The sequence below is a fragment of the Muscardinus avellanarius genome, assembly GCF_963383645.1.
Source record: "Muscardinus avellanarius genome assembly, chromosome: 9".
NCBI classification, from domain to species: domain Eukaryota; kingdom Metazoa; phylum Chordata; class Mammalia; order Rodentia; family Gliridae; genus Muscardinus; species Muscardinus avellanarius.
In genome coordinates this window covers 21,434,750-21,578,928 of record NC_137795.1, presented here as the reverse complement: position 1 = coordinate 21,578,928, position 144,179 = coordinate 21,434,750, and the positions used below count along the sequence as shown (strand labels likewise).

Sequence of the window (144,179 nt, the reverse complement as noted above, 5' to 3'; positions counted from 1 at the left end):
ATAACATTTTTAAAAGACTAGTGATGAAAGTAATATTTACCTATTGAGGAAATTTGGAAAATCAGAAAATAGCAAAAAGAAAGACTTATCAGAGATACTAGATGTTAATATTTAAACTCACTGTACAGTCTGATTGTGGTGTTGAGTAGCTATGATCCCAGTAAATATTTTCAGCCCTAGGCATCACCTGCCAGTCTAAGCCCTTCACTCTAGGGGACCACTTTGTACTCTTTTCTTTCTTTTTCTTTTAATTTGTTTTATTGGTGCATTGTAGTCATACATCTTAATGGGACAAAAGACATGGGCACACATCACCCAATTAGCCCTTACCCAATCTCCATCCCATCCCCTCCCCATCCCTCCTTACAGTGCTTGGCTTAGTGATTGACTTTGATATATTTAAGTACATCATGTGCTTTAGAAAATTTCTCTTTTCCTCTCCCCCTCCCCTCAGTTAGGTCACCTTATTTGTTCCTCTATAGGATCTCCTTTTTCATCTAGAATTCCTTCTGTTACCCATTTCTCCCTAGCTTTCACATATTAGGGAAAGCATCCAATTTCTTATTTTTTTGTGTGATTGACTAATCTCACTTAGCATAATGTCCTCCAGTTCCATCCATTTCCCTGTAAATGATGTAATTGTGTTTTTCTTTATGGGTGAGTAAAATTCCATTGTGTACATATCCCACAGTTTTGTAATCCATTCATCTGTTGATGGACATCTTGGCTGGTTCCAAAAAGTTTGGCAATGGTGAATTGTGCAGCTATGAACATAGATACACATGCATTCGTTTTGTAGTTTGGTTTACTTTCTTTTGGGTAGATACCCAGAAGTGGTATTGCTGGATCAAATGCTAAGCTCGTTCCCATTCTTCTGAGGATCCTCCATACTGTTTTGCAAAGTGGCTGCACTAATTTGCAATCCCACCAACATATTTTAGAGTTCCCACTTCTCCACATCCTCTCCAGCATTTGTTGTTGTTTGTGTTTTGAATGATTGCCATTCTAGTTGGAGTTAAGTGAAATCTCAGGGTAGTTTTGATTTGCATCTCTCTGATTGCCAATGATGTTGAGCATTTTTTCATGCATTTATCGGCCATTTGAATTTCTTTTTTTATGAAGTGTCTATTTAATTCACTTGCCCATTTTTACTGGATCATTTGTTATCTTAGTGCTGAGTTTCTTGAGTTCTCTGTATATTCTAGATATTAGTCCTCTATCAGAGGGGTAGGTAGCAAAAATCTTCTTCCATTCTGTTGGCTCTCGATTGAGGTTCTTGACAGTTTCCTTTGCTGAACAGAAGCTCTTCAGTTTCATGCAATCTCACATATTGATTTACCTTTTAGTTCCATCTCTGCTTTTTATTCTCAGCTAAACACTTTACTTTTAAAAGATAAGAAATCAGAATGGCTCTTTCTAAAACAGTCTAGGCACAGACAACTGCCCCCTGCACTCTGCCTTCCTCCATCTCTAGGACGGACCCTTCACTTTGCATTGGCTATCATTCCCCTTTCCTTCTCAAAAACTTTGCTCCTGTAATTATTTCAATTCCTACATCTTCATTTTTTATTATTTCTGAGTCAGTGTCAAGGGAAATGAAATAATATAATGTCTCATAAATATTGAAAGCTTCATATTTTCCAGATGTCTCAACATTGTTACAAATAGGCTGATCAGCTGACCAGGTTGATAAGGCTGGTCCCTAATCCAAGTCCCTTCCTTTCTCTTCCCTAGCTATGAACTATTGAGCTTCAAATACACCAGAGATATTCTCTTGCTCCTCTGCTTGTATTCCGTACCATATTCCTCGATAAAGGTACCTTCCTACAGGTCCTCACTTCTCAGCTGCCAAGTACTTTGTGGAAAGAGCCCCAGGTGCTCGCCCCATGGGGCCTCTTGAAAGGCACACATGTCTACCTTTTTAGGACCTGTGGGTACAATAAACTCTTTAATTGAATATGCATCTCTGAGTATAGTTTTCAACTCCTGTTGGAACAATCCTTAAATACTCCACAAAGAAGATTTACTCTCCCACTTTTAAAACATATTTCCATCTTTGAAAAATCCCTTTTTCCTTTGTATCTGTCTCAGTTCCTATCCATTTTTAAGCCTCACAGTCATAAGAAAAGGGCTTACAAAAACTGCCCACACTCAATGTTCATTCTTATCCTTTCCTCTTCTTCTCTCTCCCACCCAACAAGTTCAACAAGCATACCCAACTTGCTAACTCTAGTGGTCAGTGTCTAATGTTGAGATAAGTTAATCTTTCAGCAGCACTGAGACAATGGGTCGCTCATACAATCTTTATACAATTTCTTTAATTGGTTCTATATAATTTTCTCAAATATGATGGCACATACACTTGCTTGGTTTCCAGTCTACTACAATGGCTCTTGCTCTTTCTGGGGTCTTATCTTCCAACCACAACCTGCTACACAATGTGCAGAGCACAATACAAAATGAAAATGCAGAATCCTTGCTCAAAAAATGTTAAAAAGCTTCAAGATAGTGAGAGCAGAGCATTCAACCAAGCATGAGGCCCTTCTGAGCACGAGGCCTGTGCCAATGAAGAAGACCTTGTTCTCATCCTCAGAAAGCTCACTTCTAAATGATCTCATCCAATTCAATCAACTTTAAATGTCATATACATTAAGAAGGCCCACATTTAGTCTTTAACACTAACCTCTACGTTCAACTCCAAATCTGTTTAAATGCCTAATATCTGTGCATACAGGTTGTATAAAATGAGCTCGAACTTAATATGTATAAAATGTAACTCTTACTTCCCAATCAAATCCCTTCTATGATCTTCCCATTTCAATAAAGATCTAAGTTATATTTCCAGTTTTTCTAGCTGAAATAATCATAACCATCTATCTTTTTATGGGGTGAGGTTATTTGTTTACAATGTTCTTACTAATATAACTACTTTTTAAAAGCAGCAGTTAAAGGTTACTTACTAATCTGTGAAGTGGCATAGAAAAAATCTATAATCAGTTAAATTATAAAGTAACATGAAAGGTTTTAAGTACTGACCAAATAGGTAGGATGAAAAAATTCATTTATTAATAGGAACTCGATTATTTTTAACTATTGACTATAAAAAGTACTACCATACAAATTAATGCCATGAAAGATAACATCAAACTTTGAAAATATTTTACAAAATCAAATTTCCAATTTTACATTTAACTAGAAGACCACAATAAAAATCGGCCTACCATTTTATAGATCTGTAAAACTAATGACAACTTTGGAATCATTTCATAAAGAGTACGAAAAAACTCTACCCACACTTTTTCAATGGATTTATTCATTAAATAAAGTTTAATATGGTATCAAATGGAATTAAGACTTGCTAGTGGCTAAAGTCTATCTGAATTTATTTTATGTTGATTTAACTGAATACCACAGACTAAGTGACTTGTGAAGGAAAGACATTTATCTCATTGCACTTTTGGAGGTGGGAGTCCAAGAGCCTAGTGTTAGCATCAGAAAACATCTTCATGCTGCAATAGCATATGGCAAATAGAGCCAGACATGGTGGTGCATGACTGTAATCCCCTACTTGGGAGGCTGAGACAGGAAAATCTCAGGTTCACTGTCAGCCTCATCAACCTTGTAAGGCCTTCTGCAACCTAGTGAGACCTTATTTCAAAAAAATAAAATAAAATAGGGCTGGGGATGTAGTTCAGAAGTAGAATGCCTCTGGGTTCAATCCCCAATATATGCCACCCACACAATATGGTGGAAGGATGGAAGACAAGTGACAATATGAAAAAGAGAGGAAGCACGAGGACAGACATGCCTTATAACAACCTGCTCCTGAAGTAATCAACTTACTATTTATTGTGGTACTGGGGATGGAACCCAGGGTCATTCTACCTCTGAGATATACCCCAAACCCTAGTTTGTTATTCCTTATTTTGAAACAAGGCCTCACTGAGTGGCTGAGGCTGTCTGCAAACCACAATCCTCCTGTCTCAGCCTTCTAAGTACTGGGATAACAAGCGTGCACCATTATGCCCACCATTAACCTATTCTTGATTGATCAATGGCATTGATCTCATTAACAACCATATTGTCTCCTAGAGGCTCCACCTCCCAACACTGCAGTTCAACTTGTCTACTCTAGTAGGGTCTCATATCTCTTTCATTTCTGGTGAATAGTAATAAACATAAAAGTTTGGACCCTCACCTCACATTGCATGTATTATACACACACGTGTGTGTGTGCATACACATCGATACATGGTAGATGATAGGATGGAAGTGAAAAATGAAGAGAATGAACTGATTTGACAGGCCATTCTGCACATCCTTGTCAGGTAGGTATCCTTTCCAATTACAAGTTTGAAAGTTTTGAATAGCTTTCAGACTCACCCATAATTTTTTTAAGTTTCTAAAAGTGGTCAAACAGGTTCTAATGCAGCCTACTTCTGGCTTCCTCTCCAGTTTCACTTCCTTTCACTATCTGCTCAATCATTTTGTCAACCATATTAACTTTCTCACTCTTCCACATTTTTTTCCCTTGTGGGTTTCCTTGCTTAGAATAATCTTCACTAGACATTTGAAAGACATCCTCTTGACTCAATCAGACTTCAACTTACATGGCACCTTCTCATAGAAGATTCTATATTGAATATCAGCTTTTCATGTCTCCTCAGGTTTCCTTGAATCTGTTTCATTTGTTTCAAAGATAATAACTACCTCCTGATCCTGGACCATGTCACACCACTGACATCTTTGTTGTGCCCCAGAACAAGCAAGGATCTGCAAAAGTCCTATCAGTTTCAAGTTGCCACTTATTTCTGAACCTAGATGAAATGCCACACAACAGAAAATTGGGTCTTTCTTCTGGTTTAGGCAGCTAAGGGCCCAATTATGTATCTTTTAAGGGCAGAGGAGTTAACACTTTATGAACAATAATAAGCAGGAGATTAGAGAAGCCATGCAAAAAAGGGCAGAAAATATATCTAGAAAGATAAGGAAGAATAGCCACTTTATACTATATACTCTGTTTTTTTACTTGTATATATATATATATATATATATATATATATATATATATATTTACATGCATATATATGCATGCAATATGATGGTGAAGATCCAACCTTTTATGTTCACTACAATATTACTCTTAGTACAGTTACCATCACATAGTAGGTCTTCAACAAATAATTTTCTTAAAAATAATAAACAAAAATGTAGTACTGTATTTGCAATTTCTTATTTGTTCTTTTCACTGAATAAAACATCTTTTTGTTTTTCTTTTTTGTGACGGAAATTATTTTTTTAGGAGGAAATGATTTCTTTCAGGAATCTAATAAATATATATATGAAAGTATGGTACTACTGAACTAAGTTGTTTAAACTGACACTAATTAGAGAGGTTTAGTGATTTTTATAATAAATAATGCTGCCATGTGGTTTCATTGGTTAAAAAATGATAAAATGATGACCAGAACTATTAGTAAAATAATTTTGCAAGTAGACAGCAAAAAAGGATAGATAATTGGACTGATTTCAGATAAGAGACCCATTAGGGGAAGAAAAATTCAAAGGAAGAAGACTGTACCTACTATAAGTTTACTTGGGAAATAACAGCAGCTGTAGAGTGGGGAAGCAGAAGATTGTTCTGATTGTTCTTAGAGAACAAAAGTGTTTCAGTTGACATTCTCATTTCTGTGACCCCAAAGGCCTAATGACCACAGCTTAGAGGAGGGAAATTTTATTTGCCCTCAGTTCTGGAGGTTTCCAAGGGTTAATGTTAGGTCTGATCATGTTTGTTCCTATGTGAGGATGTAGACTGTTAGAAATACCTTTTGGTTTGGAGAATATAGGAAAATAGAAGACAAAAAGTTACTTAGCTGAAACATACATCAAACACAGGTAAATGTTTTTTGAAGTCTACATAAAAGAAGATAGTTTTGAAAGAGGTTAACACATAATAACCAATATATTTTAGAAAAATATTCTTCAAAAACAATAGGCAAAAATTTGAAAGACAAAGGTACAAAATCAGCCTATAAATATAAAAAATGCAAACTAAAGTTCTCCAAGGAGTTGATAGGATGATAGAGGCCATATAAGTCAAAGGTCAAAGTGACTTTCTGGATAATGAGAAAGGATTACAAATAGAAAAGCAGAGACCATTCTTAGAAAGAACCCACTCTCTGCCCAGAGGAACACCAGTAAGAAAATCTAAGATCAATCAAGAGGCAATAGTACAAGGCGATACTGAGGTGGTTCATCACTATTCACTGTGGTTCTGGGGTTCTACTGTCAAAGGACTTTGCTGTCATCTCTTGCATTGTCCTTCAGAAATGGTCCCCTCTGATCACTTCATGCATCTCACCCACTGATCACACCATAGAAGAGTCACCTATGAATGCCCTAAAGTTTCTCTCAGCCCATGTAAACTCTACTGTATTCTTTTTTAATGGCCTAGACTTTTTAAGCCTTATAAGATAGAGGCTGAAACCTTTGACAGTGAAGAAAGTAGGTAGAATAGAAGGAATTAGCATAGGAAGTAGGTAGTGTTGGACAAAAGTAAAAATGAGAAACAATTCAAAACTTTACTTTGAACCAGGACAGTAGAAAGAATGATACCTGTTACATTAGCAAGAGTATTAGTCCATTGAACCTACTTAGGTCAGGCTTTAACTTTTTCTACTTAGAAAATGACAGCAACTATTTAGCCAGGACACAAATAGCTCCAACATTATTCTGTTATAGTTCAGGTTTAGAATATCCCCCTTGACCTCACAGAGACAAGGCAGCCATGTTGGAACTGGGGCTTTGTTGGTGAGGATGAGCCCCTGGGAGTGTAGCCTTGGGGAACTATTTATGGTTCCTCTTCCTGTTGTTCCCTTTCTTGCCTTGGCCTCCCTGATATAAAAGCAAATACCTTGTATGTTCTTTCTCACCATGTCTTCTGCTCCCCAGACTTCACCTGTCCTAATAGACTCACTCTCCAGAACTGTGAGCAAATTAATCTTTCTTTCTCTAAGTTGTGGTGATCAGGTGTGCCAGGGTCCAGCCCTAGCAAGAGTCAGGGGTCCGTGAGCAGTGGAGTGAGTAGTCGGCGAAATTCGGTGGAGAAACAGCACACAGACACAATGGAGAGTGAAGCTGCTCTATTTACTTTTGGTTTAGGCAAGCATTTTATACTTTCTTTTTTGGCTACATTCTACTCTTACAATTTTTTCTAGAATTAATCCATCAGTAAGAATACAAAGAACTAATACATCAAGGCAAGATGACAGTCAGTTTCTTTTTTAAGGGAACATTTCCTCTTACAAGCAACCATGGAAAAGATCAGAATTTTATTATTAACTACTAATATAATATCAAAATAATATCCTATGCTAAGCATTATACTCTCTGATTAATATACATTATTGTTTTTTAATCAATAGGCACTACTGAGGAGATGAACATTTCATACTTTCCCATGTTCCAAGGCCGTGCCTGGTACCCATCTATTCTGCTGCTGTCCACGTACCCATTGTATAACCAAAAGGGAGTAGGGTTACTAGGGAGTCAATAGCCACTATACCATAGCCTACCTCTGATTACATATTGCTGGCCTTTTAGAATTCATAACGGTAGGAACAACTTGTCTTGGCTCTATTTTAGGTTTATTGTTAATATTTGCTTGGGAAAAACCTGGGGAGGTTCGGTTGCCTTTAAGGCTCGTTCTGCTTGTTATTGTCTGAGTCTTTATAGAATTCTTGTTAGATCGGTCATTTGGAAATTTAGGTGCAACTCATACATAAATGTTACAGTTTCAGGGAGTCAGTCTTGAATTATTTTAAACAATTTGATGCCATTAGTAACATAAGTCTCAGGTATCTTTTTGGTAACAAGGCCAATTTCAAAAAAATCCCCAAATCCCCATGCCTAATACTATTCCCCAGAAGGAGATGCCACACGCCCGTTCCAGGAAATGTCTGCCATGCAGCATTCCTGCTAAAACGAGCCTTGCTCAGTTTTAGACTGGGGAAGAAGGTGCGGCACAGGTGTCTTGATTTATAGCAGTGAAAATGCTGATTGAAATATTCTACTCTCCAATCTTTTATCTACATTTGTTTACAAAAATATCTTCCAAAAAATCAAATTTTGTCATGTTTTTACTTTAGACATTTTCATTATGCTGTTGTGACATAAAAAAGAAAGGCCAAACTGTATAGCATCAACTGACTATCCTTCAAAAGCCAGCCCCAGTCTAGTGTTTCAACCTCATTGCTAGTCCATAGTTGAACCTCTATTTCAGTCATTTCAAACCAAATAGCCAAGCAGGTTTTTTGTTTATTTATTTTGTTTTTTTTTTTATATTTACTGGTTTTTCCTGCAGAGGAGGCATCAAGTGAATGTTCACTGAATGACTTCATCCACAAAACAGAACACAGCTAACTAATACAATTAAAACACCTTTGCTCATATAACAGTCTGCATTCTTCTGTTGTGACTGAGCTATTCTTTTCTACTTAGAAGTTCATTTTATTTATTCAATGCTTATCATTTCTTTAAATTTGGCCAAAAACCCAGACTGACAAGATTTTTTTCTTTGATCATCTTTTTAGAATTTTGAGTCTCTTATCTAAAGGATATATTGCCCTTTCCCAGCTCTGTCTTCAGCAACATTTATTACTGTGCTATCAAATTCCTCATCCAAGTTATAAATAGCAATTATGGACAGGGCCTTTAATGTGACATTTACCTTAGACTTCTGAGGTTTAAAGTTATTTCTTGTTTTCTCAACCTGATTGAAAACTGCTCAGGAAAGGCATCATGGATCACTCATATCTTTTTATGATATCTTAACTTTCCTAAGTAAAATAAATGCCAGAAAATTTCCTAGTACCCCTTGATGATAATAGCAGGAAGCTGGTTCTCGAATCAGGAGATAAAGATCAGACTGCAGATCCCCACCTGGAAGTCAACTTAGGTAAATTTCTCAAGTCCTCTAGGCCATGTATAAAACATTTTCTCACATACAAAATGTGGGAAATAGTACCTACATCATGGCATTGTCCTGAGAGAATAAAACAGACAACCTAGGTAAGCTGCTATTTAATGCTATACTTAATGCAGAGTGAATGCTGAATATTTGTGAGGGAGTATTATTTTTATAGTTATTAGCTGAATAAAGGAAAGAGTGGGAATATCAATTCCCTCAAATCTGCCAATTTATTCATCAATCTATAGTTTGATAGAGCTGCCAAAGAAAAGTCTCTCAGTTCAGGTGGCTTAAATACCAGAAATTTATTTTCTTACAATTCTGGAGGGCAAATCTCCAAGATCAAAATGTCCACAGTGTTAGTTTCATTCTGGGGTCTTTCTTCTTGGTTTGTAGCTGGCTATCCTCTCCGTTTCTTCACATGGTACTCAGTCTGTGCCTGCCTGTGCCCCAGCCTCCCCTTCTTATAAAAACAACAGTTATATTGTATCAGGGAGATCCCAGTGAACTCATTCAACTACTTACTGCTTTAAAGAGCCTCTCTTGACAAACAATCACATTCTTAAATACTGGAGTTAGGACACAAAACCTGAGATTTTTGGCGAATGAAATTTAGTTCATAAGAATCAGCAAGAGATTTGGGTGTGGTGGCATACAGGTGTAGCTGGGAGGTAGAATGCCCCTGGGTTCAATCCTTAATAACCACCAAAAAAAAAAAAAAAAATCAGCAATAGGCATCACACACATAATGCATGTCCCTGGACAATTATGTAACAATAAATCCTACTAATCATAATGCATCAAAAAAGAAAAAACTTGTAAAAAGTAAAAATTCTAAAAAGTAAATAAATAAATAACATACCAGTGGCCATGGCTAACCGTGCCTCTCTCCTTAAAGGATTATATGTCTCCAGACTGTTGCATGTGAGAAGCAATGGCTGTAGTAGGAGCGGTAAGCGTTCAGGTCTGCTGCCATCCTCATCATGATGGGACTGGACTGCAGCACTGGACTGGATCAGCAAGTGTGCACAGCTCAATCTCAGGCAATAATTATAAGAGCCACTGACTGTTTTCACAGCCTTCTTGCTCTTTTTTCTCCACCCTGAAAATAGTGCATCTCAAATAACAAGTACCTTCATTGTGGTGCCCAAAATGAGGAGACAGAGCTGCCCAGACGAGGAGCAGCTGCTAATGTATCAATGCAAATAACATATAATCTTGTTCAAGTCACTGGAGGGATATAATCAAGATTTGGAGGGATTATTATTGAACAGAAGGTGCCTAATGTGATAATCACTAACAACAACAACAACACCAAATGCATATATGTGCTTATTAAGTTTCCTTACAAAAGGCATAAAAGCTCAGTATTTCACCAACAAGGTAATTCTTTTTGTTGTTGTTTGTTTAATTTTTTTTTTTTCGGGTCTGGGGATGGAACCCAGGGACATTCTACCTCCGAGCTACAGCCCCTGCCCTATTTTTATTCTTTATTTTGGAACCGGATCTCACTGAGTTGCAAAGGGCCTCACTAAGTAGCTGAGGCTGTTCGCGAACCGCGATCCTCTGGTCTCAGCCTCCCAAATGCTGGAATTACAAGCATCTGCCACCATGCCTGGCTAAGGTAATTTTTATAAACCCAAATTGCAAAAAGAAGAACAGAGTATAAACTGTTGTATGAAGGATCAAAGACTTACTGGAATAGTTTTATTATTTTTTCCATTTATGTGTCAGAACACGCTGGCTTCCCTTGTGGTTAAATTTTCTTTAGGATTTAAAGGAATTTCAGTATGTGTAATTAGATTGGTAATTTGCGCAGCTCTCTTTCCCTGTTCTAGAGAAAAATTCTCTTTTATTCTTGGAGAATCACAGTGGATATTAAAAACAAAGCTGTCTGCCCTCACTTGACAAACACTAGAACTCCTGGAAGCAGTGTAACTTCACTAAAGTCAGAATGAAGTTCACCAAAACTATGCTAAGTTCACAATATAACAATCATACTTCAAACTCCTGCTGTTTCTCAGTTTCTAATTGAGGGCAACAACTGGATCAGACCGCAAGAAGTGAACAAGACTTTGGCTGGTGGAATGGAGAAGGACAGTAAAGGCAGGTTGAGCAGCTGGAGCAAAGATATAGCATATATTCTGGAAATAGGAACGGGGAGGGGGGTTGTAACAGAAAATAGGGAAATGTGCTAATTAGACTGACAACATAGCTGGAGGGTCTTCTTTGGCAGCCAGTGTTCAGGATTCTCAGCCAGAGCACAACTCATAAAACAGGCAAAAAATTAAATTTTATGAATCATAAACTGATATGTTCAGACTTTATTTTACTTAAAAATACTCAATAAATACATATATTGAATAGTAATCAAAAATTCAGACTCAATTTGACTTGTATGTAGTAATTAAGCTGTGTAAGCCTCAGTTGCCTTCTGTATAATAGTGATGATCATCATTTTACTATGAGGATCATTGGATAGACTGAATAGAAAATTTTGGAAAAATATTTCAGTCAAAATTATAAGCTCCAGAATGGATACTTAATTGTTATAATCATTATCATATGCCTCTATGGAGATTTGACCAGCTATACTTCTTCATTTTCCTCTGACACTGTAAATATTGCTTTTATTTTAGTACCTGGAATTAAATCCATGGGTATTATATCTATAAGCTTCACCTCCAGACCTCCCAGATCTTTTTATTTTTTATTTTGAAATGTCCAAGTTGCTAAGGATCCTGCTAAATTGCCGAGGCTGGTCTCAAACCTGGTATCCCCCTGTCTCAGGCTTCTCAGTACTGGGATTACAGAAATGTACCACCACACCAGTTAAATATTCTTTTTTAAAATGTGCCTAAGACAGAGCCACAGGAGGAAAGAAAAACTCAGTGATGTGGACTAAATGGAGACCTCATGGCCTTGATCCTAGGTTCACAGGTCAGCTCCAACAGGGCAGAGCTCAAGCAGCGCAGCCAGGCCTGACTTGCAGCAGCGACCTCCACAGAAACAACTGTGCAGCAGAAAAGAAGGAGAAAGTGTAAAGGGTACACGTCTGTTCTAAAAGACCCTAGAAAACCCATCCTCCTCGCTACTGCTAAGGGTTAGGAGCAGCTGCAATTGGAAGCTGTGAGTCTACATTGGTAAGTACCTTTTCCCCTGAGACATGTGATTTTCCTTTCCTCTGTTGAATCACTGGATTCATTGTTTGGGCTTTTATTTGGGAACTGAATTTTCTGTCTTCCTTTAATTAAATTTTGTGGTTAGGCCGGTTAGGCGGAGGTCTTTTGTACTTATGCTAATCAGTAGGCTTTAGAAGAAAGGGATGAGATAAAACCACCAGCTGTTTTTTTCCTTCTTATACATTTTTTTTCTAGTTTAGTCTTAGATAAACTATTTAATCTATGTATCTTTAAAATAATGTGAATGCCCTGTGAGAACTTTGGAGAAATGTTGTCATGGAAATTAGAAATGGCATGACTCATTTTTACCCTTTCTGACATATATACTGGCACAAGTCTTAAATGGAAAGCAAAACTGATATTTGTTCACAATTTCCCTCAAGACCTAACCAGAAAACCTACTTCTATTATCAAATTAAGATAAAAATGATCTGAATAAAATCTCTGGGCTATTTAAGATATGGATGAGAGTAATACCTGCTTTTCATTACTGATGAGTTGAATTTTCCTTTTAAATACCACATTTCTGATGAGTGATACTAGTTATTATAGAGAATGTTGTTTTAAATAAGACTTATACACATCAGTTTCCTCTCTCTGTCTCTGTCTACACCCATCACCTTTATTTCCCTCCCTCTGCCCTCTTCTTTCTTTTTCTCTTTGTTCCCTCTGTCCCTTTTCTCACATTTATTTGTATACTCTTTCATTATTATTTGTTTTATTGTTATTCATTTATTATTTTATTATTGACTTAATTTACATTTACTAGCACTTATAGGAGCTTAGAATATAGTGAGAAAGCTGAGAGTGGTGGCTTATGCTTGTGATCCCAGTATTTGGGAGGCTGAGACAGGAGGATTGTGGTTCGTGGACAGCCTCAGCTACTTAGTGAAGCCCTTTGAAACTCACTGAGACCCTTTTTCAAAATAAAGAATAAAAAATTGGGCTGGGAGTATAGCTTGAAGGTAGAATGCCCATGGGTTTCATCACCAGTATAGCAAAAAAAAAAAAGTAATATAATGAGATATAATTGGAGATAATTATATTTCAGAAATATATAGCAGTCCGTCATCAATTATAAAGATCAAGTTTCTCAAAACACTTGATGGAGAAAATTAAGCACCAAAAGGCATAAGTCAGATAAGCATCTGAAGTCAGATGTAGACTTTCAAGACCTGTGGGTTTTATTGCTTAGAGTAACCACAATGAAGTGTTTAGTACTGTGGCTGTCTTCAGACCCCCACTCTTTGGCCACCTCTGATGGGTCCCACTGAGTTTTCAGAGACAGTGCAGCTTGAATGTTGGCATAGAGGATTTTTTTTTAATTGTATTATAGCTTATTTGCTTTTGCTTATTAGGCAAAGGAATTCATCTACCTCTCTGCCCACCTTTCAAGGTACAAGATGAAACTGTAGTATTGAGAGGTGAGGAGTTTTCCTGTTTGTCACTGAAGCCCCAGGAGATATGAGACCTTTGTGTAGAGTATACAGAGTGTACTAGTCCTGCTCATCAGCTCTTCACTCATGCAGCTCCTGCTGTGGCTGGAGGGAGACTCTGAGGGATGTACACAATTGCTTCTGCTAAGAATACAGTAAATGCCCAGACTGCCATGTCTCTCTTTTAAAAAAAAAAGAGAGAAAGAAAGAAAGAAAGAAAGAAAGAAAGAAAGCAAGCTTTCAGAGTTCGACAAAAACAAAAGACATCCATTTTTACATCCAGTTGGGTGTACAACTTTTCTAATACCAATAAAAACTCTTATCTGTTTATGTTCTGTTAAAATTATATTATCCACTGACTCTAATGCAAATGACTGCCTCAATTTATTGCCTAGGTGAATCACATGGAATAGCAGCTGAGTCACTCAGAACATTGGTTAGAAAAGGACAGAAAGGAAAAGAAAAGGCTCAACTGTTCTCAATTAGAAAAGCACAGGATTATGGGAATTGAGGAATGAGAATAAAAAGGGGAGAATATAGAGTCCAAGACATGTCAATCCTAACATGTCAATATTAGGATGCATTCTGTGATGTCTGTAAACTCCTCTATCTGCCTAAAACGCAAAGAAGACCTTGAATAATGTGTTTGTTCATTTGTTTGTGAAAATAATGGAAAGGGAGTAGACCCATATTTCAATAAGGCCAAGATGTGGAGCTTAAGGACTTACAGCAAGTACAGAATAAGAATGACCCACAGTGTCTGAAAGTCACGGCTGGAGGTGACTTGGAGAATGTAAACCTCTTTAAAAATTCACAATGGACAGATGTTCAACATCATTAGCAATCAGGATGATGCAAATCAAAACTACACCAAGATTCCATCTAACTCCAGTCAGAATCATCAAGAAGTCAGAAAATGATCATTGTTGGCAAGGATGTAGGAAAACTGGAACTCTTCCATATTGTTGGTAGAATTGCAAATTAGTTCAGCCTCTATTGAGATCAGTGTGGAGATTCCTCAAAAACCTGAGAATAGACAAACCATATGATCCTGCTATACCACGCCTAGATATCTTTCCAAAGGAACTGAAACCCAAAAATTACAGTAACATATGCATATCCATGTTTATAGTAGCTCAATTTACAATAGCCAAATTATGGAACCAACCTAGGTATAACAAATGAACGGATTACAAAATTATGGGATATCCACACAGTGGAATTCTACTTAGCAATAAAGAACAAAATTATGTAATTTGTAAGAAAATGGAAAGATCTGGCAAATATTATGTAAGATTAGCCAGGCACAAAAAATGAAGGGTCATATGTTCTCTCTGATATATGGAAGCTACGGAGTAATGGGGATATCAGAGGGACTCCATAATAGAAGAGAAACCTCAGTGGTGCTAGGGAGGTGGTCTATGGGAAGGAAAGGGGGAAGAGTGAGGTTCATTAAGGAAATACTATCTTTGGCTATGTGTACATAAGTGAAAATACCAATGTCAATCTCAGGACTCTGTATGAAAAAAGGAGAAGGCAAGGCAGCAGGGGGAGGAGAGAACCAAGTGCTATGTGCATGCGTGTCACTGTCAACATGATTTACATTATGGTGTGAGACTATAATGCACCAATTAAAGCATATTTTAAAAACAAAGCACATTTTAAAAACAAAAGAAATGGACAGACTAAGTAGACACTTAAAGAAGAGATAAAATGGCTAATAAGTTATGGCCATAGAAGGGGGAAAATTCATAGCTAGATATGTAAATGTTCAAATTATTAACACAGGAACTCACCTTTTGGAGGGTAATTTCTATATATTATGATAAAGTTTTGCACAAAACCTTCTAGAATTTCCAAGGATAAAATTATGGAGTTGTATGGAAAGGAAGTCACTCTGTGCACTGTGCCAGTGTTTGGTTGAATGAATATTCATCCAATATAGTCCATTAATGAATGATTGGAACAAACAGCTCTTGCTAGAAAACTCCACTTAAAATTCCTCAGCATAACACTTGCTGTGATATGGGTACAACCTACTTCCAGGGGCCATTGTTGGAAGTGTCCATCGACCCTTTTTCCAGTCAGAATTTTTTCTGCATAACCCTCTCTGAAATTCCTTTTGTCCTGAAAAGCTTCAATACGGATCATCCAGAGCATCAGTCAGAGGTGTGAAAACTATGCTCTTAGGGAAGGTAATGATGTATTAAAGGATCTGAGATTAGTTCATTAAGATCAAGTAGGGGGATCTTGACTAACCTTCTTAGGACTGCTGGCAATGCAGCCTCCAGAGACCTCCAGCAAAAAAGCCAATAACTTGATGTAAAGTCAGTGGCTGCAGCTCATCAGAATTATAAGCATTCAGCACCTTGCTCCACACTGCATAGAGATCTTGCTGCCCAGACACCCAGCTAGAACCTGTGGCAGTGGTGGCTAAGCTTACCTTGTCCTCCAGAGATTCAGAGCAGCACTCAACGACACCATAAATGAACTAGCTCTCCAGACTGACCAGCATCAACATCAGGACTCGCAAGCAATAGAGTCACAAGGTCTGAGACTTTTGAAGTTTACCTTGGTGAAGGTGGGGATAGAGTCTGCTGTCAGACACAGTAGAGGCACTGATTAAAAGACAGCTTCTAGGGCCAATTGGGCAAAAAGGCCTATAATCTATAGGGCACAATGCCCTAGTAGGTTCTCTGGAGACTGACACAGACCACTCAATTAGGAAGCCACACGAACCCAGCCCTATCTGTGGAGAACACAGACCCCTACCTATACACAGGTCTGGTCCTAGCCTATGTAGGTGGAAAGAGATGCAAGCTCAGGGTCTGTAGAAAGTGTGGAGATCCATCCTTACACTGTTTTTGGCCCCAGTGATACCCACCACCTGCTTAGACAGGGAGAGAATCAGGAACACACCCTGTGGAGATCTCAGAGACTCAAGCTTGCAGTGAGAGGCACCAATGACATTCAAAGACAGAAAGAGACAGAAGACCAGGGTCTCAATCATTGAAGGAGACCAAGAAGTGGGGCTATAAAAATGACATCATTGCTACACATTACAGAGTAAATGAGAGAATTTGAAACATTCTCAAGAACCTAATATAGAAAGTGAATCTTAAATGGCTGAAAGAATCCACATAGACCTAGGAGGACTGCAGAGGCTAAGTCTGCTCCCATATGTAGACCATATGTAGTGTTGGACCAGGAAGGTTTTCCTTAATATCGATTAAATCCTGTAAAAAACAATTTCAAATGACAAAAAAATACCTAAATCAGGAGGAGAAAAATCTCAATTGGAAGTCAGGAAGAATGGTAAAATGACAGGAGGAACTTTGAGGCCAGAAAAAACAATTGGGTTGACTTAGTTGAACTGAGGGTTGGGGACTTACAGGTATTTGCTGTCATCCAGATGGTTTTATTTTCTGGCATAAATGGTTCAAGTTAAATGTACAGGTTAGTATAAGGTATCTTAATTGTCCAGAAAACTCAAATTAGAGTGAGCCCATTAGAGTGCAGAATTCAGTGTAACTCAAAAGTTCTGGGTAATTCACCAAATCTGTGACCAGGGCTCTGTGGTATATAGTTGAAAGAACATCAAATACCAAAGGAAAAAAATGAATCTCAGTTTGTCAGAAAAATTACTAGTCCCCCCCATTCCATGGTTCTAAGCCTATAAATTAAGATTAAAAATATCTACATCACCAGGCTATTTACAAGGGTCAAAAAACTATGATTACAAAAGTACATCATGCAATGCTTAGTAAATAATAGTTTGTATTTTCTCCCTCCCTCTTTTTATGCTCCCTTTTACCTCATTTCTTCTTTTTTTTTTCTTCTTAGTATTTCAGTAGCTACCTCAGAAGCAAATAATCAGATGCCTCAGGGCTTTTAATGAAGTCAGATTTTTAAACTTATGTCGACCTTGCCTCAGTGACCATCAAATGCATTAATCTCCTGGCTTCTTTCTATGCTATCTCAGCTAGGATGAATCTGTATGCCCACACAGACGTAAGCAGAGGGTGATTGTAATCCTGAGTCAGGGTCCCTAAGGAAAGATGAGTGGAAACCTCAGAAACTCAAAGCATGTGTTATATATAACAAGGGAGATCATAAGGGCAAACTATCTGTCAATTTTTTTTCCAAGGATGCCTGGAGGACCCTGTCAACCACTGCCCATACCCCTTCAACAGTGACTCATTTTCCTCTGCCTGTATCAAATCTATGTCAGTCACTAACATAATATGGTTTTGATGACATCCTGTACAAAGTAGTTACCTATAGGCTTCCAAAACAAAGATTAAGAAAATCATGTATATATTCATGTGACCAAAATTGTTTATTATTTCTTAAGCAGATAGAATAAGGCAATTTCATCCTAGAGAAAGGTTTTGGAGGTATCGATATAGAGGTATAGCTGAAATCACACAACAGAATGAGGCTAAAAGAAACATTAGTCTGAATCTAATAATATAAGCATAAAACTACTGAGAAAATTATGCAGAGAGAGAGTGGAAAGCAATATGTAAGGAGCAAATAGTTCCTGGAAGAGTCACATTGAAAAGCCTAGTTTGTCAGAGTAAGAGGAATATACCAGAATAAAGTAGCATCGCTGGTCAGGATTAAGAAGGTCAACAAGTCAGAGGGCAGGGAGCTCAAGAGTGTACCTAGATGAACAGGTTGAGTAAGATGGAGATGTCTTTTTTTTATGTTTTTTTTTAATTTCTCCTAGGATAAGTTTTTAAATTCTTCACAGTGACCAAATACCCTGCAGCCTCCCTCGTCTTGCAATATTCCCTAATTCTTGCACATTTGATTTTTTGGATTTTTAAAAAATTTTTTATTGGTGACAGGTGTGGTGGCACACACTTGTAATTCCCGTACTTGGGAGCAGGAGACAGGAGGATCACGCAGGTTCGAAGCCAGCCGCGCTGGCTTAAGAGAAACCCTGTTTCCAAATATATATATATATATATATATATATATATATATATATATATATATATATATATATATATATATATATATATTACATATACATATTATATACACATATATATTATATACATATATATATATATATATATATATATATATAATCATAGGTGTCTGGAAGTGTAGCCCAGAGGTAGAAGGGTTTCCAAGAACCCCAGTACCACCAAAAAGTTTTTTTGTTGGTACATTGTAGACATACATCTTTATGGAGTGCAAGATGATGGCGGCACACATCACCCAGTTATCCCTTACCTAATTCTCTTCCCATTGCCTCCCCCTACCTCCTTCTCATGTTTGGCTTAGTAATTGACTTTGATATGTTTGTGAATGTACATTATGAACCTTAGAGAATTTTTCTCTTCCCCCCTCCCATTCCCTGTTAGGTTGCCTTATTTTCTCATCTATAATATCTCCTTCATCTAGAGTTCCTCCTATGATCAAGTTTCTTTCTAGCTTTTGCATATTAGGGAGAGCATTTGATTTCTTATTTTTTGTGACTGACTAATCTCACTTAACATAATGTTCTCCAGTTCCATTCATTTCCCTATAAATAATATAATTGTGTTTTTCTTTATGGCTAAGTAAATTTCCATTGTGTCCATATCTCATAGTTTTGTAATCCATTCATCTGTTGATGGACATCTTGGCTGGATCTGTAGTTTGGCAATTGTGAGTTATGCAGCTAAGAACATAGTTACACATGCATTAGTTTGGTATTTTGGTTTTCATTTTTTGGGGTAGATACCCTGAAGTGGTATTGCTGGATCATACAGTAAGTTTGTTCCCATTCTTCTGAGGATCCTCCACACAGTTTTCCAAAGTGGTTGTACTAATTTTCAGTCCAACCAGCAATGTAGTAGAGTTCCCACTTTTTCACATCCTCACCAGCATTTGTTGTTTGTTTGCATTTTGAATGATTGCCATTCTAATTGGAGTTAGGTGAAATCTCAGGATTTTTAAAAAGTTCTTCAAGTGTATCATGCTCCCTCCCACAAAAGGCCATTGTGCCAACATTCTCTGTCTGAAATATTTTTTATATTAGGTGTACTTTAATTCATTTTTCTGATAACAGAAGAAGCATCATTTCCACAGAAGGCCTTCTATGACTAATCTAGACCAAATCAAGTCTCCTCACTATACATTTTTATAGACTCATGCTTTTTTCTTTAGTAGTATAATCTGTTTATAATTATACATTAATTTTGTAATTTGATAAAAATTTCTCACACTAGAGTGTAAAATTTATGAGAGTAGGATTTAAGTAACCCTTAGCACAGCAAATTTTAACCCAATTACTAATCAAACAGTAAGGGGTTCTAGTTAGGATTAAGTCTGGTATGGAAAGAGACTTGAAACCTGTACTATCTTCCCATTACAGATTATTTACCCCTAATCAAAATCTAAAGTCTGAAATGCTCCAAAATCCAAAAAATGGATATATTATTAAAAGTGGAAATTTCATACCTGACTTCATATGACAGCTTCCAGTCAAAAAACAGGTACACAAAAATATTCTAAAATATTATCTTTAGCCTAATTCTATAAGGTGTATATGAAATATAACTAAATTTTGTGTTTAGATTTGAGTCCCATACCCCAAGATAACTCATTATGTATATGCAAATGTTCTGAAATCTGAAAATATCTGTAATCCCAGACAAGTCTGATCCCAAACATTTAAGGGATGCTCAACCTGCAGCACATGTGTAAATAAAACCCCATCAGAACCACCTTGGTGTTTCTCTATGATTTGATACTCAAGACATACATAGTGTCTCAAACCTACAAAAATCTTGCTGCTTAGTTTGAGATACAATAAGTCATCAAGAAGATTGTATAGTCACTACTTCCTGATTTTTGGTACTTCTACAGGTTAAATCATTTCCACTAAAAAGATATGCTGAAGTTTGAACCCCAGCACCTATCAATGTGAACTTGCTTGGAAAGAGGGTTTTTGTAGATTATAAAATCAATATGAGGTCATTAGGGTAGGTTTTGATCCAATATATGGATGTTCTTATGTAAAAGGAAAGTTTGTATTCAGAGATTTAAAAAAAATGTAGAGAGAAGACATCAGGAAAATATTACAGAATTCAAAAAATGCTTTGTGCTACCAGAAGCTAGAAAAGAGGCATGGAGTAAGTTCTCTGCCACTCCTTTAGAAGAAATCAGCCCTGTGGACCCTTAATTTCAGAAGTCTTGACCCCAGAACTGAGAAGCAATACATTCTGTGCTTTAAGCCACTCAGTTTGTGGTATTTTTTTAAATACAGACTCAGGAAATTTATACTTTCTCTAGAAATAAAATCTCTCAGGGTCATTGAAAGAGATGGGCACAGGATATATCACACAAACACAAACACCAGAATTGTTAAGGAAGAGAAGTGTATTGTCAGATGGTGTGGGGGGTGCTGACAGGCTGCCTCTGGCAAAAGAGAATAGCAGCCCAGTCCTTTGGTCTTATAGGGCCCCAGTGCAGGAAATGAAAGGTGGGAAAATCCTTTAAGGGTAGAGGTTGACATTTATAGAGCTAGTTTCTGCTTAGTCATGGTCACCTGATTTCTGAGAAGCTGACATGGCTGGAAAGTCTTACTATGGCTTAATATTGGTACTTTTGACAATATTACCCCCTTTTTGTTTAATAATTAGCCCATTGGGGTGGGAGTAAGGGTGAAGGTCATTCTTCTTATACCTGCTTTTTGCTGGTAAGGGGTATAGTCGTCTCACATTGTGCTGTCTGGGTCTTATAGTGGGTCACTGCTAATACTGAAGGGTCCTCAGGTTAGAGGTAATATTCTCCTAGTAAGGTATGGTATGGCAATAAAAGACTAGAGACCCAGAGAAATGGTCCAGAGTCTGGGGTGAGTTCTATCGGTTGGACAGAGCGTGTACCCAGGGAGCTTTTGGGGGCAATTTTATACAACCTCAAAGGTGGGCCAGGTAATGAAGAGAATTTTTCGCTGGCTGATACAACCCAGGTCACTAGTTGCAGAGTCCAGATATGAGGTAGGATGTTTGTCTTAGTTTTAGTACCATATTTGGTATTAAGGCATTTGCTTCCTCCCTCATGCCCACCAGGCCACAGCTAGGGACATGTGGCTCAGCCAGGCCTAAATGGCTGACACAATACTCAGGCCTTTTCAGTGATAACAGCCAATGGCTGAGTCATTAGATACTTCCTGCTATTAAGGGACGAAGTTACAGGGCCCTAACTGGAGCTTTGTATTCCTTTGGGGAATGGGGGAGGGGAGGGCCATAATCCTCCAAAGCTGATAAGTGAGGGTATGGCTTTAGGAGCATCTGGTTATCTGATACTCTTGAGATTTCTGCAATACATGGCCTAATAAATTGGAGGAGACACAGAGGAAACAAAAAAGGAGGCAAATAATTATCAGCGATCAGATGAAAGGCATCAACCAGGCTCCAAGGATCCCCTGAAACCAGCCTAGGGGAGAAACAGGGGTCATGACATTCCTTTTGGGGTTCTGACTGAGTTTATTGAGGGCCTGGGCAACTTGTTCAACCAATCCTGACTTACTAAGATAGTAGCAGCATTCCTCCTTGAGGAACAAGTTCCTCCTTGAGGAACTCCATCAGGCAGTCAAAAGCAGGCATAGTTTGGAGAGCCACCTTAGCCAGGGAAGTTACCTGTCACTGGAGCAAGGTCAGTGAAGATGTAGTCCATTCAAGTAACAGCTGTATTTGCTGCTTGAAGAGTCAGGATGAATAAATGCTGTGTCCTAACGCCCCACTAGAAAAACCCAACAACCAGATCCAGATGAAGATGCAGGTTCCTACCAGAACAGGGAGAAAAGCTGCTCTTTTTTTCTCATGGTTGTGGGCTAATAATCCACTTAAATTCCCCTGATTCATAAAGAGTGAACTGTGGAACTACAATTACTTGAATGTAGGGCAAACTGGGGGTTGATGCATTAATGCAGGAATGTAAGTTCCAGTTGCACCAGAAAAGAGAACCCGGTGATGCTTTTTGAATGGTGTGAGTGAGGTCTTTACAGTTTTTAGGGGTCATCTGAAAGCCTGGATAAACTTGGTTGCATTCTCCCCAACAATGGAAGGGGAAGGTCAAGTTGAAGCCAGATGTCCAGAGGGGAACATTTTTTAGTGGCAGAGTACATTGACTGTCTCATTAATCTTTTGGAGGTCCACTGTGGGAACTGCAGTGAGGACTGGCTCTTGGAGGGAAGCACATGGAAAGCATGTGAGACATTTGGGAGAGCTCAAGTGGTGATGAGCAGCTAGACCACTAATTGAAGTAGTTGGACCTGTTTTTGTTTTGGGGGCAACTGCTGGGTGTGTGAAGCCTCTGAATCAAGTAGAGTTGTGTACTTGAACCTGCTCCTCAGCTATGTCATAAGAACAGGAGATAACAAGGGAGCCCTAGGACCCAGCATGAAAAGAGCTCCAGTACAACTTATTGACCAATCCAGTCTCCCATTTTGTATCCCATGGATCATTAATGTGAAGATGGAATTTACTGTCCTGCCAACCAATGCCACCGAAATTTTTTTTTGGTCTGTATAGTTTTCAAACCACATCCAGTGCATTATTCATCTTACCCTATAGCACCCACCATAAATATCCTGCTGTGTCAGGCAGAGGTCTTTTTTGATTAGTCATTGGAGAAACAGGTCACCGGCTATCCAACATCTTATAGTGAGTGGATCTTGATCAGGAAGGTAAGGGCTTTGCTGCAGCCTGTAAAGGGACACCTGACCTTTCTGGCTTGGTGAGTGGCCCATCTATTTTTCAAGTAGGACCAATAGATTAGTAAAGACCCATTGTTTTGACAGGAGCTTACCCATTGATTCCCCCTCTCCCCAGGGTCAAGAGGGAGAGAACAAGAGATATGAACCCGAGTGAGACCCACTGTTGAGCACCTCCAGCCCTCTTGACTCTGTAGAAGTGGTATCAGTTGAAGATCTCCCAAAACCTTAGCTGCCATAGGTGATGTGAGGATAATCATGAAAGGTCCACTTTGCCATTGCTGAAGAGACTTCAGATGAAGCTGTTTGTCAGTACTTGGTCCCCTGGCTGGAGTTGTCAATATGTCTTGTCCTCATTCAAAAAATCAAGTAATGGCAAAAACCAGTTCATGCATTCACAGAGCAATTGCCTGAGGAAGGTCAGATATGGCAGGTAGGAGGCAAGGTTAGGGCTGGAGAGGAATGGATGTGGATGAGGAGGAATGGCCTGTCATGCATCAGCTCAAATGGACTGAGGAAAGTGGGCCTTCCTCGGGAATGGCTCGACTTCAGGCAAGAGCCAGGGATAAGAGGGTGGACCAAGATAACTTAAGCTTCAGTGAGAGCTTGGTGAGGTGTTCTTTGATGATGCTTTTTCTACTTTACTTGATGACTGGGGTTGGTAGAAAATATGCAATTTCCATGTGATTCCCAAGGTAGGTGCCACCTGTTGAGTCACTCTAGAGATTAAGGCCAGGCCATTATTAGATTGGAGGGAGGTAGGGAGTCCAAATTGAGGAATAGTATCACAACACAGGACCTCGGCCATTGTGTTAGCCATTTCATTCCTGCAATGAAAGGCTTTAACTCACCCTGTCATAATATCTACTAGAACCAGAAGATAATGGAGAGTTTCTTTTGTGTGTGTGTGAGAGAGGGCATGTGAGTGAAGTCAGTCTGCCAATTTTGGCCTGGGAGGTGTCTCTCATCTGGTTGGTGGAGAAGTGAGGCCACATTCCACCTTGGGGAGAGATGGTGGCACACATGGGGCAAATAGCTCAGACCCTAGCAATTAGTTGATGCAGGGTCAGAAAGTAGAAGGGGGAACCAGGAAGTGTCACAGAGCAACTAGTCCCACATGGAAGAGAGTTGTGCATTAGCTTGATGAACATGTCCACCTGATGTAGGGACAGGGTGATCTTATCACCAAGCATGTACCAGCCCTTCATAATGGGGGTGGCTGTCTTCTTTTTTTGATCTGCTTATTCCTCTGGCAAGTATTGGAGTGAGATAGAAGGGAGTAAGAGAAAGAGGAGATGGGCAGGCAGTCCTGCCTAGGTCAGGTGTCTGGCCACCTGGTCAGCCTTGTTGTTACCAGAAGTGAAAGTAGTGGTGTTTGTTTGGTGACCATGACTGTGCATAATAGCCACCTGGAAAGGAAAAGAAGGACTTTTAGCAGCTGTGTGATAAGAATGGCATTGATGACAGGAGGGCCCTTGGTGGAGAGGAATCCCCATTCTCTCCATATAGAAGCATGACAATGGGCAATAAAGAAGTATTTATAGTTTATTTAAATGTTAACCCTCTTTCCTGCCACTAGATTGAGGGCACGGGTTAAGGCAATGAGCTCAGCCTTTTGGGAGGTGGTTCTATCTGGGAGTCTAGACACTTCAGCCACCTGGGTGAGAATGACCACAGCATAGGCCACTCTACACTGTCCTTTGGCATCAGGAACCAAACTTCCATTGACAAACAGGACTAAATCTGGGTTATCCAGGGGCTATCTAGGAGGTCTAATCTGGATTTAATTATAGACTGGAGGATGTTATGGCAGGAGTGTGTACCCTGAGGAGGAGTTGATCTAAGGGGACAGAAGGGGGCTGGGTTGAGAGCTGCAGAGTGAGAAAGGGTAATATTTGGATTTTCTCTAAAGAGGAGATAAAGTTCCTGAATATGATGAGGAGCAAAGGGGAAGTGTCTGGGAGGAGAGCAGATCCCAGAGCCTGTATGGGGAAAAAATGTGAATTGGTTGCAAACAAAGAGCTTTAGGGCTTCTTTTGTGAGCAGGGTGGCTGCTGCTAGGGCTCAGAGGCAAGGAAGCCACCCCCTGGAGGTTGGGTCAAGCTGTATAGATAAGTATGTCACCCACTGGCAGTGGACAGCCCCAAGGGTTAAGTGAGAAGTTCCATGGCAATCCCTTGCCTTTCTTCCACATCGAGAAAGAAGGGCTTTTCATGGTTGGGTATTGAGAGGTGTGGTGAGATTAAGAGGGCTTGTTAAAGGAAGCAGAAGGCCTTGTGGACCAAGGCAAGGAAGGTAAGAGGTCCCACTAGTGTCCATTCAGCTGCCTTATAAAGGGGCTTGGCCAGAATGGCAAAGTTAGGAACCCAGTGCCTGAAGAATCCTACCCAGAAATGAGAGGATTTGCTCTGCACTGCTAAGAGACTGAAGATCTTAGAGTACCTGTATTCTGTCTGCTGTGAGAGCCTTGGAGGTGGAGGTTAGGCAGACCCCCAAGTAAGTGATGGCTGGCAGAAAAAGTTAGGCTTTGTGAAGAGATCCCTTTTCTGCTAAAAAATTGTATAGGGTGGCAGTTTGCTGTTTGGAAGCCTCCAGGGATAGACTACAGAAGAGCAAGTCATCAACATGTTGAAGGAGAACACTGGGACTTAAGTCACACATTTGAAGATCTAGGGCCAAAGCCTCTAAATAAATGAGGATGGTCATGAAACTTGGGGAAGGACTGTCTAATTCAGTTGTTGTGTCAGGTGGGTGTCCAGATCTTCCCATGTAAAGGCAAACATGGGGTAGGAAGTGGGGTGCAGAGGAATGGTAAAAATACATCCTTGAGTTCAAGGACAGGTAAATGGGTGGTTGTGGCTGGTGGTGGTGGGGATATGGGACAGGAGGGTGTAAAGGTTGGAGACAACCAGGTATATAGGAATGACTGCCTCATTGATGAGGCAAAGGTCCTAAACCAGGCTATAGGAGCCATCAGGCTTCTTAACAGGGAGGAGTAGGGTATTGTATGGGGAATTGATGGAGACGAGAAGGCCTTGAGAGAGAAAAGGAAAAATTATGGGTTTTAGGCCCTGGCAGTTAGCTAGAGAAATAGGGAACTGGGCCAGTGTGGACATGTCCCATACAAGTCAGAGGGTAGGGGTAGATTGGCTAGAGAGTGAGTGAGGTGGGTGCCGGGGAAGACAGCCATGATGAGAGAGGAACCAGGGGACCAGGTAGACCAAAGCGACAGCTTGGCCCCCAGTTTGGATAAAAGGTCTCTACCCAAGAGGGGAGTGGAGCAAGAGGAAATAATGAGGAAAGGGTAACTTGCTAAGGCCTCCTATAACTGGCAAAGGAGCAAGCTTGTACTCCAGGGAGTGGAGAGTTTGCCGTCAATACCCTGTACCGAGATCTGGGAAGGAAAATAGGTCCCCAGAAAGATGGAAGGACAGATTAGGTAGTTTTTTTTTGTCAACCCAAAAGGAGATCAACTTACCTGCTACATTGAAAGTTACCCTGGGCTCCATGAAGGTGATTGGGATTGGCGAGTCAGAGCTCCATCAGTCTTTGACCAGTCTCAAGTAAGGCCAGTGGCGGGGCCTGGCCTGGAAGGGCAGTCACCCACATTGAGGCACTGGGGGCCCGCTGTTTTTCCAAGGACAGTGGCCAGTGGCCCTCCTGGCTGCACACTGGGCAAGGTCTGGGTGGCTGGTGTGGTTAGGGGCAGTGCTTCATCCAATGGCCTTTTTTTGCCACACTTGAAGCAGGCTCCTGGAGGTGTCTGTCTCTGTTGTCAGTCACCCTTGAAAGACCCTCACCTCCCAGAGGCTTGGGGTGTCATCGCTGGCTGTAGGGCATCTACCAAAGCTTGGGTTTGGAGATCTACCTTTTGAGGAAGGCGAGCTGTGCACTCTGCCTCAGCCTGATCCTCCTGGGCATTGAAAAATTTAAAGGTCATATATGCCAGATCTTGAAAAGGGGTTTTAGGGCCAACCTCAGCTTTTTCAAATTTTTTTTCTAATATCAAGGGAAGACTGGGATATATAATGATTGGTAAGGATTATTTTGCCAGCATCAGAGGAGGAGTCCAAATGGGTATAGAAAACAATAGCCTCCATCAAACAGTTAAGGAACTCAGAGGGGTTTTTATTAAAGGTCTGAGTAATCTCTTAATTTATTATAGTTAACAGCCTTATGACAGGTAGATTCCATGTCATCCAGGAGACAACAGATCATATAATCCCTACTTTTAATGACCATCACAGCCCTTGGCCATGGAAGGCTGACAACTCCAGTCAGATTCTGTATTGGGGACAGCCACTGCCCAGGGAAAAGAGTTGAATTTTTCAATCAAGCCTGGTTGACCTGGTCCCTAGCTGCCTGTAAAATCTGGTCCCTGTCATCTGGGGTCATAGTGGAGGTCATAATAATACTGACATCATTAAAGGTTAAATGATAAGCTTGAGCCAAATAGTATGAGAGGCTGGAGGAAAAGGAGCTTTTTTTTCTACCTGGGAGAGTTCCTGGAGAGAGAAGGAAACATGGACCTGGACAACTCCTGCAACCCCAGCAACTTCCCAGAGAGGGTCAAGAAGAGAAGTCTGCAGAGTGGTTGAGGGGCTGTGGGTGAAGGGGAGAGACTAGCAAGTGGTGAGAAGGAGTGATGAAAAATGGCCTCCCCTTGAGGAGTAGTCTGTTGGAGAGGAGTGATAAGGGAGGATGGAAGGTCTTTAGAATGTGTGTGTGAGCTGACAGGAAAAGTAAGAGGGGTAGCAGTGGGTTGGGGAAGCAATGGATAGAGGGTATAGGCTTGGGAAGCAGAAGGACTAGGAAGGGGAGCCACATGTGGGGCCTGCATAGGAAGGACAAGGATGGAGAGCAAGGTCCAGGAGATCAGGCTGAGGGGTGCGGGTGTGGGATCAGAAGAGGAGGGAAGGGAAGTAGAAGTAGGAGTGAAATGTGCTAGGAGGACCTGAGCAGTGGAACACTGGGAGCAAAGGGAGGGACTGGAATGAAGAGAGAAAAAGGCCTGGACGTAGGGGACCTCCAACAATTTGGCGGAATGTTTGCAAAAATTACTAAAGTCAGTGAGGATATTAAAATCAAGAGTCCCATCTTTGGATCACTGTGACCCACTGTCCAATTCATACTGAGGCCAGGCCATATTGCATTAAAAAATAAGGTGCTTAGAGTGGATATCAGGAGCCAGGCTCAGGGGCCAAAAATTTTTAAGGAGACATCTCAATGGGGATTGGAAGTCAACTTTATAATTTTGATTTCTCACATACAGTCACAAGACAGGGAACAAAGACAGAGAGATGACAGGCAACCTTTCCTGGCATCAAAGCTGGGAACAGGGTGATCAAGAGATGGAGGGACATCCCCATGCCCGTCATGAGATCAGGAAAGCAACATGATTACTAGGGATTGTTCTGACACGGCCACACATTTTAGAAAACAGAACGTGTGTGTGTGTATGTGTATGTGTGTGGCACTGAGGATAGAACTCAGGGGTCTTCTACCTCTGGGGTACATCCTCAGACCTATTTTTATAATTTTATTTGGAAACAGGGTCTCACTAAGTTGTTGAGAGCCTCACTAAACTAAGCTGCTAAGGCTGGCTCCGAACCTGTGATCCTCCTGTCTCAGCATCCCAAGTACTGGGATTACAAGTATGTGCCACCAGAACAATCCTGGAATTGTCTAGAGACTAGAGATGAGTGGGACTTACCCTTCTGAGGACATCTTGCAGAATCAGGCAGGTTAAAATTCTTGGGGAAGTATCCCATGGGGTAATAGAGAAGAGAGGCAGGTCCTCAGCCAGGTGGACTCCCAGGATTGGGGTTGAAAACACCCTCTGGTGAGGAAAACCCTCCTCCCAGGTTTTGGCACCAGATGTAAGGTATGGTATGGCAATTAAAGACAAGAGACAAAATCCTGCCATCAAAGAAAAGCCAAGGCCCTGATGGGTTTCCAGCTGAATTCTACAAAACCTTCAGTAAAGAACTAATCCCAATACTTCACAACTTGTTTCAGGAAATTGAAAGAGATGGAATTCTCCCAAACTCCTTCTACAAGGCCAGTATCACATTAATCCCCAAACAAAATAAAGATACCTCAAGAAAAGAACATTACAGACTAATATTCTTGATGAACATAAATGCAAAAATTCTAAACAAAATACTAGCTATACCCATTCGAAACCATATCAAGAGCCGGGCGTGGTGGCTCACGCTTGTAATCCCCGCGCTTGGGAGGCAGAGACAGGAGGATCGCGCAGGTTCAAAGCCAGCCACACATGCTGGCTTAGGAGACCCTGTTTCCAAATAAAAATGTAAAAATAGGCCTGGGAATGTAGCCCGGAGGTAGAAGGGCTTCCAGGAACCCCAGTACCACCAAAAAAAAAAAAAAAAAAAAAAAAAAAAAAAAAAACCCATATCAAGAGAATTGTACACCACAACCAAGTTGGTTTCATCCCAGAAAAGCAAGGCTGGCTCAACATACACAAATCAATACATGATATTCACCATATAAATAGAACTGAGAACAAAAACTACGTAATTATGTCAATAGATGCTGAAAATTTATTTGACAAATATCCAACATCCATTCATGTTAAAAAAAAAACACTGCAGAAAATTGGAATAGAAGGAATGTATCTCAACATCATTAAGGTAATATACAATAAACCCAAAACCAACATCATATTGAATGGGAAAAAAACTGCAAGTATTTCCTCTAAAATCAGAAACAAGACAAGGATGCCCAGTATCACCACTCCTTTTCAATATTTTCCTTGAGACTCTTGCCACAGCAATAACAATTCCATTCACTATAGCCTCAAAAAACAATAAAATACTTAGGAATAAACCTAACCAAAGATGTAAAAGACCTCTATAATGAAAACTATAAAACATTAAGAAAGAAATTGAAGAAGACATTGGAAGATGGAAAGATCTCCCTTGCTCATGGATAGGCAGAATAAAATATCATCAAAATGACTATTCTGCCAAAAGTGATATACACATTTAATGCAATTCCTATTAAAATACCAATGACATTCTTCAAAGACCTAGAAAAATCCATCATGAATTTTATATGGAGAAAGAAAAGACCCAGAATAGCCAAAGTAATCCTCAGCAATAAGAACCACACAGGAGGCATCACAATCCCTGACTTCAAATTATACTATAGAGCAAGAATCAAGGACCCCCCCACACACACCTTCCTCTGTTATACACCCCTGGTGGTGGGATATTCAAAATCCCATAGTGGCTGTTCATCACTCCCACCAATAAAAATTAGGCTCAAAGATCCAACTAAATTCCCTTCCCAATCCCATCTAGGTTTGCTGGAATTTCCCCTCCATTATCTAGAGTCTCTCTGGTATTCCTAATACATACTCATACCCATGCTCATTGCAGTACAATTCATAATAGCCAAAATATGGAACCAACTTAAGTTGGTTTATTCACCAATAGATGAATGGATTGCAAAATTAATTATGGGAAATGCACACAATGGAATTATACTCAGCTATAAAGAAAAACAAAATCATATCATTCCCAAGAAGATGGAAAGACCTGGAGAATGTTATGTTAAGTGAGATCAGCAAAGCACAGAAAGAGAAGGGACACATCTTTTCTCTAATATGCCCAAACTAGGGACTCTTAGGAATGCCAGTGGGATTCCAGATAATGGAGAGGAAACCTCAACAAAGTTGAAATCGAGGGAGTAATAAAATTACTCATCTGCCCGGGGCTGAGCAATAATCCTCTTCTGATATGCAGGTGAGGGGCCAGTTGATTGAAGTTGAAGGGTTAGAGGACCTGCTACTAAGATAATTACCCCAGGGTTAGGGCAAAACTATGAGAAATGCACACAATGGAATTCTTCTAATCAGTTATAAAGAAAGAAATCATGTCATTTGCAAGAAGATGAAAATACCTGGAGAACATTATGTTAAGTGAAATCAACCAAGCACAGAAAGAGAAGGGACATATGTTTTCTCTAATAAGCCCAAACTAGGGAGTATTAGTAATACCAGAGACTCTAGATAATGGAGGGGAAATCTCAGCAAACCTATAATGAAAGAATAGGAGAGGAAGAAGGCTGGGGTTGATTAATGGAGGAGCTACATCCGAATGTGTGTAAAAGTATGACTATAACATGATTAACCTGGACATTCATTGTTGGGAGGAGGGGAAAGGTCATTGTTGGGAGGAGGGGAAAGGGAATGGGGGTGGGAGAGCCCCAAGCAGTCTGAATGTATGCCATATTGTTTTTATTACTTTTTTTTTTTTTTTTTTTTTTTTTTTTTTTTTTTTTTTTACTATTGCTCTATAGTACAATTTGAAATCAGGGATTGTGATGCCTCCTGTGTGGTTCTTATTGCTGAGGAGATGAGACAGGGGAAGAGCTTGGTAGGAGGAAAAAGGAAATAGAAGAACCAAATTTATGGAGGAGATTTCATCTGAGAAGGGGCATGGAGCACTGAAGAATAACCAAAAGGGAGTGAGAAAAGAAGGTATTCTGAAAAATGCACAATAAGCACTGTGTTTGTTGGGGTTTGATATGGTTTTTCTTCCATCCTGACTATGGAGATTGGGGGAAATGAGGTAGGCCCCCACTATTGAGTTAGCACTAAGTACATGGTTTTAATGTCTAAGAGGCAAGAAATGGTACTACCTGCTACCAAGATGATTACCCTGAGCTCACACGTTGTGATGGTGGTCATCCGGACCATATCAGACATCAGTGGCTCGTTCCAGAAAGTCTGCATGAGTCAGGTTGGAGCTGATTGGCCTACATTTGGGAAAGGGACCTGGAAGTCTGGGAGAGTGTGGGCATGCCTAGCTCAGTGACCCATTTGACTACATTTGAAACAAGGGCCTGGAGGCTCTTTGGAGTTTGGAGCTGAAGAGAGTGATGAGGTAGGTTGTAGTGCTTTGGCTAGCATTTGGAATTTGGCCCTGATACCCAGTTCCTCTTGGCCATTGTACACCTTAAAATTCACCTCAAATATTTGGGCTGTGGAGTTAGGGGGCCTCTCTCCAACCTCTTCAGTTTGGCCTTTTTATTGGGGAAGGTTTGAGAAAAGAAATGATTCATGAGAAGGCTACAGCCATCGGGGACTCAGGGTCTAAATTAGTATATTGTAATAGGCTTTGGGTGAGCCTTTGTAGAAAATCAGATGGGTTTTCATTTTTCTCTTGGATAGTTTCATGAAGTTTATTGTAATTAACCTCCTTGTGAATGCACTTGCGCAGGCTGGCCCCCAGGCTTGTAATGAATCATCCCTGCTCATAATTCCACTGTGGGTGTGTGGTCCCTATGGGGATTTTGATCAGGTGCAGCCTCGAGGTCTAAGGAGCTAGCTGGATTGATTTGGTGTACATCACCAGCATATAAGTGGGCCTGATCCTGATATAGCAGGGCTTTTGTAGACTAGGAAGGCAAAATCCCAGACCAGAGAGAGAGAGAGAGAGGCTCACCAGGGAGGAACCCAATGGCACATTTACCTGTGTAAATTGGAGGGCCGGTGTGTGGCAGTAAGGAGTGCTTGGTGGAGGAAGGAGCTTCTAGTGACAGTCCTGAGCCCAAGAGCCAGTGTCTCAAAGTGAGGAGGTAGAAAGGAAATAGGCAGATAGGGGAAAGGCCTGGTAAGAAAAAAGTTAATTTCCTGAGTTTCCTGAGGGGTAACAAATGTCTGAAATTCCAAAGGCTCTGAGATGGGAATGCCAGAGCTTCACAAACCCATCTGTTTACTAATCAACAAACCCAGGAGCTAGAACAGAGCAAGTGGACACTCCTACTGAATGAAAGGAGATGAGACCTTTCAAAGGACTTGGAAATACCCTATGCAAATTCTCCTTGGACTCCCAAAGTCACCCTAACCAAAGCAAACTTGCAAGCCTGACCGGATGACAAATGGGGGGGCTTTCCCTCTTGGGACCCCCTCCACTTTTGGGGAGCTGTTCTCTCTCTCGCAGATCGTGTTGGCCCTGAGAGAAGGCAGAGTGCATCTGAGGGCACGTGGCTTGGGTGACTCTCGAGTAGTGACCTGAAAGCCTCTGCTGGACATCATGGCTGGCCAGGCCCCTAGGGGTGACCTGTACCTCTTTTCTGGCAGATCGCGTGGACTCTGGGAGAAAGTAGTTTGCAACTGACGGGCACTTGGCTCGGGCGACACTCGGGTAGTGACCCTGAAGGCAGCTACTGGACCCCGGAGTTCCGACCGCCCCTTTGGGGTGTTCGGCCACTTCTGGCAGATCGTGCGGACTCTGGAAGAAAGCAGCCTGCACCCGAAGGCAATTCGGCTTGGGCTACTCTCAAGTATTGTCCTGAAGGCAGCTGCTGGACTCAGAGTTCCAGCCCCTTTGGGGGTGTTCAGCCACTCTCCCCCCATTCCCTGCTGCTTCCAATAAACCTTTTACTCCCCTTCCTGAGGTCTGTGGGTGTCATTCTTCGCTCACCGTAGACAAGAACTCGCCGGGTTTCCTCTCAAGAAACCCCCGTTTCAAAAGCAGCTCAAATCCTGGAGCGCCTGGCTGAGTCACAGGATCAATGACAGGGGTGGGCACAAGACATATCACACAAACACCAGGATGGGAAAGGAAGAGAAGTTTTTTGGGGGAGGGCAGTTTCAGGCTGCCTCTGGCAAGCCAGGAAACAGCAGGCCACTCCTTTGGTGATACAGGACTTTAGGGGAAAATCTGTGGGGGGTCGACATTACAGAGCTAGTTTCTGCTTAGTCATGGTCACCTGATTTCTGAGAAGCTGACATAGCTGAAGAGTCTTAAAATGGCTGCACTTATGCCAATAGACACACTCAACTTTACATGTAATTTTCAGGTATTCAGAGATCCACTGAAGCTTCGATAGTACCATAGAAGTTATAAAATTCTTAGACCAAAGTCTCCGAGGATAAAGACAAAGAAAAGAAGAGAATTGGCATCAGCGACTGCATGCTCCTGGTTTGTTCCTTGGCTGGACACTTGACATGCATTACTTACTGGAGCCTCATGAGTGCTCTATGAAATACATGTTCCATCCCCATTTCAGAGAGTGGAAAACAGAGACCCTGAGAGACTTATTATCATGCATAAATCCACAAATCTAGGGGGTGGTTTTGCTGGGAGTAGGGCCTGTATTTGTTTTACTACAAACCAATGCTTTTTTTATTTTTTCTTGACTCAAAGTGATCTGTCAGATCCAGAGCTGTGGCTTCCTGGGCTGTGGGGTTACAGAGATACCAGGGTTATGAATGTGTAAGTGGCTTCAGGGAAAACAAAACAAAAAAAAATTTAAGATAAAGAGAGAAAAAAAGCAAAATTATAAAGGCGATTTCTGTTGACTCTTTTGATTTTGGTTTAATTCTTTTATTTTACTCTAGCCTCTTTAGAACTCTCTGAGGATCTTGAGATTCAGGATCCTAATTTTGCCAGGCAGGAATAGAGATAAAGGATATATTAGGTAAGTCAAACTAAGTCTGATTGGTTATGGTAATTATCAATAGGAACTTTCAACTAGAATTCTCAGGGTCAGGGTTGGGACAGTGGTTAAGAATGGAAGAAAAAAATCAAAGAAAATTCCACCTCTCCTTATCCAAAAGTATTTGTTGATCATAGACTTGGAGGTAGGCTCCAGTCTTGGTGGCATTCAGGTTCCAGTCTATGGGGTGTGGAGGAGGAAGACCAACGGTTTCATCAGCCAAGATAATAAATTAAATTTTTATATGATAAACAAAGAGCATTGTACTGTACCACCAATAATAAGGGCCACTACTCACTTCTAGTTAGAAAGAAAGCAAGGCTTAAGATTACCCTGAAGTCTGGGTAGTGATTCTGCTTGACTAGGCAGTAAGAAAAAAGGAAGTCCCAGACGTATACAAAGTTTCTGAAATGATTAAAAAATATAATATATTTGAAGATGTGAGCACTGTTCACCACAACCTAAATATGGAATGGGGTGGGGCAAAATAATAATTATTAATCATCAATATTATTTACCATGTTTTGTTATCTTCTTCTTCTTCTTCTTCTTCTTCTTCTTCTTCTTCTTCTTCTTCTTCTTCTTCTTCTTCTTCTTCTTCTTCTTCATATTAGAGCTGGATCATGAAGAGCCCTTCCAGTAGCTGTGATGGAGACTGAATTTTCTTCTAAGAGCAGGGAAGCCATTAAAAATTTGCAGAGAGAGAGGCATGAGTACTACAGAGAGGATTACTGGCCGTGGGAATCAAGCATGTCTATTAATCTTTTTGAGTCTCAATTGCCTCATAATAAATAATAATAAGGGCACTGTGCAGAATTAATGAGTTATTCAGTGCAATGCTCTCAGAACAGTGCCCCAGGAAATACCAGCATTTATATCATAACAGGCAAGACCTGCTGCAGGCCTGCCCCTTGAGCTCAGTATTCGTGTATGTTTGGGGGGGGGGGATACTGGGGTGGAACCCAGGGACTTTCTATCTCTGGGCTATAATCCCAGGCCTATTTTATACTTTATTTGGAAACAGGGTCTCACTAAGTTTCTGAGAGCCTCACTAAGTAGCTGAGGCTTGCTTCGAACCTGTGTGATCCTTTTGTCTCAGTATTCTAAGACATGCTTTTCACTTGCTCTCCTTACAACTGCTTCTGGTGCCAAGCCAGGTGGGGTGCTCTGCACACAGCTCTCCGGAATTGTCCAGAAGTCTCAACAGGTTGGTCCTATTCCACCTGAGCTTTCCTTTCATCACCCTCAGCTGAAACCCATAGTCTCCAGTTCTGTTGGGAGGCAAGGCAGACTCAGAAACTTGCATATGTTTTCTCCGCCTGCGGTCTTTTCTTTCCCATCTCCTAGTTCCTGATAAGCACTATTCAGGCAATGATTACTAGAATCTGGCTGTCATCCACAGGCACTGCCTGGGGGTGCTAGGCATTCAGTGTTGAGGCCAGTGGCCCTCAGAGCCCCACCTGTGCATTTGGCTTGGTTCACTTGCAGGTTGCAGTGAACTGGTGGAAACTCAGCCTGGAAGCATACTTTTTAATCTTGATGCTACATTCTTCTCTTTTTGCAAAATTTAAAAAGTTTTTGTCTTGCTTCACTAAGGCCTGGGAAGGTAAAACTGCAAAATATCACCTTGTTTCACACACCATAAAAAAAATTGCAGAAAATTTAGTTTAGAGCTTTCCTCTTGTCTCCTTCAAGTTCAGTGTTAAAGACTCAATCAAAGTGTGTGTGTGTTCTTTCACATAAGCCTTGGGATGTAAAAGACATTCTACTCTCCCATTATTGTGCCTCCGAGGAACCCACAGATTTCTTAGAATCTGTACAAGAGAGCACAGGGTCTCTGTTATAAGGGCTTCTTCCCACAAGGAGGGAAACTCATATGTGCTGTGTATGAATCACACTCAAAAGTATTATATTGCGGCCATTCACTGATACTTTATCACTTTTTTAAGCTTATAGTTATTAAAAGTCTCCCAGGTACTGGGATTACAAGTGTGGGCCACTGCACGTAGTGGGACTCAGAAAGGTCTACAAATCAAACCAAGATTTCACAGGTAGTGGCTTCAGGGTATCTTTGTAGTTCAGCTTTATTACCAGCATGGTAGTTACAGACCAAGCTCTGTCAATCACTGAATCACTTCCTGGCTCTGTGACTCTGGACATACTATTCAATCTTGTTTCAGATTCCTTAACTCTAAAATGGACTCTAAAATTATCTACCTAATTTTTCTCTGCTATGTTGGCATCATGCATTTTGGTCACAGCAACAAAATCTAATTAACACAACACATAACTACATAAATAATTTTTAAAAGATCAAGTTAAAAAAAAAACAATACCCAATCTCAATAACTTGTTCCAAGAAATCATCCCTAAAAGTAAAGAAAACAAAATGAAAAGAAAGAAAAGAAAAACCAAGGAAGACACATGAGAAATGGTGGTTTTTAAAAATTGTTTTCCAGTAAGAATTAATTCTTTAAATTTCATTTCTCACACTCCTTCTGTTTCCCCATGACTTCATTAAGGACTTGGATAGACTGAATAATAGCATCTTTATCCCACAATTATCCACCATTATTATTGGCACCCCAAAGCAGAACCCATTCAGAGACTGAGATTTACAGTCATTAAAATCTTCAACCTCAAAGTTTACTCAGCTTATACTCAGCTACAAGTGGGATAATGAAAAGATAGGGGTTTCGTGACATTTTTCAACCAAGCTAAGCATTAAGTCCTAAATTGTAGCTGTGGTTATGGGCCCAGAATTTTCTGCAGGACCTCTTTTCTTGGTGTATATTTGTTTTATAAATTCAGTTCAACTAGAAAATCTCTACTGATCACTTACTTGTGCAGATAACTATGGGAAATTTTAGAAGTTCATGATGGGTACTTGAACACAAGGAAAATAAAGTTCAGCTGGGAAACCATGATCTGATCTTACATTAAAAAGTAGTAAGAGATTGTTGAAGTCTGGCTGTGGTATTGGGATGCTAAAACATGATGGGAATCATATGCTCATAATTTCATTGATTTTTTTAAGTCTGATAATCAGTTATCAGATGTAGCAAGAGATCTTGCTAATGTAGATAGAACTGAAGTGTTTGATCTTTAGATCTAATTAGCAAAAGAACACAGGTCTGTGATGATTACCTAATAATAAGTCACCATTACTTTTGTTTTATTTATTTTGTGGTACTGGGGATTGAACACAGGTGTGCACCACCTCTGAGCTAAACTCCTGACCCTATTTTATTATTTCTTTTCTTTTAAAAATTTTTTAAATTGGTGCATTATAGTCATACATCTTTATGGAGTACAAGATGGTAGAGCCATACATGCCCACATTAATTTCATTGTTTTTTAACTCAAGCTTTTGCTTTACTCTTTCAAATTTCAAATGACTACTTGTCTTGCTCACCTTAGACATAAGCTTTTCTAGGCCAGTGGCTCTTCAACAGTGTTAACATCACTTGGGAGCTTGCTTAAAATGCCAGTGCTCAGGCTAACCCCATAGCTTCTGAATTCCAAACTCTTTGAGTGAGGACATTCCAACAACCTGTTTTGATAACTCTTTCCAGTGATTTTAGTTCAGGCTAGAGTTTGAGATCCAGTCCACTAGAAATTTACTCTTACCCCCATCCCAAATTGGGGTTAAAAGCCTGTGGGGAACACAATGTATTTTTCCCTGAATATGTGCATTGTAAAGAGAAGAGGATTCAATGATTCCATGGTCAGTAAAAAGAACACTTCACAGTTTCATTAACCCATCTGATTGAATTAACATCTTTTAATAAAAGAGTAAAAGCTGATGGTTAGAAGATTGCCCTGACTCACAAAGATGAACCATGTAAGAACTAATTAATAGCTTTTTAAAACATAATGTGGAATTTAGTCATACAAAGGCTGAAACAGGATTGAAATCTTACTATCATAGTTTCCTTTTTGTTTTGACTCAAGCTGTTATCATCTTTCCTCAAAAAGTCAACGGTCCAAAGATTTGTTAAGACTTAAAAGTTTTATAGGACACACACACACACACACACACACACACACACACATATATATATATATATATATATATATATATATATGTTCAGAGTTGGTGTTGTTAAACACCCATCTCACTAATTTGGGGGTGGGAGTTGGGGGAAATGCCATCAAATATTCTATTGGAGAAAAAACAGTTATGTGATTTGATCAAACATATATTAAAATAAATAGCATATACTATTGGGAATGATATAATTACAATCAAAGCATAGTGCACCAGCACACACACACATTACTTAAATAATGTGCATTTTGTATTAACTAAATTATTCATAAATTATAAAATAATTATGGCCCACTTCTTAATTTCTGAGGATATATTTTCCAGTTTTAAATATGAAATCGATATTGAATATATTGTACTAATTTGGGGCTCTAATGAAAACAGTATGTATTTAAAACTTGGAAAATCATAAGAATAAGCATCATTCTTCCTGCATAAAGTATACAATAAATTATAGGCTTAATATTTCTTCTATATGTGTAGCTCATCTGATAATTCTCTTATTAATTTCTGTTGTTAATACCCTAGCATAATTCTTAAAAGAGATGATTATAGATACTACATTATCCATAAAGTCAAATTTGTTTTTTAGAGTTGTTCATAAATATATCCAAATCTTAAGCTAAAATCTCCCATTATTTCTGATTTGATCCATTCTAAGTCAAGTTATTCTGACTCAATAAGAATGAAGATACCATTTCTTCATTTGAGGTATCTTATGTAGATGGTAGGAGGCCTGATCTACATAGCTGCAAAATCTGAAGAACACTATTGTGGGGTACAGGCCAATACCAAAGCAAAGCAAATTATCATTATTATTATTATTTTTGTGGTACTGGGGTTCCTGGAAGCCCTTCTACCTCTGGGGTACACTCCCGGACCGATTTTATATATAAGACAGATAGATAGATAGATAGATAGATAGTTGTTATTGTTGTTTTGTTTTGTTTTTAATTGAAAACAGGGTTTCTTAAGCCAGCGTGGCTGGCTTCGAGCCTGCGCCATCCTCCTGTCTCCACCTCCCAAACACGGGGATTACAAGCATGTGCCACCACGCCCCGCCAAAAGCAAAGCAATTTAAAGTAACAGAAAGAACATCAAAATGAAATTAAGTGATTATTGAGTTGTCAAAATAAGGTAGAGTTTAGCTTGGTAGGGAACTGAGTCCTTCATGGAAAATTTCTTCAAATACTTAAAACATTTTGGCCTTCTATAAACATTTAAATACTTTTTAAATGTGTTCCAAATTTAGAAAATTTAAATTAGTGAAGTTTCTGATAAGAAAGTTACCTTTGGAAGGAAAGCAACCTTGGGTAGAAAGGCCAAGGCTCCTTGACTCTACATGGCTTTGTGGGAGAGGGGTGGTGGCTCTGTTCCAGGGCTGGGCCTACTTTGGCTTGGCAGAATTGAAGGTTGAGAGATGAAAGAGTTCGTTAGCACTTGCATGGGTTCTGGCAATTTGTAAGTGAACAGGCTGCCTGGGAAGAGGTAGAGATAGAAATAAATTGTTCCAGTGTTGTACAAGGAGTCAGATACAGGAGGCCCAGTACCCACAGAACGGTTCATGCCCACTGTCAGTAAGCAGCGTTTGTAGATAATGTGAAGCACTAGGGTGCTCCTCTTCTTTTGAGAGATGCTGGACCCTGCCCTATATAGTAACCTTCTTCATTTTGACCATGATGATGATTAAAAAAAACTTATACTAAATTCCTGATTAAGTGAAACTTCCTGCCGTCCAGATATAACCCAGCCTTTATTCCTTTATTCTTGAAAAACAGTGCCAGTGTTGGAGAGTCACAGGTTGATCAAAAGGGGCTCTGCTTTGCCCTCACTGACAGATCCATATTGAGCTTCTTACCAGATGTAAAAGTCTTGTGGGCTTTTTACTCATTTCTGTGACATAGCTTAACTACTAGCAAAAGGAAAAAGGAGCACCCACTTTTTGTATTCTTGAATAAAATAAAAGGAAGTTTTCTTTCTAGCCAATCATGGTGGCACATACCTATAATCCTACCACTTGAAAGGCTGAGACTGGAAGATCACAGGTTTGAGGCCAGATTCAACATCTTAGTGAGACCCTCAGCAACTTAATAAGATCTTGTTTCAAAATAAAATGTAAAAAGTAAAAGGGGCCAGGGTGTAGCTTGGAAATGGAATGCCCTTAAGATTAATACTCAGAAAAAAATAATAAAGGAAAAGTCATTTTCTTCCTTTTTCCTTTGAATAGAGGTATGGCTTGGGATGGCAAAGATAGAATCACAGGATTAAAAGGGAGGTGATTGGAGAGCAAGTTGTCATCCTGTGGGTGGAGAAATATGAAATAGGATAAGCCACAAAGGCTTTAGAGGCTGGACCACTGGAGCACACCTGTGATATCTTGACCTGAGAACATCAGATGCTTGCCAGGACTAGACTCCTCTCCTCTGCGACTGCAAGAACCAGCATGAAAACTCAACAGAGGAGATGCTAAGCACTAGCTGAGGATTATGAATTGATGAACACAGAAGAAAAGACCAGGGCCAGGCCAGAGAGTGTGAAGACCCCCGAAGGTCTGGCATCTTATGACCCGGGATCCAGTGGTAGCTGAGGACAGGCAAAAGCCACAGCTGTGAGAACGGTTCTGATGGAACTTGGGGTTATGGACTGATGGTGGGACTGAAGGGGACAAATGGGTGAAAACTGACTCTGAAGCTTCCCCTCTAAGCCACTGGAACCTGAACTTGAGGGAAAATAAGATGAGCAGGTTTTGGCAAAGGATAATCAATTTGGTTTTCATTACATGAAACACTTTATTTAATAGAGAATTTTAACTCTTTCAAAATCAAGTTCATATCTGTTACAAAAGCAAATATTTGGAAATGCAATTAAATTTATTTATTAATATAAACAGGGAGTAATACAGATGATTTGGGGCCATAATACAGGCATTATATATTTGTCTTCAAAATTAAAGAGAGGTAATCAGATGAAACACAATAGTAGTAGGATCTAGAATAATAAACTGTATTACTGGAAGTCTCCCTAGAGATCAGTAACCCCAACCCCACTTCACAGATGAGAAAATTGAGGACCAGAGGGGTTATGTTCCCCACTCCACAAATGTTGAGGGCACTGACCATGTGCCAGGCACTTGCTTGGTGCTGGGGATGTAAAAGTAAATAGAACAGTATACCCAAGCGTACGCAAGGGGCTTTTACCAAGAGAGCAGAGGATAGTATCCAGGAGGCAGAAAATTGTCACACAGCATGATAAATATTGTGAGAAATGCATGCTCAAGCTGCGAGGTGCAAGTAATCCAAGCTTGGGACTACCTCTCAGAGAGGGTGATGTGTGAATAGACCTGGGAAGGCCCAGCAATTGTCTTGGAGACATTGAGGAAGTCTGAGGTGAGGGCAAGTCTAGTGCATTTAATAACCACAATTCTAACCCTGGATTTGGGAGACACTAGCCTCCTGATACCCACATCATCAGTGCTATTCAAAACACTATCTGTCCATTGACGATTATTGGAAGATTCAGCACATAGGTCTGTATTTTTGCATAGAGAACAGGAAGCATACATGGCTCATTCTTCATCAGGTATAGACGTTAAGATTGTCCAAAGCTTCTTGCTTAAAATTGCTCTTTCCTTTTTCCTTTCCCCCATTAAGGAACTATTACTTCATATAATAGCCTTTCATTTCCTTCCAAAATACTTATATACATTGGGTATAAAGCTCTTAATTCTGGAAGGAATTTTAAAGGGTCATTTTGTCAGTGACCAAGGGGGTGCAGGAACAGGGTAGGGTGGATCCATGGGAACAGTTGCCACTCTGTGGTAGAGACACAGGGGGCTCTCTCTCCTCACTGGGAACTTAGCAATGACAGAACTGACCAAAAGCATTCTGCATTTTATTAACACCATCAATTCTTAACAGTGTTAGTAATAAAATATAAATCATGGCCAAGGCAAACTTCTCCTAGCTCTTTCAAAAGATACCACACACAGAAAACAGAGACCCAAATAGGCTTTAGAAATAACTGAATTGTCCACATTGGCTACCTGGTAATCTCAGATTGTCAGATGTTTTCCATGCAATTTCCTTCTGCAAACAAAGCTGAGTAGTCAAAATTAGGCATACAAAAAAAATCTTACATTAGTGTTTATCTTCCTAAAATTATCTATATCTCCAACAAAGACTCTCATCCCACTCAGTTTCAAATCTGTTTCCAGCTGATAGCCAAGCCTTCACTTCTGCGTTTCCAGTCTCACCAGGCACAGTCCTCACTCATCCTCTCAGGTTGGGCTGTCTGGCACGTGCTTGGAGGAGTAAACACAGAAGGGTCTTTAATGCCTAGTTGTACATCAAAAAAACGCATGGAAAGTACAACACTATAATTTTTGAGGAAGGTTTCCTGGACAGGATAACAATCCTTGGCTGTATAAATGCCAATCCAGGTTTCATCTGCAAAAGGAAGAAAGTTGACTTTTTAATGGACAGGCAAAATGGCATAGTTTTTCTTTTATTGTGGTAAAATGCACGTAACATAAAAGGTACCACTTTAACTGTTTTTAAGCATACAGTTTGGAGGCATTAGTATGTTTACAGTGCTGTACCCCTGTTTTCAGGGGTTTATAACTATTTCTTTGTCTGAAACTGAAAACTCTATACGTATTAAACAGAGATTTCTCATTTTCTTCTCCCCATCCCTTGTCCCTAGCCACCATCATGCTACTATCTGCATATATGAATTCGGTCCTGCATATAAGTAGAACCATACAGTATTTGTTCTTTGTGAATGACTCCTTTTTCTCACCATAATATCCTCAAGGTTTATTCATGTTGTAGCATGTGCTAAAATGTCCTTACTTTTCAAAACTGAATAACCTTCCTGTATATGTATATCCGGTATTTCCCCCTCCATTTATCTGCCAATGGACACGTGTGAGTTCAATAACTAGATCATATAATTATCCTATTTTAACTTTTTTGAGAAACTGATTCTCACAACATGAATGTCTATGTGTTTAAAATACTTAGAAATCCAGGGATAGCTTCACATAAAAGCAGGCTAATTGAACTCTCAGAATAATGAGTATGTATGGCCATTGTAAGTTTAATAAGTGATAGGGGATAAGGGGAACCTGATTCAAGTCCATGCTTTAGAAAAATGCCTTCCAGGTCACAGACCTCTGGGTGATCCTAAACAAGTAAAAAAAAAAAAAGGTCAAGGCCAGGTCCAAAAGAGCAAGTGACAGAAAAGTCCACAGTGCATGTGGTACTGGAAAATCAAAGGTGTTTTAAACAATCTGCTGAAGCTGGGCCTGGTGGCACATGCCTGTAATCCCAGCATTTGGGAGGCTGAGATAGGAAGATCTGAATTCCCAGGCTATCCTCTGCAACTTATAAAAGCCCTCAGCAACTTAGCAAGACCCTATTTCAAAATGAAAAGTAAAATAATAGGCTTGTGGGTGTAGCTAAGAGGTAGAATGCCACTGAGTCCAATTCTCAGTGTCATAACAATTAATAATAATAATAATAATAATAAATATGTTGAAACCCTAGTGTCACATCATTAGCAAAATACATATGGGGACTTACATGGGATTTAACTGATTTAATTAAGCATCTAAGTTTCCCTCACAATTGCCTTTCTTAAGAAACTCTTTTAATCCTTACAGGATCGAGCTGACTTTCTGTTGGACCACTCTTGGACAGTGATCTGCTCCTGTGGCCCCCCAATGGAGTACTGGTCTTCAAAGGTGGAGTTAAGAGGAATGTCAAGGGGGTCCCAAGGTTCTGTCAGGGTGATCTTCGAGCACTGCTTGGTGGCTTGTTCAATCTGAAACATCACTCCATCCTTATAGAGCAAAATATATTCAAATAATCTGAAAGATGAAAAAAAAACAATTTAGGACTTTTACAGTATAATCCAAATGTTTTGTAGCATAAAGTCCAGAGTCCTTCAGTATAAATTGTGTGTGTGTGTGTGTGTGTGTGTGTGTGTGTGTGTGTGTGTGTACAGTGGTGGTCTTATTGACGATGGAACTCAGGGGTGTTCTATCCCTGAGCTATACCTCCAGATTTATTTTATTTTGAAATACAGTCTTGCTAAGTTGCTGAGGTTGGCCTTGAATCTGGGATATTCCTGTCTCAGCTTCCCAAATACTGGGATTACAGACGTACACCACCATGTAAATCACTTTTAAAACAGAAACAAGACAGGAGCCCCACTGAGGACTGGATAGACCCAACATCTGTACCTCACTGCCTCCACACTGATTTCTCGATCACAACTAGGATGTAGGGCCTGAAGCTTGACAGGAGGAGACAGAAGGTCAAATATAGCCATTAGCCCAGGTGGAAATGACTCATTTTATGGGGAGGCCATGTGGGTCCTAACACATAGACCAGAAGGACTGATAGACTTCTACACAAATTGGATTCCTGGAGGTCAAATCATAGCTTGGCTCTGCCATGGAGGTAATCAAAAGGATAAGAGTCCATAAACTGTACCCCTGGGGTATTGCCAACCAAGGTAAGGAGCTAGAATCGGCCTGAAGGGCAGGTATGCAGAAAGCCAGGGTTAAGAGCAGCAGGAAAACTTGGCCTTCATGCTGGACAGACAACGCAAAGCAGGGTTCTTTGGGAGAAGTGGGCAGGTTCCCACAAATGCCAGCCACCCATTGCAGCCTTGGCTGTGAGCGAAGTCATGGCTGGTCAGGCCCCAACAAAGTGTCAGAAAGCCACCTCTCATCATATAGAACAAAGGATTTTTGTTGCCTTTAACAAAATTTTTAGGCTTTGTCAACAAATTTCTTTCATTTCCTGAAAATCCACTTTCCTAAACATTAGGCTCTATTGCTTTCAAGTCTTCCAAAATACTAAGAACTACAAAAGTTTTATTTCTTTTGAAAATAGGTTTATGGTTTTTGAAAAACTGACTCGTTTAATGTAAAAAATTCAAATAATGCAGAAATGAAGAGTAGTAAAAGTTGCCCAAGAGCACTGACTTACAGAAATACCATCTCTCTTATGTGTTTTGACCTATGTTCTCAATACATCTTTATGCATTATTGATTTTAAATATAAAAATTATAATTGTAACAAATAAATTCAAAATTTGCCATCTGAACCATTATGAAGTTCAGTAGTGCTGAGCACGTTCACATTATTGTGTAACCAATCTCCAGAATGACATAAAATGAAATAAAATAGCTTCTAATCGCCTTCTCTCCTCAAAATCTGGCAACTAATTTCTACCTTCCTACTTTCTGTCTTTATGAATTTGACTCTTCTAGGTTTTTCATATAAGTGAAATCATGCTTTTTTTTTTTTGTATATGTGTTGCTAGGGATTGAATCTAGGGGCATTCTACCTCCAAGCTACACACCCAGCCCATTTTTTTATTCTTTTATTTTGAAACAGAGTCTCACTAAGTTGTAGAAAGCCTCACAAAGTAGCTGAAGCTGGCCACGAACCCTGATCCTCCTGTCTCAGCCTCCAAAGTACTGGGATTACAAGCGCATGCCATCAAGCCTGGCAGTATTTGTTTAGTTGGCTGTTTTTTTTTTTTTCATTTAGCATAATGTCCTCTCAGTTTGTCCATGTTGTAGCATATGTTGGAATTTCATTCTTTTTTAAGGCTGGCATGTACATACAACATTTTCTTTATCCATTCATATTTTGACAGATACTTGGGTTGTTCTCACCTTGTGTCTATTATGAGTAATGCTGCTATGAACATGCTTGTATAAATATGTTGATTTTTAGTATTAGTATGTATATCAGATGTCAGTGCTTTGAGGTCCCTTCAGTGGTCATGGTTTCTTTTATGTTTACAATATCATGAATTCATACAGATTTTTCCAACTGAAATTTAATATTATAAGTTTTCCCCTATTATTTTTATATTTATAAATCTTTTATCTTCAAAATAGAAATCATGCTTCCAAAAACATTAACAAATTTACTCATTTGCTTTATACTACATTATAAAGAAATAGGATTAATGAATGACTTTAAAGATTTTGTGGTAATTTTTTTTGTTTTTAAAAAATGTCATCAGGATTTAGGTTTTAAATCCTGCTAAATGTTCACTTGGAATAATCTCTGTTTGCTATGTTTCCAGGTGGATAGATCACTATCGTTTGTTTCACTTTCTTTTCAATTCAGGAACTCTATGCTGTCCCTCTTTGATTTTATTTTATTAACTAAATATGGGAAAATGTTAATGTTTCAAAACTCAGGGCGATATAAAAAGGCACACTGAAGGGAGCTTTCCTCCCATCCCAGTCTCCTCCTCTCTCACATGCCTTATGTATAACTCTTCATCAGCTTCCATTTCATTTTTGTTTTTAGCAAAAGCAGAGAAAATGTACACATGGATCTTTATTTTCTCCTTTATGGAAAAGGTAGCATGCTATATTGCTATATTTTTTTTCGTACCTTGTGTTTTCTACTTTGTATTAATATATACAGATCTTCCTTCTTTATGGTTAAATAATAGATTATTTTGTGTAAATACTGTCAGTTATTTAGCCAGAATCCTATTGATGAACATTGGGTTGTTTCCCTACTTTTGATATTCACAAAAACACCACAGTGTGCTATATTGTTTTTGAGGAGTTTATGCAAAGTACTGCTAAATGGAACTTAGGTCAAAAGGTAAAAACATTTGTGACTGTGTTAAATATTACCATATTTTTCTCCATAGAACTGTACTTTCTTGTCCTTCTACCAGTAATAGATGAGGGGCTTGTTTTCTTTATAGGCCTGCCAACAGAGCATGTAGTCAAACTTGGATTTGAGCCCATCTGATAAGCAGAACATGGAATCTGTCAAAGTTCTTTTTAGAACTATTTTTATATGTATAACATCCTTAAAATAGACTGCACAAATACCAAGTGTGGAGCTTAAGAAATTTTACAAATTGTACAATATGGGATGCCCCCATTCAGATCAAAATATGGTACCCCAGAAAGTTCTATTCTGTCCCCTCCCAGGCACTGTCCTTCCAAAGAGCAGCACAGTTTTAATCCACCTTCACTCATGATAGTTGGTTGAGCAAATTAGTATTTGTTGAAGCATGGTCCAAATTGTCCATACATTTCTCTATGCACTGGATATTTTTCCTCCCAATTTTCAATATCTTGGTAAGTAGTATATATGAATACTATTTAACTTTATATACAGCCACCTTACCAAATTCATTTATTGTTTGAATTTGTTTGATTTGGGATTTTTTGTGTTTTCAAGTTTTACTGCATCCATATCATTGACAAAGATAGTTTTTAATCTCTCTTTTCTAATTCTCATGCCTCTAATAAGTTTCCTCCTCTTTGATTATACTGGCCAATAAATCCAACATAATATTAAATAAAGTAGGGATAATGGAAATCCTTTTCTTGTCTTGGGAAAAAGGCTATGATTTTAATATTAACTTATATAGATTTTATCATATTGAGAAAGCACCCATCAGTTCCTATAGAATCCTTTATATTAGTAATGTTTGAATTTTATTATCTGCCTTTCCAGAGATTAAGGACATGATCATGTGATTATGTTTTTCAGAGATGTTCTCAATTTTCCTAAAATTGGACTAACTTTGCATTCCTAAAAAAATTTTCTTAATTACTTTTTTAAAATGTGATATTGGATCCAGTTTGCTGGTTAGAAATTTGTAACCAATTATTATATAAATATTCATATGTGAGACTGCCTTAAAATATCTTGAACAGATTCACATTTTTGTGCATATATAACAAGATTTGCACATTCCTATTTAGTTTCCTATTCATTACCACTTAGATTATTTCTACAGTTTTGTTAATCTTAATAATACTGAGTATAATTTGGAGGTTAAATTCTTTATGTTTCTGTGTTTATAATTTTATGAAAAATTTATAGATTGGAATTGTGGGATCTAAAGAAATTCTCATTTTATATTTTATAAAATGTTAATTTCCAAAGGGTGAAAATAGAATTTTTAACTGGATATAGAACTTCACCAATTTATTTGTATTAGAAAATATTACCCCAATAGGAGAAAGAAAAATTTCTGCCTCATTATCTTCTTATAGCATAAGGTTACAAGACTAAGTTTACTACTGGCAGGCTGTACACTTATACTTCTAATCTCTCTCTCTCTCTCTCTCTCTCTCTCTCTCTCTCTTTCTGGTACTGGAGATGGAACTCAGGGGAATTCTACCTCTGAGCTACACCCCAGCCCTATTTTTTTTTTTATTCTTTATTTTGAATCAAGGTCTCACTAAGCTGCGTAGTGCCTCATTAAGTAGCTAAGGCAGTCTTCCAACTGTGATCCTCCTGTCTCGGCCTCCCAGTTACTCGTATTACAAGCCTGCCCCACTATGCCTGGCTAATCTCACTATTTTTTTTATATGTAAAGAGAGACTAAATTTTTGAAACTCACATCATTATTATAAAGATAATTTGAGATAATGGATGTGAAATTCCTATAAAAATGTAAGGCATCATTACTGTGATAGGAAAATCTGACCATATTGCGTTTACTATCATCAGGTTAGCATTTACCAGGAAAACTAATTATTTAACTTATACAAGTAAGATTTGACCTACTATATAATAAAGAAGAATTGACTTATTCAGGTTGGAGGGAAAGACGAAGGAGACACTATTTTTGAGGGTTATGGTGGACACATGCACAGGAGACCCGGCAGGCACTTTCACCCTTTCCCTCTTCCTCCCTTGCCTGTCCCTATAACTCATTTTCTTTGTCTCACTTGGAGCTAGAAGTGTAACTCATTCTGGCCGTGGAAATCTAAAGGAAAGCCTGCATAGAGAGAAAGTCCTCTGAAGATTTCTCCTCTATCAAAACAGAAGAGGAAGGCACCTGTCCCAGTCCACTTCCTTCATTATCAGTCTCTGAATGTAGCTGGATTAAGGACATCAAGCCTGGAACAAAGGCGGCCCCTCTGAAACCATGAGAAAATGAGTCAACCTGCCAGCTGGCAACTCTGAGACAGTATTCTAAGGATGGCAGAATAAGTGGACAAAATGGCCTTGACAAAACAGTTGAGCAGAACCTAGGAATATGCATCACATGAATTCTGGAGTAAATAACAAACATCCTTATGTTTTAAGCATCTGTTACTCAGATTTTTCTGATACCTGTAGCTCTAAGTATCCTTAATGAAAAAAGAAACCACTGCTGCACAGATATTATCTCTTTGATTACTTACAACCACACTATGAGGGCCTTTTCTTCAAAAAGAAGCAGGGCCCAGGCAATTAACTAATCTTAGAATCTAATGGAGCCTGACGGGACACGGGTGAACCTGACTGCCTTAATAGCCAAGGCAACTATTTTTCTGTCCTGAATTGGGGTAATAGGGGTGAGGGAAACAAAGGTCTAAAAGTTTACTGAAAGCAAATTCAGAAGGCTGATCTGTTATTAGCAGTTTTTTTTTTAACAGATGACTATGAGACTGAGAGCATAACTCAGTAGTAAATAATGGAGCCTGGATTAGATCCAAGGTTAATTTCCTACCAGAATCATTCTAATTCCCTAAGACCATGCCCCTTCCCCATCTCCAGGGGGAAGGAGTGATTCTTCTCATCTATGAAGAACTGTTTGGCTATCCAAGATAGATTAAATTACAGAAAAGGGAGTAGACAGATATTGTATTGTGATTACAAAAGTACTTTGGCTTTTATGGAAGAGGTTGGTCAAATTTTGGATTTGTTTAATGTGCGATATAATAGATTAGTAATGCATGCTGGTCCTCTGACTCTCAAGAGGAAAACTGAGCTGTGGCCACTTGTCATGCTGGCCTGCACTAGGCTTGAGCTCCACCCTGCAGTAATTATGAGACATAAAAAAGAAAAACACTTTCAAAACTGTGGTGTCAGACACAAACTCATTGTACAGGTTGATGCCATTCAAATAGAACCAAAGGAAAATCAAATTACTTAAGAATGCAGACTGAGGAAAAGGAAAAATTACGTGTGCAATTTAAGAAGCTGTAAGTTGATGGGCCTCCGCTCACTTGGATTCTAGTTCAAAAGAGGAAAAAAGTGCTCCAAAAATTGAAGAGCTTTATTTTTTTCCAAAAATACATCTGAATGGATACTGGAAATGTGTAGGCATATATTCTTTCATCTGATGAAAGAATAATTTTTTTTTCATGAGACAACAGTTCAAGCTGACTTCACCATGACTAAAAGGAACAGCCTCATTAGTACTCATATTGCCAGGCTGCATGCAAGGTTCTAGAACCATATACTAAAGTTTTAAGGAGGGTGAGGTAGAGAGCGCCTAGTTAGCACTGTACTTTTCAGTAGAAATATTTCAATTCCCACCATCCTGAAATATAAACTCACATGCATCCTTTCATCTAACATTCAATGGCAGATAGAACTTATTGTTTTACTTTCACCAGAATTTGGGACAAACTATGCTTATAACAAAAGGAATAATGTGTGACCACAAGGACAGCTTTCTGATGAAAAACATGATTATCAAAATTAAAAATGCAGTCAAGGCATCTAAGCCTCTCATTTTTTTCCCCAGAGATAGCCATCATCTTGTTTTAGGGCCATCTGTCCAATGAGTTTCTCCTTTGGAGGCAACCTGCTGGGAGTATGATGCTTCCTTATCAGGCCTCTCAGTTCAAAGAAGGAGTGCTTCTGAAGAAAGTTCATGGTGCCTGGGAATCCTTCATTGCCCATGTGGGTGGAAAGTACCCAAATTGAGATTCAGAAGCAAGGGAGACACTGAGAACAATATTTGACAAGAACCTGTTTCGGAGTAGCTCATGGATGAAATGAAGCTGGAGATGCCATTCTCTAAAAGTTGGGGATGCCCTCCTGGCAAGCCTCACTACAACCCTAATTAAAAACCTTTAGAAATGTGTGTAGATAGTGTCATTTGATGTCACAAATTATCCTTAACTAAAAGTTATATGATATAAAATACACATGAATAATAAACTATTAAAGAACCCTTATATAACTTAGTGAGTAGATTGTTTAAAGGTATAATTGAGAGAAAAGGATAGAATATACAAATGTAAAATATTGGAAATAAAGAAGGATATAGATAGATAAGGTAGGATTGTTTAAAAGTTAAGAAAATATCATGTACAAATGTATGATTATAAATATAATTTTGATGAAATAAAAGATTTTTAAAGAAAATTTGAATAATTCCACCTGACTCAGAATGAAGCTAAATGAACCCAAAGCTAGAGAAATCCTTATAATGATCTAGTAAGAGCCTAGATCTTTGAGCTTTGAGCTTAAACAGAAATCAAAGTGTTACTTCTTCAAAAGGAGTTAGAACCAAAAAGTTTAGTGGACTAATTTTTTCCAACATCGAGGATAGAGAGAAAAATATAGCTTTATTATATACAGCCAAGAAAAACCTGACATTAAAATACAGGCAGCACAAAAAAAAATATTGCAGAAGAGTTAACTTGGTCTATAGATTTGTAGCATAGTTTAAAGTCAGGTATTATGATTCCTCCTGCATGGTTTTTGTTCCTAAGAACTATTTTGGCTATTTTGGTTTGTTGTTGTTCTAAATGAATCTAAGGACTAATTTTTCTGTCTGTAAGGAACTTGGTGATTTAATGGGTATTGCGTTGAAGCTATAGATAAATTTTGGAAGAATGGCCATCTCGATGATATTTATTCTGTCTATGCATGAACATGGAAGATCTTTCCATCTTCTTCAATTTTTTCAATGTTTTACAGTTTTCTTTGTAGAGGTCTTTTACCTCCTTGGTTACATCCATTCCTAGGTACTTTATATTTTTTGTGGGATATTCTGAGTGAAAGTGTCTTCTAGATTTCTTTTTCAGTAGATTTATGGTTGGTATACAGAAAAGCTTCTGATTTTTTAAGATTGATTTTGTATCAAGACACTATGGATAAAATGCAAGTCTTAAATGAAATATTAGTAAACCAAGTCAAGTATATGATTAAAAGGATAATGCATAATGATCAATCAGAACTATTTTCAAGAATGCAAAGATGACTTCATGTTAGGCAATCTATTAGCACTAGGCAGGTAAAGTTTCATCCATTCTGATTAGAATTCTCTCTCCTCCTCATCCTCCTCCTCCTCCTCCTTTTCCTCCTCCTCCTCCTCCTCCTCCTCCTCCTCCTCCTCCTCCTCCTCCTCCTCCTTCTTCTTCTTCTTCTTCTTCTTCTTCTTCTTTTCTCTCCCCCCTCTCTCTTGTACTGGGGATTGAACTCTGAACCAGTCTCACTAAATTACTGAGGCTGGTCTTAAACCTGCAATCCTTGAATTACATGCATGCGCCACTACACCTGGATAGAATTTGTCCCTTATAAAATAAAATCAGAGAGATATTTAGTGTTACATGATAAAGTGTGATTGTCGAACTAATCGCCTGTGAAAGTTTACACTGGGAAATATTAGATACATGCACAATAGAATAAATATCACATCATGAGGTGTGACATCCTTCAGGCAGGTGTACCATTTTGAACTTCCATTTCTTGTTTATCACATTAGAAATCAGTGAAATTAATTAGATTTCTTATAGATGCAAGACTAGGAAGCATGAACACTCATGCTTAATTCTGCCAGTGGAATTATCAGCTGGCACAACATTCCTGAAAAGCAATTTTGTTTTACAGTGAGAGCTGTCAAAAACTTAAAATATGCAAACCCTTCTCTGTTTTTTCCTACCTGGGAATTTATGCAAGATAAAATTAAAAAGAGGTACATAATAAGTATATTGTGCAAAGCAGGGTGTGGTGGCGCAAACATGTAATTCCAGCATTAGGGAGATGAAAGGATCACAGTTCGCGGACAGCATCAGCTACTTAAGGAGGCCTTTCGCAACTCAGTGAGACCCTGTTTCAAAAAATAAAGAATAATAAATAGGGCTGCAGGTGTATCTTGGAGGTAGAATGCCCCTGGGTTCCATTCCTGGTACCACACACACACACAAAAAGCATATTGTGCACAAATAACAAGACTATTCATTTTACTGTTGTTGATACTAGTGAAAAATTGAGGGGAAAGAACCACACCAGTCCTATAATAAAGAATTTCCTAAGTAAAATTTTGATTAGCTTAGAATACAACATACTCATTAAAAATGCTTTGGCTTGCCAGGTGTGGTGGCGCAAGCTTGCAATCCCAGCATTGGGAGATGGAGACAGGAGGATCACAGCTCACAAACAACCTCAGCTACTTTGCAACTCATTGAGACCCTGTTTCAAAATAAAGAACAAAAAATAGGGCTGGGGATGTAGCTCTGAGGTAGAATGCCCCTGGGTTCCATTGCCAATACAAAAACAATGATTTGGCTGAAGATTGCTTACTGTCAGGAGAAATATGCACAATATTTTGTTATGCAAAAAGATGCACAGCATGTTTCCATTCTAATTTAAAAAATGTATATACACAAACAGAAAAAAAATCTAGAAACACATTTAACAGGATTGGTAATTCCCAATTGAAGGATTATGAATGATCTTCAATTTATTTTAGTCTGTTACCTAGATCTTCCACAATGAACAATGCAATGAAATAATCATAAAAACATTTGTTAATTTTCTTAGTCAGTACACACTTATTGAGACAGATGTGCCCAGCACTTCTGAATGCTGTGACTGATAAGCCAGACCAGTAAAGTTCCCCTCTCACTCCAAGGAAAAGGGAGAGACCTGAAGACCAGATAAGCTAACTGACAAGACAGAGTCAGGCAGTGACAGTGTCCAGAGCAACTGAGCATGGAGAGATGAGGTAGGGAGTGGCCTGGGGAGGGGGGGGGCGCTGCATGGGGGAGGAGTGTGAGAGAGGGGGGAGGGGTGTGGGTGATGGGGGTGCAAAGTGTTTGGAGTGACCTGGGGGTGTCTGGATGGGGAGGGGTATGCTGGGGGGTGTCTGGATGTGGTAGGGGTGTGCTGGGGTGTCTGGATGGGGGAGGGGTGTGCCAGATGGGGGAGGTTGTGCTGGGTGGTTGGAAGCGGCCTGGGGGGGTGCGGGATGGTGACAGAGGACCCTCTGTGCAGGCGATTCCCTGAGATCTGAAATGAAGAGGAGCCAGGAGTTCAAAGATGACAGAAGTAGCCTAGTCAGCCTGGATGAGCTTGTACAATACACTGAAGGAAAAAGGAATCTCTTAGAATGTTCAGGAGCAGTACTCATATAGGTTAGGCAGTTGCGGATCCTTTTTAGTCTTTTTGCTTTTCATATTTGTGTCAGAGATCTCCTTCTACCATGAATATAAACTGTCATTACTATTCATTCCCTCATCAACTGATTCAGATCAATTAATTGGTTCCTATTCTACTGTGCTGGAGACACAGAGACAACCACACAAAAGTCCCTAGCCTATGGAGTCTCACTTTGGGTGAGGGAAGACAGCAAAGATGAGAAAACAAACTTAAAAAATTAAATAAATTTGAATCTTTGCCTGTGAGGTGAGTTTCTTGCAAGCAGTATACATTTGGATTTGTATTTTTAATCCAATTTTCCACTCTATGTCTTTTACTTGGAGAATTGAAATAATTTATATTCAGTGTCATTATATAGTGATTTTATTTCCTGTCATTTTCAGTTGTATTTTTTGATACAGTATTAGTTCTCCCATCTAAATGTCCATGAACAAATGAATAGATAATGAAAATGTGGTGTACACCATGGAATTTTACTCAGCCTTAAGGAACAAAATTATGTCATTTGCAAAAAACAAAAGTAGATAGACCTAGAGAATATTATGCTATGTGACTTTAGCTAATCTCAGAAAGTGAAAGGTCAAATGCTTCCCTCATGTGAGGAAGCATGAGAGAAAACAGGAACAAAAAGGACTTTAGATAACTGCAAAAAGAGAGCACTGGGGAGAAAGACTAGTAGAATAGAGAAAGGAGATTTGAGAAGGGAGGTGGGAAGGGAAAAACAAAGAACTGATGAAGGAAACAGTTCAAACACAGCTAGGTCCATATAGGAAGGCCTCACTACCAATCTCACTAATATGTATTGGGACAGAATCTGAAGGGCAACACACCAAGTGCTGTGTGCATGTTTGTCAGTCTCACTTTGAAACTCACTAAGATGTGTAATTCCAAAGCACAAAACCGTATCTTAAATATTCAATAATATACTACATAATGGCAAGTGCCCTGAACATATAAAGAATTTGAGGTGGATATAAGGGAATGTTGAGAGGGGATTTAGAAAAAATTGGGAGCAGGCATGTAGAGGTCAGGGAGAAAAGGTCAGGAGAAGGTGGGGAGCAGACCCCATGGTTCCCAGGCCTTGTGAGGAGCTTTCTCTACAGATAATTGGAGGCATCAGACTTCATGACAGAGGAGTGACATTATATAACATTTTGTAACAGAGTCACTTGGGCTCCTATGTTGAGAGTAGACTAATGGGGGCCAGGGCAGAAGTAGGCGATCCTAAAGAACTAGAAGGTCAGCAGCTGTCACAAAAATTCCAAGCAAGAGATGGAGGTATGGTCAGATTCTTGGTACTGATCAAAATTATAATCAATTAGATTTGATTATGGATTTGCTTTTGACAAGTAGGAGAACCAGAAGACAAGGATGACTCCAAGGGTTTTTTATGTTTAGCAACTGAAGTGGCACTTGACCAAGATAAAGAAAACTATGGGTGGTGTACATTTTGTTTGTTTGGGTTTGGTGTTGGTTTTTTGTTTATTTATACACTAGGGAAACATTTATTTTGGACATGCTGAGTTTGAGGTGACTAGCAGATTTCAAATGAAGATGTTCACCTGGTATTGGAGACAGACATGGGGAGCCCTGAGTAGAGAGACGGCACTTACAGTATGTCCTAGATGAGATTGCCAAGACAGCAAAGAGCAGAGATGCAAGGTCTGAGCACTGAGACATGACAGTCAAGAGAAGAGGAAGAGGTGGGGCGACTAAACAGAGGGGAAAATTGAGGCAAAAGGAGATACCAGAAGAATGGAGCGATGAAAGCCCACTGGAGAAAATGCATGAAATGGAGGACATAAACAACAGTAAAATAAGGACTGGTAAGGGACGAGCTGGCTACTAGTGTAGAGTTCAGTGCTCTTGCCTAGAGCATTCTCGGGGCGGGGGGGGGGGGGTGATGCAAGCTCAACTGGAGGAGGTTCAAGAAAGCCTGGGAGGACAGAAATTGGAGTTAGCATCAGATCTGCTTGAAATAGGAGGGTAGAATGAGGTTTCAGTTAGTAGTCTTCAAGAGAAGGTCTTTTTCTTTAAAGATGGCTAAAATAAAAGAAATTGTAAAGGGGGAAAAATAGAAGATTTTTTACTGGAATAAGGGAACATAAGACTATCATATTTTTTCCAGGAAAAATAAACCACTAATTGGTGGAATATTTTCAGATCTTTGGGCACTTTGCCCCTGACCACCTTCTTTAAGGTCAGAATCAGGAGGAAATAGCTCAAGGTTATGGGAGAGAAGAAGCAACGTTTCCGGAAGAGCATGATGACCATGATGACTACCCCTGGCTTCCATTTATACTTTAGTCTTACTCTTTACCAATGTCCTCATTCTCTTGCACTTATATTTTTGTGCTTCTATCTCTTTCCTACCTTCATCTCTACCCACCTCTCCCTCTCCACTCTCAAATCTAGAGTCTATAGACCCACAAAATTAAGCCCCATAAAGCAAACTTTATGTTCTTCCAAGTAAATCTCTTTCTTGGAGAAAAACTCAGTTTTGCAAATCAGCATGGTTTGTTGTGTATCAAGAGGCTACAAGCCATCAGACTCCCTGAGCTAATAAAAGAAATACTATCCCCAGCCATTGGAGATCAAGAGGAGAGAGTAACAGCCAAAGAAGATGTCATTCTTTTGAAATTCTCAAAGTCATGACTTCTTAAAATCAAAATCCAATCCATGCAAAACAAGGTTTAGGATTAAATAAATTTGTTAAACACTTTGTACTAATCTACCTCCTCCATACTTACACAAACCCCCTGAGGATTTGTAATGATGATATGCTGAGAAAATCAAAAGAACATAAACATTCATTAAAATAAATGTAACTTAACCTTCTCCTTCCTCTGGAATAATTTAGACTAAAGTCATTAGGGAAGTCCAAGCAAGGTAGGTTTCTATACAAACTGGCTAGAGATGCAGAACCCAAGTGAGGTGAGTAGAACATTTATGTAGGGAGAAGATATCCTAAGAATACATGATCAGTTGTCCATTGCAACTGAATATAGGGAGCCAGGTTCCTCACCATCTAAGAAGTGAGATACAAAATGATTAGGAGAAAACTAGAGTAAACCCATGTGGTATTGGATTAGAAGAAGTATCAGTTTTAATACTTATAATTGAAGGTTTACAAATAAATACAGACTTGAATGTGTGTAATCAGTCTCTGAGTATGTGTGCTTTGAGTATTGTATGCATGTGCATGTGAATGTCTTCAAATCTATAGTTCCTCGTTTTGTCTGCTGAGAGGGCCTGGGAGCAATGCCACTCAACAGCAATGAACATACTAGAGCAGATTTTAACTTCCAAATATTATTCATTTGTAAAAGTAACTATGGCTTGAGGGTAGAAATAGGGAAAATATAAATGATCCTGAAATATCTTGTTCCAGAAGGCAAGGAAATGCTTAAAGAATAAGTAGAGATATCTTTAAAAACAGAAATCTATTGGAAGAGATTCACACTGGTCAAATCTGGGGCAGCAAAATAAACAATGAAAACAAATGAAATAAAATGAGATCCTTGAGTCATATTGAGATAAACACACAAAACCACTAAAACTCTAATGAAGATGAGCTATATATGTGGTTCACAAATATTTCCCTGGAAAACTGCAAGAGAAAGTGTCACTTCATAGTGAAGAAACCTGGCAGACAACAATCAAGTGATCAGGGTGAACATCAGTTACAGTAAATAGAGTCTTACCTCTGAGGTATTCTTACCAAAGTTAAATAATTTTTTATGAGAAAAAGATAAAACAAACCCAAATGGAGGAACATTGAAAAGATAACTGGCCTGAAATCTTTAAAAGTACCAAAGTACAAGACATTAAGAACTACTCTCCTCAAAGAATACAGAGACATAACACTTAAATGTTATACTTTAAACTACATCATTTTTGCTATAAAAAATACACCAAGAACAAATGGCAAAACCTGAATAACACCTCAATTTCAGGTAGTAGAAATAAATCAGTGGTAAACTCCTGATTATTAAGATTGTATCGAAGTTATACAAAATATCCTTGTTTGTAAGAAATACACACTAAGATACTTGGGGATCATGGGTATATCCGGTTGGAAACTCACTCTCAAATGGTTTAGGGATTTAAAAAAATCTATATGTAATGTAATTATAACTTTCTGTAAATGTGAGATAGTTTCAAAATAAAATACAACTCCATTCTTGAAAAATAATCCTTTTCTTCATCCCCCAATATATTCCCCCAAAATGTCGAAACACATTTCCAACCAATTATCAGCCTTATACAGTTACCTAATGTGATAATGGACCCTGGAACTAATCTTCCACAGTAGAAACTTGGATGAACACTCCTGTAAGCAATACTGCTAAATTCTCAGGAGAAAGGACATATCTCTGAGTGTAAGTCAAAAAGCATTGAAAGATAACATCTTATTCTCGACCTATGTCCTGTAAGTACAGGTTTAAGTGAGAAGGTGAAGGAAGACAAAGAACCTTGAGGTGGTATGTGTAGCTCAATGATAGAGCACTTGCCTCGCATGCATGAAGCCCTGGGTTCAATCCCTAAAACTGCAAGTATAAATAAATCAATATTGAATTTACCTCCACAAAGGGACAAGTTGAGAAAAAAATTTTAAAACCTGATCCAAATTTATTGCATCATAGCAGAAACAGTCAATCATTATGATATAACAGAAATACAAGTAGTGCTTTCGTGATATCCACCATTTCTATATCTGCCTAACTTTTAAATAAGAAGTCCTAGAAATTATTTATTATCAAAATTGTGAGCATTGTTAAAAGTAAAATATAAGATTAAAAAAAAACCCTGAAGTTCTGAGAAGTTAAGGACTTTATTGTGGAAAAGCCAGGGTGGGTGCACTCAGTATCTACACTATTTCTTCCATAAAGTTCCACATAGTGACTGAAATATGAAAATAACCATCCTGATCTTCCTTCAGTCTTCCAAACATAATTCTTTTGAGGTTAATCAAGGAGTCAGGCAGTTGGAACCAGAAAACAAAATAGTATCAATTGCTAATATTTCCCATTCTCTGTTCAGGCTTGTCTTATCTAAAGCTTGTAAAGTTGTTTAATCTCTTTTCTCATCTCAGGGAAAAGAGAGCCTGGAAAATCTTGGTCATTCCACAGTGACCATCACTGGGATTTTCCATAACTATCTGAATGTGAAATGAAAATCTTAAGAAGTTGATCCAATTCTAAAACTTACTTTCTCAACTTACTAATAAATACAAAGAACAACCCATCCATATTTTCTTCAAATAACATCTGCTTTCTTGGCCAGACTGCTGATACCTGAAAAAAAAATCTTTTTCATTTGTTCCAACAAATCTATGTTTAAAGATATTAAAATGCATTTATGCACTAGACATTTTTTCCTACATCTGACTTAGGGCCAGCAATGGGACTGTGTGGCAGAACTTTGCCAAGAACTTGGAAAGAAGAGAAAATTGCCCTCTAAAATCTGAACTGTAAAACCAATTCCTAACAAATGAAGACAAAGAAATGAGAAATTACCAGAAGGGGACACAATAACTTCTAGGCCAGCAAGATTTAGCCATAAAACCCACTAAAAGTATAATGCACACATAAAAATCATATTAATCAGTGTGGAGTCATTAGAAAAGGAGAGTTACTAAAGTGGACGTTAGCAACACCCTCCTACATTCTATTCAGAGTGGAGATAGAATATCACTGACGAGGAATTTCAATTGTGAAAATGAGAGCATCCCTTCATATTCACCTGATTACCATTAAAAATTACTCTAGGCTAGCCTGGTATTCATGATGGAAAACTCAACATTGTGCTCATGGCCCAGCCCAAAACAGGCAATCATCAGACTAACTTGTCTACTTCTCTCTGTCCCCATTTCCAGTACTCACCTGCCAACTGGACCTTTACAAACACCTCTGAATTCCCCTCTACTGTTGCTTGGTGTTGCTCCAAAGCACGCCCGTCCCGAGGATGCATTCTCAACTATGCATCTAGAAACCTTCCTATCATGACATTCCACCATCTTAATCTGTGCCTCAGCCCTGATTATGTTTAATCATCTCTGGATAACTTATAATACCTAATACAATGTGCATGGTACATAAACATGTATTTGATGCATTATTTAGGAAATAATGAAAAGAAAACTTTTGTCCATGTTCAGTTCAAGTGCAATGTTTTTTCAAATCATTTTTATCTGTAATCTGAATCCTCAAATTCTGAACCCAGGAACACAGAGTGGTACGCATCATTTTGCACTCTGAATATATTACTTGAAATGGTCTGTTCTCTCTATACTTTCCTCTAGAAGCCTAATACTCAACAAACGCTTTTAGATGAAATGACATTATCGAGATCTGTTTTGTTCTAGAAACTAATGGTACCCTTTTGTCATTGATGTTACTGCTTACTGGAGCCTTAAGCCATGGACATTCATATCATAACTCAGAATGATGCATATGCCATAAAGGGAAACTAGCATGACCTTTGCAGGAGCAGAGGTTGGCAGGAATACAGGTAGTGATCCCAAATTAGAAATCAGGTCTTAAGAGGCACTCAGAAAGAGGGCATTCTCTGTCATAACATAAGTGAAAAAGTAGATTATTAGACCAGTGATTTTAAAAATTATAGCATACTCCCTCTATGGAGCATTGTGTAGCCATTAAAAATTGATATGGAGCCAGGGTGGTGACTCAGGTTTGTAATCCCCGGGCTTGGGAGGCGGAGACAGGAGGATCGCGCAGGTTCGAAGCCAGCCACGCTGGCTTAAGAGACCCTGTTTCCAAATTTTAAAAGTATAAAAATAGGTCTGGGAGTGTAGCCGGGAGGTAGAAGGGTTTCCAGGAACCCCAGTACCACACACACACAAAATTGATATGGAGCCAAGTGTGATAGCACACACCTGTAATTCAGTACTAGAGCAGCTGAAACAGGAGGATCACAAGTCTGAGGCCAGCTTCAACAGCTTAGTGAAACCCTCAGCAATTTAGTGAGACCCTGCTTCATAATAAAAAAAAATAAATAAATAAAGGGCTAGGGGTGTAGGTCAGAGATAGAATGCCGCTGGGTTCAATCCCCAGTACCAAAAAATAATAAATAAATGATAGCGCCAATCAATAAAATGGCAAATAACATGTCAGAGACGATTTCAAGTTAAAAGGATACAGATAATAAGATATGCTGACAGTAATATGTAAAACTAGTTTAATAAATAAACAATAAAAAACCTCAAAGAAGTACATCAAATTTTAACAGTTGTAACAAAATGCTGAGTTTATGGACTGCATTATCTTTTATCAGGTACCCACATCTAAAGTGTTTTCATATTCCTTTAAAATGAACGAGAAGGGCCCCTGCATAAGCCACGCCCTGGCTGCAGGGGGCTCCTGGAGCCCAGGTCTGACTCAGCAGCTCCTGAACTTGGGATGAACTGAGACTGGGGCGCCCAGGGGCTCCACTGAGGGACCCTTGCTGGGCTTTTCTGTACCTGCCGCCGCCCTGCTGAGCATTAGGAAGCAGGGGTCCGCACGAGGTGGCCCCGCGGGCCTCCCGCGACCTTCCTGGAGAAAGTTCTCTTTGGGGGAGGGGAGGAGCGCGAGCGAGGACCCCCGCCCGCTCGCCCGCCCTACCTCTTGCAGGGGATGAGCGCCTTCCTCTCGTCCAGCACCCGCACGCGCTGGTTGAGCCCGTCGTAGGAGAGCAGGGCGCGGCTGTTGTGCCCGCTGCTCTGCTGGTAAAGAACCTGGCGTCCCTCCCACTGCTGCGGCGCGGGGCACGGGCGCGGCGGCCCCGGCGAGAGCGCGGACCCCCGGCCACACAGCGCCCAGGCCCAGAGGCCGCCCAGCAGCCAGGCGCCCAGGGCCGCCCAGGCCGCGCCGAGAGGAGCGCGGCCCGCCATCGCGGCCCGCGACCCCGCCCGAGGGGCGACGAGGGGCCGAGCAGGGCCCCGGGGCCTCCGATCTGCCCGAGGCCGGAGCCCAGCTCTGCCCGAAGGATCCGCTGGATCGCGCGGGAGCTGTTTCTGCGGCGGCCGCTGCCTACTGCAGTTCCCACTGCTCTCTGCTGCCAACAGGAAACGCGGTGGCAGCGGTGCCACTAGCATCCTGAAGGGCATCTGGGTTTAAGGGGACTGCGGACAGAAAGGGAAGGTGCCCAGAGGAAGGTGTTCCTGCTAGGTAGCTGCATGACCACCAGGGGGGGGGGCGGGTTCAAGGTCAAGATGGGGAAAGCAGACCTCTCTGCACTGTGGTTCCCCAATGTACCTTGTCTCTTGGCAAAATTGCAGAAGCCGGGCGTGCTTGAAATCCCAGCATTCCCGCATTAGGGAGGCTGAGACTGGAGGATCTAATAGGTTGGAAGCCAGCCTCAGCTATTTAGTGAGGCTCTCAGCAACCTAATGAGACCCTGTTTCCAAATAAAGTATAAAATAGGTCTGGGAGTATAGCCCAGGTAGAAAAGCCCCTGGATTCCACCCCCCCTCCCAGTACTACACACAAAAAAAGAATAAAAAATATGCTGGACATGCTTGTAATCCCCACGCTTGTAATCTCCATGCTTGTAATATGGCATATGTTTGTTGTAATCCCCATGCTTGGGAGTCTGAGACAGGAGGATTGCACAGGTTCGAAGCCAGCCTTAGCTACTTAGTGAAGCTCTCAGCAACTTAAGCGAGACCCTGTTTCCAAATAAAGTATAGAGTAGCCCGGAGCTAGAAAAGCCCCTGGGTTCCACTCCCAGTACTACCAAAAAAAAAAAAAAAAAAAAAAAAAAAATAGGGCAGGGGCTGTAGGGGGTGTAGTTTGGAGTTCGAATGCCCCTGGTTTCCATCCTCAAACCCGGAAAAAAAAATTGCAGACTTCCCTCCCTAAATTAAAAGTGCAAACGCTGCCGGTTCCTTGCTATGGCTACCTCCCAGCCCCACTCCTAGGTCCAGGCAATGAGCCTTGGACCCCAGGGTGCTGCCTGGAGCCCACAGTAGGGCAGGTAGTGTCTCAAGGCTAGAGGTTTGACATCCAGGTGACATCTTCAAGAACAAATTTCCTTGGGCTATGTGCCCCAGAATGGAGAAAAAAGGAAACTTAAAAAAAAAAAAACTTTACTTTCCAAATGTATAGTTTCTTTGCATCTATACTTAGGGATCAAGAAAGTGGGAGAGAATATTCCTGAATGAAGGACACAGGGCCAAGACAAATGGGTAGTGTTGGGTTTCAAGCTCAGAGTATAATCTGGAGCCTGATCACTTAGAGCCTTAAGAGCTACTTTAAGCATTTTCTTAGTATTACTGAGGATCGTGGGCCATCAGTCAATTTGAAGCTAGAAAGGAGCATCAGGCTTATGCCTGAGGAAGCTCACTTAGGTCAGTTTAGAGAATGGGTTGGGCCAGACAGAAGGTCACAGTCTAGGTGAGAGATCCTGGCTGAGTGACAGTGATGGTCCTGGGAATGGGGAATGGGATGGGGTTGGGAATTATGGAGAAAAAAGTAGATCCAAAAGGAGAGGTTTCTGGTCGGGGTCACTGGGAGGTCAGCCCTGAGTGAGGATGGGAGAGAAATGTCAGTTAGACGTAGTTGTCCTCCCCTCCCCCAATACTCCTGGAGACACTGCAAGGAATTCTCCAGCCCCACAAGCCAAAAGTGCCCAGGCTGAGTAGAGAAATGCTGGAGCAGAGGGCTGAGGACAGAATCTGAGAGAATGCCAGACATTCATAGCATGGGCAGAAAGGCAGTGACTTAGGGAACTTGGAAGGGGATTAATTGAGGAAGCCCTTGGCTAGGGGAACTCCCTCACCTAAGAATATTGGATTGAGTTCTAAAGTGGGTGTTCTGGAATCACAGGTTTCTTGGGGGGACATGGAGAAGAAGAACAGTGGACAAGATTACCTGTTGGGGCCCCTCGGCCACCCCACTCCTGCAGAAAGGAGAGGCCACAAGCAGAGGGCCTAAGGACTTTTCATCTCTACGCACTGCTGTCAAAGCACAAGAGATGAGAGACTTGCATAGTCAGCGAGTGCAGCAGGTTGGAAGTGACTGCACAAGTTTGGACCTCCTCCAATAGCCCTCCTGAAACAACTATGAGGAAAAGCCCTCATAGTTCCCTTCTTTCTCTTGCTTCCTCTTGCTGGAGGAACAAAAGCTGCAAATCCTTTTCACTCAGCCAGGGGTTTAGGCTTACAGAATTCCACTGCTACGAATGGCTGCAGATGTCATCTGGCCTTTCCCTCTTGATATTTTACTCGCCTGCTTTGGCGTCTTTGGACCTCAAGACTCATTATATAGGCAACTAGAATACCCCTCTGATTGGCTGTATTGTATTAGGACACCCTCATCTGTCCATAAATAGGCCAATAGGACCAGACTTCTCTGGTGAAATCTGAAATGTATTTGTCTCATTTAGCCTTTTAACTATCATGTTTAATTCATATTCCTAAAATGTCGGGGCCCACTCGGCAGGACCGAGGTGGCACCCAGGCTTGTTGCCAGCGTGGACTCAAGATGGCGCCTGGGCTTGCAGCCAAGTCACGAGGCTCACGAGGCTGGCGGTGCCCTGAGCCTGCGCAGTGAGCCCTATCAGGCGCCTTACGGATGATTAGTGACGCAGCGCCTCGTGCTACCACCTGCCCGCCCAGGAGAAGGTTAAAAAGCGCGCATGCCCTAGCGGGCGAGAGCGAAGAGGGTTGGTGGACAGGAAGAGCAGTTTCTTGGCGGACTGCTCCGGGCTCCGAGCTGGGACGGACATGTTCACAAAGCCACCACTGTGACCGGTGTGTGCTGCAGCAGAGACGTAGAGTGCCACGGAGGAGGGTTGGTGGAGTGATGAGGGAGGAGATAGAAGACTGATGTTGTTTTTACCTGAGAGGGCGTTGAGAGAGCATTAAAGAGGAAGGAGCTTCATCAACAGAGTCGGCGTTCGTGTGTTTCTTCCCTAGGCTCTGCTGGTCAGAGCCCTAGGGACCGCGACACTAAAACAATAAGGAAATGGATTTAAAGTGTTGAGTTCTGTGTCTTGCCCATTGTAAAGGCCCAAGAAATGTCAGTTGTACTTGCTTTTTCAGCTATTTTAATCCTAAGTCTTGGTCAGGGTTAAAACTAAACTAACTTTGTGGTTCTAAGCTTTAAAGAAACAGAGAGAGAATAGTCTACTTAAGTTCATATTTCAAATTAAACTCTCTTTTTAAAGATTAATATTGAGAAAAATGTCTAAATATTGTTACAAAAATATCTAGAAGGCTTACTGCCTAAAAATGGACATATACTCACAACAAAACTCCTCTTTTCTATGGGTAATGGATTCAGCAGTTGGTTTAGTATTTTTTCCTAATACAAGTAAAATTTAAAAAAAAAAACTTATTTTTTTAGGGTACAAGGTTTCTTATTCAATTCAAGTAATAGTCTCAAAGTGCACCAAAGAATCGAGATTTTAGGCTGTTCAGGTGGAAATAAATGGCTTGGCATGAAAAGGGGGGGGGGACCTTTCATACTGTTAGGTCCAAAGTTTTCTTTGATTGCTCCCGGGTTCCATTCATGTTGGAGAGGGGACCAGGCAGAAGAAGAAAGGGGGAATGTTGGTAGAGACAAAACATTTCTCAAATTAGAAGATCCTCTTGTATCTCTTGTTAAGTTCCCGGAGCAGGCAAAAAACAACAGATGCCATTCTGGAAAACATTTGAGCCAGAGCTAACGTCCACAGGCCACGAGAAAGACGACAAAGCTCCCTGCAGTGGGCGCGTGGGGGTGAGGGTGGGGTGGTGGTTTATATAAAGTCTCGGTCCTGTCTTCACTTCAGGGCCGGCTCCACGCCCCTGACTTCTCAGCGCTTCTCTTGCCCCCTACTGGGGATAGTAAATATGTTCTGGAATTTGAGGGTCCTTTCCTTCCCATTTCCCTCCTCCAACTCTGTACTTGGGTAAAGTCTAAGCAGAAAATGCGAAGAGTGTCTTTCTCTCTGTTGAAATTCTCTTCAGCACCCTCTTGTTTCCGGCACAAGACATTCCTGATCCGAAGGAGAAAGAATTAGGCTGGACTAAAAACGAGGGGCTTGGGGGAATTGCTGCGGCCGGGGAGATGATGTCACCGCGGCTGCTCGGAGGGCCGGGTGGGGCCTGGGAGCCCGCGCCGCCCGACGGCTGCCAAGGGAGAGTTCCGACCCACGTCAGGGAGGTGTCAGGATAAATAGGGTCCCGAAATGGCCGTGGCTGGCTGCGCTCGAGCTGCGGGGTCCGGGAGTGGAGCTGCCGGAGCGAGTTCGCACCCTGGAGGCTGAGTGCCGGCGCCCCGGTGCTCGGTGCTCCCGACAGCGGAGATCCACCGTCAGACCCTGCAGCCCGCGGTTGCTGCCGACTGGGGTCTCGGGGAAAACTCTCCAGTGTCCCCCAAAGGACTTCCTCCCGGCAGACGGGACATCGAAAGACTAGCGGGGCGAGAGCAGAGGACGCTGTGCCTGCGGGGTCGCTGTCCGAGCCCGCGCCATGGTCCCCTCCGTGCTGCTGGCGCTGTGCCTGGGGCTGCGCCTGGCGGCGGGCGTGCGCGCGGCGCCCTGCGAGGCGGTGCGCATCCCCCTGTGCCGGCACATGCCCTGGAACCTCACGCGGATGCCCAACCACCTGCACCACAGCACGCAGGAGAACGCCGTCCTGGCCATCGAGCAGTACGAGGAGCTGGTGGACGCGAACTGCAGCGCAGTGCTGCGCTTCTTCCTCTGCGCCATGTACGCGCCCATCTGCACCCTGGAGTTCCTGCACGACCCCATCAAGCCCTGCAAGTCGGTGTGCCAGCGCGCGCGCGACGACTGCGAGCCCCTCATGAAGAGGTACAACCACAGCTGGCCCGAGAGCCTGGCCTGCGAAGAGCTGCCGGTCTACGACCGCGGAGTGTGCATCTCACCCGAGGCCATAGTCACCGACCTTCCGGACGGTGAGGCACCGGAGGAATGGAGCGAGGCCAGGAGGTGCAGCGCCCCCGGCCGCCGGGTGGTCGCCCTCCCCCACTTCCAGGCTTGAAGGGGTGTGAAGGGATGGGGGGGCTTTACTTCTCAGGAATTTCTGTGAAGTGAGGCTGAGTACAAGGGGGAAAATGTTTTGTTGAGAAAGGAGTCAATTGCAGTATTTTTATTTACTCTAATAACAGAAATAATAATAGCAGTGAACAGATTTTGCTGTGTGTCTGAGCTTGCATTAAGCTCATTGTGTGTAACAAATCGTTTTAAGATTAAACCAGTCCCAAGAGACCGAGAGTCTCTCCACTTGGCGCTACTTCTTGAAAGTTCTTTCTAAAAGAGCAGTAGTGGCCATGGCTTCCCACCAGGAGTGGGTTTGTGAATGTAGTCCCCCTGGATAATGGTGACCTCTGTATTATATATAGTCATGGATCAAGCTAGTTAATCCAAGCTCTGCTTTACTTCTTTTCTCTATGGTTGCATTTTGTTGCTTTCGTTGGAAGGAACAGATCTCAGTTTATTTTTTGAAATGAAACTTAAGAATAGTTTTGCATTCTTTTATCCAGGCTTTCCCTGAGCCAGATTACCCCACATTTAAAGTGATGGTATTGGTCTAATGTCAGCTCTGAAGTTCACCTCAGAGCTTTGCCCTAAGCATGAAGGGGGAGGGGGGTAAGTGGAGTGACAAATTGGGACGCCTCTCTAGGGAAAAATATTTATTCCTTAAATTTTCTAAATGATAGTTATGTTTGGTTTTGGTTGAGCAACTGCCTACTGTTTTGGTACTGCAAAATGTGAGGTTGGGATTTGAAAAGATTCTGGTTACTGTGATTAAACTGCTAACTTGAAAAACCTGTGTGATTTGGGCTTTGGAAAGGAATGAGCTGATGTTTCCAGGCTGGTTATACGGATGGGCATTCCTGTTAGTTGGTGCTTGGATAGGCAAAGACTAGCCTTAAAGGCTTCTTTCCTAAGCCTGCGGATGTTGTTCTGAGAGACATAGCTGACACTCAAGTGCTGTTTTCTCTACTTAGTAATACTCTTTTGTGCTACTGTGTTAGTTTATCTTTTCAGATGGTTTCTCGTTCCAGTTGGGTAAACAGACTCAGTCACTGAGCACCCCCATGTGGCCTGATTGTGTTTCAGATGTGAAGTGGATAGACATCACCCCAGATATGATGGTACAGGAAAGGCCCCTTGACATGGACTGTAAACGCCTCAACCCGGGTGAGTTTTTTGCCTATGTCTTTCTCTTCTTCTCACCAGAGTGATTTTTGCATCCCTTTCCAACTTTTTATCTCACTTTTAACTTTTTTAGATCGGTGCAAGTGCAAAAAGGTGAAGCCAACTTTGGCAACATATTTGAGTAAAAACTATAGCTATGGTAAGTCATCTTTATTTTATTTATTTATTTTTTGCGGCACTGAAGATGGAACCCAGCAGCATTCTACTTCTGAGCTACACCTCCAGCCCGATTTTTTATTCTTTATTTTGAAACAGAGTCTCACTAAGTTGCAGAAGGCCTAAGTAGCTAAGGCTGCCCATGAACCTTGAGCCTCCTGTCTCAGCCTCCCAAGTATTGGGATTACAAGTTGTACCACCACACCCTGGGCCCAGCTATGGTAAGTTATCTGCTAACTCCATCTACTTTTGACACTTGATGCATTACAAAATCCCAATTGCAGTGGCATCCCCACTAAAGCCAGATCTACTAGTCACCAAGAAGAAAAGAGGCTTGGGGATTTCTCCAGGTAATTATCTGGGTTCTGCATAACACAATAATAACTGTAAAACCTTTTGCTGTTCTGGGCAGATCAAGTAAAAACAAAGTAAATTACCCAGATAAGAAAAGTTATGTGGGTCAGATTTGAAGTATGACATCTTTTTGTGATGTGTCTTGAGAGACACCTGCTTTATTCTCTTCCTAAGGTTATATTGCTAAGTAAGGGTGGAGATGTTGTTCATGGATTCAATTAACTGAGGGCCAGAGAATTAAGGCCTAGGAAATTAAAACCAGCCTATGTGTATTTTTACTAATAAACAGTTAGAAATATTTAACATCTTAAAGGAATTGGAGGATATGCTATTAAATATGATCTTTATAGCAGCAGTATTGAAATAATTTAAATGTCCTTCTCTTTTTTAATTTGAAAAAACATTCAGCAATTTCCTCAAATAAATAATCATGATATATCAAATGTAATTTTAATTCTACTTCATCATTCAAAAGTAAAGTTAATGAAAAATATTCTCTTTTGAAATGTCTAATTGGGCTATTTTATATTTTTTTGTTTTGTGTTTCTTAAATTATTTCTGCTGAAATAATTGAAAACTGGAAGGAAATGTTTAGTTTATTTTCTAATTTAGTTTTTATATTTCAAACTTGAATTTTATATCAGTATAAAACTTTATATCATACATTAAACTATGTGTGATATTAGAATTTTATGTCAGAAAGAAACTATATATCACACATGAAGTAGGAAGATCATGCAAGAACAGAAATCTAAAAAATAACCTGAAGTTAAGATGGTAGATCTGAGAATCATATACAGCCAACCTAGGTAATTCAACAACAACAAAAAATACATTTTCTTTTCAGTAGCTTTTTCTTGAAATCTGTTCTAAGTATTCTTTTAATCTGATATACTTAGATCTACATCTACCAAGATCCAGCCGTGTGTGTTAATCAGTTCCCCTGGCCTGCTGTTCCCTGGGGTTTCATAGCCTTGGACCGCCTTGGTGATGAAACACTTTCTATTCCAGTCCCTTCGCTCCATCCGAGCCAGCTTCCTAGGATGAAATCCAAGTCAGAACCATATTTGGCTCATTACGACTCCTCAGGAGGCAGTAATAATAGCAAGAAACCAAAGAATCCAAAACTTAAAACTTGATCAAAGACAGTGATATTAAGAGCCATCTGTAATAACAAGTGTATATCCGCTCACCCTGGGCCTTGCTTTGTCAATCTGTGGAAGTAAAGGATTGAAAATAGGAGTCCTCAGAGATTCTTTGCAGTTCAGAAATGTTATAGACTCTAATAACTTCCTCTGTAAAACAGAAGAAGTTCAAATATCAGATGGTGTTTGCAGTAATAAAACCCTTAAAAGTGACTTTTGAGTCACAGAATATATGATATCCATTTCATATCATTGCAAAAGGGAATAAAAACAAATATGTTGCTGTGAATTTTTTGCCGATCTAAAGGCAGAATCCAGACTAAAGCTGCTTTTCGATTTGCTTTTCTAGCTGGGAGTGTGGCTCAGGTCTTTTAAGACAATGTTGACAGTATGGGATGGGTGGTGCCTTGCTCTAAAGCATATGACTCTGTGGGCTTTTCCCTGCACTGGGGCTGTTTGGACATGACCATAATTACAGGAGTGAATCTCTAAGAGAGGCTTGAGTACACCATCCCTATTTTTCACAAAGTGCTTCAACCATACTTATATCAAATTTGGATTGTAGTTATTCATGCCAAAATAAAAGCTGTGCAGAGGAGCGGCTGCAATGAAGTGACAACAGTGGTAGATGTGAAGGAGATCTTCAAGTCCCTGTCTCCCATCCCTCGAACACAAGTCCCGCTCATTACGAATTCCTCCTGCCAGTGTCCACACATTCTGCCCCATCAAGATGTCCTCATCATGTGTTATGAGTGGCGCTCAAGGTAGGCTCAAAGGGACAGAAGGAACTGCATGCTGCTTATAGACACATGAATCTCATTTAGCAGTCCTGGTTTTAAAAATGATAAGACCCAGTGTGGTGGTGCACAGGGCTTGCAAGGCCTAGACAGGAGGATCATGGCCAGGCTTGGCAACTTAGCAAGACACTATTTCCAAGTAAAAAAATAAAAATGAAAAGGTCTGGGGGTGTAGCTTGGAGTTAGAATATCCCTGGGTTCAATCCCTAGCAACACACACACACACACACACACACACACTGACAAGTGCCAGTAGTTCTTCCTTGAAAAGTAGTTTTAATAGGTGCAGTTAATTTTTCCTAGCATGAAGGAAAATAGAAAGAAATAGTATTTAAATAGAAAGAGTATTTAAAGAGAATTTTATAAATCAGTTTCAGAATTTATCAAGTGAGCCGGGCGTAGTGGCACACGCTTGTAATCCCCGCGCTTGGGAGGCTGAGACAGGAGGATCGCACGGGTTCGAAGCCAGCCTCAGCTACTTAGTGAGGCTCTCAGCAACTTAGAGACCCTGTTTCCAAATAAAATATAAAAAATGTCTGGGAGTATAGCCTGGAGATAGAAAGCCTCTGGGCTCCACCCCCAGTACCACCAAAAAAAAAAAAAAAAAGAAAAAAAAGAATTTATCAAGTGATTTCAAAATCATATAGGTAAGTAAATTTCTTTGAGCAAGAATAATTCTTTTTAAATCTTTCAGTCTTCTTTAATAACTTAGAGATCAGCCAAGTAGCCATCCAGACATCCACACATTTTCTTTAAATACACTTCACATAAATGTGTTACACATGCACAAATCTCAAGGTGGCTTCTGAATCTAAGAATATGTGATTCAATGCAAATCATCGCAAGGCAATATGTAAACCAGTAAGTGTTACACATGCATACACACATATCTCTGGCCAGGAGTATGTGTCTCCCAGCATCCTTTTCCTCTTCACTTTTATAAATGTATTAATACATTTGTTGAAACATTAAGTCTAAATCTATAGCCTAGGTGCTAGGATGGGCCCATAACTTGCTGCAAAGACATTTCCAGCTGGGCATGGTGCCACATGCTTGTAATCCCAGCGCTTGGGAGGCTGACAGGAGGATTGCACAGGTTCTAAGCCAGCCTCAGCTACTGAGTGATGCTCTCAGCAACTCAGTGAGACCCTGTTTCCAAATAAAGTATAAAATAGTTCTGGGAACATAGCCTGGAGGTAGAAAAGCCCCTGGGTTCCACCCCCATTACCACACACAAAAAAGACATTTCCAGCAAAATTATTCTACTTTTCCTTTTCTCACTGTGTGTATAGTACTGAGGATTGAACCCACAGGTGCTCTACCAATGAGTTACATCCCAGCCCTTTTATTATTTTTTAAATTTCTAAACAGGGCTTCCCTAAATTATCATATGCTTACCTTAAACCTGTGATCTTTTTGTCTCAACCTCCCAGTTACTGGGATTGCAAGCTTGTGGCATCATGCCTGGCTCATTCCCTTGATTTTCCTCTATTCCTACTTACCTCTTTTTTCTTGCTACAGACCAGAAATTCATTCCTTCAAAAAGAAAACTATCTTTGGAAACTGACCCCACTTGAATAAGTTCTTGTTCTGAATTTCATTAAGCGTTTCCTCATAGGCTTCCTGGCCTTCCTGGCTTTCAAGGGACGTTCCCACTTTATCCTGTCTCTCTCAAGAAGCAATCAGGGGTTCTGGGCTTGCATCGTGCATTCAGTTTATACCTGTTGCTGTCCTAGGTGCAGTTGGGGATGTATCAGTACCAGGTTGCTAGTCATGAAATTCTACTTAGACAGATTAATGGGTTATATAAACCCATCCCACTACAAATACTTTTGGATCATTGGGATTTGTCTTCACAAATGATACTCATGATCATTTGGAAAAGTAAGCTTATAAAGATATGTAAAGAAGATTTCAAAATGAGATAAGTGATCTGCCTAGCATAAAGGTACACTTTCTAAAACCACATAGTACAATGTAGATACGCAAATAATACACAAGAAAAAAATCCTGAAAGAGATTCCAATGCACAAAATAACTTTTTATAATGAAAGAAATAATGTAAATGAATAAAAATATTACTTAATAGATTACTTGGAAAAATAATAATTTTCATTTTATAGTGTACTATAACATATATTTCAAATAAATTGAATTGATAAATATTTTAAACACTTAAATCAAAGAGGATGAAAGTAGGTGATTAGATATGTTCTATCTGAAAGGCAAGATCATCTTGTAAACATAAAAGTAATGTAAGAAATCACGAAAGAAAACATCAATATGCATATTTGGCTACATAATATTGTGTACATAAAATCACAAATAAAATAGAAAGGCTAATAAAAGTTGGGGAAAATTCTTGAGGTGGATATTACAAAGAAATTGTGATCTTACTCTATAAAAAGTTCACACAAATTAATATTTTAAATGTTGATCCAGGTGTGGTGGCATACTCCTGTAATCCCAGTATTTGGGAGGCTGATACTGTAGGATGGCAGATTTGAGGCCCACCTCATCAACTTAGAGATGCCCTATTTAGGTGGTACTGAGGTTCCTGGAAGCCCTTCTACTTCCGAGCTACACTCCCATACCTACTTTATATATTTTTTAAATTTGGAAACAGGGTCTCTTAAACCAGCACGGTTGGCTTCAACCCTTTGCAATCCTCCTGTCTCCGCCTCCCAAGTGCGGGGATTACAAGCGTGCACCACCACATCCGGCGTATGAGGCCCTATTTCAAAATTTAAAAAAACTAAAAAGGGATGAGGGTGCAGCTCAGAGGTAGAATGTTCCATGGTTCAAGTTTCAGTCCTTGGTATCAATATATCAATATATTTATCTATGTACATGTATATCACATTACTTCTCTATCTATCTAGCTATCTATCTATTCACACAAGTTCTAGTAAAGTGCAAATAGTAAACATTAAGAAATTGTTTTTCAATTCTAAAAACCAAATAAAGAGCAGATTCCAGATTTACCTTTTATTTAGTTATTTATATATTTTTTTGGTGGTACTGGGGTTCCTGGAAACCCTTCTGCCTCCGGGCTACACTCCCAGACCCACTTTTTTATATTTTTATTTGGAAACAGGGTCTCTTAAGCCAGCAAGGCTGGCTTCCAACCTGCACAATTCTTCGTCTTTGCTTCCCAAGCGCGGGGATTACAAATGTGCGCCAGCACACCCAGCCAGATTTACCTAATTCTTAATTTTAGTGAAAATGAAAACAATTTGGCACTATGTATTGAAAAATCTTTAAAAAAGAAATGTCTTCTGATCCAGTTTCTGATATCTGTACAAATTAAATAATAAGACAGTACATCTTACTATACACAAGGATATTCAACACAACACAGCACAAACAGTGAAGTTTAATATTAGAGAAATGGTTACATGGAAACCCAGTTATAATATTATATTGTTTAAAGTTAATCTTTTGAATTTTGTAATTATATCAGAAAATGAGCATGATAATGAAAGAAAATTTGCAGTATGATCTAAATATACAATGTGATATAAAATTCATATTTATATATTTATCTTTCTATAGATTGGTAGAGATGGGCAAGGAAAAATGAGAGGATATAACATTAAAATCATTAATCTTTTTACTTTTTTAGTCAAAAGCTGCTTACTAAGATGAATTACTTTTTTCAGGATGATGCTTCTTGAAAATTGCTTAGTTGAAAAATGGAGAGATCAACTTAGTAAAAGATCCATGGTAAGAATAATTCGTAACACTGTGACTATGGATATAAATGGATATAAGAAAATCCTATATAATTATAATTTGGAAATTTTTTTACTTTTTTTGGTACTGGGTATTGAACCCAGAGGAGTCCAACTTCCAAGTTACACCCCAGCCCTTTTTACTCTTTTGTTTTGAAACAGGGCTTCACTAGGTTGCTGAGAGTCTTACTAAGTTGCCGAGGCTAGCCTTGAACCTGTGGTCCTCCTGTCTCTGCTTTATCCACTGGGATTAAAACCAACATATACTTATACCATCACTACCCATAGCAGAATCATTCTTTGTATTTAGAATGCAAGACAGTCGAACCTGGTGTGGGGGCATATGCCTGAAATCCCAGAATTTGGGGAGTATATACTTGTAAGCCAGAGATAGTGGTGCCTACCTGTGACTCCATTACTTGGGAGGCTGAGATAGTAGGATTGCATGTTCCCGGCCAGCCTAAGGAATTTATCGAGTCCCTCTGAAACACAGTGAGACCCTTCTTAAAAATTAAATAGGGCTGTGGGTGAAGCTTAGACATAGAACGCCCCTGTGTTCAACTCTCAGCACCACAAAAAAGAGTATATATTAATAATTGACTTACGGAGCATGCAGTTATGACAGCAGCCCCTACTAGGAAGATGTCAGAATAACAGAACCAAACACTACTAGGTTAAATCTGAGCTACCAACTCGTGATCAAAAATGTATAAGCTGCTCAGAAGCATGCTCGGTGTTACTAGAAAGAACACACTGGCAGAATTGGTTTCTGGCCTCCAAGATGAAAGTAATCTAGAATTAGCGATGGAAAAGGCAGGTCAGTTGAAGGACCAGAGAGAAAAGCAGCTTTCCAGACTCTAAACTGTTGGCCCATTCACTTTGGCAGCAAATGTCCCAATACATTTCAGTAAGAATTTGAAATGAAATCACCACCTTAGAGCAAGGTGCACTCATGAGTTTATTATTTTTAGCAAAGCAGGGACATTGTCTCACTTTACATTGCATTTCTATGCCTGGACTCTGCCTAGCCTATGGTCCTACCCAAAATTTTTGCTGAACAAAATGTAATCTGACAGAGAAGGGGCACATAAAGCAGTGTCCAACAAGTGGACTTTGAGTTGCGTCTCACATGAGCTATTTAAAGGATTTATCTTTTGCTACCAGGGAAACTTAATTATCCTGAATAACTCATTTTCCAGTCAGTAGATTGTTAGTAGATTATACCAGTTCCCCTTTATCTGAAGTTTCACATCTTATGGTTTGTTACCTATGGTCTAGTGTGGTTCAAAAATACAGTTTAAGCTGGGCATGGTGGCACATGCCTGTAATTCCAGTACTCAGGAGAATGAGACAGGAGGATCACAGGTTCAAAGCCAGCCTCAGCATCTCAACGATACCCTGTTTCCAAATAAAAAATAAAATAGAGCTTGGAGGCAGAAAGTGCCTGCATTAAATCTCAGCACTACAGGGGGAAAAAAATATATAGAACAGTGCAAGAAGATATTTTGAAAAAGAAAGAGACCACATCCACATAATTTTTGTTACCGTTTATTGCTGTATCATATTTTCTTATTTTTGTTCAACTTTGTGCCTAATTTATAAATTAAACTTTATCATAGGTATGTATGTATGTATAGGAAAACATACAGTGTATAAAGTACAGTGCCATCCACAGTTTCCGGCATGCACTGGGCATCTTAGAACAAATCCCCGTACACAAGGGGACACAGACTGTACTAGATGCAGGCTGGCTTCTGTCTCCTTTGGATGTAAGCTGAACACATGGTGTGGGGAGAACCCCTGACTCTCCAGGGAAGCTGGGTAAATGTCTCTTTACCACATCAGAACTCTGTTAGAAAGGCTTTGCCATGTAGAAATGCTGCATTCTTGGAGTGGTCAGGAAAGGTCCCAGAGTGAAGGCCACTGTATAGACAGTGGATATATTGGAATCCTGGCTCAGACATTTAGCAACTATGTTGCCTTCTACAAATAACCTCTGTATGTTCACTGGTCATAACAATGGTGTCCACCTAGAAGGTCTACTGTGAGTTTCAAAGTAACATACACAGCTCAAGACTTCATTACGGGTGGGATACTTTCCAAATTACCTGTACAGTGAGAGGTGCTCAACACATCTACCCAGCTATCATCACCCTCACACTATCACAGTGAAAAATTGCAGTTATAAAAATTACTCTGAGCCGGGCGTGGTGGCGCACACTTGTAATCCCCGCGCTTGGGCGGCGGAGACAGGAGGATCGCACAGGTTCGAAGCCAGCCGCGCTGCCTTAAGAGACCCTGTTTCCAGCTGGGCATGGTGGAACATGCTTGTAATCCCAGCATTCAGGACGCTGAGACCTGGAGAATCACGGCTCGCGGACAGCCTCAGCTACTTAGTGAGACCCGGTTTCAAAATAAAGAATAAAAAATAGGGCAGGGGGTGTAGCTTGGAGGTAGAATGCCCCTGGGTTCCATCCCCAGACCTGCAATTTAAAAAGAAAGAGAGAGAGACCCTGTTTCCAAAAATATATATAAAATAGGTCTGGGAGTGTAGCCCGGAGGTAGAAGGGTTTCCAGGAACCCCAGTACCACAAATAAATAAATAAGTAAATAAATAAATAAATAAATAAATATTACACTGATAAATTCTGATATTAGCTTAACAGCAGAAAGGGGTGAGAAGAATCTGATAGTCACCTTTACAAATTGCCTCTCAGCAGTGGGAAGAGAGGCTGCAGGAACAGCTGAGAACAATCCAGGACAAGAAGCGAAAAGCCGGACGCACCAGTCGCAGTAACCCCCCCAAACCAAAGGGCAAGCCACCTGCTCCCAAACTGGCCAGCCCTAAGAAGAACATCAGAGCTAGAAGTGCCCCAAAGAGAACAAACTCCAGAAGAGTGTGAGCTAACTGCTTTCCCAATGGAGACTTCCCCAGGGAGGAAGCCAGGCCCTGCGGGGACGGCCTGCAGCAGGCCACACGCCCCTTGCCTTGATGACTCCCTGCCGTGCTCTTTCTAGACACGTCGTGCAGCATTTTTCTTTATTATTGGCTTCAGATTTTTTTTAAGGCGCCACAAGCCATATGGGTAGGTTGACCTTTTGGTATGAAGGTGTAATAAATGAAGCTGGTTGAAAGCTTTTTGCATCCAGAGTAGCCTGTGTGCATAGTCTTATACGACCTCCATGTGAAGAAAATTGGCTTTTGTTCTTACAGTTTGACCTAATGTGCACATTGTAAACTGAACGGCATATTCCAAAGAAAACACTCCAGTTTTTTGACAAAATATTTTATTTCTGCTTGGTTTATGTTAAAATGGTAGTGATATTTAAAAATGTGGTGGAAACTATCATGCTTCTGAAGAAATCAAAAGAAATGAATAAATGAACGTTTAAAAGATCTGTATGTTTTTATTGTCCAAGGGAGGGTTTATGTGATGAGTGGGAGGTTTTGAGAAGTGGGATGTGGAAAATTAGAATGTGTTTTTAAGGCTTTGGCTCTATTTTAACTAAAAACATTAAAAACTAAAATAATGTAAACAAATAAAAAGGAAAGGCAGAGACAACTCCAGGATTCTTGTTTCCTTGTTTTCTACCATGTTCAGAGTCTCTGATCTCATCATCGTGAGGCTTCTCATCAGTGACTGAACGTGAGCGTGTTCATTCCATTATGATTTAGGTCTCAATTAGTAGGTTAATCATCAAATGTTTTACACCCACAAGACAGGCCTGGCACTCACCCCCTTTCTCACGTTAACCTAGTGTTTTGATTGGCAGACCAAGGAGACTTTGCTTTCTGCTCTGGCTGATGCTCACCGCAGTGCCCGTGGGCCCCTGCTGGGAGTCCAGGACAGGACCACTGTGGCTCAGATGTCGCACACCGGCTCTGCACCTGCGGAAGGGCTGAGGCCAGTGTTTCCCGCCACACGTGGCAGTAGTGGAACAACCTGAATGTTTAATTTTTCCTTCAGATTCACCATTGTTCCTGCTTCTTGGAGTAGGGTAAAATTTCATGCTGCATTCAAACAAGTTAATTAACAAGATGACTTGGTTTTGTCTCTCTGCTCGTTTGGACTCAGAAATGAGATAAGTGGGTAATCGTAGGGCAGTGGAGACACAGGGCTAATGAGAAATCTAGTCTGTGCACCACAGCTTCCTGGAACCTTAGCTTTGCCTGCATTGCCACCCACAGCGGGAGAGTTAAGGACAGCCAGTAGGACCTATGCAAGGGGAACAAGAAAATGGTGTGTGATCCTGCTATGTGAAATTCAAAACTCTTGCCTACCCGAAAGCCTGTTAGAGATTTTGCATAACATCCAAACTCCATGATCCTTGGAGAAGCCATCTCATTTTTCTCTAAGGAATACTCTGGGGGAGAGGAGTTAGAAATGGAACTTCCCAAGGAAAGAGAAAAAATACATATATAAAAAGATTTTTATAGTTTGGGGGTAATTTTACAGACCTGAGCAATGTTTATGTTGAACACTTAAATGAAATTTTATACTGACTATTACACAAAAACTAAACTAAATTTTATGAGTTTGGTAGACTGCTAAGGAACACCAGTCCACTGAGTGGTTTTCATCATAAGAAAGTTGAAATTGAGCACCAGCCTCACTGTGAGACGCGTGGGACTGGCCCCCTGGAAGAGCCAAAAGTTCATTTCTCTCACTTAATTTTTTTCACCTAAATACATATGAGGGTAAATGGGTATAAAATATGGACAACAGAAATGACATTCCATCTCTAGAAATGAGAATTATTTGAGGTTTAGGATATTTTAATTAAAATCACTTAGTTTTCCAGCAAATTTCAAACCTGTGGGCAACTGGAGGCATGTCTTTTTTTTTGTTTTTGGGGTGCTCCATCCTTAACTCTAATTTTTTAAATTTTGAGACAGAGTCTTGCCTTGATAAATTGCTCAGACTGTCCTCAAACTTAAGATACTCCTGCCTCAGCCTTTTGAAAAGCTGGGATTACAGGTGTGCACCACTGCACCCCATGACATATGTGTGTTTCAAAGATAATTTTATTGGTGTCCTAATAACAATTCTTTGTTGGTGGTTTTTTGTTTGTTTGTTTGTTTTGTGTGTGTGTGTGTGTGTGTGTGTGTGTGTGTGTGTTACTAGGTATGGAATCCAGGGGCATTCTACCTCTGAACAACACTCCCAGCCTTATTTTTTATTCTTTATTTTGAAGGGTTTCACTGAGTTGCAAAGGGCCTCACTGAGTAGCTGAGGCTGGCTTCAAACCTGCGCAATCCTCCTGTCTCAGCCTCCCAAATGCTGGGATTGCAAGTGTGCGCCACCACGCCCGGCTTTTGTTGGTGTTTTAATAGCACAGTAAACATGTATTCTCCAAATTCATTAAATGCACAAAAGCAAAGAGAATGAAATTAAAATCCCAATCCCACTCACGACTACATGGAATTAATTGCTATTATTTGTCAGCATATAATTTTCAGGTATTTACTATGCCATTATATCATGATTTGAAAAAACACAAGTTTTCACAATCACTTTCCACACTGACTGCCCTTTGCTTCTGTCCTTGGATGTCCATGAGATTGTCCATTGCGTCCTCACAATAAACTCCCTGATGTGAACTGGTTTGAGGAAAACAGATCCTTGGTAAAAAAAAAAGAAGGGAACACTTTTGATGTTATCACCAATTCAAAAGGCAAAAAGTTAGTTTTAATTCTGGAAAGAATTTGAAGACGACCTTGAAAGTAAAAAAAAAAAAAAAAAAAAAAAAAGGCTATGTGAGGACTTGTCTGATGTCCACGCATGCAGAGAAAAAAATCTAAATTTTAGTTTATCAGGTCTTCGTGTACTCATTATTTTGATAACTTAAGCCTGAGCTTCTAGAGGAACCATCCACTCACTACTGTAGAAAGAGGACAATTTCTGCTTCTTGTTTTAGTCTAAGCTATATTTCCTAATGAGAATTGAATTGAATAGAATTTCCTAATGAGAAATTCTAATTTCCTAATTATATATTAATTCCTAATTAATATATATTTCCTAATGAGAAAATACTTTTATAGAAGAATTTTATGTTGAAATATGTATTATGTTATAGCAATAGGTGTGCAAACAAAAACTTTTAGTTGAGAACCTTGTCACTTAACTGATAAGCATGTCATATTCTCCTCATCAGTGGAGTATCTGGAATAGGGATTCTACTTTAGTATCAGCAACCCACAAGAGACATTTGACCTTAGGGTATCAATGAAATATCACCCCTTTTTATTATTCAAATAATAAAGACAAGCAAAAAGGAAAAGAAGGCATGAAAACAAAAAGGCCAAAAATGCAAAATAGCTACCCCAAATGTCAAAATTGGCATGTTGGGGTGAATCTTTCCAGACTTTTCCTCCCTTTGTCTTATGACTGTAATAATGCAACAACAAAATTTTCTCTTGTAAAGAAATTCAACTGCGTATTTATATTTCATAGCTGTGTAGCATAAATGTGTCAGAATTTATTTTGCCAATAACTTGTAAGAATGGACTTTTAAATGTAGCTCCCCCAAGGAAGGGCAGGATAGGACAGATTTTGTGACATAGTTTGTCAATTAGCATTAAATCTTCAAGACCAGAAAAAATAATAGACACAAAGGAGTGCCAGGCATGCATTTTTTTAAATTATATAAGCCATATAAGGACTTAATTATTTTTTCTCACCCAGGACTTAGTAGCTTCTGGAGTTTGTCATGGCACTAATCCAAGCTTAGATCTTCACACTCCTAATACTCACTGACCAGACCTGTGTCTACCATAGAGTTAACCCTATAACCCCTGGCCACTCACAGGAGTTTGACTATTCCCACTTACCACCTTTGGCTTTGTAATATGTTTTCACTTCACTTCAACCAGTCATACTTTTCTAATACACTAGCAATAATCATTGATAATGAGATTCAATTCTAAAAAGCTCATTGCAAGGCTACCATACACTGATTTCTCACAAAGGCCTGAGTTACTTTTGTAATCACAGGATACGACAACAATAGCAGAGAAAGGCACAGAATGGAGCAGGATCCAAAGTCATCTAGGCATGCAAACTTGAAACATGCCATTGATAATCTGGGTCCCAGGAGAAGCAAGTGCCATAACAAGGACGTGTGAAAGGGACTCTGAGAGGAAATGCCTTCCTGGGAGGGGCTGGGGAGGGCTGGAAGAGCTGTCAGCACAGTGTAGGTTACCTTGGCTGAAGGAGATGGGGAAGAGAAAGGGAAGGCATGGCAGAACACTTGAGTTTGCAGCCATCTCTAAGGGAGCTCTGGGAGGCTACTCAGCCAGTTACCCTTTAGAGAGCCCTTATGCCCCAGGGCATCTCTGCTGAAGTCTCCTATTGTGGTGTTGCTGACCTGAGCAACCTGTGTTATGGTGGTCTTGGTGCAAAGGTGCAATGGATTGCAGAGGGCAGCAGCTGGACCCTTATCAGTTATGGTTGCTATGAATTCAAACTTTCATCACAATAGGGCAATCAAACAATATTAAAATTTTACCACTGTATTTTCCAGCATTGTGTAAACCACAGTGGTTGTCAACAGCAAAGGGGAAGCTTTGTAATTATCACCAGTACATTATTTGACTTCCTAAACCTTAGAGAACTTTATATTTTTTTTGTTCTTTTATGTCTTTTCTATTCCAAATTTATTGAAGAGGGAATATGCCAATCACAACTAAGGATCAGTCTTACAGTATTTGCTTGCTCTTCTACCTAAGAAATGTCTCCTTCCACTGGGATATAAGGAGACCTTTTAAGAGGTAGTAATGACAGTAATCAAGTCCATGATGTACGTGATTTTGCCTTTATAGGTTCAAACAGCACAAATATAATTCTAATATACTTAGTTGTGATATTGGTATGAGAAAAGTTTTGTAACTAGGTGATAGTAAAATACATAACTCTAATATATAGATGAGGACTATTTTATGATGACAAGTTCAGATCACTTCAGTGATAGCATTTGAAAAGGGAAAAGAATGTATTATCTTAGAAATTACATTTAGATAGCAGAGAGAATTCATAGCCAAAGGGCTATTACCAAATCTCTCTAAATCCTAAGTACTTGAATAACATAATGAAGGGGAAAGAACTGAGGTTGAGCAAAAATTGGTATTATGACCAAAATTTTATCATGGTACCAAGTGAAATCTAGAATGCCGTTATTGATTCAGGATGATGGATTTTTTAGAAATTCATTAGCATTTTTGGGCTTCTGATAAGTTCAAAATATTTATGATGCCATGAGAGTATTTCAGCAGCTACAAATAACTGTTGAATCAACTTTCTCCCTTTGCTGAAAGCATAAAAAAAAACCTCACTCTGGCGTCACCCACAGTGACTTCCAATGAGTGACCAAGTGAAGGTTAGCTCGCACAGGCACTGGAGTCACGGGGTGCACTTCAGTGGGCAGAAAAGGCACCCAGAGAGTACAGCCCGAATATTAGACAATAAAGCACAGCAGGTTTTAGAAACTACCCATTTTCTGCAGGATATCTGCTTACAGGGAACAGGATCAAAGACAGAGATACTAAAATCCAACATTGGGATCCAATCACGAAAGCTTCAGGTGTCCTATTTTGAAATAGAGTTGGAGGGCTTGCTATTGTTTGGATTTTAAATGTCCCTCAAAGGCCTGTGTGTTAAAGGCTTGGTTCTCAGCACACGGCACTACTGGGAGGTGATGGGGACTTGAGGTGGCCTGGCGGTGGTCAGGTCATTGGGAGATGCCCTCCAACTAGATACTGGGACCTATCCCTTCCCCCTTTTTGCTTCTCGGTCACCCTGAGGTGAGCAGCTTGCTGCCTCATGATGTTCTCATTGTAATGTGCTTCTCACCGTGATGTCCTGCCTCAACACAGGCCTCAAAGTAACGGGTCCAACAGACCACGACCTGAAACTCTGAGCCAAAGTAAACCTTTCCAGTTTTGAGGGTGACTATCTCAGGTATTTTGTTATAGTAACAGAAAGCCTAGTAACATAGGGACTATATGGGGCCATCAAAGAGATTCTGGCTTTAGGGTCCAGGTACATGGCTGATCAAGGATGGGAGTCATTCTCCCTGGGAGAATTCATGAAGTTGCAGACCCAGCCATTCTGGTGGTTGGGATAGAGGCATTTCCTGCGTGGACTTACCATTACTTACTTTCTAAGCTCCCACTGCATTTGGACCCACATCTCTACAATCCTGTGTACCACATCATGTTGAGAAGTCTCAGGTCTATCTTGCAGTCTACTTTCTCAGTCAGAAGATGCTGCCCTTTTTTGTCTAGAGTCCAATTGAAATTCCATCTGGGACTCTGAGAACTTTCTAGCCTTTTCTGAACTTTTCTTTTCCAGGGCCAAGCAGCTATCCATAGGTCTTACCAACCCCACCCCAGGTGCATGCCGCATGCTGCTGTGCCCACCCATTTCATTCAGTCCCCTCAAGATTCAGACTTATGCAAGATAAGGTGAAATTGAATATGCATTTTTGGATATTATAAGATTTCTAGCTGTTTGGCTTAATTCTAATTTTTTTTCTCTGTCTTGCATATAAAAATTCTTTGCAGAGTCACATATATGCACAGTTGAGTGTAGATTGCCATCTGCTGGTGAAAATTGATATTACTTTTAAGGGCCTGCCTGCCTGCCTGCCTGTCTGCCTTCTTTTTTTCTTCTTTTTTCTTTTTTTCAGTATTGGAAATGGAACCCGGGGGCATTCTACCTTAGAGCTACACCCCTAGCCCTATTTTTTATTTTGAAACAAGTTCTCTGAGTTGCAAAGGGCTTCACTAAGTAGCTGAGGCTGGCTGCAAACCAGGATCCTCCTGTCTCAGCCTCCCAAATGCTAGGATTACAAACTTGTGCCACCACGCCTGGCTCTCTAATGCTTTTCAAGTTCTAGATTATTCTTGAGGCACTAAAGGTGCAACAAGACCCAAATGCAGTCAGGCTAGGCGAGACAGCAAATAACAGTACATGTCGAAGGAGGAAAAAAGTGTAGGAAATGAGAAAGGTAGATAGAGAAATGAGAGAGGTATATTTTTTTACCATACTAATTTCTCTTGCAGAATCCAAAGTAAGCCAATGATTTACTTCACTTTCTTCAAAATGAAGAATGCTTTTAGGCCAGACATGGTGGCATATGCTGATTATCCTAGTACTTTGGGAGGTGGAGACAGTATTGCAGGTTTGCAGCTATTCTTGGCAACTTTGTGAAGCCCTCCACAACTTAGTATGATTCCGTTTCAATACAAAATAAATTATGGCTGCTTAGCTCAGAGGTAGAATGCCCTTGGATTCAATCCCCAGCATCATAGAAAAAGCACATTTTTTTTTTTTTAGCTTTTCTCCTACATTACTTGAATGTCCCATTAAGCATGATGCTGCTGTGTAGTTGCACAAACACTTGGTCGTGAAGGCGGCCATGGCTCGACTTCGGCCGTCACCCTTTAGGAAACCGTTGTTCTTGGGAAAGGTCTTTAACTCTTCTGAGCTTTAACTCCTATGATGGGGATTCTTATATAAGAAAATCTGTTGTGCATATTAACAGAGATCATGAATAAGACAATACCTGTAACTTTCCCAGTACATAATTGATATTTGAAAATGCTTATCTATACATCTGTATGCAGATGTGCAAATACCATTGTCCCTTGGTACTGATGGGGAATTGGTTCCCGGACCCTCTGTCAACACCAAAATCCTCAAATGCTGAAGTCCCTTCTACAAAATGGTGTGTATAATGTACGCTACCCTCCTGAATACTTTAAATAATTTCCAGATTACTTATAATAGCTAATACAATGTAAACACTACACAAATAGGTTTTTTGTTATATTGTTTGGGAGTAATGACAAGAGAAAGAAGTCTTTATGTGTTGGTACAGATGCAGCTCTGGGAATACTTTCAGAATGCAGGTCATCGAATCCGTGCACTGGGAAGCCATAGGTATAAAGAACAATTCATACACACTTTGGGAACATCAATGATTGAATGTAGAAATAAACAAGTGGTCACTGGAGGTCAGTGGAGGTCCACATTTTGAAGGATTGAGAAATATCTTCATTGATAATTCCTGTTTAACCCGATTTTGCATGACTTGATGTCCACGGGAGTTCTGGGGACTGTCTTGAGGGGAGTGGTCTGTTACTAACAGTGAGTGGGGCCAAGCTTGCATCTTAATTTTGTTAACATTAAAGACTTGATATTAAAATGGAATATTAATCAGAAGTATCACTTGGCTAGGTGTGGTGGTGCATGCTTGCAATTCCAATACTTGAGAGGCTGAGACTGGAGGATAGCAGGTTCTTGGCCAGCCTCAGCAACTTAGTGAGACCCTGTTTCAAAATAAAGAATAAAAGCCGGGCATGGTGGTACACACTTGTAATGCCAGCATTTGGGAGGCTAAGACTGGAGGATCACAGTTTGTAAACAGCCTGTGAGCCCCTCCGCAACTTAGTGAGACCCTGTTTCAAAAATAAAGAATAAAAAATAGGGCAGGGAGTGTAGCTCAGAGGTCGAATGCCCCGGGTTCCATCCCCAGACCCACAAAAATAAAATAAGATAAAATAAAGAATAAGTTGGGCATGGTAGCACAAGCTTGTAATCCTAGCATTCGGGAGGCTGAGACTAACAGTTCATGGACAACCTCAGCTTCTTAGTGAGGCCCTCTGCAACTTAGTGAGACTCTGTTTCAAAATAAAAATATAAAATAGGTCAGGGGGTGTAGCTCAGAGGTAGAATGACCCTGGTTCCATCCCCAGACCCACAAAAAAGAAAGGAAGGATGGAAGGAAGGAAGGAGGAAAGGAAGGAAGGAGAAGGAAGGAAGGAAGGAAGGAAGAATAAACTAGGGCTAGGGTGTATTTTGAAGGTATAATGACCCTGGGTTCTCCTCCCAGTATTAAAAAAAAAAAGAAGTAATACTGCCATCCAGTATGTTCTTGTGAGTGGGTGAAATGTAGAATGTTATAAATAGCATGTTGGGAACTGCATATAGCCCTAGATATAAGGAACAACATTCAAACTACATCCTTAGCAGGGAGATATAAAAAACAAAATTTTGGCTTATCACTATCTTCTTTCATCAGAGATATTTTCATATGACCACTGGGTAGCTAGGTGTGTAGCTGCCCTGTCCTATAATGAGATTGCAGGTTATTTAACTCTTTACACTTTCCCGCTTGAAAGTTTACAGATAAGTTTTCAACCAATTCCTAAGTATGTGGTTTGGACCTGGCCGTACAGGTCCTCTGCCCAGGCGGTGCTGCTCTGGCCTCCTCTCCTCCACCCTGCCCTGTGCCTCGCCAGCTATTTTGTTCTGTGTGTTTATATAAACCGTGATAGGGCAAAAATAAATGTTAAGATTGATTTGCAGCTATAGCTTTTATTGTTGTTGTGAATAGCCATGCATTTTTTCCTTCTTGAGATGAGTTTTATTCCAAAGAATGTCCTTCTTATTTTTCCTCCCAGGAAGCTGACACATGATTATAAGATGATGTGAACTTACATTATCTTCTTAAAGTTCTAGGAAAAGAAAAAATACACAATGATCTGTGTTATTGTGTGTGTGTGTGTGTGTGTGTGTGTGTGTGCGCGCGCGCAGGGTATTAAACCCAGGGCTTTCTACCTCTGACCTACACCCTCATCCACTTTTTACTTCTGGTTTTGAAGCAAGGTTTCATTAGGTTTCTGAGAGTCTTGCTGCATTGTTGAGGCTGGCCTCAAACCTGCACTCCTCCTGTCTCAGCCTGCAAGGACTATGTACCACCATGCTCAGCTGATCTGTATTCATGTTAAGCCATTAGGAATTTCCATACTAAAGTCTTGACACAAATACCTGACACATGGTATGATCATGGAGCTTGGTATTTCCCAGTCCTTAGAGAGGTTGCTTCTGCCTGCTGCTGGTTATTCTTCTTGCCGGAAGGACAAGAGCTGGGCTCTGCCCTTCCAGTAGAGGGTCCTGACAGCCTTGCTCAAGGAGTGGAATTAAGGCAAGGCACACAGGATACTACCAAGGCTTACAGAGCCTGGGCACCTCACTGATCTCATTGTCTCCATTTCTGCAGCCTAAATGTAACTGCCTCAGCCTGGCTCATGCAACTAGAGTCCTCAGGTCACTGGTAACATAAGCTTGTTCTTGAGGCTGCATAGAATGCATAGTGGCATTGCAAGAAACTTTGATTAGGAAACATGGGAAAAGTTCTAATCATCCCAGGACACTCTCATCTTAAGATCATCTCAATCCCTGCAGTGAGCAAAGAAAAGCATAGTTAAAGAGGAATACTTCATAGGACATACTTTACTTCTTCTCTGGATCCTCAGGAACAGGTTCTTCAAATATTTTACTAATGGTCTCTCTTGACTCATAGGTATCAGATGATCCATGGACAGCATTTCTCAAAATAGTTATTCCAAACTTGGCCCTGATGGAGTCTGGGGACAGTAGTTTTGCTTCCTCTGGGTCTACTGGACCCATCAGTCGTCTCCAGTTTGCAATCGCATTCCACCTGGTCAGAATCAAGACCAAGGAGGGGCCCCTGCAAATAGCAATGCTTTAAGAACACATGGACCACTTACGGTAGCAAATGACTGAAGACACATTGCCACAGGTCTGTCCAGGGAGCTCTTCTTCATCTTTTGCCCTACCTAATCAGTGTGATTTTGTGCCTCTTTCTTCTTCTTCTTTTTTTTTTTTCATGTTTCCCTCTTCCAATAGGTTTCTTGCTAGGTGAACACTATAATTTTATTCTAGAAAATACTTGTCAGTGGACACATTACTTTGCTCCTTTGGGGACCATATCAATATCGTCATGGAACACAGACTCAGGGCTTGTTCCTTTACAGTCACCCTTCAGCCTCTAGCTCCTTTGAGGATGAACTGCCTCCGCTACAGAAGACCACCTGGTGTGGACCACCCTCATCCCAGGATGGATGACATGCAGTGTCCAGCCAGTGTGACAACTCAAAGGCCTGGTCATCGTAGCCCAACCCAGAGAAGCTCAGACGGGCCAGTCTATCTGTGTCCCCAGAGCTGCACCATGCACACAGGGCACTGTTGCTTCCCTTCTTCTCCATCCCGTTTTTCTCCTCCCTTCTACATGGTGCCCTTAATACATTGCCTCACCATTAAACTCTGTCTGATTCCCAGGGAATAGAACCTGCAACAGACTTAAAAGTTAGTTGTGTTTTCTAAGCCATCATGGTGGGTCCAATTCCAAAGGCATTTGTTTATTATGTATTAGCAATCTTTAATTTAACCTCTGTCTATAGTGCTTGCCTTTCTAGACTAACAAATGGTCAGGGAGTGAAAATCTGCATCTGAAGAGTCTTCGTAATAAGTATGTGTGCATTGTTTGTGTGCAGTGTGTGTGCATGCAGTGTGTGTGCGTGCAGTGTGTGTGTGTGTGTGTGTGTGTGTGTGTGTGTGCATGCATGCAGTGTGTCTGCCCCAGTTACTTTTTTAACTCAAAGTAAATTGACATGGGTGTTGAAGTAAGTATGAATTCTATATGCAAGGGAGTTCTGGGAAGCAGCAATCAAGGGGTCAAGACCCAGCCAGATGCTGTCTTGTGACTGTGAACAACTTCCAGCTCCAGGCCTCTGTTATTTCATAATCAAAGAAGAAATTCTAACAAGAACTACTAACAAGAACTACTTCATAGAGTTGTTAAAGGAGTTAAAGGAAGTAAAGTGCAATATGTTAGCAAAAGGCTTGGAATTAAACATAAAATAAATGTTAGCCTTTACTTCTTATTCAATGCCTATAAAGTTATGTGGTGCCAAAAATAGCTACACAGTGAGGAAAAGGAAAAGCTCCAGGCCTCTGTTATTTCATAATCAAAGAAGAAATTTTAACAAGAACTACTAACAAGAACTACTTCATAGAGTTGTTAAAGGAGTTAAAGGAAGTAAAGTGCAATATGTTAGCAAAAGGCTTGGAATTAAACATAAAATAAATGTTAGCCTTTACTTCTTATTCAATGCCTATAAAGTTATGTGGTGCCAAAAATAGCTACACAGTGAGGAAAAGGAAGTTCCAAAACAGTATGGTATTAATATAATTATACATATCTAATATGTACATATAGAGTTTAATGAGGCATATATGTGTGTAAAAGAAAAAGACATGAGCTAAAATTCACTGAGTACTTAATATATGCCACGTGCTGTTCCTAGAGCTTTCAGTTATGGGTTCCTTAGCCCTCCCAACAAACTTAGGAGGAAGACCCTACTGTTATTCCCAGTTTGTAGATAAGGAAGCTCAGGCACCAATTAAGTTTCTTGGCAAAGCAGGAACTGAAACTCAGAGGGGGGGGGGAGAGAAAGAAAGAAAGAACAACAACAAAATAAAAACAAGTAAATAATCACCAAATGTTCACAAGATATATATTGGTGAATGGGGTTTCCTGGGAAGTCTTTAATTCACTTCTGCATTTCTCAGAATTTCTAAAATTAACATTTACAATGCAAAGAAATATGTATCAGGAACTTACTCAGATAATACTTCCAATACGTCCTTATAAAATTCTTTTGCCATTATTTTGAAATAAATGATGTTTGCTTTCTCCTGAGTGAGGAGCATTTCTTTTACCTTGCTCAATTCAAATCCCTCCTCTCTAATGAGCTCCAGGATCTCCTCTAGGGAAAACACATATTTGATTGTCTTATAGATTGTTTTACATTTGTTTCACAGTCAAGTAGATGGAAATAGTGAAAGAAAACAATGATTACACTTGCATAAGGTGGCTTCCAAAACCAAATCTGTGCGACACTAAATTAGAAGAAAAAATTATAGCAAGAACTATTTCACAGAGTTGTTATAAGAGTTAAATGAGGTAAAGTGCAGTATGTTAGCAGGAGGCTTAGAATTAAATACACACTAAATGTTAGCCTTTACTTCTTATGCACTGCCTATAAAGGTATTCTAGAAGCACAAAACTGATACTCAGAAGAGCATTAGGATGCTGAGAGCAATGTCCACTCCAGAAGTGGGCATTACCAGAACCCCAGTGGAGGGTCACAGAGAGAAAGGAAGAGCTCGGCCAGCATGCTAAGAACATAGGTATGTTTTCATCTCCATGCTACAAATGCCCAGAATGTCTTATTGGGTCTGTATTGAAGAGACAAACCAATCTGAACTTATTTTTCCCTGAAGAGGCAGAGCACCACTGAAGGAATTAAATAAATCAGGTCAAAATCTCACAGCAGCCTAAATTCTAAGGACTACATTCCAGAGATAAAGGCAAACCAAGTGAGAGGTAGAGAGCTTTCTGGTTAAAAAAAAAAAAAAGGAGGAAAAAGTCTGATTTTTACTTCACATCAAAGACACGTAGAAATACTGGGTTGGGAGCCGAAGGTGCACATCCCCACAAGCAACAGAAACCCTGAGGAGGGCTGAACTTCACCTGGTGGAGGGAGGCGGTCAGGGTGTGCACTACCAGAGCCATTGTGTCACCAAGTGGAAAGAGGAGGTGAACCCTTCAGGAGATACTAATTACCAGAGGCCAAGCCTATAAAGGCATTGTGATGAGGCAGCCATTATTCTAAAGAATCATGCATAATTTCTAGAACCACTCTCTGGGGAGGTCAGGGATTTCTTTTCAGAGATATTGATCTTTCTGTTAAGTATGGGAAAAGTAAGGTGTGACAAGTAAAGGCCTCACATTGCAAACAGAGGGAGCCACAGGCTGAGTTCAGAGGGGAGAAGAACGAGAGTAAAGCTGTGGAGGGAAGCCACAGGCTGAGGGAGGGTGCACCTCAGGAGGGAATCTGACTGTCCTCCAGGACCACAGGGCACACTGAAGCATTCTACTCAGAGCCCTATTCAGATTCTTAGTTCCTTGGCAGCATGAGGCATGGGTCAGTGTGGCTAAGGAAGATGTGGCATTGGAAGCCTACTGCAGGCAAGGTGTCTAGAGTCTAACTCAGTCTTTAAAAGGCACCAGTTCTCTGAAAAAGGAAGAAAGCTGGAAAAGAAAATTGGCTTGCCGTAACTGGGGATAAACACAGGTGTGTGTGTGTAATGAGCCCAGGGATTCTCTACCTCTGAAATAGGATCTCTCAAAGTTTCTGCGTACTGGCCTCAAACATGCATTCCTTCTGTCTCAGTCTCTCAAGTATTGAGATTACAGGCATGCATCACCACACCACGGTGAACAGAGAGCAAGTAAGTGGGGAGGGAAATGTCCTAGACAGAGAACACTGAAGAAATAAGACATAGATCTACCCTCTGTAAAGACCTACCTCTTAAAGAAACGATTCATTATACAAAACCAAGGGAACTAAGAAACTGAGCAAGGCAGCCTAGACCCTCCCAAACCTCTCTTGAACCATCTTCAGTTAGGTGTGCAGTCAGATCCTGCACACTCATACTCAGTAATGAACGCTATGATGCACCCTAAATCATACCCAAACTTCTAGAAGAGACGAGTTTAGAATCATTTTTCTGATTAACAATATTTTCCTTTCCCTATTCAAGAAAATGCAGAGGGAGACAGATAGTCATCAAGCCAGAAGAACCCACAACACTCTCAGATTAATCAAGCACTTAGAACATAAGAAAACATCATGAATCAGAGCTTTAAAATGGTCAAACAATAAGTAGCTGTAAAATAAAAAATGATCATACTCAAGAAAGAAAGAATAAGATAAAATAATTACAGAAATAGAAACTCAAAAGGTACCTAATGGAGGATCTGACTTAAAATACAATAAAACATATAGAGAACAGAAATAAAAGTAGCCATGAGAAAACCAAACAAAAAACATGAGAATTTGATAGTAAAGAGAATAATAGATATAGAAGCGAGGCAAAAGTAAGTATATATACTCATGCATTTGTGTATCGATATAGAGATGTTTATATATACATATTTAAATATTGTATATTTATTTTTAAAAGTTGACTTCATCAAACCAAAAGAAGATAAATATTTTGAACTCTAAATTGAGTTAGTACATAGTATATCTTATTATTTCCAATAACATTCTTGAGGAAGAAAAGTAACAATGGAACAGAACTGGCCTAGTTAAGACTATAAGCCAAGAAAATTTTCCTGAATAAAAGAAGACATGAATCTAGACAATGAAAGCAGTTAATATGTACCTGGAAAAATAAACCAAGAATGAGAATATCAGACATATTTTAATAAAACAATTAGATTTGATAGGTAAAAATAACCCAGTCTTTTGACAAGACAATGTCATTTACAAAAGGAAGAAATCTTTATGGCATCATACCCCATGACAATAAAGTACAAAACAAAAATGCAGTTGATATTTTGGAGAAAAGTAGAAAACATGTGAACCAAGGATTAATTTTATATCCAGAAAATAAAAGAATAATATACATATATTTATACATATATATACATATATACATATACATATATATATTTATATATATACATATATACATATACATATATATTTATACATATATATACATATATATATATATATTCTGTCAAAGTAGACTTACCTTTTAAAGAAGGTAGAAAAGGGATAGAAACTACATTAAATTCATTAACTATCATAAAGGTATTAGAATGGCATTTAAAGTAGAATAAACAAATAATAAAAACTTAAGAGAAGGAAAAAGGACATAGTTCTACAGAAGTAACTGCTAGAACAAGTGAACTTCCCAAATACAAATAAAAATGTAAAAGATCACCAAATAAAAAACAATAGTAAATGAAAATAACCCATCCAATAAATATAATGTAAAATAAGATGGAGTTGAAATAAAACATGTTATTTCAGTAAGTGAAAATGAGTTAAAATATTTTCAGAGAGAATCATAAGTAAAAATCCAAACTACCCAGATACCATTATAACAGATTACACTGCAGACTTGATGTAGATGGAATGGTTAATTTCCTAGAAAAATGCAATTAGTGAATTTGACTCCAGGGTGGATAGAAAGCTTAAATAGAGGGCCAGGTGTGGTGGCTTATGCTTGTAATCCCAGCATTCAGAGACTGGAGGGAGGATCACGGTTCAAGGACAGCCTCAGCTACTTAGCAAGGCCCTTCACAATTCAGTGAGACCCTGTTTCAAAAAATAAAAAGACTTAAAAAAAAAGGCTGGGGGTGTGCCTCAGAGGTACAATGCCCTTGGGCTCCATCCCCTGTATGGCAAAAAAAAAAAAAGTTTAAATAGATAAATTTTTATAGAACATAGAAAAATAAGAGGCCCAGATTTTTTCCCACAGGAAAAATTATTTTAACACTTCAAATATCAATCCCAGTACTGCTTAAAGTCTTTAAGAGCACTGAAAAAATGTTTATATGGTTTACAAAGTATTGTTTTCTAATTTGGATAAAACTTTCACCAAAATGAAAATCTCATTTTTAAGTCTCACTGCAAAAAATTACAAATTATATACAAACAGAACCCAGAAGCATATTGTAAGATGCATCAAAACTAAGTGAAGTTTATCAGGAATGAAAATATGGTTCAATATTAGAATATCATTAATATAATTCCACATAAATGTTATCTATGGACAGAAAAATCATATTTTCCTTAACTGTGAAATGAACTTCAATAAAATTCAATATCGTCTTTGTTCTTTTGGTCCTGGAGATCAAATCTGGGGCAGCCTCATGACTATTAAGCACATGCTCTACCAATGAGTTTCACCCACAGCCCAATGTCATCTTTTATTTCAAGAGAGATTGAAAAAAGAATGGAAAAGAGAGAAAAGAGAGAGAGAGAGTTCTGAGATCAACAAGGACACAGTTGTGAATTTAGATGAAGGGGCATACTCATTATAGTATCCCTTTTCCCTTTACAAAGTCTGGAAATTTTCACAAAATTTGGAGGAAAACTGTACGAATTGACTTTTATTTGGAAATACTTACCTCTTTGTTCACGTGTTACATGAGGCTTAATTACTGCTAAAGTGTCCTGAGGAGGAAAGAAATACTGTATTTCTCTTTCGGCAATCTCTGTTGAATCACTTCCATATACCTGGTTGATAGGCAATCTGTCTGTTGCAAACCTTACACATAAACTTTGAAAAAGAAGTCAAGTTCAAACACTATTACAATACAATATAACATAACATAACACTATTCATATAAGTTGCTCAAAAATTTTCAAGCAACAGCAACTTATTATAGACCTAGGTACTGTGCAAATAGAAGTTATTATACAATGGCTTGTATCAGATTACTTTCTTTCCAGGAAGTACCAGCCATTAAGAAGAAAATAGGTGAACATTAGAATCAACATGGCAATGGATGCTGACAGGTAACTATGAAAGAAAGAATGGATGCTCTATGCAATGAAAACTCCCAGATCCTGTGACATCCTGCTTACCCTTCCTGCTAGTTACATGATTTGGGGCAAAGATTAAACTCCTCTGTACTTTACTTGTTTCATATATTTTTCAGATGATTTTGAGGACACACATTAAGTTGAGCTCTTAATAAATACTTTTTCCCCACACTCATTTTCACAGTTAAATCTATTAGATTGCATTTGATCAGAAACAGACTTTAAACATTGAACCCAGGAGGTATTATAATGGAACCCTCCAGGTGAGTGAGCACAGAAATAAAAGAGGAGCACACAGTTGGCTTGGTGGATAGATGCAGGAGTGATCTTGGTGGCACTGGACAAGATATGTTGGCATAGGACATTTACTCTGCTTCCTTTCCTAGAAAAGATGGTGGATCTGATCTCCTCAATCAATTGACATTATTGAGTGTTTTTCCCCCTTTTATCTGTCTCTATGTCTATTGGTGCATAATTCAGTAGAGATGATCCTTGCCCACTTCATTTTCTGCCCTTCAAAAACCATTCTGGGCAGTCAACCCAACAAAATTCAGTTACACTGAATAATGTCCCTTCATGCTCAGAATGACATGAGTCTTCTTTACATCTTTGGAAACAGCTTTTGTCAGCACCTTCTTGCTTCTCTAGTTTCCCATTCAGATTATTTCCCTTATGCCTTATCCACCTGACTTTCCCACTCAGCACTTGGTTCTTTTCACACCTCTAATTTGAAGACAGTTCCCTCCCTCAGGGTAGTTTTGATTTACATCTCTCTGATTGCCAATGATGTTGAGCATTTCATGCATTTATTAGCCATTTGAATTTCTTCTTTCATGAAGTGTCTATTAAGTTTGCTTGCCCATTTTTTCAATGAGTTTCTTGAGTTCTCTGTATATTCTAGATATTAGTCCTCCATCGGAGGGGTAGGTGGCAAAAATCTTCTCTCATTCTGTTGGCTCTCAATTGAGATTCTTGACAGTTTCCTTTGCTGAACAGAAGTTCTTCAGTTTCATGAAATCCCACATATTGATTGCCTTTTAGTTTGTTGTGCCTTTGGGGTCAGTTGAGAAAGTGTTTGACTTTTGTGCAGGGTGAGAAAGTGGGATTAATTTCCGATTTTCTGCATATGGTTAAACATTTTTGCCAACACCATTTGTTGAACAGGCTATATTTTTTTCCAGTGTATGTTTTTGGCCCCTTTGTCAAAAATCAATTGGCTGCAAGTGTGTGGACTTGTTTCTGGGTCTTCTATTCTGCTCCATTGGTCTATGTATCTGTTTTTGTGCCAGTACCATGCTGTTTTTATTACAATGACTTTGTAGCATGGTTTAAAGTCTCCTGCATGTTTTTTGTTGCTGAGAACTACTCTTGCTATTCTGGGAATTTTGTTTTTTCCAAATAAATTTAAGGACTGATTTTTCTATGTCTGTGAGGAATGATCTTGGTAGTTTAATGGGCATTGCGTTGAATCTGTAGATCACTTTTGGAAGGATGGCTGTTTTAATGATATTTATTCTGCCAATCCATGAAATCTTTTAAGATTTTCTTCGATTTATTTTTTCAATGTTTTATAATTTTATTTGTAAAGATCTTTTACCTCCTTGGTTAAGTTTATTCCTAAGTATTTTTTTTTTTGTGGGTGATCCTGAGTGGAAGTGTTTTCTGAATTTCTTTTTCAGTGGATTTATGGTTGGTGTACAGAAAAGCTTCTGATTTTTTAAGATTGATTTTGTATCCAGACACTTTGCTGAATTTGTTGATTAGTTCTATAAGTCTTTAATATTTAATATTGAGTGAAGATCATCCTCCACACTTTCCACAGATTTGGAGTCTAGGCCTTCAGGAAATTGCATCTAGGGTGTAGTAATTTCTGCTACCTGTACTACTGCACTGAGTTGAACTGCTGGATCTCAGACCCAGGGAGTTTATCAAAGCTGGTTGATTCCCTAGAGGTACAACGCTGGGATTTCTCCTGTAGGGGCCACAATTATACTTACAATTGTAGTACACACTGGGCTGGAGCTCTCGCGGGTGTGCTGGCAAGATGGTGTTACTGCCATGTCCTCGGCCGTGAGGCTGGCATATTTATTTTCTGGTTTTGAGCTCAGCTCTGATTCCCTGGAGCGCACATTGGGCTTGGCTGCTAGAGATTTTAGTACATCTTTGTGCTGAAGGAACTGCTGATTTACATCCAACTGGACTGCAAGTGGTCACTTCAGCTACTTTCCTTTTCCTCCCTGGAGTGTGGTTCTATGAGGCAATATTGTGGTGGCGTGGCAGCCACTGCGGCGGCAGGCCAGTTTCTTTTCTGCTCTCTGGCTGTTCTTCTGGCCTTTTTCTCTGTCCCTTTTATTTATAGCTTTTATTTCTCTATTGATAGTATTTTCTGGCTATGTAAGGCATTATTTTTGAAGCTACGGAGATCGAGTGTCAGCAGTACTAAGAGAAGCTGCTTTACTTGGTTGCCGTCTTCCTAGAATCCAAAACTGAATCTTTCTGAATCAATTTCTTTCTTTCTTTCTTTCTTTCTTTCTTTCTTTCTTTCTTTCTTTCTTTCTTTCTTTCTTTCTTTCTTTCTTTTGATTGTACTGGGGTTCCTGGAAACCCTTCTATCTCTGGACTACTCTCCCAGACCTATTTTTATAATTTTTTTATTTGGAAACAGGGTCTCTTAAGCCAGATAGGCTGGCTTCGAACTTGCGTGATCCTCCTGTCTCTGCCTCCCAAGTGCAGGGATTACAAGCATGCACCACGATGCCTGGTCAAAACTCAATATTTCTAAAGGATCCAGCAATATCATGAGAATTACTGGACACAGCCAAAGGTGCGGTAGAGACCTTCATGAAGGTACCAGCTGACTGAGCCTGGGTGGCGACTCCAGCCTGGGCCGCGGGGGTGAGGGAGGCCAGGCAGCAGGTGGGGGTGTTGAGGGGACCATTGTCTTGAAACTGATGATCACATAAAAGGTCTGCAGCTGTCATAATATCTCTTCAGAAAAGAATTTCTCCTAAAGAGCATTCAGGGTGGACATTTCATCCAGGATATGGTCTGTGGGCTGGGTATCCATCTCTTAGTTCCCAAGTCAAGCATCCCACAAAACCTTGCAAAACATGGTCTCTCTTCAAGCTGGTATGGAATAGGGCCTCCAACATAATCAGTCCAATAATTCCTGAGGAAGAGTAGCTCTCCTGAGAAGCTCCCTGGGACTAATGTACTTCACATGTAAAAAGAAATAAAAATGGATCCCATAAGAGAATTTAAGAACTTAGGATATGAATCTACCTTTCTGCATGATATTCAGTGGCTTCATTAATAGTTCTTGGTCCCATTAACTGTTTCCAGTATTGCAAACCATTTTCTTTCAACAAAACAAGGAGAAGAGATGTATCACTGTGTGAAAAGAAAAAATATTTAAGTATGGCTCAGTAGCTAATGACATGTAGATAGTAAAAATGTATGTTGTTAAATAGACTTAAACCATGTCAAAATGATCTGTGAAGTGTCTGAAATTAATTTCTAATGGTATCATTTCAAGAACATAGTTTTAAGAGATTGCAGAAAGAGGAAAAAAAAGGATAAAAGGGCGATGGTTCTTTTAGAGTGGTTCCTTCATGGTTCTCGTGCTTCAGCTAGCTTATCACCCTTGCTGGATTTCTGGCTCCATTGCTATTTCACTTACTCTTCAAGTAACCTGACAAATTTCTAGCATCCCATTCCTTTCCTGGGACTAGAGATCTGTAGGATTTCCAGAGCCCTAACCAAAAGTCAAGGCACATTGACTGAAGAGTCAGGTCTGTGTTTGGACTTGATGATGTTATACATCCTTGATTTCTGACATTCAATTCAAATGGAGCCAGGTAATTTCCCTGAAATCTTCTCATCACTGAGGAAAATTCCAGGAAGACTGGAGAAGACAGAAAGCAGAGCAGATTATCGGGATAGAATCAGGATTTTCAATAAAGAAGATTCAATATGTTTATGGGATTGAGAAGTTTCCAAAGAGAACAGAAAGCAGGGTTAAAAGAAAGCTAAAAATTATAAATTGTCTGGGCATGGTGTTGCACACCTGTAATCCCAGTACTTGGGAGGCTGAGATAGAAAAATCTCACAGGTTGAAGAACAACTTCAGCAACTTAGTGAGATCCTCAGTAACTTGGTAAGACCCTGGTTCAAAATGAAATAAAAACACATACATACATATATACACACATACTATATACATGCATGCATGCATGCATACATACATATATAAAAAAGCTGGGGTTTATCTCAGAGGTAGAATGACCCTGGGTTCAACCCCCAGTAGCAAATAGATAAATAGATAGATAAATAAATAAATAAATAAATTGCATTTTTAAACCTAAATTCTACTTTACCTTGTCATATATTCTATAATGTTCTGGAAGTAAGGTTCATTTTCATATTCCTTGCACAGTGTTTGTGCTTCTTCTTCTGTTAAAACTATTTGTCTTTGTAGCAGTATTTTAAAGCCTTCATCTTTAATAATAGTCAAAACATCATCTAAATAAGAAACAATATGAACAAAACCAGAATAAGACTACTCACTATATATGCAATATATAATAAAGTATCATGAGGACATAGAATTTATTTCTTTCTCATATGAAATGTTAAAGTATAGAAAAATAGCTTTTTGGGTTTTATTTTAAGGTTAAAATACTTCGTAACATATCAAATTATAATACTGTCTCCATTTTTTTCATCACATTGGGATTATACACATGCACATACACAGAGATATCTCAGTATTTTCTTCTGGTATATATGTGTGTGTGTGTGTGTGTGTGTGCATGTGTGTGCATGTGTGTGTGTGTGTGTGTGTGTGTGTGTGTATAGACAGTATCCAATTCAACTATAATGGTATTCCTAAGTATGTTTTATATTTAATAGCCTTTATCCTATTCGTCCACTTGGACAGGAACAAGTTGGCTGGATATCCAAATATCTCAACCTCCTTGTCCCCTGCCTGTTTCCCATTGTTGAAGACTAGCAAATCAAACTCTCCCTTCTCCATCTAACATTATGGTTCATTTGGTAGTACGATGCAGACATGGTCAAAGACATAAAAAATAAGTAGGCTGGCATTCTTCTGAGAGAAGCACGGCCTCACACCACCTGCTGTTTCCTGCCTTGGGCCTTGGGAGGGTAGGATGTTTGAGGCTTGGAGACCATCTTGCAAAGAGGGACGAGCCAAAAACACAAGTGTGGACTCAGCCTGAGAGAAAAATGCTGATTTATAATTCTTTTATGATCACAGAATTCAGAATCCAGGTGAAGAAAGGCGTGCTGACAGACAAACTACCCGCTCTCCCACTAAGTCTGGTTTTAATAACTTTATGCAATTTACCTTCCATGAACATCTCCCCTCAGGTCTTATCATAAGTCATTACAAGAAGCTGTCACATGCCAACTGTTTGAGAATCAGTTGTCACTTTTTAAACTGTTGTCACCAAGCACCCTCATATGAAATTTTCTTTTTAAAGTTTAGTGATGAAAAACAAAACAAGACAAAACAATACACCCTGGTATCCTCTAAGGATGAGTATGAATCTATTTCTTAAATTTTTATATTTCAAGAACTACATATTCTTTTTTTTCTTTTTTGCCTGTAATTTCAAAGCATAGTATGGCTGAAGCTGCACTAACATGCATTTTGCTTATTTTCATTTGCTCTTTACAACTGCTTGCCTAATTCTAGTGCTTAAACTACTTCATTTCCTGTCCAGCAGGGAAGAGGCCATATATCGTAAAGATAAATGTTCCTGGCCTTGTTCAGGAGCTCAATTCTTAATATTAGTAAGAAAGAAGTATACAGAAGTCACTTTCTTATACATCAAAAAATATGGGAATAAGACACATTGAACATTATAACAACCACCACAAAAATGAACATTGATCCTATATGTACACACAATGGAATTTTACCCAGTCATAAAGAACAACAAAATTATGTCTTTTGCAGTAAAATAGATGGAACTGGAGAATATTATCTCTTAAGTGAGATCAGCCAGTCTTAGAAAGTTAAGAGTGGCATATTTTCTCTCAAATGTAGAAGCTAGAGAGAAGATACAAAACAAAAGGGACTATAAATAAATGACAAGAGAGACCAGTAAAATAATGGAAGGGGGTCGGGGGATGAGGAGAGGAAGCGAAATTAATGAAGTAAGCAGTTTGAATAAGTGCTATGTTCACTCATACACAAAGGTATCACTATCAATCCCACTCACATGTACAGGGAGAGGGGAGTGGGGCGGATGTAAAAGGAAGCACACCAAGTGCCATGTGCACGTATGTTTGTGTCACACTGAAACTCACTATGATGGATAAAAGTGATGAACCAGTCAAAGTATATTTTTAAAAAACCTAAAAAGAAATATTTGGGGCAGATCTGTCCTTTTTCTAAAGGGCTGTCTATGAGTAAGGAACAGAAAGTGCTTGCTAAGGTACTGAATAATTAACACCCGGCTTCAGTGAAATCGTTCATAGCCTGAGCTTCTTCCTCTTATTATTTTTCTTTTTCTTTTGTGATACTGGAAATGGAACCCAGGGGCTTTTCTACCTCCGGGCTATTCTTCCAGACCAATTTTATACTTTATTTGGAAACAGGGTCTCACTAAGTTGCTGAGAGCCTCACTAAGTAGCTGAGGCTGGCTTGGAAACTGCGATCCTCCTGTCTCAGCCTCCCAAGCGCTGGGATTACAAGCATCCGCCACCACACCTGGTTTAGCATGCACTTCTTTACTGTCTCTTTAATCAGCCTCAGCCACACATCACTATCAGTGTCAGCTCATCCACTAAAATTTTCCTTCTGCAGACCTCCTCTTCAACCCTACGGATATCTCTGTCCAAACTCCCCCTGCAGAAAGCTGCCCAGCAGCAGAGTGGAATCCAGCATTTTATGCAGCTCCCACCCATTCCTCCTCTGCCAATTCACACCAGGATCCAAAGGCCTCTTTGTGCTGCCTTTACACTTAAATGATAAAACTAAGGTGAAATATCAGCATATTAACAATAACAAGGTCAGTACCCTTAAAATAAAGTGTTCAAAACAACAAAGCATGTAATTCCAGTACTCGGTAGGCTAAAACAGGAGGACACCAGCCTCAGCAGTCTCAGAAAGACCTGGTCTCAAAGAAATTGTGGTGTTGCTCAGTGATAGAATGCTCTATCCCTAGTACAGAAAGAAAAAAAGGAAGCAGAAACATTAAATCCTGAGTAATAGGACACTGTTAACAAATTCTAAGAAAAATTATTTTTAAATTACATAAAAAGATTACTGACCTCCCTTTTAATCAAAATGTACATATTTAAGCAAAGAGATTTTATTTTATAATTGAACTTTTAAAGATTTAAAGATCCAATTACCTAATGCTAACAAGGTTGTGATAAGAAAGGTTCTTTTGATATTTTTGAAAACTTAGGAGTAGACTAGTAATACACTTTCAGAAAGCAACATGGCAGTACATATACAGGTTTTTATAAATGGCCACCTTTACAAAGAAATCACTTCTAGGAAGAGATCAGAGATAGAGCAAAAAAGACATTCAGAGATGGAGATATTATAACATATTCTAAAAACTAAAATTTGATGACAATTTAAATAAATAAGAAGAAAATTGTTATATAACAAAGATAGAATTTTATAATATGCAAACAATATCTTGTTGCAAATGATTATAAACATATATAATAAATCACTTGTATAAAAATAAAATATTGTTAGTGGTATTTCTGGAGGCGGGTACAAATTATATATAATGAGAATTTATTACTTTTTTGCAGTTTATTAATTTGTTATAGGTTGACCACCAGAGAAAACCACTCAGACAGTTTAAGCCAAATAGAAAGTCTTTATTAGCCAGCCGGCAACTACACTGCAGGGTGTTTAGTTCCGAGTGCAGCCCGAGCCATTTCTCAGGGCTCCTTTTAGACATCAAAATCACAAGCTCAAGAGTGAGGAGTTCAGGTTCTCACAGATATGGACAATTCCCGACAGTTTCTTTCAGTGGGTGTGCAAGTCAAGTGGGAAGTACAGAAACCAGAAACAGCATAGTGCAGGAGCTCAACAACCACGTCCGTGCCTTCTATTGTCCACCTTTTGATTGTTTTAAGGATAGAACGTTCCTAATGGCCTTTGTTTCTCTGCAGGTGCAAGCTAAGCAGGAGTTACAGAAGCCAAGTAGGCAGTTGTGCGTGACTAGCCAGGCACCTGGTGATGAACATTCGTTCTCATCATGGTGTTACTGAAGCCAAGGCCTAGGCTCACTTCATCACAAATTAATTTTATAAATAATTTTATTTTAAATATTTTAACTGGGATGCATAAAAGTACAAAAAGTGTGTGTGTGTGTGTGTGTGTGTGTGTGTGTGTGTTACTGCTGATTGAACCCAGGGGCATTCTACCTCTGAGCTATACCCCTAGATCAGTTTTATTTTTTATTTTGAAACAGGGTTTCACTGAATTGCTGAGGCTGGCCCCAAATCGGCAATCCTCTGGTCTTGGCCTCCGAAGTACTAGGATGACAAGCCTGTGCCACCATGCCCGGCAAAACTGTGCATCTTGATAGGGTGCCAAATGACGTTTTAACATGTGCATACATTGTGAAATCAGATAAACATAATATCTCATTTAAAATCCTTTATTGTAGCTTTTTAAATATCTTTATATACCCTACTATACAAAAGCACACCAGAATGTGTTACCCCTACCCAACTATAAATTAGTACTCATTAATCAGCCTTCCTCCGTCCCCTCCACTCTGCCCAGACTCAGGTAACCCCCAGTCCACTCTCATATTCTAGGAGACCCGCTTTCCCTTTCCTGGCTTATTTCACTTCACCTAGTGATCTTCAGTTCCATCCACATTGTTAGAAATGACAGGACTTCAGTCTTCGTTATGGTGGAATCCTGTTCCTTTTTACTGCCTTTTATTTTTATTCATTCATCAGCTGATGTTCACTTAGGTAGTTTCTATTTCTTGGCTCTTGTGATGCAAAACTCATGGGCCTGCAGATCCTCTCCCTCTGACACACTGATTTCCCTTCCTCTGAATATATACCCAGGAGTGGGATTTTTGATCAGAAAGTACTTCAATTTTTAGTTTTTTTTTAAGAACTAAAACATTCTGTTTTTAGTAATGGCTGTACTAATTAGCATTCCTGTCAAGAATGTGGAACTCCTGACTCTACATCCTGGCTAGCATTCATTAGTTTTCTAGTCATGAAACATGAGTCCCAATTTTTGTTTGCTAGTTTTTGTCCTGTGGATGGAACTCAGGGGCATTCCAACTCTGAGATACACCTCTAGCCCTTTTTATTGAAACAGGGCCTCACTAAGTTGCTGAGGCTGGAGTTGATTCTCCTGTTTCAGCCTCCCAAGTACTGGAGTTACAGGTTTATATCACCAAACTCAGTACTCCAATCTTCATTATTTCAAAAAAAAAAAAAGTAAGTCCAGCTAAAATAGTAAGCACACTCTTACCAACAATTAAAAGTCATGGACCAAATACATAAAGTAAATCTTTGAAGACAATTAATATTAAGTAATTATTGGAGAAAGCAATAAAACTCAAAGAAAATTAAAAACAGAGGTGAATTTTCTGGAAATTTTTTTCTCCCATATCTACTAGCCTGCAATAAGAGAAGTTCAAATCCTGGAACTGTGCAGAGGGTCTGAGCAAAAGAAGAACCATGAGAAACCCTCTCTTCTGGCTGAAGACCAGAGAGTAGGGCTTGTAGGTTAGAAACTTAAAGGGCAGGGGATATCGCACCCTCATTTTCAGGCAGTCTCTTTGTTTGATTTTACTTTTTCTCTCTTGGCCCTGCCTGGAGGCAGGGTTCAGAAAAAAAAAATCAAAGAAAAAGGCATTCCAGAATTGGCAAAGGCATTGCAGACACTTAAAACTCAAGAGAAAAATCTTTCTTAACATGTGTGGCCTAAGAGTGTGGGAGAAACCCTCTTCTCATCCAGCAGGCCCAAATATTCAAGTGTTTCACAGCAGACACCGGATTTCCAGCCAGGGGATTCAGATTCATGAGGAAGATCCAGAGAGAACAAGGCTGGAGAAAATGATGCCACAATCTGTTTTTGAAGTTCGGGACCACCCCTGAACTGTGCGTGTCAGGCTGAGGTGATACGATCTAAAAATGCTTGAGGACTGATCTGCAGTGTAGACAACTGCACACCTGGTCTGATCTCCACATTGTGCAAAAACAAGATAATGCAAAGTAGCAGGGAAAAAGCTTTGAAACCAGAACTGACACTGGAAATCGCCCACAGGAAGTAGGCTGGAACCTGAGGTCTGAATGTAACCTGGCTAATTTAGTTCTCAAACAAATAGGCAGAAACCATGAGTTAGTGGTCTCCAGATGCTTTATTCTGAGGGAAACTGCATAGTGTCCAAAACGACTGGGAACCTGAATGCAATTCACAATTAAACAACCTATAAAGAATTAAGCAAATCTGAACAACTCTAAAGTTAGAAGGCAATCAACACACAGCAACTCCCAGGGGACACATGTTAGATTTCTTCAAGATGTGAGAGAAGAGCTATATTCTCTCTGTGTGTGTTTCCTGATGCCATGCCCTGAGCTCCAAAAACCTGCCTTGACATAAACAAAACTCCAAGATTTCCAAAAAACTGAGGGAATACATCTTCCTTCCTGTAAGTTGTGTGGTTAGTTGTTTTGAATTACAGCAATGAGAATGCTGTCCAGATGAAGATCACACAGATACACTTAACTGATTTGTGATAAAGGAGCAAAAGCAGCATAATGGAGAAAAAGCTTTGTCAATAAACAGGCTGAAACAATTGGATCCCCACCTGCAAGACCTGACTTTGGACACTGATCTTACACCATTCACAAAAATTAGTTGAAATGATGATAGACCCCAATGTTAAAATCAACACTATGAACTTCCTTGAAGATAATACAGAAGAAAATCTAGGCGATCTTGGGTTTGGTCATAAGTTTTTGGAGACATTGCTAAAAGCATGTTTCAAGAAGAAAAAATGAATAAGTTGGATTATATTAAAATAATATTTTTTTGTGAAACACATTGTTAAAAATTACAAAAATAATTACAAAAAATCAAAGAATACTTGCAAACTCTTTATCTGTTAAAGATCTTGCATTCAAAATAAATTTATGACTCAACAATAAGAAAAAGGCTCAATTAATATATGAGAAAATATCTTGTAAAATAATTAAATCAGGGCCATTATCATTTCCATCACATTCATCATTTCTTTGTAATCAAACTCTTAATATCCTCTCTTCTAACTATTTAAAAAGATGTAAAGAGATATATAACCGAGAGACATAGATATGATTAAGTAAATATTTAAAAAGATGCTCAGCCTTACCTGTCATTAGGAGATTGTAAATAAAGACAATTATCAAGATGTCATTATAGACCTATTAGTACAGATAAAGTCCTGATCAAGATGTCATTATAGACCTATTAGTAAGGATAAAGTCCTAAAACTGACAATATTAAGTGCTATTGAGGATGCAAAGCAAATGAAACTTTCATTCATTGCTGGAGGGAAAAGGAACTGGCACACTACACTCCTTTAATATGAATTTCAGCAGTTTCTTACATAGCTTAACACAGTAGTGCACATGATGAAGTACCCATGTCCATAGTTATTTACCGAATTAAGTTGAAAGTGTATATCTACACAAAAATATGTATAGAATGTCTATGACAGTTTAATTTATGATTATAAAAAAGTAGAAGCAGATGACATATCCTTTAATAGGCAACCTGAGAAATAGTTTAATAGTCCTTTAATAGGCAACCCGAGATACTGTTATATTCATAAAATGAAATTTTTTTCAGCACAATGATATGACATTCTATAAAATACAAACTGTAAAGATATACCATGGGTTGCCATGGATTGAGAGGGAAAAGAAGATCAGTGGGTGGACACTGAGCTCTTTAGCAGAGTGATCCCTTCTGTATGATCCTGCAATAAAGGTCCAAGGCATTGTACCTTTGTCTCAACCCTTAGAATATACAAAATGAAGGCTGAGCCTGAATGTAAACTAATAATGTTGTAATAGTATTGATTCATTAAGTATAAAAATGTATAACACTGATATAAGATATTAATAACAGAAGAAGCTGGGGGTGGGAACACATATATGGATATATGAGAACTCTATAGTATATTAATTTTTCAGTAAATCTAAAACTATTCCAAAAATAAAGTCTAAAAATAATGTACATAATAAAATAGATTCCAAAGGGCAAGAAGACAAAAATGAAAACAAAACAAAATCTACCAGGCTACAAAAACTCTGGCCCCAGTAATTTCACTGATAAATTTCAGTAAACAATTAAGAAAGATATAATGCCAATGCCAATGGTCTCTTCCAGAAATAAGGAGGAGTGGCTACTTCTCATATCATTTTATGAAGCCTGCATTACTCCAACATCAAATCCAGATAAAGACATTACAAGACAAGAAAACCACATAGATCCCATCATGAATATAGACACAAAAGTGCTCAACAAAATATTAGCAAATCAAATCCAGCTATGTGTAAAAAGGACACAACAAAACAACCAAATGGAGTTTACTTGGAGAATGCAAAGCTGTTCAACATTACAAAATTAAAGTGATCTACCTTATTGTCAAACTCAAGAAAAAATACACAAGTACATTAACAAACATTTAAAAATGCTTCGAAAACACATTATCTATTCATGAAGAAAATTTTTCAGACTAGGACTAGATTGGATTTCCTTAATCTGATAGAGGCTGAGAACAATGAACATTATGTTTACTGGTAGGAAGAGAGTCTCTTTTAAGATGAGGAGTCTCAGCACTCCTGTTCAACATTACACTGCAATGTCAGCGGGCCCGGTGAGTCAAGTTTAAGAAACAACACTTCGCAGATGCTGGTACTGTCTAGGTCAATAGCTCTCAGTCAGAGAGACTTCCCCCCTCACGGGACATTTGACAGTTTTAGTTTTAACAGCTGGGGGTGGGAGAGGCTCTACGGCACCTGGTGATTAGGGGCCAAAGAGAAGCTAAGCACTATGCAACACACCTGACACATGTCTTCACCCAAATGATACTAGAGGAGGTTAGAGCTGAGGTTAAGAAACCCCATTCTAGGCCCAGGCCTGGTGCCCCACCCTTGTAATCCCAGGATCTGGGAGGCTGAGACCTGAGGATCCTGGTTCATAGACAGGGTCAGCTACTTAGTGAGGACTTTCGCAAATCACTGAGACCCTGTTTTAAAATAAAGAATAAAAACTAGAGCTGGGGGTGTAGCTCAGAGGTAGAATACCCCTGGGCCTCTGGCCTTCTATTCCATTCTACACAGAAATCCCTAGAGAAACAAAGGACATCAGAATACCAAAGACTGAGCTCAGCAAGTCAGGGAACAAAAGGTCAATATGCAAATATCAATTGTGTTTCCTTACATTAGGCATAAAAAATAAAAAGGTCAACAGCATTAACTTATGCCCTGTGTTCTTACACCTCAGTGGTCACTCTGCCATGTGACTGCTGGATGAATTAAAAAACAACTAGCATTTAAAGAGCCAATTTATTCTTTCTTGTTTTTAATCTTCTTAATTTTGCAATAAAGAAATAAATTTAGTAAGATATCTTGTTCAAGTCACACTATTAACTAGTTAGCCCAAGCTCTGAATTGAAGCATTTCAGATAAAAAAGTTCTAGTGTCTACTATTAATAATTCCAATAACAGTAAAATTGACTTTAAGTCACTTGTTATAAAATGCTTCATAAACTCTTTACAAAAATATTTTACTAATTATTATAGAGAAATTAACAAGTTAATTCGCAAATTAATACTAGCTACAAAGTACTTAAACAATCTATGCTTTATTTCCTACCTTTTTTTTCCTGAAAGAGATCTGGTCGCAGCAATGCTAGTGTCTTTTCTAATTTCTTGCCTTTCGCTATTTTAAAACCAGGGAAGAAGATTTCAAGGAACCTATTAACATTACTCATATTCTCTTCAACATCACAAAACTGAGATATATGTTGTCGTTCTAGGTATTCTTGCAAACTGTTGAAATTCAATAAAATTCAAATTTAAACTTTATAAAGTTTAATAATTATGTCAATATATTAACTAATAGCACATGCACAAACTAGTTGGAGTGCAGTGAAATTAATAAATTGAGTTTCATGTGAAGTTAAATTATGTGATCCACCCAACCTTTTATGGAACCACTCCAAAAGTCAGCTATAGGATGTCATCTATGTTTGACCTAATAAGAGGCAAACTGAAGCTCAAAACAAAATGTTTTTAAGAATTTTTTTTTCAATGAAGAGCTTTCCAGATAGTTTTTATTTTTACTTTTAATTTTTTCTTTGAATCTGTAGTTGCATGCTTGTAATCCCAGTACTTGGGAGGCTGAAACAGGAGGATTGCAGGTTCATAGCCAGCCTCAGCTACTTAGGTCCTCCACAACTTGAGACCCTGTTTCAAAAATAAAGAATAAAAGAATAGAGCTATGGTATAGCTCTGAGGTAGAATGCCCTGAGTTCAATCCCTGTTAACACAATAAAATAAATAAATTAATTAATTAATAATTTGACTTTGATTCAAGAGTTATTTAGAGGCAAATTTTGTAATTTTAAATAGGCATTTTGGTTATTTTTATTACTTATTTCCAATTTTAATGGATTCTACTCAACAAATATTTGTGGCAAAATTTAAGTTTAAAAATTGTTAGTCTCTATTACTCATATTTGTATAAAATACATATTTTTAATTCCTATATTATTGCTTATTTTCCCTAGCAGGTGTTTTTATCCAGTTCACTTTATTTTTCTAATACATTATCCTTATATATTTGGTTGTTATGTTGGCTGAGTTACAATGGTTTTGATTAGTACAGCTTCACAAGTATTGCCTTTTATATCATGTCCTTCTTTCACTGAATTTGAGGCACTTTTGATGATCATTGTTAATAGTCTCTTTTTCCTGGCTATTTTTTAGAGGTTCTTTTATTTATATTTGTATGCTTCTTCTAAACACAATATAAATGAATGAGGTAGTTTAAAATTTGAATCTTAAAAAAAAATTCAAATTGACAGAAAAGACAAGATTAAGACCAGGAGCTCCCAATTACATTCTTGAGATGACTGAGCTGCTGTTACCCTCTGCCACATTTGCTCTCTCTCATCCTTTCATTTCTGTCGCCTGTGTGTGTCTAGGTGGGAGGTAGGGGTAGCTTGTGACTAAGGGTGTTTTAGTTGAACCATCTGAGAAAAGCTGAAGATATATTATGCTTTCACTTGTAAACACTTCAGAAAAGTTTACATAGATATGTCTATTTTCTCATAAAAGATTGTATTCAATATTTAATTATTATAGTCTTAGCTAAAAGAATTCCTTTCTACTGCAGTGTCATTCTTGCATATACTTGTCCTATCTCCTTACTCTTCTTCCATTTCAAACTATGCCTCAGCCTCTTCTGCATTTCATGACATTGATATTTGGAAGAATCCAGGGCAGTTATGTTGAAGACTGCCCCTTTTGGATGGTTTCCAACTATTGAGTGGCCCAGTAATATCCGGTTATACTCAGGTTATGAATCTCTGACAGGAATGCAACCCAAATGATCCCATGACCTTCCTTGTCCATCACAATAGGAATTGCATAATGTAAGATTTGCGATTATTAGTGATATTAACATAGTTAAGGTGGTACGCACACCACTTGCTTTCTCCACCAAAGAGTTACAATTTCCACTTCATTAAGTAATGTGTGAAGCCAGTATATGGAACCCTACATATATTTCTCACAATGTTTTAGCATCCACTGACGATTTTTATCTGAATCATTACTAGGGTGGTTTTGAGGTAAGTTCATTTATTTTTGCCTTAATCTTGTAAAATCTGTATTTAATGGAAGACTGAACCTTATCATATTAATTCTAGACTTTAATTCTTCTAGTGGCAGCATTGCCATTTATGGGATTTATAGTAAAATGGGACTTTTATATATGTCTTCCAATTAAACATGACTATATGACAAAGTTTAAGTAGAGAATATCATTGATATATATATATATATACATATATATATATATATATATAGAGAGAGAGAGAGAGAGAGAGAGAGGTATGTTTTATTTTTATTCAAAAATATATGAACATAATAAATGGTATAAATCTATCACTTTTTGCTTTGGGCACTGTAATATTAATTTTTACTTAGGTATTCATGTGTATAGAGGCCCACAAAAGACCATTTTCAATCTCTATGTTTCTTTTTTGGTATTATTATTTGCCTCCTTCCATAATTAGTAGTAAAAAAAAAATTTTTGTTGTATGCAGGAGGGGAGCATTAAGAAAATGATTTGCTCCAGGTTTAAAATATATTGGATACCAGGTTTATCTGCTCATTCTGTGTGGAGAGTATGTGTAGTGTTTCCTCTCAGGATACTCCTGTATCTGTGGTTTTTTCACATCCACTGAGGTTGAGCCACTGTGAGCTCTCACAATTTGCAGGTGCATGTGCTTTTCCATTGCTTTTTGTTTCCCCCTATTACTTGCTGAATTACAGCCTGCTCCTCTGTTCTTTCTTCTCTGCATTAAGTTTTGCTCATTAGCACACTGGCTCCCAGGATACTCTCCAGATTGCTCATTTCTGCTGCTCTCATGATGTCTGTCTGGTCTTTTTTCCCCCTCTACTTTGAGTTATTTCCAGTATCTGATTTCCAGGACATTAATTCAAGCCTCAAGTAACTCTCACAACTCATAATTCTGCATTGAATTTATAGTTCAAATCATGATTTTTATAATTTTAATTTGAAGTTTTTAAAATATATATGTTGTATTTGGAGCTCAAGCACTTTTATCATTATAATTTTTTCAATGACTTTTGCCTCTAGCAGGTCCTTCTCACTGGACTTGTGTTGTGAGTTGTGTGTAGATCTACCTTTCTCTGGCTGCATGGCTTTCTTAAGTGGGTGATCATCTTTTTATTTTTTTTGACTGGCTCACTAGGGCTGAATTTTGGCCTTTGCCGTGTTGAAGTGGTAGAAAACTTATAGCACAGTCTTTTCTAGGCTACAAGTTTTTGCTATAGAAGCCAGAGGCTGTCATTCCCCTGTGTGAACAATTTTTAAAACCTTGGAATTTCACAGACACGAAATTCAGTCACTTTTCTACTTGCCTCCATCTGTCCTTTCAGGGCTCAGGGAGAACGTGTCAAATCCAATATTTACCTTTTACTTGGGATCAAAGTCTGTTTATCTCAAGGCCTGAGAGCTGTCTTTGGGTCCCTGAGTCTGAACCCAGGTTTTGCCTAAGCCCTCGGTGGGAACACACCAGCATATCCATAATGAAGTTTGGATATTTTGCTGTTTTGATATTTCCTCCACCAGTCTAATCAGCCCATCATCTCTAAATTCTGCCTTACATAAAGCTTCAGGATATGGAAAAATGTGAATAAGTTTTTTTATCTTCCCAAAGTATAACATACATAGCCTCTATTCCATTTCCTACGGGGTCCTCTTTGCCATTCAAAATCCAAGCACAGACTCTACTGTGTCTCTCCAACCTCATTCCAACTCTTCTGATTTCCTCTCACCAGCCAGTTCCAAAGCGTCATGATCCACATGGTCAGACTTAGATATGACCCAATTTCCTGGTACCATTTTTTATTCTGGTCAGCATTCTCATAGTAATTATCTAAAGACATGACCATGTATCTTAGAGAAGAGATTTGTTTTCTTATGGATTGAGGTTTGGTCCCTATGAGGCAAGGTTTAGAAAGACAAACAAGGAAATTTTTCCCTTTCTAATGTTCTCAGCATAAATTTTGGGAGTAATCTCAAGTTAGTATGCATATATAATATCTTAGGTTGACTGGTTGACTGGAAGAAATACATATAACTTCAATATAAAATATTCTTCCTTATGATTTGAGATATTTGGACATTATACTTTCATTACCTAATGACACATTGGAAATAATAAATTTCTGGCCTGAGCTACCTGTCTCGCTTCTTCTTTGTCACTTTAGGTATAGGAATAACCTCACTCTCTTCTGGATATTCAAGTGGTTCTTTAGTTTCCATCTCCACCTGAGATTCCTTTACTTCCTGGGGATCCAGTATTTCATCTTCTTGAGATATAACCAGCACATAGCTTAAGCCAGTTGTCATAAGAGACAGGAACTCTTCAAAATCAGGCTACAAAATAAAATGATAAAACTCTTTACTTTCAGGCTCCTAAAATAGTAGCCACCAGGCTGACATGGTAATGAACACTATTATCCCCGTACTGGGGAGGCTGAGATGGGAACAGCTTGGGTTTGAGGACAACCTCAGTAACCAAAATAGTGAGACTCTCAGAAACCCAGTGAGACCCTGTTTCAAACCCAAATATAAAAAAGCACTTGGAGTATAGCTCAGAGATTAAATGCCCTTGAGTTCTAGAAAAAAGAAAAAAATGTTGGCTACTACAAAAGACCAGTGAAACTTTCCCCTTCATGATCACCAAGCAAGAGAATATTCACCTTATAAATCTGGTGTTTGCAAAAACATTATTGAATGGCAGAAATTCACAGCTATATTTTTGAATCAGGGCTGGATCATATTAGAAATAAAGGGAGAAATTTAAAAATTCTTAGAATTAAATTAAAATAGAGATACAATTTACCAAAACCTCTGGGACACTGTAAAGGTAGTTTAAGGGAAAAATTTATATCATTAGTGCACACATAAAACAGAAAGATTCCAAATAAACAACCTAATGATGGATTTCAAGACCCTAAAAATAGGAACAAACAAACCCCAAAAGAGTATAAAGTAGAAAATACTGAAAATCCAAGCAGAAATCACTGAAACAGAGAATAAAACAATAACACAAAGGATCAAAAATTTAAGGATTTGAGTTTTCTTGGAAAGATAAACAAGACTGATAAACTCTTAGCCAACCTAACAACAACAACAAAAAAGTGAGAACTGACCCAAATTACTATTACTAAAATCAGAGATGAATAAAGATATCTTCACAGACAGTACAGAGATCCAAATGATTGTTAGAAGAAATCAGCAAATTTTTGTATGCATACATCCTACCTAAATTAAACCAAGAGGACATAGAAAACCTCAAATGACTAATAAAAAGCAAAGAGACAGAAATAGCAATAAAGAGTCTTCCAACAAAGAAAAGTCCAGGATGAGGCAAATTCTTAGCTCAATTCTACAAGACCTTTATGTATGTATGTATTTATGTATGTATGTATGTATTTTGTGTGTGTGTATGTGTGTGCGTGTGTGTGTGTGTGTGTGTGTGTGTGTGTGTGTGTGTATGTGTATGTGTGTTACTGGGCATTGAATCCAGGGGCATTCTACCTCCTAGCTATACCCCCAGCCCTATTTTATTTTTTATTTTGAAACAGGGTCTCACTAAGTTGCAGAGGGCCTAAGTAGCTGAGTCTGAGGGTGAACCTGTGGTCCTCCTGTCTCAGCCTCCCAAGTACTGGAGTTACAAGCAGGTAGCACCATGCCAAATTCCACAAGATCTTTAAAGAAAACTGAGTCCAATGTTTCTTATATTATTTCCATGAAATATAAAGAGTTGGAACATTTCCAAATTTATTCTACAAAGTCAGTATCACCTTGAGACTAAAACCAAATAAAAATGCCTCAAGAAAAATATTACAGACCACCAATATCCTCAATGAATATAGAAACAAATAACATTTGCTTCTAAGAAAAATTTCTTTACAAACACTATCATATGCATTCCAAACCACATCAAGAAGATTGAACATCATGAACAGGTTGGTTTTATTTCAGGGATGAAAGGAAATTTCAACATATGTGCATATCCATGTTTATAAGAGCACAATTCTCAGTAGCCAAAAACATGAAACTAACCTAGTTGTCCATCAACAGATAAAGAAAATGTGGTATATACATACAATGGAATTTTACTCAGCCATAAAGAAGAACAAAATTATGTCATTTTTAGGAAAATGGGTGGAACTAGGGAATATTATACTGAGATCAACTAGTCTCAGAAAATTAATGAGCATATATTTTTCTGTATGTGGAAGCTAGAGAGAAAAATAGGAAACAGAAGGGCTTTACATAAATGAAGAGTGACCAGTAGAATATTGAAAGGTGTTTGGGGAAGGGAGGTTTGGAGGGGAAAAGGAATGAATGAAGGAAACAGTCCAAATAATGCTGTGTTCATATATGAACATATATCACTGCCAAGCTCAGTAACATGTATGGGAAAGGGAAAGTGGTATAGGATCCTGAGGGAATCACACTAAGTGCTGTGTGCATGTATCACTTTGAACCTCTCTATGATGTATAATTATAATAAACCAATAATAATGTATTATATATGTTATATATAACACACATATATGTATAACACACACACACACACACACACACACACACACACACCTACCATGTATTGATCTTACACATAATTAACAACTACTTCAAACTTGAGGAGTTTCCAAGTCATCTACAGGGATTAAGACAGAGTGTTTGATTCCCTGAGATTCTGATTCATTAGATTTTATGAGGAGTTGATTAGCAGGATTTTCTCAGATTTCCCAGTTGTTAATTAAGCTGGTCCAACCCTTTCATTGTATACATGCGGAACGGAGAATAAAAGAGGTGGTTTGGCGGATGCAGCCAGTTGTACAAATTGCTGTCCAAAAGAACTTTCTGTGGGGAGAAGCATGTTCTTCTGCACTCTCCAAAACAGTAGTTGCACGTAGCTATTGGGCATTTGAAGTGCAATTAGAGCAATTGAATCTCTTAATTTTTTAATGTAATTTAACTTCAATAAATTGAAATTCCAATAACCACATGTATCTAGTGTCTGCCATATTAGATAGCGTGTTTCTAGAGTCTAGATCTCCTGACCACCAAATCAGTGAACATTTCAATATTTCTCAGCATTGTCTTTATAATATTTGTTCAGGCAAAAGAAAACTAAAATAAATATATCCTGACAGAAAGAACTTTAGGTAAACAATGGCTTAAAGCATTCTTATTGAGCTGATGACAAAATGAGCCTTCATCCTAGGATAAAAATTTATTGGGAAGAGCTGGATATTAATGTTCTGAAGACATGGGTAAAACTGGTCTTCATTCCAACCAAACGCAATTGGGCCATTCAGTTTTACCTAGATGCCACTGGTTCTATCAGAGATTTTTCCAGAACCACCATCTTGGCATCACTAAGATATGGACACCATCAAGGATACCTGAAGCTTATTTAGTTGGCTAGACTTACTCATTTGCTTTTCTGAAGTGAAGATTTGATTTTCTGTAGTGAAGATAAAGCTTGTAAGAATCACTGTATTTTAATTTATTTGAATACACAGTGGCTTTTTTGTTTAACTTTCTTACCTGGTCTTGCATTCTGCTGTAGAAGTCCTTCACTTGTCCTTCAGTGAACACCCTCTTATCCTCTGCTTCTATGGCAAATCCTGCCTTGATGATCTTCAATCAGAGAGTCAGGTCAGATACACATGTGTCAGAAATCACAGTAAAAGGAAGTTAAGGATGTATGTTTCCTGGGTGTAACAAATCACCCAGATTCTAATGTATTTCATGTAAAGACCTCAGGAAAGTCCATAAGGCACTAGGTTTGAAATATATGTGAATGTTCTTCTGTCCCCCAGATAAACAAGTTTTTAAGTCTTGAAACAAACATTCCAAAATATGACCACTAAAGTGAACTGCCTCAAAATGTGAAAAACTTACTTAATTCAAAAGAACAAAATTATAGCTTTTCAAATCATTCATAAAAGCATAAATTTATAAGCACTTCTTACCTATTTTCAAAATTGTTTTAATTTCTTTTATGCTTTTATTATTAAAGGCCATAACTCAGAATCTAGTATAACTTGTTCTTCATTTTTAAAATAACTAGTACATTAAATAGCACCAATATCATTGGCCCAATTTGATTTGGGAGTATCCAGCACCAGGTACATTTTGTTTCAGTTATGTAAACAAAAGCTCTACTGCTTCCAATGTCTTTCTTGAAGTTGTAGAGCATGCCTCATATCTTAGTGATCCCTCTTAACTGACATTCCAAGTTGAATAACTTGTAAAAATCCAAATTATGTTTTTAGCACCTAAAAACAGGAAGCACATTTAGGTCGGATAATTTCTCCTTTTTTGTGGCTTAAAAATGTGGTATGTTCACTTTTTCTACTGAAAACATTATTTTTTGTTCTGTTATATAGCCTCTTATTGTATCCCAGAGAAGTGAGGTATGTAGTAGATACCCATTATATCTGAAATGCTGTTTATCATGCCAGAACCAAAACATTACTATGAACTGATTATTATAGCACTATCTCAATTAAAGAACTAAGAAATATTGAAAACGGTCACCATTGTGGTTATTAAAGCACACTCTAATAAGGAAAAACAAACCATTGGTATGTGATATTATCTTTTGAAACACATGATAATGAATAAGCAATATATGAGGAAGGGGATATGGTTTGATGCATCCACTACTCACATATACATAAAAATCTGGAGAAAAGGGGCTAGTTTAGAGAGTGATAGTAATTAAATCAACATATAGCGGGAACAAAAAGTATATGTTCTATCATTTGTTGACTATTCATTATGGTTCAATCAATACTAAAACTCCAGCTAAAGAACTAATGCATGATGGGAAGCTCATTAAGAGATGTTCAGTACATTCTTATATATCTCCCTATGTGACCTCCTTTTACTGCATATCCAACATTCCTTCAAATTTCAGTATTTTGCTGTTTCAAAACAAAATTTAAGGGTCAGGAAACTACAGGCTGCAGTAAAAATCTGACAATTTTTGTAAATTCAGTTTATTGGAACCCAGCCACACCTATTCACTTGCATGTTTGGTACAGCTGCTGTCAGAGTCCTTCTGCAGAACAAACTGAAAGCAGCCACTGCTTGACCCATTACAGGAAAAGCTTCCTGACCTCTGAATTACAGAGCATTTTTCATATATTAAAAATACAAATAATATATGTCTTGTAAATTTTTTGTAAAATATTTTGTAAAATATTTATTTTGTCTCTAAAACAAAACATTAAGTGCTTTTTAAGATATCATGTATTGAAAAGGACTACATGTTTTTAACAACACACAAGTCAAAGCAAGTTAATGCAAGTTTATAACAAAACCTCATTACTAATAGTTAATCAAGAATATTTGTTACAATCCAATATAGAAAATATAATATTTACAATTTATAATGGATATTGGTAAAGTGGGATTATTTAAAGGAGAATACATGAGTAGATGGAGACTTTGTAAAAACATAGAATGAATGCTCACAGCCTTAAAGGTACCTCATAGCTGGGTGCACATTTGTAATCCCAATACTTGGATGGTGGAGACAGGATGATTGCAGGTTTTAGGCCAGCTTCATCAAATTAGTGAGGCCCTCCATAACTTAGTGAGACTCTATTTCAAAATAAAACAAAATAGGGTTGGGGGTGGAGCTCAGAGATAGAAAGCTCCTTGGTTTAATCTCAAGTACCACAAAAAAGGTACCTAGTTTCACAAATTCATTGTGTTCTGTTTTATTATTAATGATAATCTTGTCTCCAAATTGGAGATTAATGTGTTATTTTGCAATCAATTTAAACAATTATTGATAAATACTACTTACACTTTCTTTGATTTCTAAAGCTTTTGTACTAAACACAGCTTCAGGTTTGATAATAGCAATGGAGCAATATTCCTCTAGGGAAAAAAAAAGATTTTCATTTTCTTAGCACAATAAAGGATAATAAAGGGTATAACTATCAGAAAGGTAAATCCTGAGCATTAGCTCAATAATTTTTTACCACGATAGCTTTGCACCTTATTATGAAACTTCAACTCCTAAAGAATTTCTATTTAGAATAAAAGTGAAGTTCTTATATTTATACAAAGTAGAAACATTCACAAGAAATTTTAAGCAGGAAGCAAACACATTGAGGCAGTGTAGGTTTTAGTGTAGCGCATACGCATTAGAAACATACCTACATCTAACTAGCTCAGCGTCTCTAGTGAGTAAAGTTTCAACCAACACTATGCAAGTAAACACTGCAAACTGACAGGATGCTACCTCTAAACTTATCTGAATTCTTATGATAAACAGCACAAGATGGCTCACTCAGTTTAGTTGTTTGCTTTTGCTGCCTCCAGAAATGAACACACACACACACACACAATCAGAGAAGGCATGAAACTGTTAAATGCAAACTAAAATGTGGAAGAAATTACTTTCACAAATTTGGGGAATACGATAAAGAATTCAATAGAAAGCTTCTATCCACATTAGTTACAGGAGATAGTAATTCATGATCCTCAGAAAGCTTTTAAAGGCTCTAGACCCAAAAACCAATATCTAATGCAGGGGAGCAGAAGAGAGTGCCTTTTAATAGCTAAGTCTTACAAGCCACTAATAATTATTTATTGGAATAGTCCCTTATTGATTAATGTAGATGCTATAACCAAATTTTGTTGCTACAACTAATGCTGTAATAAACACTCATGTACAGAAAACCCTTGAAATTACTTTAAAGTAAATTTACAAACCAACAGTTTCATCATGTGATTCTCCAGCTTCTGATGATGAGTCTATAAACACAAGTTCGGGATACTGTAAAAGAGAAACGCAAGCAAAACAGGTTGTATTATGATGGTAAAGTAAGTATTTATAATCCAGTGGCTAGAAGAGTGGAAAGATGCTTTTGTTCATGTTGCCAAAATGCTTTCCTTAAAGGCAGTACCACACATTTATATTATAAGGTATTATGGTTTGTATAAGTATCCCATAAAGTCCCCTGTGTTAAGGGTTTTTATCTCCAGCACTTGACTCTAAAAGTGGTGGAAACTTTAAGAGGTAGGGCTTATTTGGAGGAAGTTACATCACTAGGGTATGACCTCAAGTGGAATTGTGGGATGCCAAAATCTTTCTCTTTTGTCTCACTTTTGCTTCCCAGCCTCCACAAGGTGAGTAGATTTGCTACCTCACAAGCCCCCTGCTATGATGAACTGCCTTGCACAGAGCAAAGAAACAGGGCCAAGAAACCATGGACTGAGCTGCCCAAACTGGGAGCCAAAATAAACCTCCCTCCTTATAAATAAATTGCCTCCAGCATTTTGTCATGGTGATGGGAAGCTACTTAACACAAAATGTTAGGGAAAAAAATACTTTGGGAAAACACAAATGGTAACATATTTTTTAATTAAAACAGGCATTAAGCCGGGCGTGGTGACCCACGCTTGTAATCCCCGCGCTTGGGAGGCTGAGACAGGAGGATCGCGCAGGTTGGAAGCCAGCCACACTGGCTTAAGAGACCCTGTTTCCAAATAAAAAAGTATAAAATAGGTCTGGGAGTGTAGCCCAGAGGTAGAAGGGCTTCCAGGAACCCCAGTACCACCACCAAAAAAAAAAAATTAAACAGGCATTAACTCAATATTACCTGTGGGCGAACCATTTCACCTGCTGCAATCTTCCTCTCTTCATTGATCAAATTAGTGACTTTTTTATTTATAAGTGGTGCATTTGCTCCCTGAATCTTTGCAATAATTTTGCCATTCTACAAGTGAACACAGAAAGAAACTTTCATTTTCAGAATAAGTTAAGAATCAACACTTAATATATCCCTCCCTGTTTTCATCCTCATCAATTTTCTTGTAGCTATGGCAATCGGCCATTTTAATTTTAATTTATTTTTTAGTTTTGCTTTTATTGGTGCATTATGGTCTCATATCATAATGTAAATTATGATAACAATGACATACATGCACATGATCTTGGTGCCCCCCTCCCCATTTCCCTCCCTCTCAATACAGAATAACCAGATTCATGTTGGCATATATTCACATGTATACACATAGTCTATGGTAGTATTTCTATTAATGAACCTAAGTCTTTCTCCACCCCTACCCTTATATCTCCTCTCTGGCTCCCCTGAGGTTTCTCTTTATCATCTGGAGTCTCTCTTGTATCCCAGTTACTCCCTATCCTGCACATATTAAAGAAAACACATAACCCTTCACTCTCTGTGATTGGCTGATACACTTAACATAATGTTCTCCAAGTCCTTTTATTTATTTTTTGCAAATGATGTAATTTTATTTTTCTTTAATGCTGAGTAGAATTTCGTTGTGTGTATTTCCCATAATATTTTAATTCATTCATCTGTTGATGGAGACCTAGGTTGGTTCCATAGTTTGGCTATTGTGAATTATGCTGCTATGAACATAGGTATGCATATATTATTGTAGTTCTCTGATTTCATCCCCTTTGGAAAAATACCCAGTAGTGGTATAGCTGGATCATATGGTAGATCCATTCCCAGTTTTCTAAGGAATCTCCACATTGATCTCCATAGTGGATGGACTAGTTTGCAATCCCACCAACAATGTAGAAGAGTTTCTCTTTCCCCACATCCTCACCAAAATTTATTGTTATTTGACTTCTTTATGATTGCCATTCTGACTGAGGGTAGATGGAATTTCAGTATAGTTTTGATTTGCATCTTCCTGATTGCTAATAATGTTGAAAACTTTTATGTCTATTATCCATTTGTATATCTTGTAAAATGTCTAATTCAATTCAGTTGCCCATTTCTTGATTGGGTAATTTTTTTTCTAGTTTAGTTTTTTTAAAGTTCTTTGTGTATTCTAGATATTAGACCTCTGTCAGAGGGATAGCTAGTAAAGATTTTCTCCCATTCAGTAGACTTTCTCTTTAGACTCTTGATGATTTCTTTTTAGTTTTATGCCATTCCACTTACTAACTCTTGTTTTAATTTCCTGAGCTTTTTGAGGAAGTATCTACTTGTCCCTAAATGTTGGACTATTGAACCTATGCCCTCTCTAACACTTTATAGACTCCAGTCAAATTTCCATGTCTTTAATCCATCTCTAGTTGATTTTTGTGCAGGATGAGAAATAAGAATTTAGTTTCATTTTTCCACAAGTAAATAACCAGCTTTTCCAGCAACATTTATTGAAAAGGCTGTATTTTCTCCAGTGTATGTATTTTGTCCCTTTGTTGAAGATCAGTTGACTGTAAGTGCGTGGGTTAGTTTCTGTATCTTCTATTCTGTCCCATTGGTCTGTGTGCCTATTTTTGTGCCAATACCATGTTGTTTTAATTACTATAGCTCTGTAGTATAATTTGAAGTCAGAAATTGTGATGCCTCCTGCATGGTCCTTTTTACTGAGAATTGCTTTTTCTATTCTTGGTCTTTTGTTTTTCCATATGAACTTTGTGACTGATTTTTCTAGGTCTATGAAAAACGACTTGGTATTTTGATAGAAACTGCATAGATCACTTTTGGTAGAAGGGTCATTTTGATGATATTTGGTCTGCCTACCTAAGGACAAGGGAGATCTTTCCATCTTCCAAGGTCTTCTTCAATTACTTTCTTTAATATTTTATAATTTTCATTGCAGAGGTCTTTTACCTCCTTGGTTAGGTTTATTCCTAGGTATTTTACTGGTTTTGAGGTTATTGTGAATGGGATTGCTTTTTTATTTTTATTTCTCAATGGATTCATGTTGGCAAATAGAAAAGCTACTGATTTCTTTAAGTTGACTTTGTATCTTGCTACTTTGCTGTATTGGTTAATCAGCTCTAGTAGTCTTTTGGTTGACCTTTTGGGTCTTTTAGATAAAGGATCATGTCATCTAAAAACAAAGGTAATCTTAATTATTCTTTTCCTATTTGAATTACTTTAATATCCATTTTTTGTCTTATTACTTTGGCAAGAGTCTCAAGAACTATCTTGAAAAGGAGTAGTGATAGTGGACATCCTTGTCTTGTTCCTGATTTTAGAGGGAATTTATGCAGTTTTTCTCCATTCAGTATGGTGTTGACTTTGGGTTTATTGTATATTGCCTTAATGATGTTGAGAAATGTTCCTTCAATTCCAGTTTTCTGCAATGTTTCTAACACAGATGTTAGATTTTGTCAAATTCTTTTTCAGCATCTATTGACATGATCATGTGATTTTTGTTCTTAGTTTTATTTATGTGATGAATAAAATGTATTTATTTGCCTATGTTAAACCAGCCTTGATTTCCTGGGATGCAATCAGCCATTTTAAAGTTAGGTATTAATTATGTGAAACTTTGTCTTATTTTGTAAATAAGGTTCTACCTCTAATTTCCTTTTCTTTCTATAGTTGAAGGCATGGCAGCTTCTCCAGCACTGTGCAGTGAGCCATCACCCACTGGCAGCACTCAAGTGTCCTTCTGATGCACCTGCTTAAATTTGACAGATTCTGGAAAGCTTCCCAACATTTCCTTCTCTGGTGATTTCTGACATTATGCACCTTTTGTTTATATCACAACTGATATATACTAAGCATAGGTTTACTGGCATGGTGGTACAAGATAAGCATGCATAATAGCATTGGATAAGAGGCCTGATAACCTATTAAACTACAAAAAAAAAAATACAACTCCCAAAACCTCAAATACATGTGAAATATCAACCATGATGGGTTCTACTATGAGAGGTAGATAGTAGTCAGAGCACCTATAAGAATGTCACTAGTCAGGATCAGGAATAATACTTCTCAACATCAGAAAGTGGTTCTTGGTTTAAAACAGGAAGGGTGGGCAAGAGATAACAATGTAAACAATGTGTGCCATGTGAAAGGAATAAAAGACTCGTGGCTATCGAGAAATGGAGAGCCAGCCTGGTGTGACGTGAAGCCAGCACCACTAGGGAAGCCAGACAGTGTGGAGGCTGTGATCCAGCCTTCATCCTCAATGGGAGTTGGAAACCCTGTGAATGCCTTAAATAGAGTACCAGGAGTAGAAATTATATTTGTAAAGATTATTCATTTATTTATTTATTTATTTATTTATTTTTGTGGGTTTGGGAATGGAACCCAGGGGTGTTCTACCTCCAAGCTACATCCCTACCCTATTTTTTATTCTTAATTTGAAACCAGGTCTCACTGAGTTGCAGAGGACCTCACTAAGTAGCTGAGGCTGTCCGCGAACTGCGATCCTCCAGTTCTCAGCTTCCTGAATCTTGGGATTACAAGCGTGTGCCACCATGCCTGGCTTGTAAGAACAAGAGAAGATGCGAGCTATTATTTATTTATCTATTTATTTATTATTATTATTTATTTTAGGGGCCATTTTAGAGATTACTCAACCTATATCAGAGCTAGTGGAGAAGAAAATAGTGGCAAGAAGTAAATGATATGATACAAACTTGAGCACTGAAATTCACAGGACAAGGTGTAGTTTCCATTGGATGTGATGCAGCAATAATCACTAAGATAACCCTTCTGTTTATCCCTTGAAAAGTGAATTATTTGTGAATTGTAATGATACCTGCCAAATGAAGAGACAACCAAAGAAGATCAGTTTGGGGTGAAGACAGGTTTAGTGTTCTATGAGTCCATTGTGAGATGCCTTTGAGTAAATCAAAATGAGATGTGAAGGTACCACTTGGGTGCTCAAGTTAGGAGTACAAAGTACAGAATTTATCTAAAGATAAAAAAAAATAGATTTACTGATAGGTGATAATTGCAAGTGTTGCTGGAGGATATTTCCTAAGGAGATTATCACTATCTAGTAGCTAAATAAAGAAGGGTAGGGCAGCTAATGAGATGGAGGGAGCAGTGTCCAGTAAGGTGAAAGCTTCTTAAATTAGACAATATATTAGTAGAGAAGCAAGGGTAAGGCAAACACAGTACAATTACTGCCATCAGCAAATGGCTTCAAGGTAATTTTACAATGCCTCTTGCTCTTTAACTGAGAACTGGAATTTGATGACAACTGAGACAATAAATTCTATACTTACAAGACTAAAGAGAAAAACAGGTTCACATTTATCTCTAAATGGCTGCAAAGTCACAATGTTGTCAGCTTCTGCCTGAAAAAAAAACAACAAAAATTTTAATATAAAAATACATTGTCCTTTAATGCACTATGCTCAAATGCTGTATATACCTCAAACATTGCAGAGATCCATACAATTTTATGTCCACGGCAACATTTTCTGGGCATTTTGTAGTGACATTAAGGATCAAGTTGCCAGCTCTGGTGACTGAAGCCTGCATCGTGTGCTGTCAACTTCTCCTTCGCGGCTCCCTTTTGTTACCCAGCCTTTAGACAAACTCATCTTTTGTCTTGTCCTTCCTCATTTTCAGGTCCTGCACCTTCTTTTGCAACCCAGCTTGTGTCCTTCCTATAAGGATTCACTCTTACTCCTGCTGCAAACCATTTCTTGCCCCCAGTGGTGCTGACTGCCCCTCTCCCAGGACACCTATTCTCCATTCAGCAGTGCCCTACAGGCAGATGCGGCCGGTTTCATGTGCTTGGCAGGAGAGCCCCATGGCTGATGGAGCATGTTCTACAGCCACCTCTGTGTCTCAGCACCTCCTCAGCATCAGCCATGGCTGTACATGAAGGCACTCACTAAATGCTTCTTGAGTCAAATTTTGAAGTCTTTTATTTTTATGTTTGCAGTTTTCTTAAAACTGTCTCACAAAATTCAAGTTATCCTAAATTGATGATAAACAACAGTATATGTAAGTGTCTTCCTTCATTATTAATATCACCTTCTGTTCCAGCCATCAGCATGTGGTCATTTGGTAGGGTCTTTGTAAGTGTAGATTTCCTTGTCATTTCAGGCACTGGGTGGCTTAGCAACATTCATCTCATAGCTCTGGAGGATGGAAGTAAGAGAGGGGGCCAGTGCCGGAGGGTCTCGGTGGAGGCCTTCATTTTAGGGAGGTCCTCACTTGAAAGGGGGCTCATGTCCTCCCTCTTTTTACAATGGATCCATCTATCCTACTTACCTTCCAAAAGCCCCATCTCCAACCGCATCTCCATCACATTGAGAATCCAGGTTCTCACCTAAGAACTCTGGACCAGCATCCAGGCCGCAGCAGCTGTTTCTGTAAGCTACGAGAGTGGCTTTCAAACTGAAATTCCTGGAGCTCTTCAACAGCTGCCAAGGACAAGCAAGGCTCCTAGTGCCAGGTCAGCACAGGGCACCTACTGTTACCCCTCTCTAGTATATTGGGCTCCATGAAATTTTCAAACAAAAATTCAGTTGCTAAATACAAAAGAAGGAAATCAAAAGAGGAAATAATCTATAATTTTTAAAGTAAAGGTTGCAAAGAGTAGAAGTTATCCTGATTCCATCATTACAATTTTCATATTATAATAAAGCATTAAGAACTAAATAATTTAATAACTATAATACATATTTTATTTTATATGTATATACCATGCCATTATTTATTTATATACACATATAAATTATACATTATGGTATATACATATTAAATATGTCAGCTCTCTGTGTCCACTGGGTCTGCATCTATTAAATAAAAAAATTGGAGATGGAAATTTATTTTTTGTGAGACTGGGGATTGAACCCAGGGGCATTTTACCTCTGAGCTACACCCCCAGCCCTACTTTGTATTCTTTATTTTGAAACAGAGTCTCACTAAGTTACAAAGTGCTTCACTAAATAGCTAAGGCTGTCCACAACCTCAATACTCCTGTCACAGTCTCCCAAGATTATAAGTGTGCACCACCATGCCTGGCTGCAGAAAAAAAAAATTTTTAATTGTTTTGTATGGAACTTCTACAAACATTTTTTCCTTGTCATTATTTCCTAAGCAATGCAATATAACAACCAGTCATATTCTATTAGATTTATTACATATTTACATTCTATCTGATATATTATATTTAATTAGATATTCTATTAGATATATCATTTATTTATATTATATGAATGTGTCAACATTCTATTAGATATATTAAAAGTAATCTAGATTTTATTTAAAGTGCATAGGTTATACACATATATTATGACATTTTATGTAAAAAACACAGGCATCTTTGAATTTGATCCTGAAACCAATCCACCCCAGATTCTTGGAATATAGGTCTTGGAACCAATCCGCCCCAGATTCTAAGGGGAAAATGTATGAGTCTATAGTACTTGGTAATGTAGGAATAGAAATTATCAAAGAGCATTATTTTTCACACATGAATATACCACAATAACACACATTATTTTGATATAATGAAAATATTCTACTAAAAACAAGGGAGGGTTGTCCTTTTTTCTTGGTTAACTGCATAAAACAAAATGGCCATCAGAGGGCACTTCTCCATTGTTGTTTACAATAGCGATTTGGCAAGATTGCCTCTCCCCCAAACACACACCACCACCACCACCAGAGCACATCATTTCATAAAAGCAGCATCAAGCAGGGCGTGGTGGCACATGCTTGTAAGCCCTGCGCTTGGGAGGCTGAGACAGGAGGATCGCACAGGTTCGAAGCCAGCCTCAGCTGATTTAAGAGACTTTGTTTCCAAATAAAATATAAAATAGGTCTGAGAGTATAGCCTGGAGGTAGAAGGCCCCTGGGTTCCATCCCCAGTACCACAAAAAGAAACAAACAACAACGAAAAAAAAAAACAACATCAATCTATGTGAATGTCTTATGGTTGAGTATGTGAAGATACAATAGAAAATAAACATTGCACACAGATTTTATACTCAAAACATGCTAGTATTTTGCGTGCGTGTGTGTGTGTGTGTGTGTGTGTGTGTGTGTGTGTGTGTGTGTTTCTGGGATTGAACCCAGGGGAATTCTACCTCTGAGCTATACTCCCAACCTTATTTTTTATTTTTTATTTTGAGACAAGGTCTCACTAAATTGCAGAGGGCCTAAGTAGCTGAGGCTGGCTGTGAACCTGCAATCCTCCTGTCTCAGCCTCCCAAGTACTGGGATATAACTGTGCACCACCATGCCCGGCTCAAAACATGCTAGTATTTTGAACAGGGCATTATTTTGGAAAACTGCACCATACAGTTGGGTGGATATATTAATAGAACTAATTCCCATGGAGTAGGCTAAGGAATTTTATCTGGCCCAGGTAGGGCTCGGTGGACTCTGTCAGAGGCCTCCAGGTGCTGTATCATCACACAGCATCTCCGCTATTACCTGCTTTCTTCTCTTGGAGATGCTGAGCTGTGCTGGAATGGAAGGCCAACAGCCACGTGGCCTAATCGTTCGTCCTCACATTCCTCAGCCTTCACATCATGGGCTGCAAGCACACACACCCCTGGTCTGTTTCCACGCAGACTCTAAACAGCAGGGATTTAATGACTCTAGAGCTCTGTGAGCAGCATCAAATTCTACTTCCTGCTTGTGTAAAGACCCTTTATCTGACTTTGTTGTATCTCAAACTGCCTTCCAGAGAGCCCAACACAGGCGAGCTTCCAGGTAGGCTAACTGAGAGGGCAGGCCCTGTTGCTAGTATCATCAGCTGCAATTTCCTATTCAACACTGGAACTTCCCTTGCCTTCTAGCCTATGAACCTGTACTCCAGCTACTTTCTTTTTTTTAATATATATATTTTTATTGGTGCACTGTATTCATACATCATAGTGGGATACAAACTTTTGTAGACATACATGCACACATCGCCCAGTCAGCCCCCACCCGATCCCCACCCCATTCTCTCCCCATCCCTCCCTCCCATGCTTGGCTTAGTGGTTGACATCTAGTATTATAGCAATTTATCCAAAATTAAAAATGATAATCTCACATAACAATTTCATCTGTCTGATACCAAGCTTTTGATGACTTAAAGATAACATTTCAATATTTCTTTTTACGTTCTTTCTTACCAGAGAATTTTTTTTCTATTTTTTTTAGGTGAAACTATCATATATTTATATATTTATTTTTCAGAAAAAAAATCTATCCTAATATGGAATATGGACTCTAGATACCCAAAATGATCTTGAAAAAGAACAAAGCTAGGAGATATATATTTTCTGATTTCAAACCATATAAAGCTACAATAATTGAAACAGTGTAGTACTATTCTAAAGGCAGATATATAAACCATTGGAGTTAAATAAAAGCCTAGAGCTAAATTCTTCCCTATAATGTCAAGTTATTTTTGACAAGGTTTCCACGAACATTTGGTGGTGGGAATAATAATCTTTTAACTAAATATTGTTGAAACGTAATAATTACATGGAAAAGAATAAAGTTAGACCCTTACCTAATCCCATATACAAATATTAACTCAAAATAGATAAAAGACCTAGATATAAATCTTAAGACTATAAACTTTTAGGAGAAAATCTGGGTCATAAAACCTCACAACATTGAAATTGACAGTGATTTCTTGGATATGATATCAATGGCACAGGCAACAGAAGAGTATACAAACTCCCTAAAAAATAAAAAAAAAAATTGTATATCCAAAGACAATGTAAACAGAGTTAACAGTTACTAATAGAATGGGATAAAATATTTCCAAATGCTATATCTGAAGGTATATTAATATTCCAACTAGAAATCCTAAAAATTAACAATAAAGGCAAACAATACCATTTAGAGATAGGTAAAAGACTAACATAAATAATGAATCTCCACAGATAACCAATCTTAGTTGACTGTTGGATGGAAACTCTTGTTTCTCTGGTTCTGGTGTGTGTTACCTATTTCTTCTTTGTAGTTAATCCCTTTGAGTATTTTCTCTAGCGCTAGTTTTGAAGACATAAATTCCTTCAGTTTCTGTTTATCTGGAAGCTTCTTATTTCTCCATCTAATTTTATAGAAAGTTTTGCTAGGTAGAAAATTTTTGGCTGGAAGTTGTTTTCTTTCAGAGTTTGGAATATGTTACTCCAAGCCCTTCTGGCTCTCATGACTTGGTTTGGGAAGTCTGGAGTGATTCTAATTGGTTTGCCTCTGAATGTCACTTGGCCCTTTGTTTTTGTTGCCTTTAAGATTCTCTGCTTGGCTTCCACATCGGTCATTTTGACAATTAAGTGACGTGGGGATACTCTACTCCAATCCTGTCTAAAGGGAGTTCTATAAGTTTCCTGGACCTGTGTATCGACCTCTTGCTCTATGTTTGGAAAATTTTCTGCTATTACTTCCTTGAAGAGATTGTTGATCCCTTTGGTTTCACTTTCTTTTCCCTCCTCTATTCCAATTATTCTTAGGTTAGCTCTCTTAAAATGGGCCCATATTTCTTCAATATCAGATTCCTGCTGTCGGATATTTTTTCCTAGATTAGAAACTATGCGTTCATTTTTGGAATGATCATCTTCTAAGAGCGAGATTCTGTTCTCCATGTGGTCTAATCGGTTGTTTGTGCTTTGAATTGAGGCCTTTACTTCATTAATTGCATCCTTTCTCTCTTTTTGGCTCTCTCTGAGTTCTTTTCGAAGCACCTCTATTATTTCTACAGTTATATTCCTAATTTGATCTTCTAGAAATCTCTGATTTTCTGTTTTATCGGGTTCTGATGTTGTGGGGTTGTGGGCATTCATTGTTCCAGTATTATTCTTCTTTCCCATGATTTCAGAAGTTTGTGCCTTCTCTGGGTTCTTCCCTTGGGTCACTATGACTTCACTTAAGGTGCTCTAGATCTCGAGTCTGTAGTATCTCAGACCCCACTGCTCCTTTACTGGGTTGTATCACAGAGTCTCTGAACCAGAGAGTCGATAGAGGCTGCTTTAGACTATGGGGGGTGCCAGGTTGCACGTTCTCCTATGGTGTGATATCTCTGCCACCGCCCCTCCCCACTGGGTCAAGTCCCAGGGAGTACAGTACTGGGATTTCTCCTCTGTGGCCCACAATTTGACTCACTGTTCTTGAGTACGCAGATGTAGCTGTACTGGATTCAGTGAATTCTCTGCTGCTGCCGCCGGTGGCAATATGGTGTCGCTGCTACGCCCTCGGCCGTGAGGCTGGCATATTTCTTGTTGGTTTTGATTTCCACTCTGAATCCCTGCAGCGTGTGCTGAGCTCAGCCACTGGGAGCTTTAGATTTTACCTGCGGCGAGAAATCCCGCCTGGCTGTTCCGTAGCGGCTCACCTCGGCTTGCTGTAGCTGTCCGGTGAATTTGCCGCTGCCGCCGGCAGTATGGCACTGCTGCCGCGTCCTCGGTGTATCTCCTCTGTGGCTCTGAGCTCTGTTCTCAGTCCACTTTCTCTCTGGAGCCTGGTGATTTTTTTGTTTCTCTGGTGATGGTGTTTTCTGGCTATGAAAGGCGCTGATTTTGTGGTAATGGAGATTGGTTGTTAGTGGGGCTCTTAAGCCCTGCTTTTCTCAGTCGCCATCTTCCCGGAACTCCAGCTACTTTCAGACAAACTCTCTAACTCCAACCCCAGGATCCATAAGAATTTTATTTTTATTTATATTATTTATTTATGTTATTTATTTATTTATTTATTTTGCAGTACTGGGGATGGAACCCAGGGACATTCTACCTCTGACCTACACCCCCAGCCCTATTTTTTTATTCTTTATTTTGAAGCAGGGTCTCACTGAGTTGCAAAGGGCCTCATTAAGTAGCTGAGGCTGTCTTCGTACCATAATCCTCCTGTCTCAGCCTCCCAAATGCTGGGATTACAAGCATACACCACTATGGATGGCTAGAATGTTATTTTTAAAACAGGAAAAAGAACCGGGCGTGGTGGCGCATGCTTGTAATCCCTGCGCTTGGGAGGCTGAGACAGGAGGATCAAAGCCAGCCTCAGCTACTTAGTGAGATTTTCAGCAATGTATTGAGACCCTGTTTCCAAATAAAATATAAAATAGGTCTGGGAGTATAGCCCGGAGGTAGAAAGCCTCTGGGTTCCACCCCCAGTACCACACACACACAACCCCCAAAAAAAAAACAGGAAAAAGAACACACAAAATTTGTTACAATCAAAAGGCATGGGTATATCTGCCACAGAGTTTCCCATCCTAAATTCTGTGGTCCATCTTTCAAACACAAAATACTGCTGACATTGCCTTTTAACTTCTCATGCAAACCCCTTGTTGACTGCTTGTAGCAATCCATTTCAGGCCCTACTGTCTGCTCTTCGAATTTGGTTTTTCTTCTTTGTCAAGAATCAAAACCAGGCATGGTGGCACACGCTTGTACTTGGGAGGCTGAGACAGGAGGTTCTGGGTTCAAAGCCAGCCTCAGCTACTTAGTGAGGCCTTCTGAAATTTAGTGAAACAGTGTTTCAAAATAAAGAAAAAATTAGGGCTGGGCTTTAGTGGTGTAGCTCAGAGGTAGAATGCCTCTGGGTTCCATCCGTAGTACCACAAAAGAAAAGAAAAGAAAAGAAAAGAAAGAAAGAAAAAGGAAGGAAGGAAGGAAGGAAGGAAGACAAAGCCACAATTACATTCCAGCTTTAAAAAGTGGTTCTGTCTCTTTAGAGTGATGCAAAACATGTTATTACTGAATTTTGCCATTTAAAAAACTAACAAGCCCAGAGAACGTAAAAAATAAAAGCCACAGATTAAAAGAAAAAAGACATAGCTGATAAAAGACTGTTAGTCAAAATGTACAAAGAATGTTTAAAAGTCAACAATAAGAAAATAAACTGCCCTAATTAGATATGGGCCAAAAACTGAGTGTGGTTGCCCAAGCTTGTAATCCCAGCATTCAGGATGCTGAGACTGGAGAATCACGGTTACCAGAAAGCTTTAGCTACTTAGTGAGGCCTTTTGCAATTCAGTGAGACTGTGTTTCAAAATAAAGAATAAAAAACAACAAAAAAAAGGGCTGGGGATGTACCTCCGAGGTAGAATGCACCTGGGTTCCATCCCTAGTACCACAAGGAAAAAAAAAAAATGTGGGCCAAAGACACTAATGGATTTAATACCACCTCCATAGCTTCACCAAAGAAGATTCAGACGTAGCAAAGATGCTCGGGAAAAGGGGCTGCAGTCACATGGGATAAGAGCAATGCAAGGAAAACCACGAGGACCTATCACCACACACTCCTCAGGTCCAGATCCAGAACCCTGACTGTACCAGAAGCTGGCAAAGATGTGTTAAAAGAAGACCCCCTTCCCTGCTGCTGGGAATATGAAATAGTACAGCTGCTCTGAAGTACAGGTTGGCAATTTCTTACCAGTGAAGCACAGTTTTACCATTTGATCCAACAATCTCCCTGGTTTTATCAAGTTAGGTAAAACCTTATGTCAAAACAGAAATCTATGAATTTTACGTTAACTTTATTCAAAGCTGCTAAAACTCTAACAGAGCCAAGTTTTTCAGAAGAATAATTAAATAAACTGCAGGCCATCCACACAATGGAATATTATTCAATGCTGAAAAGAAATGATATCAAGCTATAAAAAGAACCCAATTGCATATTGCAGAGGGCAAGACCAATCTGCAAAGGGCACAAGCTTAATCACTCCACTTATATGACATTCTGGAAAAGGCAGAACTTTGGAGCCACTATAGAGATCAGTGGTTGCCAGGGTTTTGAGAAGAGAGAGGGATGACTAGGTGGAGCCAGAGGGGTTTAGAGTAGTGAAACCCTAGCATAAAGATGGTGGGCACCTGTTAAAACCTGTAGAAAGTATACCACCAAGCGTGAATGCTTATGCAAACTATGGACTCTGGGAGTAATTATATGTCAATATAGGTTTGCTGATTGTTACACGTGTACCATGCTTGTGCCAGATTTTGACAGAGAGTAAGGTTATAGATGTATAGAGGTGAGAGGTATATGGGGACTCTCTGCACTTTCTGTAAATTTTGAATCTAAAATTGTGCAAAATATTAGCTATATAATTTTTTGGTACTGGGGGTTGAGCTCAGGGCATTCCACCTCTGAGTTAGAGCATAAGCTCTACTTTAATTTTATTTTGAAACAGGATCTCACTAAATTGCTGAGGTTGGCTTCCATCCTGTATCAGCCTTCCAAGTACTGAGATTAAAAGTGTGTGCCAATATGCTCAACAATTTATTTTAAAAATTTTAAAAAGACTATTTCTAAAGATAATAGTCAATCCCTTCCCTCAGGACAAAATGATTTAACTACTACAGTAGGCACTTACTCTCCTAAACAGAAAAGTACCAAAAAGAAATTGCTGGACTTTAGAGCACTTATTCATAGCCTTAAGGAAAAGATGTCCTATAAAGAATGTGTTTACAGAAAGGGATGGATAGTCAAACAGAAGTCAAAGTCAGTAAGTAAACTCATTCCCAAGGGAGGCCTGTGCCCAGGAGAACATGGGATGGGTTAAGGTTACACTTACACAACAGCCTTAAGGACTACATATTTTAGACATAAGGAGTTAAGATGAGTAATCAGTTCTTGCTTCTGCATCTCAGAACCAACTGGATTGTGAATGCTCCTAATAGAAATATTTGAGTCATATGTTTCTAATGTTTACAACAGGGTGAATAAGTGGACATTAGGGGAGTCTCATCTGGTAGAACCATGTGGTAAAATTGCAAAGTAAAAATTGCCTATTTTGAAGAATTGACAAGTGTTCAAACAATACTTAGAGCATAAGAGGATACTTAAAGACTTATACATATATACTTTAAAATATATTCATGTTTTATACATAGAAAGTCATTTTATACATATGTATTATAAACATATATAGTCATATGTACATATATATGCTTTAAATTTTTTTGTGTGGTAATGGGGATTGAACCCAGGGGCATTCTACCTCCAAGCTATGCCCCCAGCCCTATTTTTTATTCTTTTTATTTTGAAACAGGGTCTCACTAAGTTGTGGAGTGCCTTTCTATGTAGCTGAGGCTGGCCGTGAACCTGTCTCTTAGCCTCCACACACAGCTTCAATGCTTTAAAGTTCTCTAATAGCTGCATTTTTAAAAAAGAGACAGGTGAAAGTAATATGAAAATGTTCTCCTTAATCTAAAATATTATTCTTTCAACATGTAATCATTATGAAAATCACTAATGGTGGATTTTATATTCTTTTTCCATGAAAAATCTTAGAAATTTTATCCTTAGAGCATATATTTTAATTACTGACATTTAATTACTCTCAATTAATAATTGATCTTTGATAAAATTTGTCATCCAAAGGTAGAATCACATAGCCAAGTTGCCCCAAACCTTACATGTTTTATAATAATTAGATTGAATATTGGTTTTTAAGTTTAAATCAGTTAAAGTGAGAAAGCGTGTTCCTCAGTTGCTCCAGCCACATTTCAGGTGTTCCCTAGTCACTTATTTTTAGTGACTTCTATACTGGAAAACAAAGTTCTATTTGGTTGATAATGTGATGTGGATAAACGGAATCACCAATAACTCATGTCAGTGATTTTGGATCACATATTAGTAACAAAAAAAAGTGAGGGGAAAATCACTACCACCAAAAAAATTGGTAAAGGGATGAATCCCTGGGGACTTCTTCACGCTACCTGGGAAACAGCTTCTGGAACCCTTGGTCTAAGGGCGCACACTGAACCTGTGGTCAGATGAAATGGAACAGATCAGGAGGCAGGCATCCGTTTTTATACTTCTCTAATGTGTAAAGTCAGAACGAGAAACCTCCACATTATGGGAATCAGATCTGGTGAAACTATGCGGTAAAACTGCAAAGTAGACATTGTCTATGTTGAAGAATTGACAGGTGTTTGAATTGAGACAGTACTTAAAGCATTAGAAGATACTTCTACACTTATTGTAACAAGAATAGTTCAATGCAAATGAATCCTTACAACAACAAAATGCAGAATTTCATCTTCGTTCAGTTCATTTTTCAATTTTCTTAATAAAGGCTGCACTGCTTTGCAAGGTCCACACCAGGCTTGGTAAACGTCAATCACTAGAAGATGACAATACTTGTGAAAGAACCAAGTCAAAGAATCTAGAACATTGGCATATTCACATGCTGGACTGGGGGCGTGGGCAGAGACAGCAGGATTTCAGGCTCTAAGTGGGGTGGGCCCCTGCAGTCTGCTGGGAGGAGCAGAGGGACCAACTCCACGTGGTCAGACAATGGGGGAGGCTGTTACCTGTTAAGCCTTTGTTCAGCAACATCTCATCCCACAGGCTTTGACTATTGATGACTGTCTGCAAAAGACAAGGCGCTGTGAAAGGTCTTCCGCAGGGGTGTGCCACAGAGTGCTACTGACCTGACCTACCCACCTGCAACTGGACTTCACGCTTCTTGCTTGCCATTTCTCTACTGTCACATGGAGAAGGGAGAAAAATGAAAGATGTTAAGAGAAATTTTAAATAATGCCTCTCTTATTTTCAAAATGCACCAATAAACGTATATTTTTAAAACAGTATGTATATCTAAAAAGTTCCCAAATTTGGTAAAAGCCAGAAATACATGGAGACTGAGACAGAAGGATCACAGGTTTGAGCCTGGGCTCAGCAACTTACTTAGACCCTGTCTTGAAATAAAAAACAAAATAGGGCTGGTGTCTTGAAATAAAAAATAAATAAAATAGGGCTGGGGGTATATCTTAGAAGTAGAATGGCCCTGAGTTCAATCCCCAGTTACCAAGACAATAAAATAGAGGTAAATTTCAACCAGAATAAATTCAAAGAAAAAATTTTAAAAACGCGTTTTAATGTTCTGTAAAAATTTGTCTTTAACAAATATTGGATTATGCGATCTCACCTTTTTAGAGACAGAGGATTTAACTTCAGGGAGACAGTACTGCACACTGAACTCTATGTGCAATGCTTACAACAGCCATGCTGTTTCACATTCTCCCAAGAGTCCTGAAGCAAGGTAAGAACATTAGCAGTTATGGATTGTTTAAAGTAGGTCTGCATATTTCTTACGTAGAATTGAAGGCTTTCTACATTTCATTTGTTCATAAGTTAACTCTTCATGAACTTTCTCATTGGACTTTCTTCAGATCTGCCCACTCCAGGGACATTTAGTATTTAGAACAAAGTTACTAGTGTTCTCTGGAGCACAGCCCTTTCATGGGTGTTAAGTCGGTAGGGCAAGGCCTCCCTGTTCAGGGACCTTTGGGGGATGACAGCAGACCCTGGGATAAAACAAAACACGGGCCACGAGCAAGACCACATCCCAACAGGGGCGTCAGATGCTCCAACAATATGATGCTCCTCTATGTTAGACGGGGACGTTTAAAAAGCCCAGGGAACTGAATCATCATCTCCCTTGCTGAGGACAGCCCCAGTGGCTGGGCTGACAGCTGGACAGGGGCGGAGGGTGGCCAGGCACCTGCTGCTCTTTCTTCCTGAGCTGGTGGAAAAGGAGGAGGAGGGACGGACATCTCCTAGGAAAACGCGGCAGGCGCCAACGTTCGGGCCCGAGCTCGGCCGGCTCTTCCGGTGGGCGGCGTCTCGAGCCCCCAGCTGGCAGGTACATCAGGGCTGTGGTCCTTGAGCAGCTGGTTGCCTCCCATTCCCTCAGCTGACCTTAGGTTGGCTCCCCTGTGGTCAGCCGCCTCACCCCTCTTCCAGGGTGCACTTCCCTCTCCTGGTGCCTTCCTGACTGGCCATACTTGACTGTCAGATGCACACCTTCAAACTGGAGCAGAAGGCGCTGAATTCCAGCTGCAGCTGACTGCGACCCGCCTGCTGAACCTACCCGGGCATGGTTCTTCTCCACTTCTCTCTCCGTTCTAACTTAGGCAGTGGACTACTGGACCTCCTTTTCTTTTTGAACTCTTCAGAATTTTAGACTTTCAAATATGTTGCAAAAATGGCCTATAGATATCTCACACACGTTCCCTGGGCTTCCCCTAAGCTTGGAATATTTGCTAACTATAATTGTCATGAAATCAGATACAGTGATTAAGGCCTCAACTACAGTACAGGATTTATGCAAATCTGCATATGTAAATCCGTTAGGTCAATCTTCAGGTTTCACACCAAAGTCCCCTTATGTGGTCGGGGATCCAGTCCAGAGCCACACACTGCATTTAGTTTTCAGGAGACAGTTCTGGACACTCTGTCTTTTATAATCATTTTATCTTATTGATTGTCATTTATAAAATTCATGCCAAGAGCTCTTTTATGGTAACTTCTAAAGCATTTTTAATTGTGGCAAAAAACTACAATAAGAAATTAACAGTGTTCATCATTTCCAAGGGTAAAGTTCATTAGCATTAAGTGTATTCATATTGTTGTGCAACCAATTGCCGTAACTTTTCACCTCCAAAACATAAGCTATGCAAACAACAAACCCCCAGTTTCTCTGCCCTGGAAAGAGCTATGGGACTTTCTGCTTTTATGATGCAACTTTTAAAAAATGCTTTCCTATTCTTGTCATGAGGTGTACCCTACACTAACTTCAATAGCCACTTAGTCTTCTCTATGCTCTCTTACTTTTGGAGAGTATGTCTTGCAGTTTATTGAGTCAGCAGACTCTTCTTCAGGCTTTTTTTTTATTGGTGCATTATATTCATACAACTTATTGGGGTAAAAAACTTGTGTGTACAAACATGTACTCATCACTGATTTAACCCCTACCCAAATCCCACCCCATTCCCTCCCCATCCCTCCTTCCCATGCTTGGCTTAGTGATTGATTTCGATTATGTTTAAGTACATTGTGTGCTTTACAGATTTTCCTCTTCTCCCCTCCTTTCTCCTCCTTTAGGTTGTCTTGTTTGCTCCTCTTTTCTCCCTAACTCTCACATATTAGGGAAAGCATCTGATTTCTTATTTTTTGTGCCTGACTAATCTCACTTAGCATAATGTCCTCCAGTTCCATCCATTTCCCTGAAAATGACGTAATTGAGTTTTTTTTTTTTTTTTGATGGCTGAGTAAAATTCCATTGTGTACATATCCCACAGTTTTGTAATCCATTCATCTGTTGATGGACATCTTGGCTGGTTCCATAGTTTGGCTATGGTGAATTGTGCAGCTATGAACATAGATACACATGCATTAGTTTGGTAGTTTGGCTTCTTTTCTTTTGGGTAGATACCCAACAGTGGTATTGCTGGATCAAATGGTAGGTTTGTTCCCATTCTTCTGAGGATTCTCCATACTGTTTTCCAAAGTGGTTGCACTAATTTGCAATCCCACCAACCATGTCTTAGAGTTCCCACTTCTCCACATCCTCGCCAGCATCTGTTGTTGTTTGTGTTTTGAATGATGGCCATTCTAGTTGGAGTTAGGTGAAATCTCAGGGTAGTTTTGATTTGCATCTCTCTGATTGCCAGTGATGTTGAGCATTTTTTCATGCATTTATTGGCCATTTGAATTTCTTCTTTTGTGAAGTGTCTATTTAGTTCATTTGCCCATTTTGTTATTGGATGCTTTGTTTTCTTAGTGTTGAGTTTCTTGAGTTCTCTGTATATTCTAGATATTAGTCCTCTATCAGTGGTGTAGGTGGCAAAAATCTTCTCCCATTCTGTTGGCTCTCGATTGAGGTTCTTGATAGTTTCCTTTGCCAAACAGAAGCTCTTCAGTTTCATGCAATCCCATGTATTGATTCTCCTTTTAATTTGTTGTGCTTTTGGGGTCTTGTCGAGGAAATGTTTGTCTATGCCTATGTGTTGTAGTGTTGGACCTATGCCCTCTTCAAGGAGCTTCAAAGTCTCTGGTTTAATTTCCAAGTCTTTGATCCATCGTGAGTTGACTTTTGTACAGGGTGAAAAAGTGGGATTGACATCCAATTTTCTGCATATGGTTAACCAGTTTTGCCAACACCATTTGTTGAAGAGGCTATCTTTTCCAGTTTTTTTCCAGTGTATGTTTTTGGCCCCTTTGTCAAAAATCAATTGGCTGAAAGTGTGTGGACTTGTTTCTGGGTCTTCTATTCTGCTCCATTGGTCTATATATCTGTTCTTTTGCCAGTACCATGCTGTTTTTCTTACAATGGCTTTGTAGTATAGTTTAAAGTCAGGTATTGTGATTCCTCCTGCGTGGTTTTTGTTGCTGAGAACTACCTTGGCTATTTTAGGCTTTTTGTTATTCCAGATAAATTTAAGGACTGATTTTTCTATGTCTGTGAGGAATGATCTTGGCAGTTTAATGGGCATTGCATTAAATCTGTAGATCACTTTTGGGAGATTGGCCATTTTAATGATTTTTTTCTGCCAATCCATGAACATGGAAGATCTTTCCATCTTCTAAGATCTTCTTCGATTTCTTTTTTCAGTGTTTTATAATTTTCTTTGTAGAGATCTTTTACCTCCTTGGTCAAGTTTATTCCTAGGTATTTTATTTTTTTGTGGGAGATCCTGAGTGGAAGTGTTTTCTGAATTTCTTTTTCAGTGGATTTATGGTTGGTGCACAGGAAAGCTTCTAATTTTTTAAGATTGATTTTGTATCCAGATGCTTTGCTGAATTTGTTGATCAGTTCTTTTGGTTGAGTTTGTTGGATTTTCTAAATATAGAATCATGTCATCTGCAAATAGTGAAAGCTTAAGTTCTTCTTTTCCTATTTGTACTCCTTTGATTTCCTTTTCTTGCTTTATTGCTCTGGCTAGGGTCTCTAGTACTATATTGAAGAGAAGTGGTGATAGTGTACATCCTTGTCTCATTCCAGTTTTTAGGGGGGATTCTTGAAGTTTTTCCCCATTTAATATGATGTTGTCAGTGGGTTTATTGTAGATTGCCTTAATAATGTTGAGATATGTTCCTTCTATTCCAATTCTCTGCAGTGTTTTTATCATAAATGGATGTTGAATTTTATCAAATGCTTTTTCAGCATCTATTGAAATGATCATGTGGTTTTTGTCTTTGATTCTGTTTATATGATGAATTTCATGGATTGATTTTCTTATATTGAACCAGCCTTGCATCCCTGGGATGAACCCTTCCTGGTCATGGTGAATGATTTTCTTAATGTGGTTTTGAATGTATGTTGCTAGTATTTTATTTAATAGTTTTGCATCCCAGTTCATCAGAGATATAGGCCTGTAGTTTTCCTTCCTTGAACTGTCTTTATTCGGTTTTGGTATTAGTGTGATGTTGGCTTCAAAGAATGTATTTGGGAGAGTCCCAGTTTTTTCTATTTCCTGAAATAGTTTGCGTAGTATTGGGATTAGCTCTTCTATAAAGGTTTTATAGAATTCACTTGGGAAACCATCTGGTCCTGGGCTTTTCTTTGATGGTAAGCTCTTTATTGCTGTTTCAATCTCTTTGATTATTATTGGTTGGTTTAAGTGTTCTATATCTTCTTGACTCAGTTTAGGAAGGTTGTATTTATCTAGGAAGTTGTCGATTTCCTCCAGATTTTCCATTTTGTTGGAGTATAGTTTTTCAAAGTAGTTTCTGATAATCCTCTGGATTTCTATGCTGTCAGTAGTATTGTCTCCTTTTTCATCCCTTATCCTCATAATTTGGGTTGATTTTCTCTTTTTTTTTTAGTTAGGTTGGCTAGTGGTTTTTCAATCTTGTTAATTTTTTCAAGAAACTAGCTTTTGGTTTTGTTGATTTTATGTATTGTTTTTTTTATTCTCTATTTCGTTAATTTCTGCTCTAATTTTAATAATTTCCCGTCTTCTGCTGGCTTTGGGGTTCAATTGTTCCTGCTTTTCAAGGGCTTTGAGGTGTGTTGTAAGGCTATTTATTTGAAGATTTTCTGTTTTTCTTATGTGAGCACTCAGTGCTATAAATTTTCCTCTTAATACTGCCTTCAAAGTGTCCCAGAGGTTTTGATATGTTGTTTCTTTATTTTCATTTGTTTCTAGAAATTTCTTGATTTCACCTCTTATATCTTCTATGACCCATTCTTCATTCAGAAGTGTGGTGTTCAGTCTCCACATGTTTATGTTGTTTCTCTGGGTCTTCTTATAGTTGATTTCTAGTTTCATTCCATTATGGTCTGAAATAACACAGGGAAGTATGTAACATTTTTTAAATTTGCTAGTGCTCATTTTGTGTCCCAGGATGTGATCTATTTTGGAGAAGGTTCCATGAGCAGCTGAGAAAAATGTAAACTCTGCTGTAGTTGGGTGAAATATTCTATATGTGTCCAACAGGTCCATTTGGTTAATGGTGTTCTTTAGTTCTGAGACATCTTTACTGACCCTTTATCTGGAAGATCAGTCTAGTATTGTGAGAGGTGTGTTGAAGTCTCCCAGTATTATTGTGTTGGGATTTATGTGTGACTTCATGTCACAAAGAGTTTGATTTATGAAAGTAGCTGCCCCTATGTTTGGGGCATAGATGTTGATTATTGTTATTTCCTCTTGCTGGACTATTCCTTTTACCAGTAAAATGTGACTTTCTTTGTCTCTACTAATAAGTTTGGGTTTGAAGTCTAACTTGTCTGATATCATAGTTGCTACTCCTGCTTGTCTTCGAGTACCATTAGCATGGATTACCTTGCTCCAGCCCTTTACCTTGAGTTTGTTCCTATCTTTACTTGTAAGGTGTGTTTCTTGTAAGCAGCAGATGGATGGATTCTGGCTTTTAATCCATTTTGCCACTTTATGTCTTTTTATTGGGGAGTTGCGGCCATTTACATTCAGTGTGATTATAGAGAGATAATTTTTATTTTTATTTTTATTTTTTTATTTTTTTATTTTTTTGGTGGTACTGGGGTTCCTGGAAGCCCTTCTACCTCCGGGATACACTCCCATGGGCTACACTCCCAGACCTATTTTTTAACATTTTTATGTGGAAACAGAGTCTCTTAAGCCAGCAAGGCTGGCTTCGAACCAGCGCGATCCTCCTGTCTCCGCCTCCCAAGCGCGGGGATTACAAGCGTGCGCCACCACGCCCGGCGAGAGATAATTTTTAATTCCCAACATGTTAAGATCTTGTTTCTGTTTGAGATTCTGTTTATTCTTCTTTGCTTAGTTGTCTGCTGGATGGGAATTATTGTTTCTTTGGTTCTGGCATGTATTACCCATTTCCTCTTTGCAGTTAATCTCCTTGAGTATTTTCTCTAGCGCTGGTTTTGAAGACATAAATTCCTTCAGTTGCTGTTTGACATGGAAGCTTCTTATTTCTCCATCTAATTTGATAGAAAGTTTTGCTGGGTAGGAAATTTTTGGCTGGAAGTTGTTTTCTTTCAGAGTTTGGAATATGTTACTCCAAGCCCTTCTGGCTCTCATGACTTGGTTTGGGAAGTCTGGAGTGATTCTAATTGGTTTGCCTCTGTATGTCACGTGGCCTTTTGTTTTTGTTGCCTTTAAAATTCTCTCCTTGGCTTCCACATTGGTCATTTTGACAATTAAGTGGTGTGGGGATCCTCTTCTCTGATCCTGTCTAAAGGGAGTTCTATAAGTTTCCTGGACCTGTGTATTGACCTCTTGCTCTATGTTTGGAAAATTTTCTGCTATTACTTCCTTGAAGAGATTGTTGATCCCTTTGGTTTCACCTTCTTTTCCCTCCTCTATTCCAATTATTCTTAGGTTAGCTCTCTTGAAATGGGCCCATATTTCTTCAATGTCAGATTCCTGCTGTCAGGTTTTTTTTTTTTTCTAAATTAGAAACTATGCGTTCATTTTTGGAATGATCATCTTCAAGAAGTGAGATTCTATTCTCCATGTGGTCTAATCTGTTGTTTATACTTTGAATTGAGGCCTTTAATTCATTAATTGCATCCTTTATCTCTTTTTGACTCTCTCTAAATTCTTTTCAAAAGTCCTTTATTATTTCTAAAGTTATTTTCCTAATTTGGATTTCTGTGTTATCAGATTCTGATGTTGTGGGGTTGTGGGCATTCACTGCTCCATTGTTATTTCTCTTTCCCATGATTTTGGAAGTTTGTGCCTTCTCTGGGTTCTTCCCTGAGTCACTATGAGTT

General features: G+C 39.1%; 3 protein-coding genes across 3 annotated transcripts; 1 reads left to right on the top strand and 2 right to left on the bottom strand.

Annotated features, from left to right (window-relative positions):
- Positions 1 to 43,078: 43,078 nt before the first annotated feature.
- On the bottom strand, positions 43,079 to 62,905 carry EPDR1 (ependymin related 1; the record flags this gene model as incomplete). Its single annotated transcript, XM_080700827.1, has 3 exons — positions 43,079 to 43,275; positions 44,491 to 44,699; positions 62,637 to 62,905. 3 exons carry the CDS (start codon positions 62,903 to 62,905, stop codon positions 43,079 to 43,081), a joined length of 675 nt encoding a protein of 224 aa, XP_080556953.1.
- Positions 62,906 to 67,471: 4,566 nt separating this feature from the next.
- On the top strand, positions 67,472 to 78,272 carry SFRP4 (secreted frizzled related protein 4; the record flags this gene model as incomplete). Its single annotated transcript, XM_080701834.1, has 6 exons — positions 67,472 to 67,916; positions 69,085 to 69,165; positions 69,257 to 69,322; positions 71,404 to 71,602; positions 75,298 to 75,361; positions 78,087 to 78,272. 6 exons carry the CDS (start codon positions 67,472 to 67,474, stop codon positions 78,270 to 78,272), a joined length of 1,041 nt encoding a protein of 346 aa, XP_080557960.1.
- A 10,395-nt stretch (positions 78,273 to 88,667) lies between these two features.
- On the bottom strand, positions 88,668 to 136,657 carry NME8 (NME/NM23 family member 8; the record flags this gene model as incomplete). Its single annotated transcript, XM_080701169.1, has 16 exons — positions 88,668 to 88,905; positions 90,862 to 91,006; positions 95,233 to 95,384; positions 98,420 to 98,638; positions 98,933 to 99,040; positions 100,027 to 100,171; positions 109,551 to 109,726; positions 113,674 to 113,870; positions 117,066 to 117,158; positions 119,341 to 119,414; positions 120,255 to 120,318; positions 121,145 to 121,261; positions 125,500 to 125,571; positions 136,195 to 136,301; positions 136,492 to 136,549; positions 136,625 to 136,657. The coding sequence occupies 16 exons, from the start codon at positions 136,655 to 136,657 to the stop codon at positions 88,668 to 88,670; spliced, it is 1,998 nt and encodes a 665-aa protein (XP_080557295.1).
- Between the last annotated feature and the right edge of the window lie 7,522 nt (positions 136,658 to 144,179).